Below are 136,370 nucleotides of genomic sequence, written 5' to 3' on the forward strand. Positions count from 1 at the left end.
GATCTCACCATACGTTGACCTGTATCACATCTTCATTTTGGGGAGTGGATCATCAGAATGGTAACAGGTCCACGCTGGAAACTTCTGAAACCCTCAGATTTCCTAGATCCCAGTCAGCTAGGTGGAGTTGAAACTGCCTGTATCGTCCTGATGTCTGATCTTCCACTCATAGTGGATGAGGATGAAGTGTCAACGTTGATTTTTTGATCTGTCTCTTGTTTTTATTCATAGATTTCAAGGCCAGAAGGGACCACTCTGATCATCTAGTCTGACCTCCTGTAAAACAGACCATAGAATGTCCCCAGAATAATTCCTAGACAAGACCTTTTAGAAAAACATACAATCTTGATTTAAAAATAGTCAGTGATGGAGAATTCATCACAGCCCTTGGTAAATTGTTCCAATGGTTAATTACTCTCACTATTAGGAATTCATGCCTTATTTCCTATCTGAGTTTGTCTAGCATCAACTTCCAGCCATTGTATCATGAGGGTTTGTTGGGACACCTCTCCTTTCTAGTGGGAGTGGATGGAGATGCTTTCAGGTGGTCCCATTCATTCCTATTTGGGAGGTTCCTAGGATGGTTTGGGGCAGTTGTTTGTCTAACCCAATGGCTCTGTCATGATGTACCGCAAGTGCCAATTTTGTCACCTGTCACAGGGTGGCACTTTAAAAGGAGATGGGTGTCAGCCACCCCACTGGTGACAAGTCAACAGTCATCCCCAAGTGGGGAAAATGAAGAAGGTCATGTTGGTGTGACGTGTGGGTCATGTGACCAAGTCAAGTCTCTACTTTAGGTAGCCCAGAGGCCTAGGGAGAAAGGGGAAGTGATGGCAGCAAATGGCTGCAGAAAAGCTATGAGGAGCCAGAGGAGCACATAAGGCATACAGAGGCCTGTGGAAGTCTCCAGGTAGGAAGGCCTGGGAGTGCCTGCCTAGGAAAGAGCAGGGAGCACCCCTAAGGAGCCGAGAAGATGGGCAGAAGAATTAGAGGAGAGGAGACAGACTCCTTGAGAAAGAGGGGCTGGGCCCAGATTGAGCCTGACTGATTTGTCTGGGTTTGGACTTGCATACACCAGAAGGGATGAAGGTTTTAAAAAATGATGTAGCTGGAGGGCCAAATCACTGCAGCAGCCAAGCCAGGCTGTGGAGTTTTGAGGAGCCCTGAGAAGGGGGGAAACTGAGTCAGAGCAACTGCAGAGCCACCCCAGGCCACAAGGGAGTGCTCTGAGGCAGCAGTGCTGCAACATCACCTTTCCTATCAATATGTGACTGAGGCCATTGGCAAAGTTAATAAGGAAGTGTGAGCTGTGGTATATTTAGTCTGCAGAAGATACTAACTCCATAGTTTCAGTACATCAGACCCAATGGGATGTGATGGGTCACATTCAACATGACCTTCTTCATTTTCCCCATTGCCTTCCTCTGCAGCATGAGCCATGGCCACTTGCAGGTTTAAACTAGTATAAATGGGGGATTCTCTGTAACTTGAATCTTTAAATCATGATTTGGGGATTTCAGTAACTCAGCCAGAGGTTCTAGATCTATTACAGGAGTGGGTGGGTGGGTTCTGTGGCCTGCAATGTGCACTAGATGATCATAGTGGTTCCTTCTGGCCTTAAAGTCTATGAGTCAATGCAGAGGAAGGAATAAAGCTGGTGTCATTCCAAAAATAGAGGGAGAATGATGGCAAAATGGGCCAGGCTTAATCTAGATGAGGTGGAAGAGATGCTGATGGATTGGAAGAAGCAAGTGGAAGAATTGGTGAGGGTGATCACTGCACCTCTGGTGGAGGGAGTGTACTTGCTATCCCTAAGTCAGGTTTGCAACCTTGGAGTTTTATTAGAACCAAGGCTGCTTTTAGGAGATCAAACCTCACTAGTAGCCAAATATCATCTCTTATTTGCATCTGGCCAGAAGAGCATGCAGCCCATTTTCATGTCTTTGTCATCTGCTGCAATACGCTGTACCCTGGGAAACTCAGCTAATGCAAAAATACGTCCAACTGCCCATTGAGCAGTGCGTCATGCCAGGCACGTATAAACCCCCGTACTCTGAGAGCTGCACTGGCTCCAGCTATATCTCATGGCAATAAAAAACCCAAAGCACCAAGTCTCTGAGCCCAGTCAATTGAGTCGGGCTCATGGGGCTCAGGATGTGGGGCTCTGAGACCTTCTCCCACCGGGGAGTCGCAGAGCGTGGGCTCCAGCCTGAGTCCGAACATCTATACTGAAATTTTTAGCCCTGCAGCCTGAACTCAACTGACCTGGGCTCTGAGACTCGGTGCCACTGGTCTTTTATTGCAGTTTAGACGTATGCTCAATGTTTAACCTATAAATGGTTTGGGACCTGGTAATTTGAGATCCCATCTGTTTCCCCATGGCATGGGTTCGGCAACCATGCTGAAGTGCCTTCTGTACAGCTGCTGAGAGGGTGTTCTTTGTGAATATCTCTTGACTGCTTCACTCCTTGACATTCCAGAGCCTAGATTTGTTCGCTTTCTGGGTATGCTGTAAAAACTATGTTCTTTCACATACTTAAGAAGTTTGAATCTCATAGGTATTGTGGGGATGGGACTGGAGACAGAGATCAAGAGATGACTTAAATGGATTGATTGGGCAGCTTTTGGTTTTTATGAGAGAGTTAGTTATTTAACTGGAAATCAAAGTTGGAAAATGGATGAATTGATACATTGTTACCAATTGATATATAGATTACCGAGGAGGTTGTGGAATCCCTATCATTGGAGGTTTTTAAGAACGGGTTAGACAAACACCTGTTGGGGGTGGCCTAGATATATTTGGTCTTGCCTCAGCATGGAGAATGAAATAGATGACCTCTCAAGGTCCCTTCCAGCCCTACATTTCTATGATTGTGCGGACACATTACAGGTTATTTTTTCTAAAATTTTGGTAAGGGCATAGAGCTCTGGATAGGTGCCTGAGAAACTGAAAAAACAAACAAACAAACAAACGACCACCTGCTCCCTGGTGTATGTCAGTGAATGAAATAGAGACATATTTCCATCACACTACAGTGAAAACAAACTGATTTACTTATACACAGTAAGTCTGCACTGATAGTAAAATTACATTTCCTGTTGGAACATTCCGTTTCTGTTCAGCAGATCAGACAAAATCATTCCTGGAGTTCCACATGTGATTTTGTGTTGTCATGTCTCATGTGTGATTCCTATCAGGCACACTATGAAATTGACATCAGGGATCAAATTCTTCTCTGTTACACTGATGTAAGTCTCAAGTGATGCCACTGCAGTGGCTTTGGTTTTCCACAAGATGTACCTAAGAGCAGAATTTGGCCCTACAACAGGGTACAGTTGTTTTTTTTAAAAAGGAAAGAATATTGTACATGTTTATTGAAGGATTATTGTTTGGAGCTGGCAAATTTTGAGTCAGTCTAAACACGCATGTTTGCCTTTCATGTTCAATACTAAGTAAGCGATGGCAAAATTTATAATATACAGAATTCTTTTTCCAAGACTACTCCATTTCACATGTTCTTCTTCATCCCAAGATCATACTATTGTTCTCTGTAAAGCTTCCTAGGCCATTAATCTATCCCTGTCGTTTCCAGCTGGCCACTGGATAGGTCAGCTGGAAATTATATTGCAGGAGACGGTTCTGGTCTTGGGAACACAAAAAAGGAGTGTGGAGACGCTCCAAATACTGTCAGTTTCGCCTTCAAAATGTGCAACTAAATAAATCAACAAAGGCCGTTTGTTACTAAACGCTCTAAATATATCTACTTGAGGCCAGCAAAAAATGCTGGGCATCGGGTGCTACGTTCCACAACAGCCCCTAGTCTCCAGCTGAAATGCAAGTCTTTTCCGCTCCTCTTTCAATGCTGCTCTGTTCTCCTCCTTTGTCTTTAACTATCCACCGGAGTCTAGTATATTGGATATGACAGTTCAGAATGTTTATTTAAGGATTGATGGCACTGGCAGCAGCACCACATGAGCCACTGAAGTGTTAAGGATCTATCAGCCTTTCCATTACAGCCCCTCCCCATCGCAGAGGATTTAGAGACACTTTGTTGAGGGGGGCCCAATAGCTAAAATAAAGATTTATTGTTCTCAAGAGGAGTTTTTGCAGCCCATTCCTCCTCAGTATGTGGCTATTTGGAGAAAACAAAAATCTTAAATCCCACCAAACTCAAGTGCTGGCAGTTTTGTCCTTGTAGTTTCAAAATCTTGTGCATGACTTTAGATGTGTAACTATAATTGTTTAAGCGTGTTTACTATTTCTTATTTATGTAGCACTAAATGACAAATAGCAGTGTGTTTAAAACAAACGACAGCAAACCTAAATCAACACCTAGAGCTGGACTGTATGCTCTTCAGGGTGGCTTGCTTGTGCAATGTTAACTCGGTTCTTTAGGCATTATGATTCTAGTCTTTAATTACATGATCATGTACTATTTTCCACCCAGCCCCTGCCTCATGCAGGACACAGGATGGATCTGCTCTGGGGATGAATCAGAGCTGTGTAGTGAAGGAGACTGGTGTCTGTTAGGACCTCTGCCTCATTTGTTACAGAAGTTGGAAGCCGTGTAGTGAATGAGATGGGGATTACAGGAAGAGCAAGGGGATGGGGGGGTGGTTCATGGCTAAGGCAGTGGAATGCTTCCCCGGAGATCTGGATGGTATTCCTGATTGTGCCACAGAGTTCCTTGCTGGGCAAGTTGCTTACACTGTTACCAAACTTTCCACAGCTTGTCACTAATTGTGCGTTCTTCCTTTTCTGGGTGCCTGACTTGCTACACTGGGGTCTGATTTGCAGCACTTCTGAGTGCTCACATCTGCAACTGTACTCAAGGGGAGTTGGTTGAACAGATAAAGTACTGTATAATGCTATGCTGAAAATCAAGTTCTAGGCATCTCAGATTGGATACCCAAAATTAGTGGATGGTTTTGCCTTAATCTCTCTGTACCTCAGTTACCCGTATGTAAAAGGGGGATAATACCACCCCCTCACCTCATAAGGGTGTTGTGAGAATAAACTATTTAATCTTTGTGAAGCACTCGGCTTCGACAGTTATGAATGCCATAGTGTAGCGAAGCGACGACTCACTGGCATGGTGCCTCCTGCTGGTCATCTCGGGAATTAGCTCTTGTCCAGCCCGGAGCGCTCTCTGCAGGCCTTAGTGTCTCACGTGCCTTAGGGCCCCCATGTCTCTCCTGGACCCCGGTACCCCTTACCTTGGGGTTTTGCCCCAACAGGACCCCCCTCTCTGGGTCTCCCCACCCAGGGGAACCCCCACTCTCTAAACCCACCTTGCCTCAATGTCTACTGCCAGTCATCATCTAGCCCCCTCTCACTGGGCCAGACTGCAGTCTATAATGGTCACTCATCACAGGCAAGGACGAGCTGCCTTTGCCTATCCTCGGGCTGCCCCTCTGCAGCCCCAGTACCTTTTGGCCTTAAACAAGGCCTGCAGCCTGGGGGTTTTACCAGGCTGGAGCTCCCCAGTTCTATTGCCCTATTCCCCAGCCCTGCTCTACTTCAAATACCTTGCTCTCAGGCAGTTAGTCCTGCTCTCTCCAAGGCTAGAGTGAGACTCCTTCATCCTGGCCCTGCAGTTCTCTTATAAGAGCCAGCTAGGCCCTGATTGAGCTGGCCACACCTGTGGTCAGCTAGTCACTCAGCTGCTCTCACTCTCCAGGGCTGCTATTAACCCTTGTTTTCCAGGAGTGGAGCAGCTGCCCCACTACACATAGACAAGGCCATGAGGAAATGTAATAGTTTGGAATTCAGACCTGGGTTTGAATAGTGGGGCCACATATTGGACAATGAGGAGAAAGCAAAATATTGACTAGCTGCTCAGCACTGTTCCTCACTGAATGAGGTGGAGGTCTAGGGCAAAAACAATCTGTGACCATGTAATGAAAGACTGCCTCATAACACATATGCACAAGGAGGCTGATTTCAGGTTGCATCCTTAATTCTGGCATTTCCTAGCTTTGGAGTGCTTGACTTTGCAACCTTAGTAATGTTCTTTTAATGCAGTTCTTATGTGTGGAATATACACACGTTTATTTAAAAAAATCTAACAGAAGGGCGCACATTGTGCAAGTCCAGTGTAACAGGTACGTTTACCTTATCACCTTTTCATGTGCTGGCTCAGTATCTGCACACTACTGTCCACTGCTGAAGGGATTGCTAGGTCTGTTTAAGTATACATGACTATGATGCCCTCTAGTGTTTGGAAGCCCAAGGAGGCTACAAAGCGTGAAACTACTACATCTAATGGAGATTTTTCCCCCTCCATCAAGTGATAGAGGCCTGTGATTTGGGATCTCAAGCTCCTGGATTCTACCCCCCAGTGCTGTATGTGTGTAGTTTGAACTATATGTTGTTTGTGGCCATGGTCTTGGTTTGGGTGCCACCAGTCTGTAACAAGCATCATAATTATATACTAAAGTGCATACATTATTTGCTACTGGGTCCCTAGGACCTTTGGCTCCAAAACCATATGTCACTTGAGCTAAAGGGGAAGCACTGTTATTAGCATTAGGCTTTATATCCTTTATGGACCTCCCAGACACTAGAAGCAGACATAGTCACACAGTGTACATTTCAGCAGGCCTGACCATGCACATTGGAGTGACGCACACACATTTAGCCAGTATGTTAAGTGCAGCTGTGTAGTTAGATGAGCAAGTGCAGAAGGCATTCACAAGTATGTATGTTATGGGTGCACTGCATCCATGTGTATTTTTGGTGGGCCCACTTATTGCATGCATGTTTGGAAAAATTAGTCCAAACAGTCTGCCCCTTGAATTGTGTAAAGAATTACACCTAGGAGAGGTTCAGTGTGTAAAGGCATGAGGGATTTTATGTTTTCCCCCTTTACAGTTTAGGTCCGATTCTGATCTAAGTTACAGAGATCAGTGGCAATGCTCAGTTACAGTTCCTATAAACCAGCCATAGGTCCATTAATGTCAGTGAAGTTACATCAGTGTAAAACAGAGATTGGTGAGATCCGAATCAGACATGGTATCGAATTGTACAAGTCAGGGTTGGTTTATCTAATCCTGCCCCCAGGCGGGTTTTTCCTCTACTTTAAAGCCATATTGACCAAATTGTTTTCAGCTACACTTAAGTAAATCTGGAGTAACTCCCCTGAAATCAGTGTGGACTCAAGACTGACACTGGTGTAACTGAGAGCAGAGTTTAGCTCAAATGAGTTTTACTTTTGACCCCCTTTAATGAGGTTGCCTTCATAGCCCTCTTGGCAAGTAATCTCACTGTGTAATTGATCTTACTTACTATATAACAGAGCAAAATGGTTCCACTGGGCCTTGAAGGTTATGAAGATTTTGATCATGCCAATTCCTTTTTCTGGGTAAATTTTTCAAAAGCAGTTTCTTTCTCCTCATTGTTATGGATCAGTGTCATAGATTGAATAGATAATTCAAAAACATTTCTTAAAATGTGGACCATTAATCTGGTGAAACTGTAACAATTATCTTGATAGTTGCTGTCTGCCATGTAAATTGCTCTTAATTCACAGTTCACTGCAGTCCAATAATCTACAATCTAAAACAAATTTGCGTGCTATACCCTGATGGTTTATGAGTGCCAGACCAGATTTGGCCGCATTCATGAAACTCATTAGCTCGTACATTAGTAATCATCTCTCCAGATCATGCAGCTCCCCACATAATTTGACACCATTCCCCTTATGTCAGTCTTTGTTCAGGAGAGACCAAGAAAGTCACGATCAAAGTGCCTTGGCAAAAACTATATGGGGAGTGGGTTTAATAATGGAATATTAGATATGCAAATCAGGAGAGAGGTGCATTGACCGAGCTGCATGGATTTCCCAGAAGTGAAATAACAATGGGAGGTGCAGATCTTGTTTAAAACACACTGGCAGAATTGCAGATAGTGCAAGGGCTAACTATTCAAGCTTATCTTCCTGCTTCTGTGACTGGCTAGAGCTAGTGTAATGAAAATGGGAGACTGAACTCCGAATTTCACTCCAAAATTTAAAAACAAAACAAAAAACTCTCACAATATGAAGTGTCCAAATGAATACTTAGGCAGTCGTCCTACATCCGCTGTGCTTGTCACAAGCCATTTCCACTGTAAAATTTGATTTATGATCTATGCAGAAAACCTTGAGTGAATCCCAGTTTAGCATTTGACCGTGCAGTACATGTTTGTTCATAGCTCTTTCTAGGAAGGATCTGTCTCATTTAGCATTCAACGCACTCTTTGTTAGCAAAATGCTCAAGTCATCTGGAACTCAGCTGTTGCTCTCCCGCCCCCCTTCAAATTACTGAAGACATAACAATCTCCAGAAAAACAGAACGTAATGGCTGTACAGAGAGCCCACTGTGCTATTCAATCGCAAAAAAAGAGCTATCATGTAAAATGAAAAGTGGCCTGGATCTGAGACACATTGGTTGTTTTTTTTCAAACCTTTTCTTGCCTTCCTTAAGCAGATGCAGTGATAAATCCGCTAATGATGAGTCGGTGATCAGCTAACTGATGTTTTAAAAGATGTTGTAATGCCCTTGTCTTGGCTGGTGTTGAGATTGGAGGAGAGGTCTTTGGATGGAAAAAGTACACGCTGGACCAAGGGTGGCACAAACATACCTGGTTCAGCATGAATTCTTTGCATCGGTCTTCACTGCAGAGGATGAGAGGGAGATTCCAAAACCTGAGCTATTTTTTTTAGGTGACTGATCTGAGGAACTGTCCCACAATGAAGTGTTAGTAGAGGAGTTTTGGGAACAAATTGTTAAATTAAAGAGTCATAAGTCACCAAGATCAGATGGATTCACCCAGGGAGTTCTGAAGGAACTCAACTATGAAACCTCAGAACTACTAACAGTGGCATGTAACCTATCACTTAAATCAACTTCTGTGCCAGATAACTGGAGGATAGCTAATGTGATGCCTATTTTTTAAAAAGGCTCCAGAGGCAGTCCTGCCAATTACAGGCCAGTAAGCCTAACTTCAGTACCAGGCAATTTGTTCTACACCAGTTTCAATCAGATTTACCAGTCACATAGATGAGCACGATTTGTGGGGAAAGAGTCAATTTCCCTTTTGTAAAGGGAAATCATGCCTCACCAATCTACTAGAATTCTTTGAGGGGGTCAACAAGCATGTGGACAAAGGGGATCCAGTGGATATAGTGTACTTGAACTTTCAGAAAGCCTTTGACAAGGTCCTTCACCAAAGGCTCTTAAGCAAACTAAGCAGTCATGGGATAAGAGGGAAGGTTCTCTCATGGATCAATAATTAGTTAAAAGACAGGAAATAAAGGATAGAAATAGTCAGTTTTCAGAACGGAGAGTGGTAAATAGCAGTGTCCCCCAGGAATCTATACTGGAACCAGTGATGTTCAACATATTCATAAATGATCTGGAAAAAGGGGTTAAAAGAGACATGTCAAAGTTTGCAGATGATATAAAATTATTCAAGATAGTTAAGTCCAAAGCTGATTGTGAAGAGTTGCAAAGGGATTTCACAAAACTGAGTGATCTGGCAACAAAATGGCAGATGAAATTCAGTGTTGATAAATGCAAAGTAATGCACACTGGAAAACATAATCCCCATTCTACATACAAAATGATGGGATCTAAATTAGCTGTTACCATTCAAGAAAGAGATCTTGGAGTCATTGTGGATAGTTCTCTGGAAACATCTGCTCAATGTGCAGTGGCAATCAAAAAAGCTAATGCAGTGTTTGGAACCATTTGAAAAGGGTAACAAGACAATAAATATCATAATACCACTATATAGATCCATGATAAACCCACACCTTGAATACTGTGTGCAGTTCTGGTCACTCCATCTTAAAAAAAGATATATTAGAAATGGAAAAGAAACAGAGAAAGGCAATAAAAATGATTAAGGATGAAACAGTTTCCATATGAGGAGAGATTTAAAAGACTGTGATTGTTCAGCTTGGAAAAGAGAGGACTAAGGGAGGATAGGATAGAGAGATATAAAATCATGAATGGTGTGGAGAAAGTGAATAAGGAAGTGTTATTTACCCCTTCACATAACACAAGAACCAGGGATCACCCAATAAAATTAATAGGCAGCAGGTTTAAAACAAAGAGAAGGAAGTATTTCTTCACAGTACACAGTCAACCTGTGAAATTCATTGCCAGGGGATGTTGTGAAGGCCAAAACTATAACTGGGTTAAAAAAGAATTAGATAAGTTAATGGAGGACAGGTCCATCAATGACTATTAGCCAAGATGGTCAGGGATGAAACCCCATGCTCTGGGTTTTCTTAAACTGACTGCCAAATGCTGGAACTGAACAACAGGGGATGGATCATTTGATAATTGCCCTATTCTGTTAATTCCCTTTGAAGCATATGGTACTGGCCACTGTCAGAAGACCGGTTACTGGACTAGATGGACCATTGATTTGACCCAATATGGCCTTTTTATATGCCTATGTTTATGGGAAGTGGGAGGAAAAATTAAAGTAAAAATGAGAAGATCTCAGTAAGGGAACAACCATCTTTTACTAGAATGCAATTATTCTGAGCAGATGAAGAGTTGGTGTGAACTCCTGGAATATTTGGAGTTGCGTATTCTCACCTTATTCCGCCTTTGGGTTCATGTCATCTGTTATGCTGCTCCATGTCTGGATCATTCTCCTTGTTGAGTACCTTCAGTATTCTCCTTCAAGTCCCTTCTTGAAACTAATTGGTCAAATTCAGAAAGGAGTTTTGCACAAAAAGCTAAAAATTCAATAGAATTAATCTGTTCAGATTTTTCCGCTGGAAAGATCCTGAAACAGTTTCCCAAGAGAGAAATATTTCAGTGCCCTTCTCTGTGGAAATCATCAAATTTCAAACCATTCTGAAACCTCTTACTCATAATACAATCTCTCTTTTTAATATAGATGTGAGTTGTTTTCCACCTAGCTCAATGGCAGCTATATTCTTCCATAGCAGTAACCCTAAGTAATTCGGAGATAAATTAACATCATGTCATAAATATGTTTTTACTTTATATCCTGGGGGAGAGGGGAAACCCCAGCCAAATTAGAATCTGAAACAAGCTTTTTAAAAACAACTCTGGTAACTCTCTAAGGAAAATGGCTGCTTTACACTGTTTGATTATTGCCATTGTTGGCTGAGCTATGAAAGGAGGCCATGGATGCAGTTTCAGCCTTATTTCCAGTCAAGAGCTATTGGATTCCAAATTTCTTTCTGCTTCTTGTAATTTGAGGATAATTTGGATTTTTTTAGTAAGATGTTGGAAATCAAGTTCTGCATAAGTTGCACACCGAGAGTTATGAATATTTCCTTATATGAAACTGCAGTATGCATGAGTGTGTGTGCGTGTGCAAATGCCTGTTTCTAACTTGCACACAGGGCCGGCTCTAGGTTTTTTGCTGCCCCAAGCAAAAAAATGTTTGGCTGCCCCCCGTCCCAGCCCTGGGCTCCTCGCCGCACCCTCCTGCCGTCCCAGCCCTGGGCTCTCCCCCACCACCTGCACCCCCCTGCCGCCCCAGCCCTGGGCTCTCCCCCCCACACACACACACACCCTGCTGTCCCAGCTCTGGGCTCCCCCCTACCTCCCCACCATTGCCCCCCACACACACCTCCTGCCACCCCAGCCCTGGGCTCTTCCCCCCCCCACCACCTGCACCCTCCTTCCACCGCTACCCTGGGTCACTGGTAACTCGCTCCCAGGGCAGGTCATTCAGCAGGAATTTTAGATGTGCACAGAACACAGACAGGATTGGTTCCCATATGGTTACAGAACTGCAGTAAAGTGGAACAATTTTCAGCTTGTGTGATTGGAGGATATCTGGATGCATATTATAAGACTGTCCTACATAAATGAGGAAAAGTTGAGGTGCCTTTATTATTCTTTTGTTCCCTCTTTCTTTCTATGGGGAATTTGCCAATGCAATATCACTGTCTTCCTTTTAAACAAACAAACAAACAAAAGGCAATGGCTGTTGAAAATAGCGATTCCAGTCCTAATAACCACTGGGAAGCATTTCTTGCTCAATTTTATCCTATTTTTTCTACAGCAAGTTACAGTGGATCAGTATATTTGATTTGGGAGAAATTAAGTAACATAGGGTTACCATACATCCGGATTTTCCTGGACATGTCCGTCTTTTTGGGCCTCAAATCCCCGTCCGGGAGGAAATCCCCAAAAGCCGGACATGTCCGGGAAAATAGGGAGGGAGGGCCCGGCGGTGCGGGGCTGGCGGTGCGGGGCCGGCGATGCTCGGCCGGGGCCGGGCTGGGGCCGGCGGTGCTCGGCCGGGGCCGAGCCGGGGGCCGGGGGCCGGCGGTGCTCGGCCGGGGCCGGGCTGGGGCCGGCGGTGCTTGGCCGGGGCCGAGCCGGGGGCCGGGGGCCGGCGGTGCTCGGCCGGGGGCCGGGGCCGGGGGTGCTCGGCTGGGGCCGGGACGGGGCCCGAGCCGAGCGGGAGACGCTGGGGCCAGAGCCTCTTGGCCTGGGCCAGCCGGCAGCCGGAGGGAGCTGCTCGGCTGGGGGGGCCGGACTGGGCCGCGCTGCACCCCACCCCGCCCCAGCCCCAGCTGCCTCCCTGTTTCAGGCTTCCCGTGAACATTTGATTCGCGGGAAGCAGGGGAGGGGGAGGAGCAGGGGGCGGAGCGTTCAGGGGAAGGGGCGGAGTTGGGGCGGGGCCCTGTGGAGTGTCCTCCTTTTTTAAAACTAAAATATGGTAACCCTAAGTAACAGCCGCCAAACTGAGTTTGAGCACTGCTGAATTTTGAAGTGTTCAAATCTGGAAGGCAGGTGCTGGGGAGGGGAGGGGGGCCTGTGGCTTCGCGGGGGAGCACGGCAGCATGTATGCAGCAGTGTGTCTGGTGCTGTGCGAAGCCAGACACGCTGGTCTGACTGGCACGGTAAGGGGGCTGGGGGGTCAGATGGGGTGGAGGTTCGGGGGGGGGGCAGTCAGGGGCAGGGAGAAGGGGGGGTTAGATGGGTCAGGGGTTTGGGGGGGCAGTCAGGGGGACAGGCAGCGGTTGGATAGGCATGGGAGTCCCGGGGGTTTGTCAGGGGACAGGTAGGGGGTGGGGTCCTAAAGAGGAAGTTGGGGGGGTCTCAGGAGGGGGCAGTTGGGGACAAGGAAAAGGGAGGCTTAGATAGAGGGTAGGGTCCCGGGAGGGGGCAATCAGGGGACAAGGACCAGTGGGGCTTAGATAGGGGGAGGGGGTCCTGGGGGGCAGTTGGGGCAGGGGTCCCAGGAGGGGGTGATCAGAGGACAAGGAGCAAGGGGGTTGGATGGGTTGGGGTTTCTGTGGGGGGCAGTCGGAGGGAGTGGTGGAGTGGGGGCAGGGTGGAGTGTGGGTGGGGCTACCCTCCCTCCCTGTGGAGTGTCCTATTTTTTGAATGTTAAAATATGGAATCCCTACTCACAGTGCAGCTCTCCATTCATAGCAGGCTGCAGCGTGAGATCTCAGCTACCTCACTCCTTCCCCGTTTCCTGTTGGTAGTGGCCAAGGGAATGCTGGGAAATGTAGTTCTTTCCCTGCTCCAGGGCTGGCTCTATAGGCAGGGAGCTAACCAGGGCTCCCTGTTGGTTCTCAGCTCCCATGCTGGATCCCTGCCGCCCCTGCAAATGGGCTGCCCCAAGCATGTGCTTGCTTTGCTGGTGCCTAGAGCCGCCCCTGCTTGCACAGTCCATGATGGAGGCTCAGGATTAATTATGATCATCACTCCTTGTTGTTTTATTTGTTGAGGGCCAAAATTAGGCCCAGCGTTTTACAAGACAAAGTCCCTGCCCTGATGGGCTAACAGTCTGAAAGAGAGAAATGCAGGAGATGGAATGCATTGGGTATATATATATGTCCAAATTATTTCTTCCTTGGGGCTTCCCAGTGCATATATATATAAATTCTCTCTCTGTCTCCCTCCCTCTCTTGTTTGAGTTGCTTCTTGTGAGCACTGTGAAGACAGAGAGTCTTGAATGACAGCTGTGATCTGACATTAAAGGTGAATGATAGAGCAAACCACTTGTGAAATCTGCCTAATGAACATGGGACAGTTAAGTCCTGCAGGCAAGGGGGCGGCCTTCCTCTTTGTACTCCTGTACAATGGTGTAATGGGCCCCCCTGTAACTTGCAGAAAGAGATCTCTTGCCATTGGCTCACCATGCTTTTTTTTTTTCTTAATGCCCTTCTCACTAAAAAGGAAGAGGAGAAGGAAGACCCCTTGCAAAAAGAGAAATGAGAAGCAGGAGCTGGGTAAAAGGATGACTAAGGTACAGCATCTTTCATGTGACCCTACTCCCAATATTCAGGCTGGTCCAGCACAGCACTCTAGCATGTGCTTAAGCACTTTGCTGAATTGGGGCCTTAATAAGGACCCTATGCCTACCGTGCAGACCCCCTCAGCCTCAAAGGATCTCGCACCTTCTGCATCTACACTGTACTTGTATTGAAGGACTATAGGAAACAGTTAGTTGGAACTTTTGCCCAGATGGTGATGGGCGCAGACACCGAGGCCCAGATGAAGTGGTGGAAGGGTATAAGAGGGGAGAGAATTTAAAGCAGTGAGATTCTGTTTTCCCCTCTTCCCCCCCAAGGTTATTAGACTGCTTGTATATTTGACTTTTCTCCTCCCCTTAGTCCTGCGAATCTTGTCCCGCTCAGGCACCGTCAGAATGGGAACAACCCCCTTACGTTCAAGTCAATTCGGCTCATAGCGAAGGTCCCAAATAAAATGGCTTCTTGTTCTGTTTTCCCCTAACCTGAATCATTCGTAGAGACTTGGAGTGGCCAGTTAATCAGAGGCTCCTCTGTGGTTTTGAAGGCTTGTCTTCCAGATTTAGTATGTGTCCAACTCATTTCCTAGTTTTCTGTTCCTGGTACAAAATCCTCTGCCAGTTTTGTCAGCCAGTACAAAATGTGGACAGTAGATTCCAGGCATTTGGATCTAAAATTTGTAGATCATTATAAAGCAATAAGTAGGAACTTTTACTATCCTTGGAGAGGTTTTTTTATATATGTTTATATAATTGCTGGCTGGGCTTGCTGACACAACGGAGTCTTGAAAACAAAAACAAGTTTCCTCATACGGGGAAGAATGGAGAATATCTTTCTGTAGTCCTCATTGACTAACTTCAGGCTGACATAAAATTATATCTGACCATGCTCAGAGCCTAGTTCTAAGCACAAACCACACAAAAGGCTGTTTGGGACCCATGCAACTGAGGACTCTGACCAGATAGTGAATCACAAGCCCAATCCAGCAGGAAAACTAGAGGATGAGGAGGCTATATCATGGCAAAATCCCATTCCCTCACAACGTAAGGCCTCCATCTGGTATTGGGCCCTAGAAATAATTGCACTGGCCCTGGTCATGCTAAAGGGAGAGACAAAAATATGTGTTAATAAAAATTGGACCAAACTCAAATCCTAAATCCAAGCTTCCTGAATTTTGGGAAAGTTTGAATCCAGATCCAAACTTTGTGCCTTGAGTCCATTGCTAATGGGGAAAAAATTACCTTTGTAGCCTGGCAAGTTACTTATAGTGGAGAACAATTCATGGTTTGCTTAATTTATGTGGCCCTAGCATACAGGGAAAAGGCTTTTAGTTGGATAAGAAATCATCACTGTTCTACCTGAATTCACCTGAGTTATATTGAATTGTACTGGCCTTTGACGTGACATGCTCTGTCTAATCCATCTAGGTTTTTATGTCATGACCATCGCCATGGTACCTGAGTGCCTGACAAACTGACATTTCTTCCAGCCTGTGAGGATGCCTTTTTTTTCCCCCCCTTCTTCTGTTATTTTAGGGAAATGGTGAGTTGGTCAAAAAAGTGAAGGGGCTTTTTCCCATAGGCCACCAAAGAGTCATCACTTGGCTTGTGAACAAGGTTGGAAGTGCTAAACAAAAAAATATTTGCCTTAGTTACTTACAACTGTCACTTTTCAGTGTAGACTAGCCCCAGCTTGCAATGCTGAGGCATCTGCCTCAAAGCCCAAATCTGTCACCTTTACTCAAAGTAAGTTGCTCCATGGGTTTTGATAGAACAACTTGTGGAGTAAGGGCCTACCCCAAAGCTCAGTGCAGATGACAAAAAAGATTTCTAATGACTTCAGTGAGCTTTGGCTCAGGACCTTAGTTACTATGGATCATGAGACAGGGTGGCAAAATCAGGCTTTTCATGATGTTATGGTTGAACAAGATGGTAGTATTAGTCTAGTTCCTAATGGACAAGCATCCTCATTATTAAATCAGATACACAGCTGGGGCACACTCCTGAACACTCTCACGGGGATCCCCATGAGGATCCTCTCATCTCCATGAAGTGCACCTTCTATGGCGGGTTTGAAACATTGTAGGAAGAGCACAGAGGCAGCTGCACTGCTGCTGTCCACACAATTAGAGTTTGGGGATAATTCAAAGACTGCAGTCTTTAGAGTCGGTGTGATACCCTTCACCCATGCCAAATGTATTCCCATAAAGGCGAGGGGGGAGAGAGGAAAAAACATAATACAGATGGCTTGAAATCAAAGCCAATCCTATGGATAAAAGCAGGGGGAGCATGGATAATGTGAGTCTTTGATTTAAAGTGTGTGAGATTTCCTACAGCAACTCAATCTTCTTGGCTAACAAAACAGGTGTGTACTGAAATCTCTGTGACTGCCTTCAACTGCAAGCTGCACTTCTCAGCTCTTACTGTTTAGCCAGGAAACCAGTAGATTATTGATTGGGGAGGGGTGATGTTTTATCCGTTATTTAAAATTTTTAAAAATCAAGATCTCTCTCTTTCCTTCAGCCCACCTCCTCCCCTTCTGTGGTAGAACCTATGAGGGAGCGGGGGAAGGGATTCTGTGAGAATTCCCTTGCCCAAGTCATTCCATTGGAGGGGAGCGAGCTGCTACAGAGTGAGCCCCACAGCCTGTCAAAAACCCTGCAAACCTTCAGGGATCTGCATGGAAACCCTGTATCTTTTGTGACAGACTGGTCTATACGTGTACAAGCTTATATCACAGTGTCCTTCACTAGGCATTGTAATCACCATGCTGAAGAATGCGACCTACATGTTGAGTTTGTCTGTGACTGCCTAGAGATGTCAAAGGGAGATGCCAAGAGACCAACTGTTATAATTCCTGAGTAAAGCTGGTTGAAAATTTGTTGATGTATCTGAAATGTATGATGGAAACATGTCAGTTTTGACAAAAATTTCTTCAGTCGAGGATGTGAGAGAGTGTAGGAGCTCCATCCCAGAATATCCCACGGGTTGGGATGCTCACTTGGGATGAAGGAGACCCACATTCAAGTTCCCAGCTCAAGCCAAGCAGGAACCTGAACCTAGATCGCCCACATCCTAGGCGACCTCCCTAATCCTGAGGCTATTGGCTATTCTGGTGTGTGTGTTTTTTCTCTTGTTTTTTCATGGGGAAAAGGTCTTGTTTTCCTTTCACATGGAATGTAAACAAATTCCAAAACCTCTACATTTTTCACAAAATGGAATTCCCATCTTCCACTCGGCCCTATACCTGACACCACCCTGAAGGGACTAATATGAGAGTCGTCAAATATGATGGACTTCCATTCCAAGGGATCTACCCTCAGAACAATTGGTTTGCTACATAGTGTGCTTAGGCTGCAAGAACTGGTTTTCCCAGTTTGGGCTAACCATGTGACTGAGATTCTGAAGCTCACCAGTGGGTCACATGACAGAGAGGACTGAAACTGTATTTCAGGGGAAGATTTGCTCTTGCCTCCATCGCTCTCACTGGCCAACCATTGGCAGGGGTGACGAGTTGTATGGGCCCATGGTGCCCATGCTCCAGGAATATTCAGCGCACAGGGGCCCGGCTCCACCAATGTTCAGGGCCGAGTCTCTCCCCCAGCCCCGCCTGCCATCCCCGGGTGATTTTAAAGGGCCTGGGGGACCCCGCTACCACCACTGGCAGCGCAGTGTGGCTAAAGCTGCTTCCTGCCTGCCCTCGCTCCATGCAGTGTGCCACTCCCGGAAGTGGCTGGCATGTCCCTGTGGCCCCTGGGGGCTGTGTGTCTCCGCGTGCTGCCCCCCCCCCGAGTGCTGACTCTGCCATTGGAACTGCAGCCAATGGGAGTTGTGGGGGCGGTGCCTGCGGGCAGCGGCACATGGATACCCCCAGTCTCCTCCGCCTAGGAGCTGCTGCCAGAGGGGTGTGTGGGTTGCTTTCAGGAGCCACCCGAGGTAAGCGCCTCACCTCTCACTCACTCCCGCACCCCCACCCCCTGCCCCAGCCCAGAGCCTGCACCCCGCACCCAAACTCCCTCCCAGATCCTGACCCCTCACCCCTCCTGCACCCAAACTCCCTCCCAGAGCCTGAACTTCCTTCTGCACCCCAACCTTCTGCCCCAGCCCAGAGCCCACACCCCGCACCCAAACTCCCTCCCAGAACCTTAGGCAACTATGTGGGGGGAGGGAGGGACTTGGACCCATTCTGGGCACCACAAAAAATTCTACAAACCTGCCGCCCCTGACCATTGGCCAGCAATAGGACTGCAGGAAGGGCCTACCCACCTGACAAAAGGGCTGCACCTAAGTGCTCAGAAAAGAAGTGAGCATAGACTCAGGGGGGAGGGCATCCAAGCTTTTGTTGTTTTACCTAAAAGTCTGTAACTTGTCTGCTTTGAGAGTAAAAGTTACAGTGGTTTTAGAAACTCCTGACCAAAGCCTGTGTTCTTTAGTTTATCTGCTGGGGTTCCCCAAGGAGATAAGCTATAAACCAGAGCGCCCACCACAGTGGATCTCAGAGGGGCGTGTGCCTAAGTGACTCTCGAGGCTTGCGGGGTCAGAGCACTTTTTTTGAGGGCCTAGGGCAGTTGGACTGCCCAGTCCTACATCCCAAGGAAGATGGCCAGAGAGGAGGTCTGCACCGGGGAGTGTGCCCTGGTGACCCAGACTTAAAAACATTGTCTGGACTTTGCTCAGACCCAGATGACTTGGTTCAGGGACTTGGGGGACGTAATCAGGTGTATGACACCTCCACAGAAGCTCTATGCCAGAGATGCCCCTTTCCCCTGCGGCCAGTGTGACTGCAATGGAACTGTGCTACAAGGAATGACTCCTGGCCATTTCTGCCCTCAGGTTCCCCCCTTCATGTGGGATACCCCCACTGTGGCAAGGGCTTCGGGAAAGTTAATACAGCCCCGGCTGTACTAACTGAACTGGATCAGAGGGGGAATGAGATGCATCCAAAGTGGGGCGACTATCCCTGCCTCAGCCTGCTGATGCCACTCTTCTCTTCACATGGATCCTGACGCTGCAGAGAGCTCCCCAGTATGTCTTATGAAGTGTGAGTCAGAACTGCAAGGGGACAGTGTTGCGGAGCGGGCGTATTCTCTCTCCTCCCCTCCATTTCTTCTAGCCCCATAATAGGCATCTCCCACCACATCAATCCACCCATTGGGTCTTCTATATTCAGGCTGTCATGGTTTGTGGCAGTTAAAGCGGTATTAGAGCAGTGGGATATGCAGCCTGCCATATTATAAATGAGTCTATTAGAGGTAGTGAGTGATTCAAAGAGTGCAATGAAGAGTAATGGATTTTGGAGACGCCATCCCCAGTCAGTTTAATAAAGGCTCACATCAAGTTTTTGAATTGCTTTCCTTAAGTTTTCCAATTCCTTTCCCAGTTTTCTATTCGCAAGACCAATAAAAAGAAGAAATCCTCAACTTGCCAGTTGTCATAGCCAATACAAAATGTGCATAACAGATGCTGGAGACTGGACCCAAACCCGTTTGCAGATAGTCAGACACTAATAAGAAGGTGACTTCTACCAACCTTGGAGAATTCATTTTTATATTCTCTGGCTGGAGTTGCTGACACAGCGGAGTCTGGAAAACAATAAAGCCATGGTTCCTCTTAGCAAGAAAGAGAGATCTTATTTCTTTAATGTGTCTGAAATGACCAATTTCAATTTCCTCCATAGCTTAGGAGGGAGACCAAAATATTAATAATTGAAAATGGAACAATGAAAACCAGCGGGAGGACATAGCTGAGGTGGTTACAGGTGGTGAATACAGAGAGTTAAATCCTGAAGTTAAACCCAAGGTCATTTAAATGAGAAATTCTGAAAGCAGTTTTAACTCTGGTCAATTAGACAATGGAATAATTTGTCAAGAGAGATCACTGAGGGCTTGTCAGCAGAGCTGTTTAGGAGTAGGCTAGATGAAACTGTTAGGAGATTGGAGGACTAGGGGATATGCCTGAGGGATGCAGCATAATGAAGGGCAGCATAGAAAACGAACCATTTTCGCCAACCCCTCGCCCTATCTCGTGATGCAAGACCAAAGGAACGCTGACTGCAATTAAAGGCAGTAAGTGTGAAATATGTGAGAGAAGATACTCTATATACAGTCTACAGGCAACCTGAGGAACGTACTGCTGCAGCAGACAGCTTGTGGCTGGACTGTAAAAAGGACTGGGTTAATTTTATTATTCCTGGCAATAATTGTGGCAGAGGATGCTCACGTACCACTGTGATGAGTGTGATTAAAAATGCCTGGACAGAAGTTAAGATAGAGTCACAAGGCTGTTCAGATAGGATGTTTCAAGGGATTAGTTCGTCAGCTGCAAGGAATGAGTCATATGCATCTCTCCTCTATGTATGGCATTGCACAAATAGACTGTTGCAAGTGCATTCTGGGTTTTTTATTCAACTTTGAGCTAGATCCTCTCCTGTGTAAATCAGTGTCATTCCATTGACTTGACTTCGGTGAAGCTCTGAAGATTTACACCAGCTGAGGGTCTGACCCTTACTTTGAAACTTCACATATTGGTCATTACCAGAAGCAGGGCACTGAACTTGGTGGATCGATGATCAGCAAATCCTGTAAAGCTAGGTTCTTCTATGAGGAAGTTAATTCAAAATGCTGAGGCTGTAGCTTCGTAGCATTTGCAGGGGAAAAAATAAACAGGAGCAATAATAGAAAATAGAGATATCTGGCAACTACAGTCGGGTTATAATAATAATTTTAAAAAGTGTTCTAAAAATTTTCTGAACTCTGGCCTTCAGTTGCCACTGCCTTGGAGTGTGTGTGGTTATTGATACCTGTACAAAGTGGGTGTAAATCAGAATGGCTGCATTTTACAATGACTTTACACAACTTAATAACAACACAAGGAGTAAGGAAGGGGAGAATCAGGCACTTTTGTATTTAGAATATCTCCCCTCTCCCATATTATGGGCCAAATTCTCTGATGGAGTAACTCCACCAAAGTTAGTGGTGATATGCCAGCAAAGTGTTTGGCCCTGAAGACGTGACAAGGTAGTTCAGCTGTCCCCTCGATACTGGACAAAAGCCCTTATTTTCATGTCACTTGCACCATTGTAAATCAGGAGTGGCAGTATTGCAAACAATGGCATTATACTCACAGCACGCCAATTGAAATGAGAGGATCCTCAGGATCAGACTCTCTTCCACTTCTGATGAGTACCATTTTTTGCAAAAAAAAATTGTAAAAATATTCATAAAAAGGGGAAATACCCTGTTGCATTCAAAAATGATTCCGTTACTTACTGTATCTCTCCATTGTTATTTAGCAGTTTGCATATCTTCCAGCCTGGAGACATTTATTTTAGCTCATTGACCTTGGTTAATCTTCAAATACATTAATGTTATTCCAATGTATTTCAAAACTTCCCTGGATGTGTTTGTGTTCGTGTGTGTGTGTGTGTATGTGTTTGTTTAGTTTGAGTCAGCAGTTTAGAGTTTGTACATAAGTAATATTTGCAATACCAAGTCCTAGAGGGGTTTTTCAAGAAAACAAAGTTATTTCATATGTGCAGTTAAAAAAAAAACAGAAGAATTACAAACATCTGTATTTTCTCTAGAGAGACATAGATTATTGGTTGCAGTGCTGTGGGCTGGAATTTGCTTCTTTCAGCTGGCTGAATCCATGTGCCCTTGCCAAGAACGTTTTACATTTCCCTTTTGCTCGGCTGCTGTTTCCAGCGTTGGCACTGGATCTCCTTATTATATTTATTTCTTGGAGTCGCTGGTTCCAGCCTTGGCATTTACCACATTTGTTGTACTTGTCTTCCCACCCCTCCTTTCTGACATCATTCGAGTGAGATCAGGAAAAAAAAAGAAATTTGGAAACTCTAGCCAGGTATAATAGTAAAAAAAAAAAAGTGTTGATGTAGCAAGTGAACTGATGGACTCTTGGGCCAGTTCTGAGCACGATGTTTCTCCAAGAGGAGCTTTGGTGTTGACTTCAGTGGGATCAGAATCGGGCATTTAGCGAGCGGGAGACATGGACCTGGGCCAGGGAATCTACACACTAACTTTCTCAAAGTTTGGATCTGGAAGATTGGTTCTGGCCTTTCCCAAGTTAGTATGTGGAATACATACTAATTTTTGCATGCATAAATGTACAGAGCTTGATCACCCATATAGGCAAAGCCTTGAGTCACGCTCTCCCAGAGGAAGCTTGCAAAGGGATTGCTATTGTCCTGGGCCCTTGCACAAGATGTGTAAGTGGTTCAGACTCCTCACACTCTCCCTCTTCCCAGCCATGAATATCCCACAAAAGAGCCAATAACAATCTGGTTCACAAGGGCTTCTTTCCAAAGCCATAAATATCCAGCTGTTATGTAACAGAGTTGGTGGATCATATGTTTTCAACAGGACAATGCTCCTCTATTTGTGATAATTTCTTGGAATCCTATGGGCTAGAACTCACTTCCCCGCCAGGTGAGAGGCAATTAATCAATAAGACCCTAGACCAGATTATGCTCTCTTCTGCTGGTGTAACTCCGGAGTGACTTTGTTTAAACCAGTGGAGTCACTCCCAGTTGTCACCAGTTTGACACCTTTTATGTTTTGCATCTGATTTTTAAATCAAAAAGAAAATTCAAACTGAAGAGTGAGCAAATTAAGAGCCTTAATTTTTCTATTCATTTCCCCTAACTTTGTATAGGAAAAAATGACACAAAACGAGCCTGAGAGTCGATATATATGATGGATACTATAGCCTCTCTGGAAGGCTCACATGAATTTGTCACACAACGCCCCCAACATAAATCAATCTGCACCATAGGGACATTACACTCTTAGTACAAGTGTACGTGTTAAGAAATTGTTCTGCAAGTGTTACATGTACATGTGCAGTTACTAATTTTCAAGTCTGAAAAACTTGGCTCATTCACGTTACTTTCTGAAGTAACCAAGAGAGCCTAGTCCATGTTAGGAAATTGATAACTTTGCCAAATTTGATCTTGAAAAAATAGTGAAGTCAGTTGGGCGTTACAGAAGCACAGAATGTCCCAAGCTGGTAAACTTTTTATTTTATTTTTACTTTACTTTTATTGTTAGCTCTCATATAACTTAAAAAGACATCTTGTCTCAGAAAGGGTGAAACTCACCCCATGCAGTGGGCCAACCCAAGGCATATGTGCCACTTAAGCCTTCAAAATGGAATTTGAGTTGTGGATGTATAACCCATTGATGAGTATGGCCTGGTCTACAATAGGGGTGGGGATCGATCTAAGATGCGCAACTTCAGCTACGAGAATAGCGTAGCTGAAGTCGATGTATCTTAGATTGACTTAAAATCACTTACTTCGCGTCCTCACGGCACGGGATCGACGGCCGCCGCTCCCGTCGACTTTGCTTCCGCCTTTCGCCGAGCTGGAGTTCAGCAGTTGACAGGAGAGCGATCGGGGATTGATTTATTGCGTCTACACTACACGCGATAAATCGATCCCCGATAGATAGATCGCTACCCGCAGATCCGGCTGGTAGTGTAGACGTACCCTCTGTATTACAGGTCCCCACATGAGTCCAATCCACAGAGAATGAGAGTCTGTTACAGGCCCAGTATGCTCTTTAGCTCAAACTGTAGTGGCTCATGCTTTTAACTTTAGAGGTTCCCAGCATGTCAATCAAAACAGATTTTATATTGGCCCTCTAAGCCAGTGGTTCTCAACCAGGGGTACATGTACCCAAAGGGTATTCAGAGGTCTTCCAGGGGGGACATCAACGCCCCTAGATATTTTTTTACAACAGGCTACATAAAAAGCACTAGTGAAGTCAGTACAAACTAAAATTTCATACAGACAATGACTTGTTTATACTGCTCTATGTACTATGCACTGAAATGTAAGTACAATATTTATATTCCAGTTGATTTATTTTATAATTCTATGGTAAAAATGAGAAAGTCAGCAATTTTTCAGTAACAGTGTGCTGTGACACTTTTGTATTTTTATGTTTGATTTTGTAAGCAAGTAGTTTTTAAGTGAGGTGTAATTTGGGAGGATGCAAGATAAATCAGACTCCTGAAAGGGTTAGAGTAGTCTGAAAAGGTTGAGAGCCACTGCTCATTGCAGGGTGATCTTCGCTGCAAGTTTGTGGGAAATAGATGTAGACATTTTAAAATTGCTCCTGGCTTTTGACCTTCAATGGAATATTTGATCCTGGAGCAAATGTTTATACGATATTAGAAATAACTGTAATGGGCCAGATTGTCTCCTCTGCAAAAAAAAAAAAGAAGTAAAGGAAGAACAATTCCATGAAGGTTCCCCTCGCAGAGCTTCCCATGGTTTGTAGCTTGGGAGTTCAGAGTCTGCCCAGGATGGAATGACCATAGAATCCACTCCCCAAATCCAGGTAGCCCAGAGAACAGCCAGAAGCAAAAGCAGCCTGTCAGTCTTTTACACTGTAAACTCTCTGGGGCAAGGACTATTTTGACATCTGTCATGTCTAGAAAACGAATAAGCTTGGTCTAAAATTTGAGGACTCTAAATTGATGAATCTACCATTAATCCAACACGTTTTAAAGTATCTGGATGATCTGAGGGGAAAGTCGTTTTAAAAGCCAGCATTCTAGTGATCACTTTACATGAGAAAACAGAAGGGCTCAGGATAAGGATAATAGTAACATTTATATGGTGCGTTACCTCTTCAAAGCACTGTACAAACATTAACTGACTAATCCTCACACCAGCCCTGTGGGCTGGGTAACCCAGTGCAAAACACAAGCCCACGGAGTTAGAGGTTTTACATTAATGCCCTGAGTTTAATCTCCTGCATAATTTAAAGCAGAGGCAGCTAGGATCAGGCCTTTAGTGTTGTTTTAAAAATGGGGTATATTATATACAAATTAGGTGTTGCTCTCAAGCTCCTGGGAAGCTGCCAATGGAGCCCTCAGTGTGGCTTTCCCTAGTTTAAATGAGCTAGATAGATGAATTGTGTCACTGAGTTCTGGTCATCTATGTACAGGAATGATCCCACAGTGTTTATATAGTTTAAAATGGTTAATTAAAAATGGTTCTGAACCAAAGCCCCAAATCTGAATACCACCAAACTTTGGAGTGAAGCAGAGGAATTAGAACCTGAACTCAGATCCAGATTTGTTTTTTTACAGCTCGCATCTACTTCAATAATGGGTCAAACCAGACATCCTTGAACTTTCCGGATGTGGGATAGATGTGGTGCACAAGAGAAGAAATCTCACAAGAACAGCAGACCTTACAAGATTTCTGGCAATTTGGCCGAAATCTCATATGAGAGACTTGTGAGATTTCAACATTGCTAAATCAGAATCCTGACCCAGCTCTGGCTTTGAATGTGAACTGTGAACCCTAATCCAAATCTGAACACTGCCTCTTTGGATATCTCTCCCTCAATCCAAATGCCTTCCAGTTTGGGGGCTAGAGGGATTCAGGTTTGATTCCCCTGGATAGGAACATGTCCCCTTAGTTTTTGTTCCTGATAGGATCCAAAATCAGAAGGCTCCCATTTTCAGGATCTGATTTCGGTGCCACTCAAGATGCAGAAATCTCTTGAAATGCTTTTCTAGCTCACAGAGTCAACTGATCTCAAGAGATTTCTGCTATTTGGGTCTGACGGTCTTGAAAAAAGAATGAGGAGTACTTGTGGCAACTTAGAGACTAACAAATTTATTTGGGCATAAGCTTTCGTGGCCTAAAACCCACTTCATCGGATGCATGCAGTGGAAAATACAGTAGGAAGATATATATACACAGAGAACATGAAAAAATGGGTGTTGCCATGTTGATGGTGCGCTGAAGAGGTTTTAGTTGGGGGCTGAAGGTGATGGCTAGTGGTTTAACACCTTCAGCCCCCAACTAAAACCTCTCCAGTGCATCATCAAGGATCTACAACCTATCCTGAAGGACGATCCCTCACTCTCAGAGATCTTGGGAGACAGGCCTGTCCTCGCTTACAGACAACCGCCCAACCTCAAGCAAATACTCACCAACAACCACACACCACACAACAAAAACACTAACCCAGGAACCTATCATTGCAACAAAGCCCGTTGCCAATTCTGTCCACATATCTATTCAAGGGACACCATCATAGGACCTAATCACATCAGCCACACCATCAGAGGCTCGTTTACCTGCGCATCTACCAATGTGGCATATGCCATCATGTGCCAGCAATGCCCCTCTGCCATGTACATTGGCCAAACTGGACAGTCTCTACGCAAAAGAATAAATGGACACAAATCAGACGTCAAGAATTATAACATTCAAAAACCAGTCAGAGAACACTTCAAACTCCCTGGTCACTCAATTACAGACCTAAAAGTCGCAATACTCCAACAAAAAAAACTTCAAAAACAGACTCCAATGAAAAACTATTGAATTGGAATTAATTTGCAAATTGGACACCATTAAATTAGGCTTGAATAAAAACTGGGAGTGGGTGGGTCATTACACAAAGTGAAACTATTTCCCCATGCTAATTTTTCCCCCTACTGTTACTCACACCTTCTTGTCAACTGTTGGAAATGGGCCATCCTGATTATTACTACAAAAGTTTTTTTTCTCCTGCTGATAATAGCTCACCTTAATTGATTAGTCTCGTTATAGTTAGTATGGCAACACACATTTTTTTCATGTTCTCTGTGTATATATATCTTCCTACTGTATTTTCCACTGCATGCATCCAATGAAGTGGGTTTTAGGCCATGAAAGTTTATGCCCAAATACATTTGTTAGTCTCTATGGTGCCACATGTACTCCTCGTTCTTTTTGCTGATACAGACTAACACAGCTACCACTCTGAAAACAATCTTGAAAGAATCGCTTGCAAGTTGCAACCTCTAGCATTGAACCCAAATTCTAGCTCTGGGTTTAGCTTTGAAAACATACCTTGAACCCTAGCTTAATTCTAATCCAGCTCTTCTCCTCAGTCCATCTGTATTGTGCCTCTCAGGGTCCATATCGATAGACACAATACATATACTTATGTACGTATTCTGCAATCATAGGGATGAGTGCTTTATAAGTTCCTAAGGTAGGTAGGTAGATCTCTTCATAGACCTACTATATGAACATGGCTACACCATATGGAACAATAAATCGAAGGGTAACATTTTCAAAAGTGAAAATTAGGTGCCTAGAAGTCTAAATCTCATTGAAAGATTCTTAAATCCCATTGCCTTTCAATGACACTTAGCGTCCTGAGTACCTAAGTCACTTTTGAAAATGTTACCCTAAATCTTTGGAACTGTTAATAGCAGGTATGTGAACGTACTTTGCAAGATGAATATAGGGCACACAACTTGGTCAAGTAAATATTGCTTAGAATTTAAATGCCTTTTCATTTGGAGGTGCACCCAGCAAAGCCTTGCTCAATCTGTTTGATAATGAAAGTTTAATAATCTCCATGCGTAAATCACATGCAAATATACTTTTACTGGATTAGCGCATCAAGGGACTACAGCAAAATTAGAATTTGAGACCCATCACAAAGAGTAATGAGAATGAGCTGTTGTAACAATAATAATAAAAAGACAGTAAAGACTGAAAATTCAGCACAACAGAGTCACATTGTGTTAGGCAACACAGTTAACCGAAGATTGACGTGTCACAGGAGATGGTATTCTTAGTCCAAGCAAATGCTGAACATCTTTTTCCTGATACTCCACCAGCTGCATTTTAAAGAGGAAATCAAATTTGATTTCTGCTGATGGATTTTAAGGAGGTCACATGCAGGTGGAATTATAATTTATTATTATTATTCAGATTGCAGTAGCACTCAGTGTAGTAGAGTCTGTACAGACACAGAAGAGAGACAGATCCTTCCTGAAAAGTTTTCTTTCTTTAAAAAAAAAGAGTTGTAGGATGAGGGAAAGGGATACAACACACAAGCGAAGTGGTAAAAGAGATGACTAGTACCTCGCTTGTTAGTTTTGTCCTGGCCTACATAGACTATCTCCAGCTGCCCCTCTGCTTAGGCACTGCAAGTTACTGATCCAGCTCTCCTTGATACATAGCAAAAATTACTTCAGTCTGTTTAATTATCTTTTTCATGCCCAATAAATACCTAGCAAATCCAACCCCTTACCCAAGGCCCCTCTTGTCATTCCCCCAGCAGAATGGAGCCAACCTCTCATCTTCAGGTGCTTCCCACACCACCTCAGCCTAGTTACACAAATAGGCCAGGGACCCAGGGGTACATCTGACATTGCAGGGTGTAGGTTCTGAAGGTGGGGAGCCAGTTTTCTGCTGTATCATCGCTTCACAGAAGGGGTATGACAGACATGAGGAAGGGTCAGGCACTGGAGTTTGCAAGGGCTGATCAGGCCATGAGAACCCCCTGATCCATCCCTTTAGGTCCCGCTGATGCAGGAGGAGTCTCTGTCTGTGTTCCTCACAGGGCCCCCTTGGCAGTGTGGGGCCTGCAGGGGTACTTTGTTGGTAGTAGGTCCTAGCTAGGGCCTTGCAATTTGGGCCCCCTTTGATAGGGATCACAGAGTGTGGGTGGGGAGCACAGACAGTTGTTTGAACACCTGTGTCATGCCCATTCACCAGTGCATGACTTGCCTCCTGGATCACTCTCTGTTGTGAGCTGGGTCTTGACCCCATGCTACCCAGCAGGCTTTTAGCCTCAGTTACAACCGTGTTTGTTTATATAGTGCTCATGCTCTAGGCCTAACAAAACACAGCACACAGCGTGACCCAGTTAATTCCTGAACCAGGAAAAAATCAAAATCCCCAATAAACCTCCCAGTGCCCTTCCCCCTCCCAGACTCCAGTAAATAAAATGGCCACTCACAAAACACACGGAGCTCAAAAGAAAACGCAATGGGCTTGCGCTTGGATTGGAAGGGTGCCAGGAGACAACCTCTAGCTTGTGCTGAGGAGAGCATTCCAGAGCACTGTCACTGGGAGCTCTTTGTGCTGTGTAGCTTGACAGTCAGATTGTTCCACCCTTCCACGTCACTATCCCGTGCACTGTTTTCTTGATTTCTAAGCCGGCACATGTCCCGTCTTTACTGCAAGAACAGAGTGAAAGGGGCAGCCTAGCGTCCAGGGCATGAAGAGTATGATCCTGAGAGGCCCTGTGCACCTACCACTCCTACTGCGGCAAAACCGGAAATCATCGCTCGCTTTTTATTGAGTCAAAACTCTTGCTAAAGTCAATGATCCTGAGGTCCTTATTCTGCAAGCTCCGACTCCACTGAAGTCAGTGGCTGTTTGTCTGAGTGAGAGCTGCAGTTTCTTGGTATCTTTCAGGATCTCTCCATAATATTGGGTTTGTGCCTCGGTCATGCTGAGCACTTTCAGTGCCCACTGAAATCAGTAAGCATTGAGGGTGCTCAGAAACTCGTCAAACTGAGCCCGTTGTGCTTCTGCAGTTCCCTTCTTTGAGTCAAATCCTGAAATCTTTACTCGTTTTTTATTCAGTCCTTATGCAGGATTCGCCACCTCTCGAGGTCTTCATAAGATAAGACTGGATGCCTTTTTGGAAGGAATGCTTTAGTCAAAACAAGTTATAAGGCTCATTGCTGGGGTAATGGATGAAATTCTGTGGCACGTTTTATACTGGAGGTCAGGCTAGGTGATCGAATGTTCCCTCCTGTTCTTAAAATCTATGAATCTATTAAATCCTCCTTTGTTTTCAGTGGGAGTATCACCTGAGTAAGGACTTTGGAATCCAGCCCTATAAAACTCTCATGCAGCTTGTCATCCTGTTGGCAAAGAGCACAAATAAGAGCCATAAATGCCACTGATTTCCTCCCCCTGACCCTCCCATACAGAAGTTTTATTTGAATAGATGCTGTTTCAGGGGGCATATGATACATAGGCAAACTTAAAAACCCACCCTGAGGGGGGATAAAACTGTTGAGTGTTTTTCCCCGCGTTCGTGGGAGCTGAAAATGCAAACTCAGTGTCAACACCTTTGGAAAACAGCGCACGTTTCTGTTTATTCTGAATCCAAACCTTTCCATTAAGCAATGATGCGGTATTGAGATCAGCACAGCCGTTTTTCTTTACTATGTACATGTTGATAAACATACACAGTGTTTTTTTAAAAAAATATAACTATTAGTTTTAAGAGACAAACTTCTCCCTCTTCCTAGTGGATTTTGGTGGAGGGGAGGGGGAAGTGTGTACTTCCTTAAATAAATATTTTCTCAATCTTTCTGGGTATTTTTTTTCAAGCAGTGGGTTTTTACATTTTTTTAACATAACTCTTTACTGTGGAAAATGTACAGTGTTGTTTTGGCTGGACAGAGCAAAGCAGTGGGTTAAAATTTAGCACTTTTAGTAGCACAGAGCTCTTTCTTCTGTGAAAGACAGGATTGTATTATGTAACCGTCAGGCTGCCAAATACTTACGCTGGCAGCGGTCAGCTTTCTATGCACCATTGACATCAAAACCTAATGAGGTTTGATCCAGAGAAGGGATTTGAAAGGACGCCCTGTTTTTCTTCAGTCTTCACAAACTGAACTTGTTTAGAAAGGGAGAGAAAAAAAAAGATACAGAGTCTTGTTTGATAAATGAGGCAACATAGTGGTTTTTTGCCGAAGTTTCGACTGTTTATTGATTGAACAGCAATTGCTCAGAACAAATAGTTTCTATTTACGGTGTTTATCATATCATCTAACCTTGTATGAGGGATCATGACGGCTGTGGAGTCAATGCCTGTGTGTGTTCCATCTACAGAGGCGTCATGACAGCTTACCTTAGTAATGATGTTGCCTAATATTTATATAGTAGTAGTATTTCATTAGTTGTATTGCAGTAGCTCCCAGGAGCCCAGCTCACAGACCAGGACTCCATTGTGCTAGGTGCTGTACAAACACAGAACAAAAAGATGGACCCAAAAAGCTTACAGCCTAAGTACCACCCAAGAGACAACAGGTGGAAACAGATGGACTGACAGGGGATCCCAAGGAACCAGTGACACTGGATTTGTTAACATGATAGGCAGAGGGCTCAGCTCACCAGCTGCCTAACTGTTCACTTCAAGTGAAGTGTTTTGTAGGCATCGGGGGTTTTTTTAAGGAGGCATCTGAAGGAGGACAATGAGGTAGCTTTGCAGGTGTTTACGGGGAGTTGCTTGCAAGTGTGAGGAAGCACAAAAATTCTTGTTTGAAAATGTAACAAGTGGGTGACGGAGGCTGGTGTCACTGGCAGCATGGAGGCGAAATGGACATCTCCGCAGTGTATGCAATACTTTATACTTATATACTTATATACTATACTTATATAAGTATACTTATATACTATCTTACATCTTATGGGCCCTGCCTAATTCCTGTGAGCTCAGTGTCCTTGTCCCCATTTTACAGATGGGGAAACTGAAGCCTGGAGGGGTTAAGTATTTTAACCAAAGTTACCCAATAAATCAGTGGTAGAGCTAGGATTACAATCCAGGCAGAGACGATGTGTAACTCTTGATGGTGGGGGACACAATTTAAAGAATTGGGGGATGGGGGGCACGTGACTGCCTTACGTGTCGCCTCTGGGCTGAGGAGCAGCAGCTTTGGGGAACATCTCATGGCAGCCGGGCTCTGCGGGCAGGGGACAGCTCCAGGGGGCATCGTTGGCCACACTGGGCTTCTTTGGGGAAGAGGCAAGAACACGTTGGGGCTCAGCTCAGAGCTGTGCCGCCTGCCCTGCCTGGGGAGCACCCAACCCTGCAGAGGCAGCCTATCTCAAGGTGCAGGGCAGGGATGGCTGCCGGTCAGCCAGTACCCCAACTTCCACCGCGAGGAGAGCCAGGAGCCCGAGCGGTTTGGGCAGCTCCCACCAGCTTCCAATCCGCCGGCTCCTGGCAGGAGGCAAAAGTTTGAAAACCGCTGTGCTAAATGGAAGGCAGAAATTGGGGGCGGGGCCCGTGACTCTGTGTGCCCCTCCTCCGCGCATCCTGTTTGAGACCTGCATTCCTCTGGAACAGTATTTCTGGTCAGACTATGAGAAGTCTGTTATCCCAAATGGACTTTGACAGTTGTATTATGTTCCTGTTTTCATCCTGAAGCGCTCAGTACTTTCTGGCCTGTCCTACAAAGTCCCATTAAAGCTGTTCAAGAGAAAAGGGGAGAGCCTGGTTTATTTTTTTCCTGTGCCGGGTTTCTGCCATTGCCCAGAATCTCTCATAAATTCGGCACACGTAGGAGCAGAAATCCATCAGTACAGCAGTACAGTAAGTTTTGTGTTTAGATAGTTACAGTAACTCCTCACTTAAAGTCCTCCTGGTGAACGTTGTTTCGTCGTTACGTTGCTGATCAATTAGGGAACATGCTCGTTTAAAGTTGTGCAATACTCCCTTAAAACGTCGCTTGGCAGATGCCTGCTTTGTCCACTGCTTGCAGGAAGAGCAGCCCGTTGGGAGCTAGCTAGTGGGGGGTGGAGCCAAGGTGAACTGGCAGCCCCCCATCAGCTCCCCGCTCCCCTGAGTTCCCTGTGCGGCAACTGCCCAGCAGGCTATCAGTTGCTGGCAATTCAGCTGTCCCTCCCCCCATTGCCATGTGCTGCTCCTGTCCTCTGCCTTGGAGCTGCTCCCAGAGACTCCTGCTTGCTGTGCAGGGGAGGAAGGAAGAAGGGGCTAATGTCAGGATGTCCCCCTCCCCCCTGCTTACCCCATTTCCAAAGAGCAGGGGACACACATGACAGGACTCAGGATGGAAGGAGCTTGCTGGCAGGAGCTGCTGTCTCAACTTGCTGATCTATTTAAAAAGGCAATGTACTTAGAGTGGGGTCAGCGTACTTCAAGGGGCAATGCGCATCTCTCTCTCAACGGGTGTGTGTCTCTGACATGCTGTCTCCCCTCCCTCCATTCGTGCTGCCTTGTAGAGTGTGAGGCTACATTAACAACAATGTGTTAACCCTTGAGGGCTCAGCCAAGTGCTAGTTCATCATTTAGCAGTAAGGCATTCTCTGGGAAATATCCCACCCTCTGACTTCACCACCTCAACCAAGCTTCACAATCATCATCCCTGTGTACCAGTATTAAATTGTTTGTTTAAAACTTATACTGTGTGTGTGTGTGTGTGTGTGTGTGTGTGTGTATGTATATAATATAGTCTTTTTTGTCTGGTGAAAAAAATTCCCCTGGAACCTAACCCCTCCTATTTACATTAATTCTTATAGGGAAACTGGATTCGCCCAGAAGAAATGAGAGCTCTCCAGTAGCATCCACAGCTGCCTCTGTTCTAGTCCTGCAATGTACTGAAATAATGGACTTTAAATCTGTGACAAAAGGTTTTAGGCCAATTTTAGAGTCCTTTTTGGCTCCCTCTGAGTCCTGAACAGTTGGACTCTTCTGACTTGACCTTTAGAAGTGCAGAATACCCAGTGAATTCAAAGGGAGCTGCAGGTCTCAGCATCTGTGAAAATCAGGCCAACCTTTACAGGCAGCGGGATATGGCAAATAGTTCTAAAAAACATTTTTTTTTTAAAAATCTATAAAATGTTAATGGCTGTAAGATAACAAGAGCTAACTCCCAACGCACATTAGAGGGTAGCTAAGAATGCTGAATTCTCCATGGCAAAAACAAGGCACACAAATGTTGGCCTCCTTATAGATAGTGGGGCCTGTTCTTGTCTTGGATGAGAGACTCCAGTGATAGGGCCCATGAAGCAACTATAGAGTGGAGACGTCCCAGGACTCAGAGTCTCTGTATAAAGGAGAGGTTGTGGGGTTGGTGGTTACCAGATCCATACAGGTTCTGCAGATGGGACTCAGATGTTTCTGAGGAGGGCAAGATCAGCCAGTCCTCTGTCCTGGTAAGGGTCTCTTCTCTCTTGTGGTCTGCTTCTTCCTTCCTCTGCTCCTTGTGTAGCCGTTTACACCTGTGCATTGAGAGTGTCAAATGCTACCAAATCAGGATGACATTTTATACCCACTTTGCCTAGATGTCTGTGAAAGGGAAAGGCAATGGGGAATCAAACTTTTGGTTTCTATCCTGGCTTCCTCCTCCTGCACCCCCCTAAACCCCACCCTGTAACCCTCACAGGCCATAAGCACAGAGCCTTTGGTCCTTGTGTTAGCAGCAGGGACTGGAGCTTGCAGAAGATAAGCTGAGTGCTCTGGTCAAGCCCTGTTCCCCTTGAAGCCCTCATATTGACATTTCCAAGCTCCTTAGCTGACTCGCCTCAGCCTTTTTCTCTTCTGGGCTTTTGATTAATTTTTGGTGACCTTCCCTAGCCTCCACTGGCTACTTTCTGAAGAAGAAGGCTTTTTTATTGGTATGGCAAGTGGAGTTCAAACCCTGTCTCTAATCAGAAGTCCTTGGAGCAGTTTTTGTTCTTGAAAGTGGAACAGTATTTACATGTGCCTCTTGGCTCTACAGAGAAATACTGGCTTGGTTCACAAACAAACTAAAAATCCCCAAGGGGTTACATATTGGATAGGCCATAATTGCTTTACAGTAGGACAGAGTTAACTTCTTGCTTAGCCTCCTCTTGTCCAGGGTGAAATAAAAAGGCAGGCTGGGAATAGAAGGTCCAGTCAGGTTATCAAAGGGAGTACAAGAAACTCTGCAAGTCGTTTACTCAGTGTAACAGTAGCCAATGGAGTCAGTGGACACTTACCCCTGCCATGTGTCTTTTGTGACCTTGAGCCATGTCATGTGGCTTGGTCCAGGAAATAAACGTCGGACTCCTACCAGCATACCAAACCTTTACGAAGCAGTCAAATGGGTTAACAGAAAAGTCCATATAAATAGCAAATAACTTGATGGTGAAAAGCTCTGGCGTGTTGAAGGGATCCGTAGTTGGATTGTTAGAGTATCGGAACATACCTCCCAAGGCTTCATTACGCTTAGTGTTTCAGAGACTCGCGGGCAGAAGGACAAAAACCTTAGTGCCAATATCCAACAAGCTTCTTGAGCCAAAGATAATTAAACCTGAAGGAGTCACAAATGACCTAGACACTAGGAAAGAAGAAAAGCTCCATCAAGAATGCCAACCATACCAAGTGGGAGAGAATGTTAGATTTCAAACAGAAAGTGGCTGGCTTCTATACCATCTGTATCAAAGCCATGTATCGTAACCAAGCACAAGGGACAGTTCTACAGAGCAGAAATCAAAACCCATGAGGTTTTCTGTTTTTGTTTGTTTGTTTGTTTTGTTTTTTGTTTTGTTTTTAGAGCATCAAAAATGTTATTGACAATGCGTCTGTCCTGGCAAAATCAACACAAACCCACCCGGTCGCTGACAATGAAAAACATAAGGAGCAACAAATATATGCTCCAAGTGGCACATCCACTTCAGCGGCAGAACAGGCCACTCCAGAAGACAATGTTTTGAGAACAAGCAGTGGCCATGTGATCAGAGCGCAACTGAGGTTGAGATTATTGACAAGTGTTCAATAAGAAGGTGGAATAATCTCCTTTACTATAGAAGGCTTCTGGTTGTCCATCTTGACCTCCATTGTACACTGTTTGCAGTATTGTCAACCTCAATGTTCAACAATCTTGAGGCAGGCCTCCCAAAATCATGAGATTTGCTTAAAAATTAAGAGATTAAAAAATAAATGTTGAGGGGTGTCTTTTTTACTAATCTTTTGTGTACACTTGTGTACAGTTGAGATTCTTTTGCAGTCAATTGACTTTAGGGGCTGGGGCTTTAAGTAACTCATCAAATACTGTAAGACTAGTGATAAAAGCTCAGAAGCTGGCAACACTGTGTTTTGCCTCTGTTTATTACTAACGGTCTGTATTAATTTTTGACCTTCTCTCAGTTTCTTTTTGAAAACGTAAGAGTAGCCAGTGCAATTAGTGGACATTGGCCTCTGCCGTATGACTGACATGTTAACATTTGATAACTTTGACCCCTATCATGTGACTGGGGTCAGGAAATAAATATCAGCTTCTTATCAGCCCACTGAGAAGATAGTACTCATTTCCTAGTAGTTGCACATCTTGTTTCTGACCCAGGCTGAGGTTCTTCTGTTTCCTGGTTATGTAAAACTGTTTTGTTTCTGTTTCCCTTGATGAAGAAACTTTGTCTGAAAAGGTGGTTGTGGACTTTTTGTTTTCTGTCGTTTTGTTTGTTTGCTGACCCAGCTCCATCAGAATTGTTTCTAAATGAAATGTTTGTCAAGTTTCCCATAAGGCATCAGTGACTCAAGCCAGAATTCAATTTTGTGTGGGCAAAATTGCTACATAGTGTTCAAACTGTAGGTAACAGTGGGCCCATTTGACCACAGTGGCATAAAATGAGAAGCCATAATTGAAAATGTGGGTAATAGTTAATAGCAATATTCTTGCTAGATGAAGAATAAAAAAGAGATAGTAAAACGATACTGGCTTTGTTAGCTACTGAGCTAGAAGAGCTATGGGTAGAACTGGTCAAAAAGTGGAATTTTCCTCCTGATATTAAAAAAATAAATAAATTTACATCCTGATTTTGGATGAAAAGTTGATATATCAAAATTTTTCACAGAACAGAAATCCCCCCATCCCCAAAAATCAATTTCAAAATGTTTGAAATATTTTGTTTTGACATTTTTCAATCAAAATGAAACATTTTGACATTCCTGAATCCAAATGTTTCATTTCAGTTTGTCGAACCAAGTCAAAACATTTAATATTGGGTCAATTAGACATTGTCCTCCAAGCTCCCATGGTGCCTCAAGACTCCATTGTCTTCTATGGACCCAGCTCCCTGGCTGGACTACATCTCCTAAAATGCACCATGATCATAGAACACCCAGGATGCACTTTGGTGGTTCAATCAGAGGGGACACCACAATGGATCATGAGAGGTGAAGTCCAAACAGGGATCCAAGCCCATAGTGGAAAACTGGAACATGAGGTACCTGAACTTCAGCTCCCAGGAGGCACTGTGGGAGCTCCGGGGAACATAAATTAATGTTGAACTGACCTGAAATTTAATGTTTCAGTTGACTCAGTAAACCAGAATACTTTGATTCAGGCCAGCCTGAGCTGAAATGAAATATTTTGCTTAGATTTCAATGGAAAATTTCTGAGCAGCTCTAGTTACGGATATAGGCTTATCACCTACCCTCCCCATCAGTATGATGTGGCACAGTTGTACTAGTTATAATCCATTACCTGCTCAGCCAGCCAGTTAGTTACCCAGAGTTTCCCCAGTGTTCTGAAGCACTCTTATTGTAATGAATGAAATTATTTTGCAGCTCACAGGATTTTGATTACCATTCAGGCTGGAAGTTGGTTTTCCTGCTTAAAAGAGGGAAAGTAACTATCATCTGCTAGTCACAATAACATAATCTATAGGCCTAATTTACCATTCCAGCTAGATACTGGTCTAACTCCATTGATTGCAATGGAGTTATGTTGGTGTAAAACTGGAGTAATGGGGCGATGAATCATTCCCTATATTTTTAATGCAGAAAATAATTATATACAAATTAAATTGGAATGAGTTACAAAATGAACCTATTCCATTAGGGCACATCTGAAGACATAGGGTGTCCTCTTGTTTACAGTACAACTGCCAAAACCACAGTACTTGGCCTCCAAAGTCATTTTCCCATGCAAGGCGTGAGATATCATTTATATACTAGCAACTCCTGATAGGTTATAATAACATATACATGTGGCAAAGTGCTGGGATTTTGAGGACGCTACAGTGCCAGCTATAAAACAGCCCAAAGATGGTGAAGTCTGTGAAACCTTTACAATGCAGTTTATAATAGTTGTTTCAATGCAACTGGTGTGAAGGAAGGTGAGGAAGGATATAGCCTGAAACTTTGGAAGATCTTAAATATCTTTCTCGAAAATGTATATATTGATGTGGCTTCCATGGGCTTGGGAAAGTGAAGGAAAAGCACCAGACTTGGCAAAGCCCAGCATACAGGTTTGATTCCCAGTACACACAAACTGGCTTCAGACAGTGCCCAATTTTCAGGCCAGGTTGTTTGTCTGGGCCTCTCTGTTTTGTTCTGCCCACACTCTGGAATCATCATGAGTCTGAGAAGCCAAGGCAAACATAATGTTCATTTTTCACTGGGTTATGCTTGGCTGACATTTCCTGAAGGGAAGAGCTTGGGAATAAAAAAAAAAAAAAAAACCTTGATATTTATGGGGCATAATAATAATAATAATAAAAATAAAATCTCATTAGAGGGTAATTCAAATTTCCCCCTTGGTTCGGAGTAGCTATTGGGAGAAGTCGGCATTTTGTACTGAAAGAAGGGATTCGTTTTCTAAATGTCAGGCAGAGCATAGGTTTTTCCACAATATTATTTTGGTAACAATTCTAATATTTACTTCCATATCTAAAAGTCTCACTATGGAGCACAGAACTCCCCCTTGCATGGCTCCTCCAGGGCATAAATAATCTACTGTTGCTTCACTCTGCCCTTCAGGGAAACCCATTTTAAATGGCTACTTCAAAACATGTAGCATTCGGACTTCCATATCGAGCCACGTGCCATTGGGCCCTATTCCAGCACCCACTAAAGTCAACAGAAAGATTCCCACTGACTTCAATGGGCATTGGATCTGGGCCTTGGAGAAAATGACTGCGCTGGTATGTTATTCATTCAAATACTAATACACTTTAATACAGACAATATGGCATCTACAGTCCATGGTGATCCAGTCATTAAAATTACTTTAGACTAAAAAGAATGTAACTTTAAGAAAGCTTCATGAGATACCCGTACATTCGTATTTTTAAACACAGTAGATGCAGAGGCACATCTGGAAAAAAGTATATGGTCTGTTATCAAGACCTACCTAGATCAAACCTGGGGTGCTGTATACCCATCAACCTACATCTCTTCAGTTGTTGTTCCTCTGTGAGGGAGAGGAGCCCTAGATGCAGCCAGATGATATATCCATGGATATTTCCAGCTATGGGGTCTCTCTGAGAGTCTGGCACAAAAAAATGACCTAGACAGTACTATGGGAGGTTTAAGCCTAGCTAAAATGGCCTGCCTAGATCTCCCTGAGACTTAATTGATTTGATAAATCCAGAAAGGCCAGAGGGGTGAGGGATGCACAATGGCAGGCAACTGACCAAACATAGTCTAAAAACCCAACAGCATCATCTTAAAGTCCATATGCCTTTTTATAGGCTGCTGATGTAAAGGTGGGTGTGAGCTGGTGTTAAGATAGATTGAAACAGGAGGCGGAGTTCTCATTGCATCCGCCAAGGAAGAGGGAGCACTGTGGGGATGTGCTGCATCCCTAAGCCAGGGAAAGGAAGGGGAATTGCACTCCTTCTTCTGACCCCAGAGTGCCATATACTTATTGATGCTCAAGCCAGTGAGTAAATGTGCTGCTTCCTTCTGAACAATCTGTGAGCAATAGGAGGATCTCAACTGACAGCTCCGCTCAGAGGGGATTCTGTAACCAAGCCTTATGGTCATGAGGGCATGTGTTTCAAGAGTGCTGTGGAATGGATAAGCAGATGGCCAGCACAAACTGTGACTGGAAGAGCCTTTGGACCACATCCAACATGTGACTCTTTATGGAAAGAGCGTGTCAAGAGTGTGTCTCGGATTCTTATCTTATGAGTCTCCTCTATAAGCAAAGACATGAAGTGGGAGAGAGCTTCTTTCTAAGGAGACTTTTACCCGACACCAAACACTCCTGCTTTGCCTCAGGATCCATTTAGTGATCAACATCAATCAGGCGATGCCTCCACAACAGGGATGTAAGCTACACAGTTGTGTCTCACCAACATCCTGGTGCTGCTCTAGGCCATAATTACCAGTGGTCCTACTTCACATGGCTATTGAACAACACTTGGCAGAACTCTGCATGGTAATTCTTAAGTACGCTGTGTGGAGGAGCAGTGAGTATGTAGTTCCATGGTATTACCCCAATAGGTCCTTCGCTGCTATCATGTAGGTTAAGAGCTCTAGGCTTAGTTGATGTTTGTTCCCTACCTTACACAAAAGCATTTGAACAGCCTGAGGTTTAGAAACAGGGTAGACATTGGATATGTCTACACAGTGAACGGCAGCTTCAAGCAGTGAATCTCAGAGCCTGGGTCAACAGACCTGGGCTTGCAGGCCTCATGCTATGGCACTAATAATGGCTGTGTAGACATTGGGGTTTGGGCTCTGAAGCCCACTTCCTTCCCTAGGCTTCGGAGCCTGAGCTCCAGCCCGAGCCACAACATCTACACTGCTGTTTTTAGTGCCGTAGCGTGAGTCTGAGTCTGCTGACCGGGCTCTGAGACTCGCTGCTGGGGGCTGTGTAGACAAACCCTCAGAAGATGGTTTATAATCCATGACCATTGTATTCCAATGGAAACCATGGCCATAATTTTCAGCAGCGATTTCTGATTCTGGGAGCCTTTTTTTCTTTTTGGTGCTCTCCATAGGGAAACCTGTTTTTTGAGAAAGTACTGAGCACCCACACTTGGAAGATCAAGCCCCTTTGAGGTGTCTCAAGCTGGGCACCTAAAAATTGAGAGATCAAATATTACTAGCTACCTGAGCCATCTCTCTGACATTTCAAATGAAAAATCCAGCTATTAACATTTAAACAAATTCTGTTCCTCTCATAGTATAATGGGGGCTATGTTTTTAATGATCGGTGGGATTGCCTTCCCTATGTCAGTTGGCTGCATTGCAAACTTGTCATCGATACTCTTTTAGCACTGGAATGAAACAGATTTGCTCCATATGTCTCATCCCATACGTTGCCACAATATCTGATTTAGCTGTGCCCATGGTCCTGTGATTCCTGTGTCAGTGCAGTAAGAGCCAGTAAATTGAAAGCACTTGGCAACAGCAGGAATTATTCCCCCCTGAAGATATTGCATTATATTCCCTGGCAAAAGAGAACATCTAATGGAGTACAGATGATGTGAATTAATCTTTGAATAAGCACTTAATTTGCTGGCCAAGTTCTGATTGCCTTTTTTGTAGTATTCTCAGAATGAACATAAAAAGATTACAAGATTTGTGAATGCAATCAGACCCCTGGAAACACTGGCAGTTGGTTCAGTTTTGGCATTATTTTTTCTGAGCAATTAAAAACACTTACAGAGACTCAGAACACTAGCATCAAATAGTGGAGTTCTACCAGAGTAAGATTTAGAATTGTTTCAACTCACAGCAGCCACTAGACATAGATGCAGAGGGAAATGATCCTATGGAGAGATTGCCTATGAAAAAATCCTTTTATTTTTGCACGGGATCCTAGAATTGAGCAGTTTGGCCCATCTTCAAATAAATGGATTAAAGTAACTGAGATATAGGGCATTTAAATTAATCCATCCTCATGGGAATAGACTAAAAAAGAGAGCACAGTACAACTGTATACAATGATTTTCATACAAACCTCTTTCCAGAATCAGTTAGAGGGCAGCAGAGAATATACGATGGTAATTACAGAAAACTATGGTTAAAAGAACATTGAAGATATTTGACTATTCACAAACCAATTAATGAAATGAAAGGGAAATTAAGACGCACAGGCTAAGGAGATTTTTTTTTCCTTGAGAGGCAGGGTAGCCTTGCAGTCAAGACACTGGACGGGGACTCAGGAAATATAGGTTCAATTCTGGCATCTGCCACAGACTTCCCTGTGTGCCCTTAAGCAAATCATTTAATTTCTCTATGCTGCAATTCCCCATTTGTAAAATGAGGATAATAACGCTTCCATCTGCCACCATGTATATTTAGACAAAAGTCTTTGTGGATGGGGCCATCTCTTACTATGGGTACCTCTGAACTGTAGCTGGAGATGTAACGTACAGCATGAATCTATGTGTACACACTAACTTTGATCAAGCTAACATGAGAAAAATAGTAGCAGCAGCAGCAGCAACATGGGTGGTGGTGGAGGCTAACCGCCCAAAGACATCCCTAGGAACTCAGTTGGGATTGTAGTCAGGTGGCTAGCCTGAGCCACTGCCCATGCTGGTGTGGCTACACTGCTTTTTTTTAGCATGCTAGCTTAATCAAAGTGAGGGCATGTACATCTACCTGACTAGAAATTACATTCCTAGTTGCTGTGTAGACTCTCTGTATGGTGCTCAACCAACTGGGGCTCCAATCTTGGTTGGGGCCTCTAAGTGTTACCCAAATACAAATAATAAAGTCCAGATGATTTTTGAAAGAACAGTCAATAAGGTAAAAAGGTGCCATATACAGGAATGCAGTCCCAAACAACGGAAACGGCACCAAGGAGATTCTTCTACCAGCAGTGTGGAGATTTTGTGTAGTGAGAGCAAGAAGGTGGGTGCTGGGTGGCCATAGAGAATGGGAAGAGCGAGAGATGAGGCCTAGGAGCTAAGACTAATCAAAAATGTAAAGGCCCAGGTAACAATTTGGAACTGGTTCCCAAAATGAACAGGGAGCCGGCTAAGATGGTTAAGGATGGGCTTGAAGCAGTCAGACCCCTTTGTATGGGTGAGAATACGTAGAGCAGCGTTCTGCACTGAGAGTCTAGAGAGTGAAGGGCCTGCAGCACTCCAAGGTGAGAGGAGATTGTGGCCTAGATGAACAGAGGGAGGGTCAAGGCATTGGCATTCACAGCACAGGTGGTGACAGGAAGATTTACAGACTGAGCAGTTGTGGGAGGAGAATGAGAGTACAAGGTGAAAGATGATGCTGGAGTTGAGAACAATTGGGGCAAAGGGATGATTTGGATGGAGGATGGGGAGGAGTGGAACTATGTTTGAGGATGCTCCTTTCACCCCTCTGGTCTTTTTTGGGGCACCCTTATAAGATATGCTACATTGATTTTCTTCAAAGCTCTGCTTGCCAGGCTTTCAGTCACACGTGTACGTGATTATGGGAGGAGGATTTTTTTCTCCTCATCACCTCTTCTATGTTTGTCCCTTTAAATCTCCCTGTGCAATTAGCCCTTTAACAGAAGAATGCTTTAGTAGCTTGCTCATATTGTTAGCCACCAAAACTGAACCTCTGATGGAGGTGCTTGCTGGGTCTGGCTTCGAATATCCCCAGACCTGATTTTGTCCTGACACTTTATATGGAGCAGCTGACGGAAAGGACAGGAATCGAAAATGTCAATCATATTCTTCAGCCTTCCTCAGCACTGATATTTCCTTTACATACAACCAAGTTGGTATAACCGTGATTCTATAGATCCGTGGCTTCGTAGCAAGGTGTAGGTCACAACGTCCCAGAGAGGGTCCCTGAAGGGTCCAAATCATGGCAGCAGCTGCTGCTATACAAGCATCCACGTCTTTCAAGCATCCTCCAGCACTGTCTGACACTGCCCAAATATTTGACAGCTGCCACCTGTGTGGATAGAAGAATATTGAGCTGGTTGTAATCTGGAGCTGGAGGTTGTTCGGTGGTAATGGCTAGAGACTTAGTTTTGTCTGGATTAATAATCAGACCAATGCATGCTGCTTCTTGCCTGACCCTGTATAGCCATCAGCTACAGTGATTCACCAAACTGAGCCAATAAGACAATGGGATTAACATATTCAAGATCTGAAAGCAGAACGGTTTTCAGCTAAGTGCCATCAATGGCTGCCTCCTCAAGCTTACCCATCAATCAGTCAATACTGATAATGAATAAAGATGGTGACAGAACACAGCCTTACTGAACTCACATGGAGACAGGAAACTGGTTTTCTTGGTACAGACATATTAGATTCAGCGGCTTTCTTGATATGGAGATATTATAAGAATGGAAGACCTACGAATTCTGAAGCACATGTACCAAGGAATGCCACAACACAGCCAGCAATCACCTGGGCACCAATAGCTTCACTGGTGTGACAAGATTGCCAGGTATTGACATAAACTGAATATCCAATCAGACCACCTTAAGTACCTTGCCAGAATCAGTACTTGGTCCTGCTAGTGAAGGCAGGGGGCTGGACTCAATGACCTTTCAAGGTGCCTTCCAGTTCTAGGAGATAAGATATCTCCATATATTATTATAATCAATCTGGGTGTGATTCAATTTGCAAGGAGGCCACATCCCTTTGTGAATTTGCCATGGTGGTGGAGATCAGTATTGCCAGAAAATCTGCCCATTTACCACACCCACACCACTGGTTTAGTCACCTTCATCTTTTCCTAGTGCTTTCCTACTCACCGTGGCTCTGTAACTCTCACGTATCTCCATCACTAGGAGGTGAAGGACATGATTGCTAAAGCATGGGATGGGGAGTCAGGAGACCTGGATCTTATTTCTGGCTCTGCCAATGACTCTCTAAGATTGGGGGGAAGTTACTTAATTTCCCCGAGCCTCAGTTTCCCCATGTGTAAAATAGGAGAACAACCTTTACCTATGTCATAAGGGTGCTGTAAGGCTTAATTCCTTAATGGTTGTAATGTGTTTTGAGATCCCTCAGCGGAAGATATTAGAGAGAGGAAATGTATTACTTATTTAATATCAGTGTTCAGACACTCAGTAGTTTCTAAGAGGGTCTTCGAAATATAATATTGATCTCCATGTGATATGGGGCGGGGTGTGCTATGCATGGGCCTATGCATCCTCTTTTACAATAAGCTTTTTTTCCCCCAGTTAAACCACCTGTGACAGAATCAGAGGGCCTTTTGTCTTTCAGAGCTGTCACTATGACTCAGAGCAAACTGAAACAAGTTCTCACCACTAAAGTTAGGTGTCCTGTTACAGATTTCCTCCTTTCATAGGTTGCCACTCAAGTGTAATAACAGGTAGGTCTAGACACAGGGCAATTCAATTCGTAGCAGAATACAAAGAATAGAGAAAAGAGCAATGGATCCTGCAGCCAGGGCCAATAAAAGGTAATACATTTATGCTGGCATAAAACCCAGAGTATGACTGGCCTGATTTTCAGGGATGCTGAGTGTGACAGCGCCCCCCATAAGGTTTTATGGAAACATGCTTATGAATATATATGACATAACTGGAATATATTCTGTGCTACATATGCCATGTAACATATCTACTGAATCTATTAATCCTATTTGTATGCACATATCATTTTTGTACTCAAAGTTATGAATATTGGCCATGTACTGGCTTGATTTCTAAATAACCTTAGTAGAGCGTTTGGTCAGTTCTTGGAGAAAGACATTCGCAAAGTTAAGTGCCCAATCAGGAAGCACTTAAGGAACAATGCATCTTGGAATGCTCCAATCCACATAAGAAGTCTTCCTGGAGACATTCAAGATACCATGTGGGCAATGGCTTCTGCCTGTAAAAACTGTGAGTCATTCATGGACATGTGACTTGCCCAGGTGACTCCAAAACTCCATTTTGTAGCTGGCGAGAGGAGGGGTTCTCCACCCACAAGAGAAAGTCCATTTAAGCCCAGGGGAGACTCCTCCATTTTGTCTTCAGCTGGCTAAAGAGAGAGCCTCTCCACCCCCAAAGATGCCTGAAAGAAACTGGAACAAAGGACAGTGACTGCAAGGGGTGTGAGTGATTGCTGGACCCAGACTAAAAGGAGATTAGTCTGTAAAAGGAAGCATTCTGGAACTGGTGAGGATTTTATCTGTATTCAGTTGGATTAGACATAGACTGGCGTATTTTATTTTATTTTACTTGGTAATTCATTTTGTTCTGTCTCTCACTACTTGGAACCACTTAAATCCTGCTTTCTGTATTTAATAAAATCACTTTTTACATATTAATTAACTCAGAGTATGTATTAATACCTAGGGGGGCAAACAGCTGTGCATATCTCTCTATCAGTGTTATAGAGAGCGAACAATTTATGAGTTTACCCTGTATAAGCTTTATACAGGGTAAAACGGATTTATTTGGGTTTTAGACCCCACTGGGTGTTGGGTATCTGAGTGTTAAAGACAGGAACACTTCTGTGAGCTGCTTTCAGGTAAACCTGCAGCTTTGGGGTAAGTAATTCAGACCCTGGGTCTGCGTTGGAGCAGACGGGAGTGTCTGGCTCAGCAAGACAGGGTGCTGGGGTCCCGAGCTGGCAGGGAAAGCAGGGGCAGAAGTAGTCTTGGCACATCACTTGGCAGTTCCCAAGGGGGTTTCTGTGATTCAACCTGTCATACTGAGTGTCACAGTTTCAGGGTTAACTGTGCCTTTGAATCCCCTTTTGGTCTTCCTGGAGAGGGCGCCCACTTATGGCTTCAGGCTCCCAGTCTTCACCTCTCTTGGGCAGAATCCTGCGTCTCTCTGCCTTCAGACGGGGAGGGGGGGGGGGAAGAGAGGAGGGTAGTTAGGCTTGCAGTCCCTCTGCACCTCACTGTGATTTCCCCAGCAGGTCTGACCAGGGCCCAGCACCTGGGGCTATGATTGTGCATACCAGTTACCAAGCAGTCTTCACAAAGCAAAATATATTTATTCTTAGGACAAAAGCATTACAGAGAAAACATACAAACCACAATAAAAGTCCCTATTGCTAAAAGCTTACCAGCAGTCACCCCCAACTCCAGCATAAGGCTCTCGTAGGTGTCAGTCTTTCAAACCCCTCAGCTGGGCTTGCTCTCCTGGTTACCAGTTTATCAGGTTTCTTATCAAGAACCAGAACCCCATTGGGACAATTCAGCCATTTATACAGTTTGGGCCTTTGATCTCTGACCTCCTGTAACAGGTAATCACTATTCAATGAGTCAATTCCCTCCTCAGGGGTAAACGTTGAAAGGCTGTTTTTTTCCATGAAAGCTTATGCCCAAATAAATTTGTTAGTCTCTAAGGTGCCACAAGGACTCCTTGTTGTTTTTTCCATAAAGGCGCTGGAGAATTTGCATGAAGAACCCCCTAGTGGTTCCAGATTCCGCAGGAAACCCACCCCCGGTGAACCAAGATCACACAAATACACAAACGGGTGTCTGTATTTTACAGCTCACACTGTCTGACCTATCTCAATATAATGGCTTTTGGGGGGTTCCTCTTTTAAACACAAAACATAGTATAGTCCCCAAAGATGTGCATGTGGTTACAATATCTGTCACATCTCCCCCTTATTAGCAAGGAGGGCTTTCCAGCACCCAAGAGGGGCCCACTGACTTATTTCCTGGACAGGCCACCAGTGACCAAATTTGCATTCCTTTTGACATATAGCATTTCCCTATCATAAGCCTGGGGCCATTTTAGCAACCTGGTATTTGCCTCTTTCCTTTGATGCAACCAGGTGAATGTGACTATATACAGTGAAATGACACCCAAAAAGATAGGGCTGTAATTTCCTAGGGCCAACACCATTGCCAAATATTCATTTGCAATTGTTGCATAGTTTGTCTCTGGGGGAAGCATTTTCTTGCTCAGATACACTCTGGGATGTGTCTCCCTCTTTTTCATCGCTTTGCCTCAGCACAATCCAACCCCCTTGTCAGAGGCACAGGTGAAAACCATAAAAGGTTTGTCACAGGCCGTGCTTACTAGAACTGGGTCTGTACTCAGGGCTTGTTGACACTCTTGGGACCCGATGACCTTGGCTGGCTTACCCTTTTTTACATAGATCAGTGATGAGAGCAGTCAGGGTATTAAAGCGAGGGATGAATCTCCAGTAATACCTTGTCATCCCAGTAAAAGATTGTACCTGTTTTCTGGGGAGGGAGCCAGTTCTTAATCGCCTCCACTTCCGCAGGCTTTGGTTTTATGCAGCCCCTCCCCACTCCGTGGCCAAGATAACCCTCACACACACACACACACACACACACACACACACACACACACAGTATTTCTCCACCTGTACAGTCAGGCCTGCTGCCTGAATGCTGTGAAGCACTCTCCTTATGTGGGTCACATTCTCTTCTATACTTAAACCTGTAAATTACAGGAGAGTACAGATCATACAGAACAATAAACATTACATGCATGTCCCTCTCTATCTCACCCTTCCTTTGATAGTTGTCAAGGGCCATTGGTGTCCAGGCAGACAGAGTGTCCCCTGCCTCATGCAGGCTATCACATGGCAAGTGGCCTCTCTCTCATGGACTGGAGAAAATGGCCCCAATTCATCACACTGAGCTCTCACATTTCATTTTGGCTTCAATGAGAACAGGAGCTCTCAGCATCTCCAAGAATCTGCCCATTAGTTTATTCACCCAATATTCTTCTTTAGCAATGAGCTGGGGGAGGGGGCTGGAATACAGTTCATCTTTTGCTGGGCAGCAGTGACTTTCACAGCTTGGCAACAGGCTGCGGAAAGATCTTCCTCTTTTGCAGGCTTATTTTTCTGTTAAATCTAGTGCCTTTCATTTTCATCAAGGGTCTCTTTGTTTTTATATTGTGGGGCAGAGTGAAAAGAAAGGTCTGATCAGTTTACATTATACACTTCACTGGTTTGTTATACCTCAGTCAAATCCTTTCTTATTGTGCTCTTTTCCATTGTGTACAATAAACATTTAGATAATTATTTGTATCGCAACAAAGCTTAGAGGCACCAGTTGAGATGGAGACCTTTTGGCTGGGAACTGTACAGGCACACAGGAAGAGATGGTCCCTGCACTGCAGAGCTTTCCATCTAGTAGACAAGACAAGCAAAGGGAGACAGTTTTTAACTCCATTATACAGATGGAGAACTGAGGCACACAGATAAGTGACTTGTTCAAAATCATACAGGAAGTCTGTGGCAGAGCTGGGAATAGAATTCAGGTCTTCTGGTTCCCCATCCTTTGCCTTAACCACTAAACCATACTTCCTTTCCTATAGCAATCCCTAGATGTGATACATATTTTACATTATTACTCAAGCTAGTCTATTCAGTTCCAGATATACTGATATATTTTGCTGTAACTAGACCTGGTGAACGTTTTGCAAGGATTTTTTCCCCGTGTATCGATTTACGTGGTTATACAACCCTTGAGTTTCACTTGCAGATTCAGGTTCATCCAGTAGGATGAATGCACAATTCAAAGTGAAACTGACACGTTTCATTAAGCTCCGTGTATTGTGCATAGGTTTGGCAAAGTGTCACCTGCTTTATTCAACCCAGACATACCGTATGCTCAGCTGTCACAGATTTTGCAGTAAAACTAGAAGGAAACCATAAAACATGGTTGAATAACAATTGCCTCGCTCCGGGGACAGCAAGAATTTTCACTTTGAGCTTTGACAAGAGGTTCACAGGGCCCAAAACCACAGTTTTGTGCAAAACTCAGCTGTTTTCATTTTCCACATTTGAACATTATACATAGTTTGGCATTTCACTGTAAAAGGATTCACCTTGCATTAGCTACAATCTGAGGTTTTGCTTTAAATATTGCCAGCCGTAATGCACACACATTTTTGTGGAAGAGTGTATCCTTTCATTAAAAACAACATGTGAAAACATCACATCCTGCTGTATAATTGCTACTTTACATAACACATTATATCACTTTGTTGTAAGGCTGTGCATTTCTGTAGCCCCTTGCAACAGAAGATCTGAAATCTCTTTACAGACACCAGCTTCTTTGTGAGGTAGAAATGTATTTTTAGTATCCCCATTTTACATGTGAGTAATCAGTATGCAGAGATAAATGCCAAAATATTCAAAGGTCCACTAAATTTGAGTGCACTGTTTGAGACATCAAGTGAGTGATTTTTCAGAGATGCTGAGTACCCGCAGTTCCTAGAGAGAACTGCAGCTGCTTAGTACCTCAGAAAATCAGATTCTAGTTGTTCCTGAGGGCCAAAATTAGCAGATACTTGGAAATTCAGGCTCTAGCGAATTGCCCAGAGTCAGACAGCAAATCTGTGGCAGAACTGGAAGTAGAACCCAGATCTCCTGGTTCCTAATCCCATGCTGTGATGTTATTGACATGAACTGGGACCGTATAGCTCATTGTTGCAACCAAAGTCCTGTAGTGGCACCAAATCTTGTATAAAGGGGGTCAAATAGGGTGTCTAAGACAAGGTTATGGTTTGCTGGTTATGGTTATGCTATCTGTATATGTGTATCATTTTTGTAGTTGAAGTTATGAATATTGGCTCTATACTGTCTGGTTTCAGAATAACAGCCGTGTTAGTCTGTATCCGCAAAAAGAACAGGAGTACTTGTGGCACCTTAGAGACTAACAAATTTATTTGAGCATAAGCCCACAAGTACTCCTGTTCTTTTTGCGGATACAGACTAACACGGCTGTTATTCTGAAACCAGACAGTATAGAGCCAATATTCATAACTTCAACTTCAACTTCTATTTCAAACTTCTGCAATGCTTCTGGTGACACCCCAGACAAGTTGGTGTCAGCTCTGCCTAGCCTGCTTGCTGGCCCATTAAGGACCATCAGCTATACAATTGACCCATTGAGAGAAGGCTGATACACCTTGTAACTCAGCAAAGTATGCAGGGACTTGCCCATGTGACTCCAGACTCCATTTTGCTGTAATTTTCCACAGTAAGGACAAAGAGATGTTCTTACACCTGGAAAAGACTATAAAAGGCTGATGCCTCATCTCCATCTTGTCTTCAATCCTGCTTCTTACCTCTGGAGCGACTTTGCTACAAACAGAAGCTCTACACAAAGGACCGATGACCCATCCCAGCTGTGGATGTATTCCAGAGACTTGATTTGAATCTGCAGTTTATTCCATCACTGCTACAAGCCTGAACCAAGAACTTTGCCATTACTGTATGTACTTGATTACATTTAACCAATTCTAGCTCTCATCTATATCTTTTTCCTTTTATGAATAAACCTTTAAATTTTTTATTCTAAAGGATTGGCAACAGCGTGATTTGTGGGTAAGATCTGATTTGTATATTGGCCTGGATCTGGGGCTTGGTCTTTTGGGATCGAGAGAACCTTTTTTCTTTTATTGGGGTACTGGTTTTCATAACCATTTGTCCCCATAACGAGTGGCACTGGTGGTGATACTGGGAAACTGGAGTGTCTAAGGGAATTGCTTGTGTGACTTGTGGTTAGCCAGTGGGGTGAGACCAAAGTCCTCTTTGTCTGGCTGGTTTGGTTTGCCTTAGAGGTGGAAAAACCCCAGCCTTGGGCTGTAACTGCCCTGTTTTAAGCAATTTGTGCTGAATTGGCACTCTCAGTTGGGTCCCACCAGAACCAGCATCATTACACATGTGTTAGCCACTAGAGATGCTGTTTTATAAATAGAGATGCAAATTGTATAAATAGGCCACGGCTTCTGTAGATAAATAATCAGAATCCTCTTAAGCGCTGATACACAGCTCCTATAGGTGCTAACAGAATTGCCAGTGAAGAAATCATTGTATTATCAATTTGCAAATAAGTGAAACATGGAACCACGCTGCTGGAATCCATTCAACGCTTGCTGTTTACTTTGACTGATGCCAGTTTATAAAATGGTTTAAGCTATTTCCATTCTAGTGTCATATTCTCCACATGGGAGAAAGACAGGATAATGAACTGTTTCCAAGTGAAACATTCTATTCTGAGGCTCGATAATCTAATTTTCTTCACAATAACTGGGGGCTTGCCCAATTAAAATCCATACCCAACTCTGAAACAGGAAGAAGAGGGAGTAGCAATAATGTATGCAATTTATAAATCAGGCAGAGCTCACTTTCCTATTTACACATGTGTAGAGGAATAGCTACTATCGTAATGACCCACACATAACCTGGCAGGTATGGACGACATTTTCTTGAAAGAGTGAATGTGCATCTGAAACTAGTGTTCCATGAACTTCTACTGTTTAACAACAGCCCGTCCAAACAAGTCAATATGTTGGTGTAACCAAGCTAACTGGACTGCACTGGTGATGAAGGAGCAAACCACATGGGTAGCTCTGTAGCCTCTTCTGCTGCTCTGGAACCCTAAAAAGTGGGAATGGTCCCTGGGGAATTCTCCCTGTATAGGGAGGCTCCAGAAGAGATGCCAGCATGGCCCGACACTGGCCCCACTCATAGCCCCTAGCATTTCAGGAGTGGGGAGGGCGTGTGGCTAGACCACACAGAACTATAGCTATTCTCTGCTTTCCAGAGCCCCTAGGGAGTCATGGGAAACCAAGTGGAATTTAGAGTAACCCTTAAGCTGCTCTAACTGCTGGCAAGAACTAAACAGGGCACCAAAGGGCTCCAAAATCAAAGAGGAAAAGAGGTGGCTTTCTTTTCCCCACCTCTCACCCATTCCTGAGCTAAATTCAGGAGTGAAGGATCTCAAAATCAGAGCCTTGTTTTTCATTTGCTGCTCTTCTTATATTATTGATTCAGAAATAACCAGGTGGCAGTTGGTATTATCATCAGCGCTACCATTAGCCTGCACCAGGTGTGTGGGTGTGGAAACAGGCTTCCTCATGGACTGAGGTAATTGACAAATATAGGCTCAGACTCCGTTTAATGCTTCTAAAGTGCTTTCCCCAAATAGAATCACTTTCTTCTTTTAGACAATTATACTATTTTTCCCCCTTGTAAAGAAGCTCTGCTGTTTCCCCAGGTTTTCATGTCCCTGCGGGCACACCACCATGTAAACTGTTCCTCTACAAGGTAGGAGGGTTTGATATTCAGGAATGCAGCAAGTTAGTCCTTTTTAATGTGAATTCATATTTTTACAAGTTAATTTTTCAGGGAAACCCTGTGCAAATGGAGCATCTTTAACTGAATAAATTTAACACCTTTTGATCATTAAAAGGCAGTTTTGTTTTGACTAGTGACTCAAAATGACATAGTATATTTCCTGTGTCAAATAAATGTCTATCATATTTTCTAAGATTATGGATAAAAGTAGCTACCAGAGCTGCAAACTCACCCTGGGATCTGAGAGTCATGCTGGATCCTTTCTGGCATGCACATTATCAACCCGAATAATGATTCTGCCGGTCCAAATTCTGCCCTTAGTAGCTAAAGACAGACTTTAGGGCTTGCCCATGAGTAACCAGGGACAGAATTTGACCTTGCAAGTGCAGTTTAGCTAGTAATCCTCTTGGACAATTCACCCAGGCCCAAATGTTCAAACAGTGCACACAAACTTTTACAGGCACTTGCCTTCAGCACACAATCCCTTGGGCCACTCATCCAATGTGTATGTGCAAGTCACGACTGATGAACACACACATTGGAAGGAGAGAGCTTGCATATATAATTTGGGTAGGTACATGTTTAATGTTTCTGTGCCTCAATTCTCCCATCCATAAAATGGGAATAATAATGCCTTACCCAACTCTCAGGCATGTTGTGGAGCTAAATGGATTAATAGTTGTAGAGTGTTTTGAGATCCTCAGATGAAAGTGCAGAATATTAGTACTGAAGAGACAAAACTGGGACAGGTATTGAGTTCATAAGAACCCCTTTGGGACAATGGTTTGACAAACGCAGTGTAGACAGATCTAAATATACCCCATAGCCTGTGAGCCTGAAGAGGATGGCTGTTCTTCTCTTCATTTGCTGTTTTTCGGTGCTCTTCAGCCTTTGCTGTTTTGTGTCTTTGTGGAACAGATTTCGCCATTCAAAAGCGGCCGCATTTTATTTTTGTTTTAACTTTGCTTGGGAATGCAGAGCAACTCAATCAAGAGGAAAATACACCATGAAAAGCATTGAAAGCCCTGAGGTCAAGGATCCGAAGTTACCCACAATATTAATGACAAACCAGCGGCTGCACCATGGCAACGGACAGAAGAATACGTGGCGTGGAAGCCATAAGCAGTGTGGGGCTGTGAGAGAACACAACCGCGAGAAGAATGGAAATAACATGATGTTCTCTCTGTTCTGTGCTGGGACAGTTATGTATGGTCTAATCCCTAAAGGTGGCGAATCCAGGGTTTTCAAAAGGGTCCTGCAACAGAAGGAAATAGGGGAAGGAGCTGGAGTTGCACTGCCAAGAAGCTTAATTTCAAGAGGGATAATTGGAGAGGGGAGGAGGAAAGGAGGAGGGAGGAAGGATGCAGGGGCTTATGGCTGAATTGCTGTGGATTCTCCTCTGGGATCATTACGGGGAAAGAATGAATCACTCTGAAAAATCACAACCTGGCTGACTTGATTAGAAATATGAGCCTCCAGTCCCATCCCTTGCTAAAGCTGGGAATTAACACCAGTAAGTTTTGTAGTCTTTGGAGGGTGTCAAATTTCCTATGGAGATGAAGAGAAGGAATCACTTCCAAAACAGCCTCCAGATCATATCATTTATGCTTTTTTTTTTTTTTTGGTTACTGGGACATCTCTGTTGCTTTGCAGTATAAGCAATAAACAATTGCCGACATTGCAGGCCAGATTGTCTGGCTTCTATATGGCCTACATGGAGCAAGAGAGACAGCCTCCTCCTCCCCACCCGCCCATGCACATACACAGAGCTCTGGTACAATTGCAGGGCTTGATGACATGGGACTAATGCCCTCTAGCCTTCTTAAAGGAGGTCCTACCTTAGCCATGGCCCTGCTGTCACCTCCATGCCAGCCAGCAGATCTGGCATTGGCTGGAGATGTGGAGTGCTTTGTATATGCTCTCAAAGGGTGATGCAGAATCCACTCCGACCCATGCTAGACTGGAACTCTCAGAGGCACTTTGGATTCCAGAAGTAAAATACCTCCAGTGGAGTGATGTGGCTCTGTATTTCCCTCCAATTGGGGCTGAGCTTTGCAGGGACAGTCGAATGCTGATGGAGCCGAGGCGTTCACCCAGTGCCCTGACAGAATTTCAATGTGGGTAACTACCATTCGCCTTCCACAGAGGTTCCGAGACCAAGTCCTGCCCTGCTATACATTGTGTGCATCTTCTCTGATGTCAGCACTGCAAGTCAGGGCCAGGGTAGTGAGGGTCACGGAGTGATGTGGCTTCCGCTCAGCCCATCGCTAGTCAGCCGAGAGCTTTCTGGTGCCAGGAAGTCAATGTCTGCCTAACTATTTTAGCTCACAACCGGCATGTGTCTGGCCACCAAAGGGTATGAAGTATAACCTGCCAAGTTACTTCTTAGTTTATTTATTCTAAATATATTTGGGACCTAATTTTCCAATACAGGCAGAATTTTGGGCGAGATCCTGAGCGGGAGTTAATTGGCATAGCTCCACTGAAGTCAATGCCAACGGTCCACTGGCGCGATGCCTGTTCACAGTGGCTGAAGCTCCAGTCCAACATGCCCAATTTGTGCACAGAATTATGCACCGACCTATCTGTTGTCCTGCACGGATGCCCACCTTTCTCTTCACTTTAACTCTGTGCGCACATTAGAGATGCAGTAGTGCATGTGATTTTGTACACGTGCATTTCTGAAATTCGGACTCTTGTTTTCCTACAGAACCCAAAAGCACAGGTGAGATAGCTAGTGACTCAAAAGCGGGCCACTGTAAACTGGATCACTGAACAGCCCCGGGTTCTAGTCCGCAGTAACATCTGTTGCCTTAACATTCACTCTGTACACTGGCATCCAGGTGACCTAGTTATCTTTGTTAAGTGAAGTGAAGTGTGGCGGAGAGGTAGGGGTTGGGGAAAGGCCTATGCAGGGAGCTGTCCACAGGAGCCGATCTTTTAGAGAAACTTGATTAAACAATTGAGAGGGAAGAGTGAAAAGAAGCAGGGAGGGGGAATGGCAGAGGAGGGGGAGTTGGACAGCTTGACTTCGAAGAGGAAACAAGAGCCACTCAGAAAACAGCATGACCTTGGGAAGGACATTAGACTCCAGGAGGGGGGGCGGGATCTACAGCTGAAATTGGAGAAGAGAGCCAACTAAATGAAGTGTGTGGTCTGGATAAAGGCAAGAGCTAGGGAAGCAGTGAGCTTTAGTAGCTTCTGACAGCAGCAAAGGATTTCTTAGCACTTGATAACACACATAAGACCCCATTGATGGCATGAAAGCAGTAGCTCAGGAGGGTGTTGAATTTGGAAAGCAAGGGCTTTGTAAAAGTATTTGGGCCCACTCAGGAGCAGTCTTTTTTGCAGCACGCTTTGATCACTGGCAAAAAGGCTGGATTAAATGGCAGAAAGGGAACAGGACGTTCAGCTGGGACATGCAGTTAAGAAATGTGAATATAGTTCACTCCATTTTTTTCTCCATCCCATCCCTGAACAGCTACTGAACTCACCTCGAGTGTTTTCACTCCTAGCATCATCTGCAAAAACAGAGGGTCTAACTGTTTGTAAAACAATACAAGTCAGGGGTAATTCCCTGGAGCCCCAGTGTAATGTCAGAAAGAACAACTAGAGATGAGAAAAACACCAAAGCACAAACCGCACTCATCGACTGATGAATGGTGGTATCACGCTCTGCTTCTGACATCAGACCCCTAGGAAAAGATCCTCAGGAAAGTGGGGCCCATGGCACATGATGGACTACTTCTGGTTTGGCCCATCTTCTCTATGCAGCCTGTTTCATACTCTCCCTGCTCCTTCTGACAGGTGGAGGGCTGTGAAATGCAGCTCATCTCCTGCAGCACTTCTTCTTCTTGCTCTGCTAACAGACTGTGGCATATATGAATGTGACACACATGGAGGTTCATCATCTATCTTAAGGTGACAAAGTCCCAGGGAATGATCTGCTCCATTCTTTCCAGCAAGGATGCAAAAATGATGCATGTGGTTGCTGGAGTGCTAAGTCTCCCAATAATGCATTCCCGTCTGGGTTTGCATATAGACCAGCCTCTTCACAATCATGCAACCTAGCTCACAGTGGGTTATATATAAGATGCATATGAAGTCCATTGCCAACCCCTGATCTATAAAATAAAATCTGCAAAGAATGATTGTCGGCTGAGAGCTCCTCAACCAGGGTCAGGTTCCTGGTTCCAAGTTCCGTTGAAGTCGAGCCTTCCGGGAGGCATTTTGCACCATGCAGGAATGGGATCGGAACACATGACAGAAGCTGTTAAGTGTGTTCATGCACTTAGGACCCAAACCTAGAGCTGAATATCTTCAACTCCTCTTGGCTTCCATCCGAGTTAACCATGCTCAGCACCTTACAGGCAGGGTTCAGTGCCTTTCAAGACTGAGCTCTTCTTTCATGCATTTCCAAAGGGTTCAGAACGCATAGTGTCAAAGTGCACCAAGTTCTTTATACTTAGCTTCCCCAGAGAGGATACCTAATGATGGAACGTATCCCAAAATGAGGTGAGTGATGAAAAGCCAATATTGTCTCCATGGTCTACTAGTGATGAGCCTCAATCCAAAACCTGGATCCAAATAAGCCTGAATTGTGGCAAGCCTGATATCTGTAATAGACTGAACCAAAACCCTGGACCAAACACCCTTGAACTTGGAGGAAACTCAGATGCAGATCCAAATTTTGCAGCTGAGTCCCATCTCTACATAACCTGTGTAGAGTGTCCCGTAGCTAGACCTGAACAAGCTGTTTAATGATGATAATAATACTGAGCAATTGTACATATTCAAGGTGCTGCATAAACATTAACTAATTAATCGTTAGGAGGTTCCTGGACGTGGTAGGTGAGTATCTTTATCCCCGCTTCTGCAGATAGTGAAACTAACACAAGGGTGAAGTGACTTACCAAGGCCGCATGGTGATTCGCTAGCAGAGCCAAGATTTGAGCTTGGGAGTTTGAGTCCCAGCTTGCTTGTTCCTCTAGATCATGCTATGCTTCTATAGCAGGGGTCTCATAGTCCCGGCCCACGGGCCATCTGTGGCCCGAGAACCTCACCACTACGGCCCGTGGAGGAGAGACCCATGCAGCCACGCTGCCGGCTCTGTCTGCTGCAGGCACTGCCCCCCACAGCTCCCATTGGCTGGCAGAAAGGGACAGAGATACTATCATTAGTTGCTGGGCAGAGTCAACCATGGAGGCAGCGGCACTTTTTTCCACAATGAATATAAACAAATCAAAATACCGAACACAACTATCTGATGCACACCTTGCTGCCACCCTGAAGGTTTCAACTGCTCAGTCTCTAAGGGCAAACATCAACAAACTGACAGTGACAGAACAGGCGTCTGGCAAACACTAAAAACGCTCTGGCAGGTGAAGAATTGTATAAAGTTGTATGACCGTTTTATTATTTCTAAGAGATTCAAAATAAAAAGTACACTATAAACATTTTCTTTTCTGAACACCATCTTCAGTGACATTATTGTCCCGCTGGGAGGGTTTGAGGACTGGCACTGGCCCTAAGGTAAATTGAGTTTGAGACCCCTGTTCTATAGGGATCCTGTTCCCAGAGAGGTAAGGGAGAAATAAGTGCACACCTGTGAGGAGGGCAAATCTGCACATGGGACAGTTGAAATAAATTCCATTCACCATGGTGGTGACATTGTGGCTACGACAGCTTGTTGGTTTGTGAATGGAGCGGAGACAGCTGCAGAGACAATTATTTTTGACACAGTGCTATGCTGCTGTTTTCCTAAAGCTTGAATCCTTCTAAGTACATAAAGGGGCAAGATGCATGACGAGCTCTGCAGAAGTTCCAAAAAGAGAGAGAATGTGCTGTGCTGTTCTTCTGCTGGGCTGCTGTCCTGGCTACCGCACAGGGGAAGTCTGATGCCATTCCCCTGCCATGTTGTTTCCCATAAGTATCTGCCAAAGAATGCCTGATGCAAAAATAAACCATGGCAAGCACTGTCTGTTTCCATTACTGTAGGGGGAATGACTGTCTTATGTAATTTATGGGGTTAAACCATCTCAGAGATCAAATATAAATATTGTTCTGTTGTGGAATGTACTGGGTGGCATAGTTAACATTTTTGTGGCAGATGAAAAGTCAAAGCATATCATGCAGCATGAGGTTTTCTGTGTGTGTGTGTTAAAGTCTATGTGTCAAAGCCTGATATTCTTACTCTATTTTTACTCCAGTCATTACTCAGGTGAAACTCCCATTGACTTTAATTGGAAAAGGGCCTGTGTAAGGACTGCATAGGGAATTTAGGATCTGGCGGTATTTCTGCTGGAAATTTAGCTTTAGAAATTCCGTCTCTTGGAGTTTCTCTGTATAGCTTTAAACTCCAGTCGTTGCTAGCAGTAGAGGGCCAGAACCTTCACTGGTATAAATTGGTGTAGCTCCAATGAAGTCAGTGGGGTTGTGCCCATTTACGCCAGCTGAGGATCTTGCCCCAGAGTGTTTATCTTCTTCTGCTCTTATTATTACAGCCTCTGTGAGCTATTTGGCAAGAATTCAAAAATCTACCAAGCAGGCCCCGCTCCAATCTCAGCGCACCCCCTGCTGTTTGTCCCCTGCCTGTTGCCACTGACACTGTTCTCCTTGAGCTGGGGCCACAGTTTTACACAAAGGTAGCAGATTGGAGATCAGCACTGAATGGCCCCTGGGGAGAGTATGGCCTCTGAAATTAAATATATATGCAGTAGATGAAACATTTCTATGAAACTGAGCTGAAAACTGGTATCGGGGGCTATCTTTGCAGCTGGGAAAAGGGAGGTCAGGTTTAGGGTTACCATATTTCAACAATCAAAAAAGAGGATGGGAGGAGCCCCGCCCTGCCCTAGCCCCGCCCCTGCCCCTTCCACTCCCTCCCACTTCCTGCCCCCTCAGAACTCCCAACCCTCCCCCACTCCTTGTCCCCTGACTGCCCCCTCCTGGGACCCCTGCCCCTAACTGCCCCCCAGGACTCCACCCCCTACCTAAGCCTCCCTGCTCCTTGTCCCCTGACTGCCCCCTCCTGAGATCTTCCCCACATCCTAACTGGCCCCCTAGGACTCTACCCCCTACTTGTCCCCTGACTGCCCCAACCCTTATCCACACCCCCACCCCCAGACAGACCCCCGGGACTCCTGACCCATCTAAACCCCTCTGCTCCCTGTCCCCTGACTGCCCCCTCCTGGGACCCCTGCTCCTAACTGCCCTCCAGAACCCCACCCCCTACCTAAGCCTCCCTGTGCCTTGTCCCCTAACTGCCCCCTCCTGAGACCCCCCCACCTGTACCCTGACTGCCCAAAACCTTACACCCCCAACCCCCAGACAGCCCCCCCCGAACTCCTGACCCATCCAACCCTGCTCCCTGTCTCTTGACTACCCCCCTCCCCCCAGAACCTCCCTGCCGCTTCTCTGACCCCCGGCCCCCTTACTGTGCTGCAGAGCAGCACGCTCGGCAGCGGGGGAGGGGAGCAGGCTCGGAGCTCCAGACTGCTGGAGGCCGAGGAGAACGGCCCCGATCTGCGAATGCAGGGCGGGGGAGGGAGGGAGAGAGAGGAGGGGAGTGGTCTAAAGTTTCAGGGGAGAGGAGGGGGAAGTGAAGGAAGGGCTCAGGCTGCCGGAGCCCCGTGCGAGTGTCTCGATCCACACCGGCCGCCTGCCCTGTACGCCGCGCACGCTCTGCATGGGGGGAAGTCCGGACATTGACAAATTCCCCCCGGACGCTATTTTTAACTGAAAAAAGCCGGACATGTCCGGGGGAATCCAGACGAATGGTAACCCTAGTCAGGTTCTTTGTTTTGTTTCAGATAGTGGTTCAAGCCTTGCTCAGAAGGGGTTCGATGAGGCAAACGGGCATCGCAAAGTAGCTGCAGACAGCAGACGTTGCACGGGAGAAGGCTCTCACACCAACAATGGAGGACAGGGAGGAGGCCTGTGCTACCTGACCAGAAGGCATAGGGAGAGGAGTTGGGAGAGGGAGAAATACCCGTGGTGCATCATTATCCCAGTTTGGCTCCCTTAAACTGCATACTCTGAACCTGATCCTGAAGTGTATGGGGAGTTGGTGGAACGATCTGGGACTGGAGGTGATGTGGTTGCACTCCTCTGAGCAGTGAGTTTGTGTCAATTTGAAGGGATTTGGGGTTTCCCCAAGCTGCACTATTGACAGCTGTCAACTCCCTGCTAATTACTAAACAAAGCCAGGGAGATGGTCTGCTTTGTTCTTGGCTATCCCTCATCCCTCCACTTCCCAGTGACCTGTGCTCATCCAAAGTGATCTGTCCTACTGGGTTGCACCACGAAAGGTCCCGGCCAAGATTTTCAAAAGTGACCAATGGTTTTGGGGGTCCATCATGAGATACCTTAAAAGCACCTGATTTCCAGAGGGTGGGTGCTCAGCACCTTCTGAAATCAACCCTGGGAGTCCCACTGCAGGCTTATTGCTAGGGGCCACAGACATTTTTAAACACCCTGTCATCTAAACTGGCTCTGAGCCAATCTAACCAACACAGAGCTGGAGACAGCTGCCAGGGATGGAGACCCATCCTATACTAGGACTGCTAGCATTGCTAATATGGGAGGAACTGAAAATTTCCCTACGGTATCCAGATTGCAGGTCGCTTACCCTTTCTGATGTGCCAAGCTAATGCGATTATTGGTTCAGCCCACTATAGAGGTAGGAATGAGCTGCAAAATTTGCATCTGGATACAGGTGCACATCTGAACTCCCCCAAAGTTCTGAAGAACTTGGATCAAGGTTTTTTTGGTTCAGGTTCATTGAAATACCTTTCTTGGGGTGTCTGCAGAAGCAGTAAGCCCCAGAAATCCACGGTGTGAGCCTATTCTTATGAGACTGCTGGGCCAGTTCTAGAACCCCAAGAGGCCTGGATAATATGGATAGTAAGGTTTACTAAAACCGAGCCTCTGATTCTTTTTGGCTTCATCCTGTATTACATTTAGTATGTAATTAATGTGAGATAAAATACCATTAGCCTTTAATTTAATGATACCAATGGAAACGTTATTAACTCAGCACTTTTAAGTACCTTATTTCATGCTCATTAGTGATTCAGCATATACAGTCAGCCTGCAGCATGCTAGGATGGGAATGTGGATCCAGATCTCAAATTTCCCCAGAATCAGGGATTTTTGGATCTGAATTTTTGGTTTGTAAATTCTGGGAATGCTTCAGAGGGCTCTGTGAAGATACTCGGTAGAATACTCTGAAAGCAGGGGTTTGGGGACGCCAGTATCCGTTACTCATCTGATTCTTAGGCCAGGTCTACACTAACCCCCTAATTCGAACTAAGGTATGGAACTTCAGCTACGTGAATAACGTAGCTGAAGTTCGAAGTACCTTAGTTCGAACTTACCTTGGTCCACACTCGGCAGGCAGGCTCCCCCGTCGACTCCGCGGTACTCCTCTCGCCGAGCTGGAGTACCGCAGTCGACGGCGAGCACTTCCGGGTTCGACTTATCGCGTCCAGACTAGACGCGATAAGTCGAACCCAGAAGTTCGATCGCTCGCCGCCGAACTACCGGGTAAGTGTAGCCAAGGCCTTAGATAGGCAATCTGGAGATCCCAGAATGTACGGCAGCTCTTTATCTACTCCCAAAAAACTCTGGAGGCTTTTGTACTTAGTGTCCAAATTTAATTCTATTCTACGGATACAGTAGCAAAAGGCAAATGTTTTCCCAACTAGTTGCTGAAAGCTAAAGGATTAACATGGGGAAATATGCTTATCCCATGGTTTCGTTTCCATCTGCAGATTGTCTTCTTTAGATCTCCAGCTGCTCTGATGGTTATATACGTTACATTATGGTAAAGCATACTATACAGTTGTAAGTAATTCTTTGATAAAGGTTTGAAGCATAGCAGCATAAATGGAATTACCGTAGCACAGTGATACTCACCCTGAGACTCACAAGCTGCAAGTGGCTCTTTAATGTGTCTCCTGCAGCTCTTTGCAGGAGCAGCACATGATATTAAAACACGGTGTGATTTAATTATTCACCAATTTAAGTCATTAACCAATCAGGATGCGTTTACTATGTTATTAACCAATTGTAGTTGATAAAATAATAATACTCGGTCAGTGATTTTGCTGTGAGAAAAATATAAACTAAATATCTCCCCTGTCATACTGTTTAAATATGAATATATAGTACTATAGTAAACGAAACGAGTTCACACTACTGTCAACCTGAGGAACTCTTTGCCAGAGGATGTTGTGAAGGCCAAGACTATAGCAGGGTTCAAAAAAGAACTTGGTAAATTCATGGAGGATAGGTCCTCAACGGCTATTAGCCAGGATGGGCAGGGATGGTGTCTCTAGCCTCTGTTTGCCAGAAGCTGGGAACGGGTGACAGGGGATGGATCACTTGATGATAACCTATTCTGTTTGTTCCCTCTGAAGCACTGTTGGTTGGAAGATAGGATACTGGGCTAGATGGACCTTTGGTCTGACCCAATATGTCCGTTCTTATGTATGTATTGTGGCTTTTATGAGTAATGTTGATTGCTAATTTGGCTCCTGAACCACTGAGGACTGAGTAAAAAGCAACAGAGAGTCCTGTGGCACCTTTAAGACTAACAGATGTATCGGCGCATAAGCTTTCGTGGGTGAATACCCACTTCATCAGATGCATGAGGACTGAGTGTCACTCTTTGGCATTTTGTGTTTCTACACTAAAATACTGAATTATTGGACCTGTGAAAGCATCAGTGAAGGGGAAGAAGGATGGTTTTGCAGTTAAGATACAGGTCTAGGAACCAGGTGATTTGGGTTTTATTCCTGGCCGTGCCACAGACAGCCTATGCGACCTTGGGCAAGTCACTTAACTTCATAGCATCATAAGACAGAAAGGGACCTCGAGAGGTCTTCTAATCCAATGCCCTGCACTCATGGCAGGGCTAAGTGTTATCTCCATCCTTGACAGATGTTTGTCTAACCTGCTCCTAAAAACCTCCAATGATGGAGATTTCACAAACTCCCTAGGCAATTTATTCCAGTGCTTAACTACCCTGACAGGAAGTTTTTCCTAATATCCAACCTAAATATCCCTTGCTGCAGTTTAAGACCATTGTTTCTTATCCTATCCTCAAAGGTTAATGAAAACCTCCCTCCTCCTTGTAACAACCTTTTATGTACTTGAAAACTGTTATCATGCCCCCCCTTCCCGTCTTCTCTTTTCCAGACTAAACATTCCAATTTTTTTCAATCTTTCCTCATAGATCGTTTTCTAGACATTTAATAATTTTTGTTGCTCTCCTCTGGATTTTCTCCAATTCATCCACATCTCTCCTGAAATGTGGTGCCCAAAACCGGACGCAATACTCCAGCTGAGGCCTTATCAGCACAGAGTAGAGCGGAAGAACTACTTCTTGAGTCTTGCTTACAACACTCTTGCTAATACATCCCATTTTTTGCAACCATGTTACACTCTTGGCTCATATTTAGCTTGTGAGGCACTATGACCCCCAGATCCTTTTCTGCAGTACTCCTTCCTAGGCAGTCATTTCCCATTTTGTTTGTGTGCAATTGATTGTTCCTTTCTAAGTGGAGTACTTTGCATTTGTCCTTATTGAATTCCATCCTATTTACTTCAGACCATTTCTCCAGATCAGTCTGAATTTTAATCCTATCCTCCAAAGCACTTGCAACCCCTCCCAGCTTGGTATCATCCGCAAACTTTATAAGTGTACTCTCTATGCCATTATCTAAATCATTGATGAAGATATTGAACAGAACCAGACCCAGAACTGATCCCTGCAGAACCCCACTCATTATGCCCTTCCAGCTTGACTGTGAACCACTGATAATTACTCTCTGGGAATTGTTTTCCAACCAGTTATGCACCTACCTTATAGTAGCTCCATCTAGGTTGTATTTCCCTAGTTTGTTTATGAGAAGGTCATGCGAGACAGTATCAGAAGCCTTAATAAAGTCAAGATATACCACGTCTACCCCTCCTCCCCCCATCCACAAGGCTTGTTACCCTGTCAAAGAAAGCTATTAGGTTGGTTTGACACAATTTGTTCTTGTCATGTTCTCTGTGCCTTAGTTTCCCTCTAAATGAGGAGAACAATTACCTCCCTTTATAGGGGTGTTGTGGAACTTAATTTGTTAATGTTTGCTATGTGCTTTGAGATCCTGGATGGAGGGTACTCTATACAAGCAAAGTATTATGTGCTGCCATGTGAGGAAACCAAATTCAGACCCTAATCTCAGTCCCAAACTTCCAGGTTGGCAGGGGCTGGAAGAACTGCACAGGCAGTATGTGGGAGGGAGTGCCTTGCCCTGTGGGGCAATGAGCACTTTTGGCCAGCCCCAGGAGCCGCATGGTTAGAATCATCCCACCTTCCTCAGCCAGAGCATGGGTAGCCAATACGAGGGTCTTTCTGATGGAGTGCAAGGGGAAATAAAGGAGCCTGACCCACCGTTGTCAGGAATGTGTGCAGCACATTCAGACCTAAGCAATTCCGTATAGGCTTCCCTCTGTTTCAAGATGGTCTGTGAATGCCCCTGAACTCGAATGCCTTGTAATCTGCCAGTAAAACTCATGACTGTGTCCACAGAGAGTTCATTTTGATATATAGGACGTGCCTTATTATAAACAGCAGCTGCAGGCCTAATGTACATGGCAAGCTTCCTCTATCACTTAGCCAGATCAACCCAACATGCCCACTAGGTCGCAGCTATACAGGAAGCCAGATTAGCTCCTAGCTGATACTAATGCTGAATAGATTCATTTCAACCAGAATTGAAAAAAAACAACAACAATTCTCTTTTGATAATGAAGTGCATTTTGGTATCTGCCTTCTACCCCTTTCATGGGCTTGCCTAGATTTTATGTTTCTTCCATTATGGAAGAAAGAATGGGCCCCTTGTGTTGGAAAAGAGGCAGTGACATATAATGGAGATTGGATCTTTCAATAATAGAACTTAGTAAAGACTTTGATAGGCTATTCGCTTTTGAGGCTAGAAGGGACCATTACGACCATCTAGTCTGACTGCCTACCTAATACAGGCCATAGAACCTCCCCCAGTAATTCCTGCATCAGAGCATAACTTCTTTAGCAGGGGTCGGCAACCTTTCAGAAGTGGGGTGCGGAGTCTTCATTTATTCACTCTCATTTAAGGTTTGGCGTGCCAGTCATACATTTTAACGTTTTTAGAAGGTCTCTTTCTATAAGTCTATAATATATAACTAAACTATTGTTGTATGTAAAGTAAATAAGGTTTTTAAAATGTTTAAGAAGCTTCATTTAAAATTAAATTAAAATGCAGAGCCCCCCGGACCGGTGGCCAGGACCCGGGCAGTGTGAGTGCCACTGAAAATCAGCTCGTGTGCTGCCTTCGGCACACGTGCCATAGGTTGCCTACCCCTGTTCTATAGCATCTAGCATAGCTTTTAGACAGTCTTTATTTAAAGATGTCTAGTGATGGAGAATTCTCCATGATGAGGATAGTTGTGATGAAAAAGTGACACCCCCAGGCACTCAGGCAAAGCGCTTCCAGCACAAGACAAAACAGATGCAACAAAATAAAATATTTACCATCATTCTGGCTTTTATTTTAGTAGAAATGCACCAGGACTGAAACTCCAGCTCTGATCACCTCCAAACATAGGTGGTGTTTGGAATCTGAACCCAGATTGGGATCCAAAGTTTGCGAATAGTCCCTACATTTATAAAGAAATTCAAACCCCAGGTCTGACTACTCATGGGGTGAAATCCGGACCCCTCAAAAGGCAATGGGAGTTTTGCCATTGATATCAATAGAGCCAGGATTTTGCACTTAAACTTTGGGATATTCAAAATTCAGAACTGAATTTTGCAGCTTGATCCTATTTTAATTTTACAGGCGGTAACATTTCCTAAGGGTTTTCCAAGCAGACAAAGCAAAGTGAAAATGCTATCCTCAAGCCACCTTCGGCTGGGGCATATTCTCAGATCCTTAGCAACACTTGGTGGTCTTCTGCATCACATTCCTCCCCACAAAGTGACCTGCCAAGGGGACATCCATTTGATAAAGGATTTGAGGGCTTAGAAACTGTAGGTCTACTAAGGGAGTGCAGCAGCAGTTGATAATGATTTGGTTAGTTGCTGGAAGAGGTTAGCATACAAGTCTTTCATCTCTGGAAACCTGAGATGAACTCCACTCTTTGGAAGGCATTTATGCTTCTAACCAACCAGCAACACACAATTATTCTCTGCTTGAGAAAACCCAGAAGTAGATTAGCTTTGGGTGTTGCAGCTGAGAAGTTCCAAGTCAGGGAGCTTGCACAGAACCAGCCACCGCTATGCTTGGCTCTAGACAGTTTATTTAGCAAACCTGGAAATTTCCTAGCCTAATGGGTGAGCCAGGATTGTCTCCTTGAGCAGGGATTGTGATGATGTGTGGCCCCTTCATGGGTTACAAAGATAGCGACACTTCTTGACACCCCACAATTCCTTTCTGTACCTGCACTGTGGCCAACCATAATACGGCCCTTATTCGCCTACCAAAACTGTGTCACTATTGCTGCCCAGTCATTAACATAAGGATCTGAGATTTAACACCGCACCAGCTGAGGAGCAGCGGCTGCCCTGAGGCAGTTTCACGCTCTAACTGCAGAGTTACACATCTCATTTCAGTGCAATGACGTTCACTGTAACCCCAGCTACTGATTCTGAAATCCAGCTCTTCCCCTACAGCCAAAGGGCACTGGCACACAGCAGCCATACTGGCTCACATTGGAGCCCCTGCCCCCATCCAGTTTTTGACATCATTCTCACTTTTCTCTTTTGATGCACATGAAATGGAAGACAGAGGTAAGTAGCTGGAAATGAGCAACATGTGACCTTGTGGTGAGCACTAATGAAAACGATGCACAGACCATTGCAATGGCATCAGACCTAGGACTTGAGCCTATCCCGCGTAGGTGCAGCATGTTGCTTGGAAAAGTGCAAGGTAAATAGTACGGGGCAGGGTAAGGGTTCAGGGGACTCCGTTCCTGCGTTGGTGAGAATGCTGCTGCGTGGTCACTAAGCTGCTCCTGCCTAGGTAGAAGAGTAATGGCCATGCCCCACCTTGTTGATTTTTTACCTTGCAGTCTTGAGAGGAAGGAAGGAAACGTTCAGGAGACTTGGGATTTAATACTGCTAAGTATGGAGGATTGATGCTTAGCTCTTAACTTTCTGGGCACCCACTGGCCTACAGACTTGGGGACCCTGTTGTGGATCATGCATGATCTTGCAGGAATAAGGCTGTAGTCTGGGCAGAGGCTGGGCAAACTTTCCTTAAACAGCTCTGAGTGCTGCACTCCCTTGTGTTCTGATCCTGGATATCTCTGGAGCTCACATTACCAGTCGTGCAAAAGAGTAGTTCTGTAGTGTGGACTGAATGGATGAGATCAGCCAACTCATTTCCACTTTCAATCTTAACTGGAGTTCCAGCCATCTCTCCAGAAGCCCATAGCTTCTCTTGGTCCTTGTAGCCCATAGCTTCTCTTGGTCCCTGCTTCTTTGTCTGCACTTTGAGAGACAGAGTGAAAGAGAGACAGACAAACTCATAATATCCATCTGTCCCTTGCTGAATGTATCATCACAATCAGCTTATATGCCTTGTTGTGTCAATGTTTCTAACTTCTGCAAAGTCCATGTTTGAAAGGTAACCTCTGGTAGCTATTTCAGCTGCCAGCACACTCTAGAGAAGGGTCAGTGGCTAAAGAAGAACAATGATGGGAAGTAAAAGTGGGCCTGGTGATATACAATGCTTTAATTTGGAGAATTCCTCCATTAGACATTTGGGTTCAGTTTTGATTTAAGCTACCTAAATATTCAGTTTAACTGAACTCCATCACTTTAGCAAAAGGCTAACGACCTGCCTTGTAATGTTTGTTCCTTTAAAGAGATGGCTGGATGATAATGAGTCAGTATTTACCTAGATAGTTATTATTAATTAGCCAATTCCATGTATCTTCCCTGCTTTTTTGCAGTTGAACGTAGATAATTAATCTGATGCATTAATGATCAATGAAACACACCGAAGGCTCTCAAATGATGGTAAGATAGAAGTGGGGGAGGCTTACTGCCGACACATCTGTGAGTTGGTAACTGCTACATATTGAGCCGCTAAACTATCCGAGACACAAATTAGCCCTTCTAATACTTCGGAGGTTTTTAATTTGGGGAGGTAAGGAGGCGCCATTCTGTTTTGTATTTAAAAAGTTTGCTTGCAGCACAAGTGTTAACAATTTTGAAGATCATTTAAATCTTCCATAGTAGAGCGGGTTGGATTTTTTTAAAATTTAGATGCAAATTAAAAAAAAAATAGGAAAACATTTTTGACACATCTTTTTCTGGGGGCGGGGGTCCCTCCTATTTTCAGACAACTATAGTGCTGGTTGAAATTTTTCATTTTTGTGTGTGTGTGGAGTTGGAAAGGGGAGGTAATTTTGGGGAAACAGGTTCACAATCTCCATGCGCCTTATTTTTTACTTTCAAGATGGTGACTTTCTTGATGATTGGACTATTATGGTGCCGCTGTGCCTTTTTAGAAAAGCAGCCAATAGCCACTTCTGTCCTCCAATCTCTTTGGTCCAGGCTGATCCTGAGAATCCTGAAAGAATTCTCAATTGATACTGGATGAAACCACATGTTATGTCTTGTGACCTGCTCTCTGATAATAAGCATAAAAGGACAGACAGATCCTTTTCAACCTGCATGGGTCTCACATTGGGGTTTTAGCTTCAGGATCTGGCATTCAGCTAAAGGAATATTCACTCAGGATTATGTTTCAATGAGGATTCATGGCCAGAGTTTCCTGGGAAGGCACAAATTCTTCAAAAGTTCAATAAACTATTGCCCTCTCCCCCTCCACACTCCAAAAACGGCTTCTGCCAGTTCTTAACGTCACTGTCCTTTTATGCTTATTATCAGAGAGCAGATCACAAGACATAACATGCGGCCGCTAATGCAGCTGCTTCCAAACAGGCCAGACCATTACAAATATAGAAAGCACAAGGGTCTCAGACCTATTATGGCTCTTGTTACTCCTAAACACTCGCTGCCAGATCAGAGTTTCCAGGAGGCAGAAAAGGGAACTGGTTCTATTCACAAGAATTTACTTCTTTTGTATTATTGTACTGCATTTTTTGGGGGGGGGTGTAAAGCATATTCTCCCCCATTAGCCCATCTGTGCAGATACCCAGTTCAGAAGTATGCTTTAACTGTCAATCCAAGGACTTTAGATTTTTTGCTTAGCACACAGATACATAAATAGATCTCTCCTTAAAGATACCAGAGCTATTTTGTATCCTATTTGAGGCAGAAAGATGCTACTAATGGAATAAAAATCTGCAAATACAATATGTACCTCTATAGCACCTTCCATGTAAGCGTCTCAAGACGCTTTACAAACATCCCCAAATTAAGATTTATAGTAGCCCATGTTGGGTGGTTAATTTTAGTTAGCCAAGTTTTACAGATTGGGAAACTAAGGCACAAAGAGCCGGATTTTCAAAAGTATTCAGGTGCCTAAAGATGCAGATAGGCGGGATTTTCCAAAGTGCCTAGGCAGATAAGGCTCCTAAAGGGACCTAGACCCCTAAACTGCCTAGGCTCCTGGGAAACCCTTACTAGGTGCCTATCTGCATCTTTATGGACCTACATATCCTTGAAACTCTGGCCCAAAAGCCTAAACGTTGGTCAAGGATACACAGCAATTCTGTGGCTGAGCTGAGAGTAAAACCTTGCTCTCCTGCCTCCAAGATTCATGTTTCAACCATTAGACCATGCTGCCTGGCAAGGACATATACATGTCAAGCTCTCTCTCTCTGCAGGTTCAAGGCTTTCAGTAAGGAGTTTGAATTAGCCACCTCAGCATAGCTACAAATCCTCATTGTTCCTGAACTGGCTGCTTTGCAGATAATATAAACCAGTCACTGCTGGTAGTAGAAAATAAGTCTCTGGTTATGGCCAGAGGACTGTCAGTGATTTGTTTAATATGCAGTGTGCAGGTTTCTGAAAAGCCAGTGCAGGTGATGGATCTGTAAGCTTTGGCTTTAGGTTTCTGGCTTTAAAAAAAAAAATCTGGGAATTTATTTATTTAAAAAAATAATTTTAAAATGAGTGAAAACAGGTTAAAAAAAACTAAAGTGAAGGGCCAGAAGGGGCGAGAGGTTCCAGTACTCACGGGGGAAGGGAGGGGCAGGAGGATGAGTGGCATCTGGTACTCCAAAGGGATAGTAGTCAGGGTGTGGGGTCTCTGGTACTCATGGGGGTTAAGCTGGTGGGGTGGCTGGCAGGTGCGTGGTACTCATGGGGGGCAGAAGGTGGAAAGTGAGGGGTTCCCAGTACTCTCAGGGACGCAGTGGGAGCCTTCCACTCCCTGGGCCTGTCACAGCAGTGGCCGAGCTGCCAGGACCTGGCTGCCTCTCTCACTCCCTCACAGCCCAGGGGAAGCAGACAGGGCTGTGCTGAAGGGCAGGGGTCAGGAGGGGGCCCTGTCTGACAAGGAAAGCAGGTGGGGGCTATCACCCAGGTCCCTGCCCATCTCGTTCCCACCCAATGCAGCAGCAGTCACCAGCCAGCAGTTACTCTGCTCTGTGGAGTTGTCCTGTGGGGACTCTGTGTGGGGGTAACTGGCTCTGGCGAGTGCTGGCACTTGTAAAATTTGTGTTAAAATCAGTAAAACCTGAATATTTGCTTTTTCAAAATCTGAGAAATGATTGGGGCAATTCAGTACAAATTGAATTTGTATGCATATTTGTCTGAGGCCCTGCTAGTCAATATGATGACTAGGCTAGGTTTCTCAAATGTTGGCATCTAACTTGCAAAACCTACATGTGTACCTGTTGCATACATAATCTGAGCATTTGCACACATTAAACGAGTAGTATGATCCTCACAGCTGTCCACTTTGCAAACACAAATGCAGGATTTCCTTGCACAATAGTTGTCTATGGTAATGTTGTCATGTCATGTAGCTTTACTGTTATTTCATATTGATATGGCAATAGCGTCCTGGTCACGAAATCGGGATCAGGTCCCATTATGCTGGATGCTGTACTAATACATAGAAAGACACAGTCCCAGCCCTAAAGATCTTACTTATATTTTTACTGCTGTTATTAGAAGGGAGAAGGGACTGGACCTGAGAAGTTCTGGGAATTATTAGTTTTGTGGGCACAGCAGGAGAACTGGGACGCTGAGAGTTTGTTCCTGGATCTGCCACTGATTCATATACCCTTAGGACAGTCATTAAACCTACTTGTGCCCCAGTTTCCTTAAATAGTACATAAGGATAATACCATCTAACTTACAAGGGTGTAGTGAGGCCTAATTAATTATGTCTAAACATCTATAGCACCTTTCATCCAAGGATCCAAATGCCTTTTTTCAAACAGTAAGTAATGTTCATAACAAGCTTAAATGGGTAGGTTGGAAAGAATATACAAGAATTATGTACCTGCCTCTGGAATAAAAAGGCACAACAGTTGTGCCCTGCAACATTACACAAGAGTTTAGCTAGCAGAAGAAGAGAGGACAGAGCCTGCATGCATTTGCACAGGCGGTGGAAATGTAGGTACATAGAATGTAACCACCCCGGTTGGAGTTTGCGGGATGCTACCTTTACTCTTACAAAAAGGTGCTGTGGGTTTACATTTTGTCCAAATGATGGTACCTCCGACACCATAGCACTCTCGTACGCCATACCGAAGCACTGGCACGGTACTGATTCCAGTAATAGTGAATCACCTCTTGCTGCAGAATTGTGGGGTTCCTTGGAGGTCTCCCGTTCAAGCAGTGATGTGGCCATGCCTGCTTAGCCTATGACAATGGCCAAGGTTGACGAACAAAGGAGTACGCACATACTCATTCAAAGGATTGTTTCTCAACATGAAAAAATCTCCCAGCAAATCCTACACAACCGTCTTCCAATGGCTCTGAAAATTCCTATCTTCCTGTGCCCCAGGAGGCTATTTAATTCTTAGTCCGAGGCTTTTAAAGGGAAAAAGACCAACAAATGGTTAATATGTATATTACCAGATCACAACTCTGGGGAGGACTATGCCTAAAAAGGCCACAGAGGGTAGTGACACGTTTTCCCATAAGAAGGCAGCAGTCCCCAAAGAAGATACTGCTGGTGTTAATCTGCAGAGGGTGCTTCCCGTTAAATATAGAAACCAGTTTTCCATCTCATAAGCCAGTTCTAAATAAATACATCTTTCTTCAGAAAGCCTGGCGAGGCCCCAGCTGAACTGAGCAACCTCAGGCACTGAGCAATAACACCTGCCTGTAAACCTTGGGAGCGTAGTGTGTGCAACCTGCCAGGCTGGTGGGTGAGCTGGGGACCAGGACACCTAGCTCTTCTCAATTAGAGGATCCCTCTAATTGTTTTCAGAGCTCTGGGGAGGGCAATGAGGCCAAGTGAACAGATCTGCTCTGTGCATTGAGCATTTGTCTCTGTCTTTGCTCCCTACCCTCTCTGGACTGACAAAAAAACTGTATTTATGGGAGAGTCAACAGGGGAAATTAGTGCTTTGTGGGTGGGAAAAGGGAGTGTGAAAATCATGAAATACAATTAGAAGTGCTGCCTAAAGTTATTGCTTTAGGTGTTGTGACAGACCCAGACCAGTGGGGTACAGGAGTCTGGTAGAGGGCAAATATACTGGTCACTGGATGAGTAGTTTTCTGTTCCCTGAGTGACCAGAGCAGGGGCTGCACTAAAGTAATCAGGAACCTGCTAGAACCAGTAAGGCAGACAGGCAGGCTAATTAGGACACCTGGAGCCAATTAAGAAGATGCTTCTAGAATCAATTAAGGCAGGCTAATCAGGGCACCTGGGTTTTAAAAGGAGCTCACTTCAGTTTGTGATGCGAGTGTGAGGAGCTGGGAGCAAGAGGCGTAAGGAGCTGAGAGGGTGTGCTGCTGGAGGACTGAGGAGCACAAGCGTTATCAGACACCAGTAGGGTTACCATACTTAACAAATAAAAAAAGAGGACCCTCCACGGGGTCCTGGCCCTGCCCATTAGCCGGAGGCTCTGCTCTTCCCCTGACTCTTCGGCTCTGTTTAAGAGCCGGGCTGCCCGAGCGCTACCGGCTTCGGGCAGCCCCCATGCCTCCGGACCCTGCGCCCCCAGCCGGCCACTTCCCCTCCCGAGCTCCAGTGGCACAGGGTCTGGAGGCATGGGGGCTGCCCAAAGCCCGTAGCGCTCGGCTCTTAAACAGAGTCTGGGAGGAGCAGAGCTGCGGCGGCCAGAGGCTCTGCTCCTCCCCTGACCCTTCGGCTCTGTTTAAGAGCCGAGCTGCCCCAGCGCTACCGGCTTCGGGCAGCCCCCGTGCCTCTGGACCCTGCGCCGCCGGAGCCCGGGAGGGGAAGTGCCCGGCCGGCGGCTGGGGTCCGGAGGCAAGGGGGCTGCCTGAAGCCCATAGCGCTCGGGCAGCTCGGCTCTTAAACAGAGCCGAAGAGTCAGGGGAGGAGCAGAGCAGCCGCGGGAGGGGAAGTGCCCGGCCAGCATTTTCCTGGACATGTTCGGCTTTTTTGGCAATTCCCCCCAGACGGGGGTTTGATTGCTGAAAAGCCGAACATGTCCAGGGAAAAAACGGACATATGGTAACCCTAGACACCAGGAGGAAGGTCCTGTGGTGAGACTAAGGAAGGTGTTTGGAGGAGGCCATGGGGAAGTAGCCCAGGGAGTTGTAGCTGTCATGCAGCTGTTACAGGAGGTGCTCTAGACAGCTGCAGTTCACAGGGCCCTGGGCTGGAACCCGGAGTAGAGGGCGGGCCCGGGTTCCCCCCAAACCTCTCAATTGACCTGGACTGTGGGTTCTTCCAGAGGGGAAGGTCGCTGGGCTGTTCCCCAACCCACATGGTGAATCTCTGAGGCAAGAAAATCCGCCAATAAGCGCAGGACCCACCAAGATAGAGGAGGAACTTTGCCACAGTGTTCAAAGTAAGGGCCCAATTCTTCAAACCCTTAGTCACATGAGTAGATCTTGAACTGCTCAGAACCATAAGCAAGAGTGGGCCCTAAAGAGAGCAGATAACTTGGAAAAGGGACTGCATGGGAACAGTGGGAGAGAGTGCTGTATGTAGTGGTTAGAACAGAAGAATTGCTGCGGGAGGACTCTTGGATTCTATTTCCGGTCATGCCAATGACAAGCTGCATAACCACAGGCAAGTCGCTTAGCTTCTCTGTACCTCAGTTCCCTATCTGTATTGTACGAGTGATAACTTTGATCTTTGTCAGATAGGTTTATGAGGCTCAGGATGTGATGAAGTGGGGGGTTTTCTTGTTTTCGTGACACAGCTAGTTAATGGATAGTTAATAGCTAGTTAATGTTAATAATAATAATTGATGTGAAGAAATTAAAGCTCTGGACGTGAACAACCTTGAACTTTGAGAACGTTTGGATCGGGATCCATATTCTGCCCTTCTCTAAAAATAACAGTAACACACATTTATATTGCATTTTATTTTTTTTCCAAAATGCCATCCCACCATTAATTGATCTGCTTGGGGATCCTTGGATGGAAAGTGCTATAGAAGCATAGAATATTATTATTCATGTGCTACACAGCTCATATGTCCACAATACTTCTAGTGGGTGAAGTACAAGGGAACTGAAATCCATACACTCGCGCACGCACCCAGGGGCCAGGGAGTGGAGTAGTTGCAGCTCAGGCTCCATAGCTGCTAGTTCAGCCCCGAGGCTGGAGTAGTGGCCAGACCCCTGCATATCACTTGTTCAGATGTCAGAGCGAGCAGACCCAGGTAAATGTATGTAGCCCCTCTCTGCCAAATCATGTGAGCTTAGGGCACAGAGCCCTTCTGACATTAGGCATTTGCTGGTGGTACCGATTGTGGGGCTTTGATAATTGGAGGGCTTCGCAATTCTCTTCTGAACCAAGGTGAAATCAACCAATACGAATTTATGGCCTGAGATTTGATTGTCCCTATTTTAGAGCCACATCCTGAGAGGTGCGGACTTGGAAGTTCAATGGATTGAGATGAGCTCAGCACCTTCCGGGATTTCAAAAGTGGCCACTGAAACTGCAAATGCAATGATTCATATCTGAGTTTTTGCTGGTGCAAACTGCATCTGCATAATACCCACATGCAATTTGCATGCACAGAATGGAAGGTTCAGATGTGTGAAAATGGAGGTGAGTAAAACTGAACCTGCAATTTTAGAGGCTGATTTATGTGACACCCAAATGCTGAATTTCTTTAACTGCCACGTATCATATTATGTATCATTTCCTTTTTATTTTTGAATGCCTCTTTGTAATAATGGCTCTATCCATGCTTAGACTCCATGATCCAGACAAGCCTTGACCTCTCTGCTGCCACCATCAGCTAGTGCCAGGTCAGCTGTGCTGGTGGGTTCTGGGCTGTGGACTCCTGTACTGAGACCAACAATTCATTTCACAGGCCTCTAAATAATCATCAGACAGTAATAACGTGCAGCCATTACTGATCTGAGTAAGATTAGCACTGGCAACATGGAGCTGAAAGGCTCTTTCACTCATAACCAAAATCCTGAATCATGCAGTCCAGATAATTCGAAAACAAATTTGATAACACGTCTATTTTTGCCACAAAACTACAGATTGTGAAATACAGGACAGACCTAGCATTCATTAGAACAATTTATTTATTTCAAACAACAACAAAATCTAAGAAATTAAATGCAAAGGTTCAGGAAATAGATCAGCAAAACCCAAGGATAAAATAGGTGCCCGAGGAAATAGCCTAACAAACTGGAAAGACACTTCAAAACAATCATTTTGTGAGTCACTTAATAAAATCACTTTAATACGTATGTGCTCTGGGGAATAAACCATCTAGATCTGATTCCTCTTAAGTATGAGGCATTAATCTGTGGGAGGAGAGGGTTGGAAGACAGCATTGTTCGTTTTCCTTCAGGGCAATGATGTGTTTCTAAATGTATTTAATGGTGCCCAGCATACCATGGGGCTGAGTGCCTTAGAACGATGGATTATTTTAACAAGTGCAAAAAAGAAGCAGTAGAAAGATACGGAACCATTGCCCCATGTATTTATAACAGGAAATCATTCTCAGACTGGACTGAACAGCAGAAACGATACCATCCTTGCCCATCTTTGGAGCTGCTTTGTTGCAGCAAAAAGAGTCCCTCTCCCCTTTCCTAAAGCCCTCTCAACAGCTTGTAAATCTGCTCTGAAAACACATGGTTACCACTGTGTGGTCTACTGTGTGCATAGACAGTCAGCACCGCACACCATTACATAGTAAGGCAACTTAGATTGCTCTTGTTCCGCTTTCTGAGGAGCAATTACTACAAAATGTGAGACCACTGGAAGCCCAGGAAAGACTGAGTTCGGGGTGCTAGCATCCTTTACTCTCCACGGTGTGTAACGCCCAGTTAATGGATGTCTAGAAATAATGCCTGATATATACACCGCAGATGATGCAATATCCAACTCAGGAAGGAATTTTAACTAATTAATCACATGAGGTGAATCAGAGCTGGTGCTAGGCATAAGAAGACTAAGCAATTGCTTAGGGCCCCAAGCCCTAAATATGAGTCAACAGTGTGATGCTGTTGCAAAAAAAGCAAACATGATTCTGGGATGTATTAACAGGTGTGTTGTGAGCAAGACACGAGAAGTCATTCTTCCGCTCTATTCTGCTCTGGTTAGGCCTCAGCTGGAGTATTGTGTCCAGTTCTGGGCACCGCATTTTAAAAAAGATGTGGAGAAATTGGAAAGGGTCCAGAGAAGAGCAACAAGAATGATTAAAGGTCTTGAGAACATGACCTATGAAGGAAGGCTGAAAGAATTGGGTTTGTTTAGTTTGGAAAAGAGAAGACTGAGAGGGGACATGATAGCAGTTTTCAGGTATTTAAAAGGGTGTCATAAGGAGGAGGGAGAAAACTTGTTCACCTTAGCCTCTAAGGATAGAACAAGAAGCAATGGGTTTAAACTGCAGCAAGGGAGGTCTAGGTTGGACATTAGGAAAAAGTTCCTAACTGTTAGGGTGGTTAAACACTAGAATAAATTGCCTAGGGAGGTTGTGGAATCTCCATCTCTGGAGATATTTAAGAGTAGGTTAGATAAATGTCTATCAGGGATGGTCTAGACAGTATTTGGTCCTGCCATGCGGGCAGGGGACTGGACTCGATGACCTCTCAAGGTCTCTTCCAGTCCTAGAATCTATGAATCTATAAGCAACTGAAGGGAACTCCCATTCACTTGTTTAATATGTGTTGGGGGTGCAAAAATATTCCTGCTGAGGGACCCCAATGGGCTAGCACTGACTATGAGCTGAATGTAATGTATTTGTTAATATCACTAAAATACTTTGAAAGTGAAACATGCTAGATAAAATCTGAATACTATTTCTCCCCTCCATGGCTAGGCATATTGTTCATTTCTCTCTCTCTTTACTTTGAAACATCAGCTATTGGGGACACTAGATTAGATGGATCAATGGTGAAAATCCTAATAGACACAGGTCATCACCAGGGCTGGATTAACGCAGGGGCTTTAGTGGCTGGAGCCTAGGGCCCTGGGCTAAAGGGGGCCCCGGCGCAGCCGGGTTCAGGCAGGCTGCCTGCATGCCATGGCTCCACGCCGCTCCTGGAAGCAGCCAGCTGCTGGCACGTCTCTGCAGCCCCTAGAAGGGGGAGAGGCAGCTCTGCACGCTGCCCCCGCCCCCAGCACCGTCCCTGCAGCTCCCATTGGCCGCTGGCTGGGAGCTGCCTGTGGTAAGCACCTCCTGGCCTGAACCTACACCTCACACCCCCACCTCCTGCCTCAAATCAGAATCCCCTCCTGCACCAAACTCCCTCTGAGAGCTCACACCCCAACACTCTGCCCCAGGCTGAAGCCCCCTCCTATACCCAAACTCCCTCCCAGAGAGAAACTAATATAACAGCTGTTCTAAGGTAAGAAGTAGGCTATTTTGAGTTAACTTAACTATATTCTACATGTTTTAGGACTGAAATGTAACCACAGAATGGCTATAAAAAGCAAGTTTAGTATAGCGTGAATAGCCTCAATGCCATAATTGTGATAATTTTGTTTTAAATTAGGAAAAAGACTTGTATACAGGGGCCCCACAAAATCTAATAGCCCCAGGCCCACAGGAGAGTTAATCCAGCCCTGGTCATCGCACTCCCATGTTCCTTGCATGTATTGATTAAGAATAGTGTTATGCTAGAGATGGTTCAAGCCAAAGTTTCAGAACGGGATCCAAACCTCACATTTAGAGTTGGTGAGGTGAGGGGTTTTAGTTCAGCCCCATCTCCCTTTCAAATGTGGTGGTAGGTTTTCTTTTTTTTTAATTTCACTGAGTGTTTTTGTCTCCAGTTCTCTCTTAGGGATGCCTATGGGGGAACCACAAATGGGAGCTCTTTTTGTCTTCTCTATGGGCTGTTCTGAGAGAGCACCCTGCACCCCGTAGATGGGATGGCATCTGGAAAGTTTCGCCTTTACAAGCGTTCCCCATCAAGATGCCATATCTCCTTTGCAGTCCTGCCCTGTGAAGGTTCGGGGGCGGCGTGTTCGTTGTGCCCTTGCGTGGCTGTGACAGTGTCATGAATGATCAGCCCTCGTGTGGGAATATGAGGCTGTTTGTGTTCCTCACTAAAATAGGGAAATGGCTAAATAACAAAATTACACTGAGAGTCTGAATCCACATAGGGTCCTTGGTACAAGGCAGATGAATTCCAGCGCAGGCTCTCACTGACATTTTCTGTTTTGCAGAAGCGCTGGCACCCTGAGATGTCAGGTCTCAAAGTGGACATGGCCTGATGTTGTTTGGGACTGTTTCCTGGAAGTGCCTCTTGGATACAGGCACTCTCACTTGTGCCTCCCCTCCAGAAATATGACCGAGAGAGGAAGACTATCTAAAATAGGTCGTCATTATGCATGGAGAGAGCCCTGTTCCTTAAACCTTTGGTTTCCAAGTAAACAAGCTTGGGAGGTAAGTTAGCAAAAGAGGCTGATTCATTAGCAGCAAGGCAAATCTGTGCACTGGAGAGGTGCCCAGCTCCCCAGAGAGATTTGCATAGCAACATGCTTCTCAAATCTGAACGGAACAAGCTATGTGACACACAAACTTGAACTGTTTCACAGTCACATGCTGGCTAGGCTCATTGCTTATCTCACGGGGTGTCTTGAGAGTATCAGCTGCTCCAACCCCACATGGGATTATAAAGAGGTGAGTAGGGAGCATGGCCAGCTAAATGTCTTCCAGGGTGGGGGATCCAAAAAAGGCGGGGGATCCCTTCTCCCCCCACCCTTTGAAGCCTGAAGACTCTCGATATGAGAAAAGGGTTTCAGATCCATTTTCTTTTTTAAAGCTAGGTCACCACTATGGCTGGACTACTTTGGGTAAAGCCTGTCTGTGCAGCTATGCTGATCTGTCAACAACACCCGTTACTGACATGTTTAATGGTATTGAATGGCCCCATTGCTAGAATATCTGAGTGTCATGTTCTAAATTAATAGCACCTTAATGTTTAGCTGCTAACGGACTCTACATATCACCCATCCTATCTTCTGTGCCCCTATCCTGAATGAGATCATTTCAGGCAGTGGATTTCTCCCACAAGGAACAAAGCCAGGGCATTCTTCTTCTGGCGTCGTTCCAGAGGGAAGGCTTGTGCACAGAGATGAACCCTTTGCGTTGTGGAACAAGCCAGAGAGGTGAGAGGGGAATTTAGTCTCTGTGGCCCATTCAGTCTTTTAGCTTCTCTGCAAATGCTGCTAGCAAATTGCAATGGGGCCAGTTAGTACCAATTATCATATGGGCACCTGTCCATGAGACAGGAATGGAAATCCACAAACTCATTTCACATGGGCCACTGAACAGCTGTCAGATTGTAAAGATTTCTAACCACTGCTGACCTGGGCCAGATTTGAACCCCTGACCTACAAATGACAGGCTTGGAATCCCAAGACTATGAGCCTTCCAGTAAATCAGCATGCTGGACAATATATTCCACTGAGTGTGGGATTGAACATGTCACGCTATGCTGCTGCCCTCTAGTGGCACGTTGATATGAGTTTCCCATCTCACCTGAGTATCATAGAAGAGCAAATAAATTCATGTGGGCAACAAAATGGGTGGAAATCACACTAAAATCTAATGCCCTGAATGTATTATATGCATGTGTGATATACAATAGGCTTTATGATGTACAGTCTTTTGTACATTATTACATTAGTAAAAACAATATTGACAGGATTTTTTAAATAATATTCATGGAGCTTATCATCCTGTATTGGGCCTTATCTGTGTTAAAATTAATTTACAAATCTAAAATAAAATGAGAAGTATAAAGCAATAGCCAGATATATGTTGCTGCACATTCCTGTGGCCTATGTTGCTAATAATGATCAATATTTAAGTGTCCTGCTCACTGCAGTGTATTTTGTTTTTGGTGGGAGGGAGAATTTTCTAAGGGGACGTCTAGAAAACTGAGCCAGCCAGCATGCCAGCTCCATTCAACCACAAATACAATTTAAGCAGGTGGAGCTGCCACATTGCTCTGAAGACAGCATACCTACATAATCCACCTTTACCCGCTTCCTGTTTTGTCCTTGTTGGTGACACAGACACAAACCTCAGCCTACACTTTCTCTCCAAACTTGGCTGTTCCTAGGGCCCAGTCTGTTCTAGCCCACATGCTGGTCATGATTTAGCAATAATTCCACTACTCCTTCTTGTAGGACTCAAGCACCGGATAACAAGATACCTCAACAGATGACTCTACACAGAATCCTAGGGTCTGATATACCATTAAATACTGGGAACCTACTCAGTGCTGGGTCTGGCTCTTTCTCTAATGACCCCTGATCAACCAAGCAGCTCACTAAGATGCAGACATGGTTACCCAGAGAAAAGCTTCCTTTTCAGCTCTTCCAGTTTCTATGGTATACGCAGAGTCCATTTCACAATCTCTCTTTCTTGTGAAAGTGACAGTGAGGTGACAAACCTTGTTGATGACATACAGCCATTTGAGTCAGTCAAAAACAGAGACGGCTGTGAGGAACTTCAGAGCAGAGCCAGTGGGAAACTTTCCGCTGAAAAGCGTTCCACCGGAAAATGCTGAAATGACAGAATTGAAACGTTCCATGGAAATACAGGATCATAGAGTTTAAGGCTAGAAGGGCCCCCCAGATCATCTAGTTCAACTTCTTGTATATCACAGGCCACCAACACCACCCAGCACCCATACACTAAACCCAACAACTGAAATTAGACCAAAGTATCACAGCCCACAGGAGACTGAACTATATGTGCCACAGGCAGAGGACAGGAAGGCCCAAGATGCACCAGTGCCCAAGGCCCCCATAAAGGCAGGGAAATAAGTGAGATATACCCAGATAATCCTGGCAAGTGACCCACACCCAAATGCTGCAGAGGAAAGGGGAAAAAAAAAAACCCAAGGTCACTGCCAATCTGACCTGGGAGGAAATTCCTTCCTAACCCCACGTATAGATATCAGTTAGACCCTGAGCATGTGAGCAAGAACCAGCCAGCTAAGCTGAGGCAGAAAAAGCTCAGTAACACCTCAAAGCCATAGCCCCCCGCCCCCCATCCAATGTCCTATCGCCATCCGTGGCCATCCCTGATGCTTCAGAGGAAGGAGATTTAAAAAAATGTTGATTCTATTGAAATTCTCACAGAAACCAGGTAGGTTTCCTGCCAGCTCACCTAGCCACCTCCCTAGGCTCTTTTTCTTTACACCTTTCAGAAGAATGAAAGGGGCCTCACACCTCCCAAGGTCTGTCTTCGCTGCAGAGTTAACACAGGCTCTTACTCAGGTGTTTTCCCAACCTCTCTCCCATCCACTCACAAACCTCACGCTCAAGTTCCTGGTGCTTTAAACCCAGACTAGCTGGCCTGAGTGGGGTTAGAGCTTAGATTCTGCTTTCACCTGGGCTGGTAACCCATCCACTTTGCAGTGAGGATGCAGGCTAATTACTTAAGTGCTGATAGACCTCCAGTATGTTCCCACAAATTCCCGTGCTACCAGAAGGACAGACCGATTCTCCCAAAATTCACTGGGAAAGAATCATAGCACAGCTCATCTAAGTGCAGCACAAAGAACCACAGGCTAGGCCACCAGAAGTCCTAGTAACATACATGAGGAAGTGAGGACCCAGTAACTCAGGTATGGTTTTTGCAGTGTGGCTGCTCAGATGCAAGCTAGGCTAACCTGGGTGCTCACACCCAGGTGCTGATCACCTGAGTTAATTCTGCAGTGAAGACATATCTTATCTGTAAAGTGCCTTTTGAGGTATCTCTTAAGTAGCCTCCGCTAGCTAGCTAACGCTGGCTTCACTTTTACTGCCTAAGGCAAAATAGATTAACGAGAGAAACATTTTTGATAATATGGGAGCCTGAAGTGATCCTGGGAAGAAAATTATTTCACAGCAGAGCCGATGGGGCCTCCTTTGTCAGGGTGGGAACAGAATACAGGAAAGGGCTGATCGCTTCCTCCCCTCCTGGCTAAAGTAATAGCTGCCAGGAAAATTACTTTCCAGGAGAGGAGCAAAAGTGGAATAGTATGAATGGGGGAATAAAGAGCTTATTACGCACTAAGTGAAGGCTCTGTGGAGGGAGCAGGGAGCATAGAAGAGGTCAGAGGAGAGAGATGTTACGGGGTGGAATCCTAGCTGGAAACAATCCTCAAACTCCTTCTTAGCTCTCAAGGCTGCTACCCGCACTCTGGAAAAGCAGCATGCAGTAATTCTAGGTTGGTGGGGACAGAGAACAACTTAGCACAAATTAGCCTCCTGTCTTTGCACCATTAGATGAACACTGTCCAGGCTCTGCTATGAGCAAATGATGTAGAACTCTGATTGCTCTCGCTCCCACAGGAGCCAGTCCAATAAATATACTGCGCTGGATTGTGATAAATGCACACTAAGTCTCAATCCGACCACTACCAGCCAGCTTATATGAACCATGCTCTTCTTGGCCATGTGGGAGCTAGGAGGGTGAACTTGGCTCTATCCCAAATGACTTTCTTTATTACCCTCCAAATGAGAGGCATCGGAGAGGATGCATAGACTGGAGGGAAGTTCCAATGCCTCCTGAAGGCATCCGAAACCACCCCTCTCACCTGTCTCTGTATCTGCTCCAGAATTTTTTGTATTTTTCAGTTTTCCATAGAAGCCGATACGCAGTGTACCCTGCTTGTACTCTATCCTCTGAGAGTTTACTTACTGAGATCCTTGCATATATCAGTTTTCTGCTTAACCCTCAGGTTTTATTTCAGCTTGATGGACAGATGGTGGAACTCCCCCTACTTGATGAGAAAGGTCTCCTTCTTCAGCAGGGGTCTGCTCTTTGCTCCTTGGTGATCTCTGTACACCAGCACAGTAGTGTTGTCTGCGTTTAGAAGAATGCACTGACTGTGGCAATGACTTTTTGAGACTGATCAGTGCAAGATGGACTGTTGTGAGCTCTAGCGGGCTGATGTGAAGAGCCTCTCTGAAACAGTCCATCTTTCTTGCTTTGGCTGCTTCCATATGCTCCTCCAACACAGCAAACTGGAGTCAATCACCTGGAGTCTTTCTAGGTCCTGCAGGGCATCTCTTTCAATGGGAAAACCTCTTGGATACATAAACTGCCTTTGATAGTGTTAGCTGAAGGGTGTTGCTGATCAGCACACAAAAGACCTTGAAGAAGATGGTGCAGCACTATGACAGCTCTGCTCATACTTCTCAGATTCCAGAGATTCATAATTGGCAAATGCCAAGACCCACATTATAGACTCTCGTAGGAATCTATGTTGCCCGTTCCCCTTTTCAACATATACATGAAACTCATTGGAGACGTGGTGATACCATTGGCTCCTGATATCCAGCTCTGCATCTCTTTGTCGTCAGCTGCAGTCAACACCATCACACAGATGTCTGACTTTGGCACCTATAAAGTCCTCTGCCCGCCATCAAACAATATATTTCTTGTCCTTATGCCCAGAATCTAAACTACCACACACAACTCCCTTACACAGAAGAACACTAGTCTCCTATAGTATTGATTCATAATACAGTTGTAGCATTTCTGGAAGCTGTCATGATTTGCACCAGTACCGTAAAACACTGTAGTATTTATTTAATCTGTGCTGAAACCAGTTCTGACTTTCCTCATAGTGAAACTTCTCAAGAGACTTCCCACTTGCTCTGTAGATTCTTTAGGTTCAGCTGTAAATTGATAGCATAATAAGAGCTACACGTCTTAAAATGTCTTGTCAAGGCCACTATTTTTAACTGGCACCTCATCCCCCAGCCTTCCCCTGGGGAAAAGAAACTCCTCAGACCACTGTAAGGGAGGCATCATTTGCGAAGAAGATAAGACACACAATAATGCTCAGTGAGCTGAAATTTAAGCCTGATCATTTTAGAAATGACGTTCAGAAGTAATGCATGGTCCCAGCACAGAAGCAGCTGCAGGGTTTTGTTACTGTCACTTGCAAAGGCTCACAGCACTCAAATCTACCCTGTTCAAACCATGGGCTCCCAGGCCAGGAGACACCATTCTGTCCTTATGAAACCTTTAGCATAACAACCTAACCTCCAGGACGGACTTCATTCAGATACAACACAGTTCTGGCATTGAGGTAATGATTCTAAATCTTGAATTATTTTGAAAATGTAAGCTGCATGCTTCAATCAGTTTGCATGAGTGCCATGATTAAAAATGCTTAATGGGATTTGCGTGCTTATATGCCAGGAGTAGTAAAAACATATCTCTAGCACATTGACTCTAGAGAGGGTTGAAACAAATATCAAGGAGAGAAAACCTGCTCTCACTGAAGTCAATGAAGTCAGGATTTCACCCAGGAAACTTTAAACATGAGGTATGTAAATACTTTTAAAAATGAGGAAATTTCTTTCACCCCTTCACAACTGCAGCCTCTCATTCATTCAGGCCAATGCTGAAAGTTTTAGCTTTTAACAACATCCATCATGGAATTGTGGGAGAGAAAAGTTCTGTTAGATCCCATCTAGTTCTCCACCAAAGGGCTAAGCTACACGATTGCTGCCTTCAGTATATTTTCCAGTGCTTTGTCCAGTCTAGTTTTAAATGCAAATGTGGCTTTGATTACTTCCTTTCACAATGTGATAGGTCTCACTGTCAGGTAATTTTTCTTGATACCCAACTGTTTTACTGTCCTAAGGGGAAAAAAATTCCCCTTTGAAGTAACAGACTGAAGAAATGTTTTTGGATGAAAGAAACTTCAGCAACTGCCACGTTCCCTTTTTGATTGTACTTGGCCGAAGTTTATGTTTAATGGAGATTTTCTACTATCTATTTTTATTATCTATCTTAGGTACTTATATGATCCCCATTACCGTAGTATCTGAGCAGCTCACAAAAGGCTATATTATCCTCACAGCACCCCGGTGAGGTAGGGAAGTGCTATTATCCTCATGCGACGGATAGAGAACTGAGTCACAGAGAGACTTGTCGTTCTCATTATGCTGATCAATTTACAGCTGAGCTTCAGGAATCGACAGAGCACGTGGGTAGTCTCTTGAGAAGTGTTACTGGTGAGGAAAGACAGGCCTGGGTCCAGCTCGTAAATGACTGTGTGTGTGTGTGTGTGTGAACGTACAAGCCCTTATATTACAAAGTAACTCGGTAAACACTGTGTCTTGCTGTTTTGTAAATTGTTGTCATTATTTTGCTGAGTTTTCACCTGTTTTGTGGATGGCTTTCTGGGGAGCTGGGATTTTGTGGTGAGTCTTTTAACCCTTACATGTTTCTCCATTTTTCTCTTATGCCTCTGTTTCCTTTGAAACTCATTCTGCATCCCTTACTCACCTCAAGTAGGACTTTTGCATGCACATAGATCCTTTTACGTTTAACTTTTTATTTTTCTGTTTGTCTTTATCTCTCATTAAAAAGGCCAGGAGCAAGCATTTTGGTTCACAGCCAAAAAGACATAAGATTTTTAACCCTTTCCAGCCCCTGATATACAGGGGAAACCCCCTTTTCCTTCAAATCCTCCTTAAAACTCACTTCTTCTGGGAACACACTGTTAACAGTCAAAAAGCTGTTGCACACCTATCGTAACCAATACAAATACTAACTGTGCTTTAAGCTGCAGAGCTTCTACAGATCAGTCAGTGTACCCTGTGCCTGAATTGTTTTGTCTATGTAAACCCTAACCCTGCAAGTCAGTCTGTGAGTGGACCCTCTGCATCTGCATCTCCATTAACTTCGGTGAGGCACCAAAGGGTTCAAGGATCTATTGAACAACTTGCAGGATGCGAGTCTTCAACTGTAAATTTCTTGAGGCAAGAATCATATCTCCTCCTCTGCGTTTTGTACAGGGCCTAGCACACTGTTAGTGATTAACAAACAATTAATAATAGCTGCCATACCAGAGCAGAAAAATAGACCATTTAGTTTGCGGTTCTCTCACCAACAGTGGCCAAGACAGAATGCTTCAAAGAAAGATAAAGCCCGGTCTCTTGTGATGCACCCAATAATGCTAATATATCAGAAGCAAAATCTCCTGGTGTGAGCATAAGATTTTGGAAAAGAGAACTCCTGGAGTTTTAATCGTAGTTCTGATGATGGACTCAGTCTATGGTTTTGAGTCACAATTAAGGCAAACATTTAAGGCAAATTTTTCAAACGTAAATGCCTAAACTCCACATTTAGGCCAGGTCTACACTCAGGGCCGCCGAGAACAGGTTCGGGCCCTGGTGAAAATTTTTTTTCGGGCCCCCCAGCAATGGCGGACCAGCTAAACAGGGCCGAGGGGGAGGGGGGAAGCCGAACCCCGGGCCCCTTTCCGGACCGCTGGGCCCTGGTAAGGCGACGGGGGGGTGGGGGGAAAGCCGGGCCCCCTTCTGGACTGCCGGGCCCTGGTAATTTGTACCGGCTTCATCCCCCTCTCATCGGCCCTGTCTACACTACAGACTTATATCAATATAACTATGTTGCTCAGGGCTGTGAAAAATCTACACTCCTGAGCGACGTAGTTATACCGACGTAACCCCTGGTGTAGACAGCACTAGGTCAGTGGCAGTGTTGACATAGCTACACTGACAGAAGATCTCCTGAGCCCTCTGTCACCTAAAAGAAAGCACCCTGACTTTGAAGTGCTGGGCACCTGCGGGTGCTATTGATGTTAGTGGAAGTTGAGGATGCTGCATAACTGAAAAATCGGGGCTCTCTTCTCAGGTGTCCAGGCATGGTTTTTGGAGCACCGACATTTATGCACCCATCTTTGCGGGGGCAGGGCCAGAGGCTGTGCACTGCAGACAGCGCATGGACTAACGCCCGGCTGGGCGCTGCACTGTGGAAGGTGGAAGGGGGGTCTGGGGACGATGAGCACTGCAGGATAGCAGTAGTCAATGCAGAAGTTGCAATGCCGGCTGCAGAAGTTCGGGGGGGTGGGGGGCGGCTTGTACTACATTGCAGATGCTACCAGTGCCATGGCCTGCACTGATGGCTGCAGGCGGGCCAGCGGCACCATCGCAGCTTGCACCAGTCGTGGCAAAGCAGAGGCTATAATTGCAACGTGCAAGCTGCATGGAGGCCTGCGGCCGCGGCGCTGAGACCGGGCCTCCCTTGCCCCGTGCCTGTCACTCACCGCCCGCCGCTCGGCAGGGGAGGGGCAGGCCTTCCCTCGCTGCTGCCGCTTTCTTTTCCGCTCGCCCCGGCGCGGCGCTTCCGGCTCTAAAGCGCCCTCCGGGCGGCGGCACAGCCCGGGCTCCAGCTCCCGCCGCTGCTCGGAGCCCGGCTCCAGATGTGGCGCCCTCGCCTCCTTCATTTGCATATTGTGCAGCTGCGCGATGCCCCCCCCCCCCCTTCGCGGGGCGGGAGATAGCTAGAGGCCTGCCCTGCCAGGCGAGGACAAAGAGCCGGTGAGTGCCTGAGACGGGGGGTGGGGAGTGCTGGGTCAGGGTGCTCCCTCCCTCCCTCAGCTGCTTGCTCCAGGGCACTGGAACTAGGGGTGCTGGCTCCCGCACCCCTGGCTTGAAGTGGTTTCCATCATATCCAGGGTTTACAGTTTGGTTCAATGGACCTCAACATCTCCACGATACAAATTGTTCCAGCGCCCTGGCTCCAGCTGTTTTCCACAGCTGTATTTCCTATCCCTTAGCTGTGGGTACCCTCCTCCCCACTGTTTTCTCTGGGCTGTAATGCTTTGGGCCAGTGGTTCTCAACCTATTTGCTATTGTGGGCTGCATCCAATGCTGCCTGTATGGACCTGAGGATGTCAAATGGGCTGCAGCTGTGTGCTGATTGGGCCGCAGGTTAAGAACAGCTGCTTTGGTCTAATCTGATTTGATGGGTTCAGCGTGAGTGCTGGGTGGTGGGGATGGCCTGGAATACACGGGATCAGACTAGAGTGGTCCCCAAACTGGGGGAGGAACATCTGGGGTGTGTGGCGGGGTCTGGGCCAGCTCCCATGGGGAATGGGGAGGGAGTGCTACCCAGTCCCGCTCTGCCCCCAGCTCTGCTCTGGCCCCCAGCCCCCACTCCCAGCCTCAGCTCAAGCCCCCACTCCTGGTCCCTGCTCCCAGCCACAGCCCTGCTCCTGGCCACAGCCCCAAGCCCCACTCCCAGCCACGGCCCCTGGGCACAGCTTGGCCTCCGCTCCTGGCCATTGCTCCGCCCATGGCCCAGGGGTTTAGGGGGGAAGCACGGACACATTCCATTACTGGTAAGGGGGAGTACGAGAGGAAAAGTTTGGGCAGCACTGGACTAGATGGTCTGGTCTTCCAAGGCATCTGGCCTTAAACTCTGTGACTTTTGAGAGGAGAGCTGAGTGCTACCTGGACTAGAGGAATTGAGGGTTAGAAATCTGTCTGAGGCCTGCATCCCATGCATTCGATCCACAGTTCTCTGAACTGCAGATCACAAAACATCAGCCAGCCAGTGACCAGGTACTGGATCAGACCTGTGGGATTGGGAGTCAGTTCTCCGTAGCCTCTATAATGAGCCTGCCAACATGGGGGCCAGTTAGTGCCAGTTTTGACATGGCCACATGACCAAGGACCGGGCTGAGACCAGTCTATTTCACAGAGCCATTAAATAAATGTCACATTGCACTATTATCTGCCACTAATATGGCACCATGGTTAGGCATGGTAGATGCTTTGTAGCTAGATATGACCTTGAGCAGGGCGGTCCTTAGGCATACACAGCATACGCAGCTGCGTAAGGCACCATGAAATTTAGGGCACCAAATTGCCCCATTTTTCATGGTGCCCTAAGCAGCTGCGTGCTGCATATGTGGCAGTCCTGGCGACCAGCCCTATCCCTCGGCCGGCCCCCCGCTTCAAGGGGCAGAGCCGTCCCTAGGGGCGTGTAGGGCCCCAGACAACTCCCTCCGCCCTGCCTCTTACCCTTCCCCCCTCCTCCGCCTTCAGCCCGCCCCCATTCCACCTCTTCCCCCAGCAATCCCGCACTCACCGGCAGCGGCGGGAAGCGGAGCAACCCAGCCCCAGCCTGCTCTACTCCTCCAGCTCCCATCCACAGCGCTCCGCTTCCCGATCATCCCCCTGCACTCACCAGCAGCAGGAGGTAGAGAGACGCAGCCCCAGCCCGCTCCGCTTCCCTGGCCCCGGCCCCGGCCCCAGCCATGTCGCTCGGGTTGGGGAAAGGACCGCCCCCGGCTGTCACCGGCAGTGGGAAGCAGAGCGCCATGGCTGGGAGCTGGCAGAGTGGAGCGGGCTGGGGCTGAGCTACTCCGCTTCCTGCCACTGCCGGTGAGTGGGGGATCCCTTCCCCCGAGCCTCCTCCCTCGAGCGACACAGCTGGGCCGTCGCGAGGGAAGCGCAGCGGGCTGCTCCCAGCCCCCTGCTAATCCCCTGGGCCACTCTGGGCCTGTGGGGCCCCCAAAAGTGGTCCCCCACAGCTCCTGCCTCCCAGACTCGGGGAGGGGGGAGGCTGCGGGGGAGCTGCGTAGGGCACCCAAATGTCTAGGGACAGCCCTGACCTTGAGGTCCCCATATTTGTATGTTAGGATAGGTGTGAAAGAATGGTATAATGGAGATCTGACACATGGTCAAATAAATATCAGCTCATCAGCTAGTGAGTGACTACTTGCTGTAATATACATTTGTGCTGTATTGCCCCCCAGAGCTGGCGCTAGGTATAAGCAGACTAAACAATTGCTTAGGGCCCTGAGCAGGTCAAGGGCCCCCATATTAATTATTAGTATATGTTGTGAGGGGGGGACCTCAAAATACTCCTGCCTAGGGCCCCCAATGGGCTAGCATTGGCACTGCTGCCCCCTACTGGATATAATATGTCTGTTTCCTATACGAGGTAAGGTCTTGAGCCTACAAATTGCTGAGTCTACTTCTGAGTCCCCCTCTCATAATCATTGGGAAACTCACGGAGTGTGGGAAGCAGGCACGTCCATGGCCACAGCACTGGATTGCAGTCTCCTTGGCGAGTGCCTGGCCTTTTACTGAGTGAGTGCTGGAATGCATGGCAGCAGGTGTGGCATGACCCCATGCCAGTGTGGGGAGATGGGATTACGGAGAGGAAAACCAGTGGCCTGGAATGAGAGGCTAAATGAAAGTCTAAGGACCAATACTTGGATCAACTAATAATCTGTGTCACTGCTTGGAGGAGTAGGTGGCATTTTGCCCTAAAGCTGATGGGAAGGAGGTAACTAACTGTGGTTGAATACAAAGGGCACCTCTCGGGGTGGGGGGGGGGGGGGGGGGGGGGGGGGGGGGGGGGGGAAACAGCACCTAATGGGATTCTCCCTTTTATCACCTCTCACTTTGGCCTGTTTCTTGTCTTGCATCTTTAGAAAGCCTTTGATTTGCGATGAAGGAGGAGGAAGCTCGGCAGCGGAGGAAGGAGGGCAGGGCGAAAAATGGAGAGCGATCCAGGCACAAAGCAAAGAGCAAGGGTAAACACAAAGACAGCAGACTTGGCAGCCAGGAAGCAGAGGATGTGCTTTTGGTCTCACAGCAGAAGCAGCCAGCCGAGGGGAAAGGGCTCATGGCAAAGCGGCAGGACGAATCGGCCATTGCAATTGGCCTGCAGGTGCTCCTGCCGTACCTGTTAGCAGGGCTTGGCATGGTCTTGGCTGGGATGGTTTTGGACTATGTTCAGGTAAGGGTGAAAAGCTCTTCTGTATGAGTGTGTGTGGTGTGCTGTTACCAGGCGTCAGAGGTCCTGCCTTTTCTCCCTTCTAGGATATGCACAAGTGAAAGGGTTACAGCAGGTTGGGTGAATATGGGAGAGAAGGTCTCCCTTCATTTTGGATGTTCATTTCCTTCCCCACCCCCAAATTTAAACCAGCATTACACAGCTACTTCTGCAGAGTGCTCTGGCTATCTCTAGGCAAGGCCTGTCGAATGTCTTCTCCTGCACCTCCCATGGAGACTAAAAGCATCACTATGATGCTTCCAAGCCCCAGAGTTCCCTAGTGCTCTTCTTAGTGCCAAATGCAACCTGCTGAGCACCAAGTTGCTCTCCATGTTTGTTTCTAAGGCTTTCTAATGAATGATTTGGGTCGTTTTCCAGCCTGTGTAACATGTTTTCTGTGATAGGCACTACTTAAAGTCTAAGTTCTGATTAGACTAAGAACTGATTGTAGGCCATTTACATTTAGAGTTCATGTCCGTAGTACAATCAAGAGATCACAATGTGTTGTTACTAATGGGTAATGCTTTTTCAGCTTTGCATTCCTATTTTTCCTCCCTGTGTATTTGACTAGCAAGCTATCAGGTCAGCGTGCCCCTTCGTTATCTGATATGGTGACACTGAAAGCCCCGTGCTGGTATTGACAACTTTCAAAAAGTTGGAGTTATTTCCCTTCAGCCCCTCGATTACTCTTGTAGCGTAAGGAGATCAATTAGGACCCATTGAAGCGAAGGACATTGCCTCTTAAGACTGGCACAGTATCCTTAATTCACCAGTTGATACCAGATACTGCAGCACACATTATCCACTCTTAAAAGAACCCTCCTAGAACAGAAGATGTTATGTGTCAGTAGCTCAGCAGAGGGCCTCTTAATTTAGTGTCCTTCCTGATCCTGGTTTTGTCTCCCCCTTAATGGAGTTTTAACATATAGAGGGTTTGGTTTGGTTTTTAATTTTTAATCTCTCTCTATTTTGATTGTTTTCCTTTTTTATTAATAACTGATGTTTAATATAAATTACCTTTTATCTAATGTTCACACAACTGCTTTACAAATCATGTATACAGTGGCAGATGAAGTGTTTCCTGAAAAGCGGTCACTTCTGGGGAAGCACGTGCCAGTTGTTAAACAGTTGCACAGCAACGTCACTCTGTCGTTGAGAACAGGAAGTGAAATGACTCCCCCATCCAACAGAAATTACAAACAATTCCATGTGAATAAGAATACATAGTACCCTTCCTTCTCATGCTGAGTTCCTAACCAGTCAGGGAAGAAATCAGCACAATGCAAGCTCACTTGTGGAAAGACAAGTGTTCCAGCTGCTAGCACTTGGCCTGATCAATGTGCACAGCCCAAGTGAATGTATGGCTCTTTCCATTCCCCCCCACCCCCGCACGGATGGACTCACTGATGCTTGGACTCTTCCTCCCTTTTCTGCCTCCTCACCAACCTAACCTATCCCAAACCACCTGTTGCTGCTGCTTCTGCTGAATGAATAGGAACTCAGCATTTCCCTGGTGCTCCTTTCTGGCCTCCTCCCCTGTTCACTCATGGTCTGCCTGCTCCCAGCCCACCTTGACATAAACGCTCCCCTCTCCTTTTTGTCGCTGTTCAAATAGAGGGAGAGAGATAAATACATTAAAAAATGAAAATGAAATAATTTGCCCCAAACTGGCAGTGAACTAGCAGTATCTGTACTGTTCTTATTCTGTATCTTATATCTGTACTGTACTGGACCCCACTGGTGCTTAACCGCCCTGCCCTCCAGTGATTTGAACTTGGAGGACGGGAAGGTGGCCAGCCACAATGGTATACACAACACGGTTGGGGACAGCTTGTGCTACCACATTCTGCAGCAAGGATAAGTCACATCTAAACAAAATGTGTTTAAAATCTTGTTCTTTGGCATTTTGTGTCTTTCCCTGTGCTCCTCTTAGTGCTTCTGATTTTCTTTTTGAAAGTTATTCATTAGAGGCCCCGGTCAGGGGTAAGAGCCCCACTGTGCTAGGTGCTGTCTAGGCATATAACCAGAAGTGGTTCCTGCCCCAAAGAACTTAGTGTAAACAAAATATTCCCTTGTGGGACAGTTTGTGCTGGAAGGGGTGAGGCTCTGGATATATGACTCTCTGTCAGAGGTTCCTTAAGTGTACAATAAAAAAAGCCAGTGTGCAAACATGGGCCGCCTAAGTTAACTATGTTTTCTGCCTGTCGATTTGCCAGTTGAATGCTTTTTATTGTGCTTGCTTAGAAATGGAGCGTGACAGAGAGTGATAAACTCATTCACCCCAGCTTGCCGAAGCTTTAATATAGGACATACTAGCTATTATGTCACTTTATGGCACCTGGATCTTTCAAAAAATCTGATACTTTCCTTATACTAATGCTTTTGCCTCTGAACGAGCAATTCACACTGTACAGTGACTTTTTAGGACTGTGTATATTGATTATCTGCATACATGCATACAAACCCCTGAAATCCTGAGGTTGCTGCCTAGGACCAGCCCTGCATTCGTTACTCAGTTGACCTCAGACTTCTGCGTGGAACCAGAGCTTCATCCTATTACCTTGAAGTTGTTGGTGGGAAGAAGCAGACTGGGTCATAAAACCCAATTTGTAGGCATTGGAGAGAGCTTCTCTGTTCAGTCCCCCTGTTCCTCTCCCTTTGAGCTCTCCTCCAGCAGGGAGGTTTGAAATGACCTCCCTTCTTTGCTTCCTGACAGCCACCATGTGCTGCTATTGATGGAGTCTCAAATCCCACTGGCTTTGAGAATACTGCCTCCCTGCATTGTTCCTGGTGCATCATTTCTGGGAACAGCAAAGGACTGAGTCAGGAATCTGGAGCCAGGGCTCTTGCTTTGTGGCCTGTAACACTTACCTGGAGATCCTTGTGCAGCCAAACCCTATAGACTTGATAATTGTGTGTGTGTTTGTGAATTTAGGGCTGGGGAAGGTATTCACACTCCCAGCCAGTGTGTTTAGTGCTGGGGACAAATATTAGTTAAGATTACATGGCCCATGTGTCCTTAAATCTCCCTGCTGAGAATGCCTGTTCAGAGGCCAGCTAGTGCCAAATATAGTAATGAGGGTTTTTCAATGTTGATTTTGAATGCTAGGAACTGGACTGAGACAAGCAGACTCTTTGTACTGGCCACCAAACAGCCAGCAATTTCTATCACTACTGACTGGCTGGATTTAAATCAGTGAAAGGCTCACTATCCAATTTCCAATACCTCAGGCCGTCCAAATCCCCTTTCATTACAAATAACTTATATAGAACCTTTTGACTCCAAGACCCTAACATGCCATCCAAATTATTACAGAGAAGGATGAGTATAAAGTGAAGATTTAAAAAAAACAGACTTTTTTAATTGAAATCAGATTATTTAAATTAAATACAACTTTATTTTAAAAAATTAAAATTAATTTTGAAATTTAAATATTATAATCTATTAAAATCATTTAAATACAAAAAATTACATTCAATAGTACATATTTGGTGCCAACTTTGAAAGAAAGAAAGCCACTGAATTGGTGGCAGCCACTGGCTAAGCCCCTGAGAGCAGAGTTGTTATGTGTTAAGCCAGCTTTTGACTGCAGAGAGAATATTTTCTTCATTTCAGTTTATTCAGCTAGTTCAGTTCAGTGACTAGTTCATTCAAAATTAAGAAGCCAATTGGGAGTTGAAAAAGCAGGAAAGCTTGTTATTTTCTCTTCCAATTTACAAATAGAAACTAGGTGTGAGAGGATGAGATCTACTAGTTCCAAAATCTTGAAGGACACAGTGATCAGAAATAATCGGTTCAATTCACTAACTACAGATAATACTTCCTTCGTTTAATAAACAGGTTAGTTTTAAATGCAAAATATGTTTTGATACACTTTTTGGTATGCTTTTTTTTTTCTTGTGTTTCCAGCACATTTATTTAATTAAAGCAAGCAAAATGCAGTTTTTTAGCATTTTAATTGAATTTACATTTCCATCCAAATAGGACTTGACACAAATAACAAGTAAAAAAGTTAATCACGAGATAGTGAATAAGAAATTAATCATTTGCCATTTTCTAAAATTATAAAAATGAAGAATCTGAATAATTGTACGTTAAGCTATATAATGTATATAGCTATAGTATACCCTCCTGGTTAGTAGAAAGAAGCACCGAATTTAGAGTAAAGGCTATATTTAGTTGCAAATCAACATGGTTTAATAGTTATCAACCAGTGAGAATCAACTTTTCTTCAGGAAAATAACTAAAAAGTACAAATTCAAAACATGATTAAAATTGATGATTTAAACCAAGGCTTCCTGTCTGCTGATTTAAATTAATCCATCCTGTCACAGAGGAGCCCTGACAAAACACCTTCCAAGTTCCATTAACACCCCCACCCCCAAGTTTGGATAAGTTTGGATCTGGATTTGAGCTTTACAATTTAGGCACATCTCTACAAGAATGATACAAATTTACTAGCATAAATGGGCGTAACCACACCGAAGTCAATGGGCGTAGGCCAGTGACTTTGGCCATGTATCTTTAAGCAGGAAGCACTGAGATGAAGCCACCTCTGGGGTGGAATGCAAAAGCTATTCAGCAGCATGCAGGAATAAGCTTTAGGACAGGAAGTGGAGATATACCTATCTCATAGAACTGGAAGGGACCCCAAAAGGCCATCAAGTCCAGCCCCCTGCCTTCACTAGCAGGACCAAGTACTGATTTTTGCCCCAGATCCCTAAGTGGCCCCCTCAAGGATTGAGCTCACAACCCTGGGTTTAGCAGGCCAATGCTCAAACCACTGAGCTATCCCTCCCCTATATGAAAGAGCATATATTAGCTATTGGAAACTTTTCCCTTCTTTCCCCATGGTCTAGTAAGATTATAGAGCTACCTTAAATAAGCTCCTGCTGTGACTTTTATCTTGGTCTTTTAGAGGTAGCTGAAAGTTGACGTGATGACAGCAGATAAGGGTATTCGTCTTTGAAGCTCATTGGTTGGTTCTGTGGAACTTTTTTAAGTCAATCATTCAGAGATACAGCCGACATAAGCTGATTATTCCTTCCTGAGCTCGTACACCACAGATGAGACTGGAGAGGGGGGAGCAAAAAGGGGGTCAGGTGAGGCAAACGTTCTCTCACAGCCAGTATAGCTTTGCTGCCTTTCCCGATGGGAGATGGGTAATAGCTGGGGTTGTAACAGGCGTGGACTCCTGCTCTCGGCGACCTTGAGGGAAACCAAATGAAAACCTGGATATTAATTGCCCCACCCCTTGGCCTTGGAACGGTGAGAAAAGTTCAATGCCCCACATGGTGGGGCTACTTCAGCTCCAGCTTATATATTAAACCATTGTATCAAAGGCAAGCCATGTTCTGCGAAGAAATGTAACCTGAAGAGAAAGGACACCTGTGCCTCTGAGAACACTGAGGGATTCCTGCATGGCCTGTCACTCTTTGCTCAGGGACTCTTATGCCATAGCCTGAGGAGCAGGTCTTTCTGGTTTTCGCTGAGCTGGGGGAAGCTGGAGCAGGGGTGGGATCATCAGTATTTATCCACAAACATCTCAGCAATCGTCCTTTCTTCTCTTTTAAATTCTTCTGGATGTAACATGGAGAAAGAGCTTCCATAAGGCTCCTCGCAGTCTGAGCTCAACCAAGTCAAGCTGATTTGGGAAGATAAGCTTGCTGTGGTTCTCTGGAAGGGAGGAGGAGAAGAGGAAACTAAAGGACTGTGGCTTCGTTGCTAGGTTGGGGAGCAGTGTCTTCAAACTGTGGAGCAAGTAGCTGGGCATGCGATGTGTGTGAGCTCCTGGCTTTTTTTCGTGCTCTGCCTCTTGAATATGGGTTAACGGCCTTTGACCATGGTGGTCACCCAGCTACAACTGGAGCTGTGCTTCCATGGGAAGAAACTGAGAGGTTTCACCTGCAAGCTGACCAGGTCGGCTAATGGATTTCTCCCAGAGACATCCTTCTCCATTGCCTCCCAGATCTTCGTGCCATTCCTCTTGGCTGGTTTGGGCATGGTGGCTGCTGGCCTGTTGATGGATCTTGTTCAAGTACGTATGTGTGATCAGGCAGCTTAGTAACAAGGGGCTGATTTGCCTGGGTGACCTTGCATATGCATTTGTAATTTGTGTGTCTAGTAAGCATGATTAGCCTGGGCAGCACCCGATGGCAAAGAGCATCCTCTTTGTGTCAATATGTAGGAATGGTTCTTCTTAAGTCAGAGTGTTTGGCTTTGTATTTAGGCATGGGTGGCTGGACAGACAGTACCCTAGGTACAGTAGAGGAAGAGTTCCTCCCATTCTGTGTCTAGCCACACATTTTGGGGCAACTTGTATGAAACTGCGCCAGGCCACAGTACTGGGATCAAACGAATGCTACAGCATATTCATCTATTGTACGATATTCATTCTGTCCCCCAGAAAGTTCCAGGTCAGAGCTGTGGTTAACATGTTCACATTTTGAAGCAAGTTTATCATTTCAGTTCTTGGATACTAGATGTTATTTTCATTGATCATGCTTTAATCTTGAAGGCACTCAGCTATTCTGGGATAGGCACAGAATAAGAAATGACCAGACTAGAATCTAAACATTTCTGGGCCAGATTCTGATCCCATTTTCTTGGGTGTAAATTTGTCACTCCCTTTGACTTCAGTGGAGTTATGCTGGATTTACACTACTGTGCCTGAGATCAGAATCTGGCCCGTCTAGCTTTCCTTTGTCCTGGTGGCACAAATAGAAACTCAAAATTTGATCTTGTTTGGGTACCTTATGCGGGTGGATTTGCAAATCAAAATGTTGGCACAACTTCCACTGCTTTCAGACTGTGTCCCACTGTTCTCTACGGTGCTCAAAAGCAAGCTGGAATTCATAGGATTCTCTGGCACTTGTACCCCAACAGGAGCCAAGTATGGGCATTGCTTTATTTTGGCGGTGGGGTGCGGTCTTGCCCTGTTACTTGACCAAGGAAAATAATGGTGCAAAGAATGAATTGATTCAAGAGAATATGATGTGAGGAGCAGCAAAGAAAGAATGGCTAACTGCTGCTGTACTATGCCTAACAACCCGCCTGTGCTCTGCTCCAAGGCACAGACCTACCTTTTAGTCTTACAGGAGCTCCTCTCCTTAACCATCTCCCCCTGTGCTATATAATAATACTTAGCACTTACTTATCTGCTGCCTTATCTCTCAGAGCAGGATACAGACATTAAAATACTAATCCTCACCAAGCCCTTGTCAAGTAGGTAAATTGTAGGCTTCGTCTATACTAGAAAATGAAGTCGGTTTAACTACATTGGTCAGGGGTGCGAAAAATCCACACCCCTGAGCAATGCACTTAAGCCGACCTAAGTCCCTATGTAAGCACTAGGGAAAATTCTTCTGTCGACCTACCTACCACCTCTCAAGGAGGTAGATTATGTACACCGATAGGATGGCTTCTCCTGTCAGCGTAGGGAGTACAGAAGTGTTGTAGCAGCTCAGCTGTAGTATTTTAAGTGTAAACGTTCCCTTAATGTAGACTGTATCCTCTGGATTTGTTGGAAAGCAGGGCCATGTTCGAGAACATTGCTGTACCTTTGTATCTGTCTAGGTAGAAAATATATGACGCATACTTGACGCACACATTCCAACATATTGTATATGTGATATAAATACCAGACTCTGTATTTAATATATACTTAATTTATTTACACATTAGGGTCTTGGAAACTTGCACAGGATGGTGCCATGCATTAAGCAAAATAATGGGGGGAAAGTTTCTAAGTTAATAGGAAAAGGAACCATTGGACAGTGGAATTGACTCCCAGAGGAGGTGGTTAAGGCATCATTGCTGCTAAGAATCAAAAATAGCTTAGAGGAGACCGTTTCTGCAATAGATTGCAGAATTTCTGACCCGAAGCATTCAGAAATCATGAGTTGGACCCTAAAACATCATGAGATGACTTAAAAATCATGAGAATTCAAAAAATAATATGTTCAGGGTGCTTTTTATTTGCGTTCTGGTCTTTGAGCCAGCAAGATTCATGTTTTCCAGCTTTTCTCATTAACCACGAGGACTAGAAATTTACTTCCTTTTTAAACAGGCTGAGATTTTGATGTATTCATGTGACCCCAAGAGCTGTGGTCTTAAGGAAAATATCACAAGACTTGCCATGAAATTGTGAGAGTTGGTAACATTGAGATTCACGGACCCCAGCGGCCCTTTCTAGCTCTCATAACTCTGACACTGTGCCCCGCCCTTTAGCAGGAGATGGTCTGACACTCAGAAATCTGTTTTAAAGGATTTCCAGTTACTGCAACAAAGTGCTTTCCAGCATCCCCTTATTTACCCTTGTCTGTGTGTGTTCACATCTCTCGAACAAGCACCATCTCAATAGTGGAAGTGGATGGTGTGTAGTGAGTGTACCTGGGTTTGTGTTCACATCTCTCGAACAAGCACCATCTCAATAGTGGAAGTGGATGGTGTGTAGTGAGTGTACATGGCTTTACTTACACTGCTCTTGTTTTGGCAAAGAGCAGCGGAGTGGCTCTGTGCAGGAAGCTGGGACTGGCTATATATAATTTTCAGGGCCCTACCTTACTATAAAGGGATACGCAGAGGCACGTGCCTCCTTCTCAGTTCCTACTGCCAAAAGATTGAGAGGTGAGTTGCCACTCCACTCCGTGGATTATAAATCTGCATGGAACCCCCAAAAGCACAGGGCCGCGAGCAGTTGCTTAACAGGGTACATTCACACAGCAAGTGGTGGCTTGTGGCAGCGAGTCTCAGAGCTGCGTCTAGTGTTACAGGGCTAAAAACAGCTGTGTACACGTTGCAGTTCAGGTTCTGAAGCCTACCCCGTCCCTTGGCTTCGGAGCCCGTGCCTGACTGTGTACACAGTTACTTTCAGTGCCGTAGCATGAACCCAAGTCTGTAGACCCGGACTCTGAGACTCGCTGTTGCGGGCTGCCACTTGCTGTGTAGACGTAGCCAGAGAGTCTTGCCACTGATTTCAATGGAGTCACTTCCAATATTTTGCAAGCTGTGAATGAGCGAGGGGAAGAAGGAAGGCAGGTGGAAAGTAAATGCCTCTGTATTGTGCCTGCAAGTGCGTTCCGTTTTACTTGGCTTCCTATAGCAGCCATGGGGATGGGAACTGCACTAAGCGATGCTTTCTATTTTTGGCTGCTCTTCAAGATAACTCCTTTATTCCACTTTGCAAGCTTAGCCAGGGAGAGAGGCCACACTGTTTCTTCTGAGCATCAGCTGATCCATGGTGATAACAGGTTGGGAGAGGAAGTGGCCAGATGCACTCCATGGGTCTTTTGAGATTATAGAAAAGCAGATACAGTCAAATGAACAGCTCCCAAATCAGAGGCTAATACACCAGCAAAAAACAAGAGTAAAAGCAACTGCTTTTTTAACTGCATCCCATTTGCTTTACTAGGTTACCAGCTAAGTAATAGCAGGGGGACAGAGGAATTAAAACGTGTAGGCAAGGGAGAAATGAACTGTTCTCCGCTCGAATTTGAAATCGACTGTAGAGTCAATGAGACCTGTTCTGTACTCTGTCACCCCATTGTACATTTCCTGGAATTGTGCACCTGCCTATTTCAGGGCTGACGTTGGCACAGTGGTGGGTTCTGAATGTTAAATGATACCACATCTGAGATATATGCAAATTAATCTATTTGTACTTTAATTTAAACAGATAGAATTTGTATTGAGGCCCAAATCTTCAGCTGTGCTTGACACAACCAGAGGGGCTGGGAAGGTGGCTTTATGGATCCCCAATGAGTAGCTGCAAGGCTGCTCTAAGATGCCCTGACTGGTAGCAGCCCCCCAGAGTCTGTTCCTTCCTCTGGGGATAACTAGAATGGCTTAGTGCTCTAGTCATGCCCATGATGTGCTCCCTGCACTGCGGGTGGAGTATGGCTTAGAACTGCTCTGGCTAGACACCTCCACCTATCCCACAGGAATTCGCAGCCAACTTGTTGAACCGGCTTGCAGACGGCTTTGCACTGCTAGAGAAGCACAAACCTTGCAGACCATGGGTCGGTATCTGGCCCACTATGTTCCATTAATGTGAGGAATCAAGTTTGATCCAGGAGGATTACATTTCAAGCATGAAAATTCAGGAATAAAGCTTCTCTTTCATCTTCAGTGAGATGCTGTCCAGATTATGGCCATATGCATGAAGTATTCTTCATCTTTTGTTGCTAGTAGCACATGAGATTGTTAGCACTGACAGGGATTTTTATAAAATTATTTGCTTTACGCAATGTATTATGTTTAACTTTTTCTGCTTGGATTAGTTTGGACAGTGAAAGAGGGAGGTCAGTTTTATTTTGGGTTTCTCATGAGTTTCGCTTCCTAGTTTTGCGACATTAGTGTAGGCACTACTGCAGTACAAATAATAATAATTAATACTGCCCTTGGATTCCTGGCATGTTACCAATGAGACTCTCTAATGGGGGAAAAACGAAGTGACCTGAATATTGTTTTTCTTTTTTACTTTTTTTCATTTGTAATTAATTGTCCATGGACCCACAAAGTAATTCATATAAAAGATACAATATGTAAAGCGAAGCATTGCCAGTCATACAAGGCACTCCATTAACTTAGCCTACTGTGGTTTGAAGCCTGCAAGATCCATACAGGAATCTGAAGAATACAATAGAAACTCAAGAACATATTGGTATGACAAAACCATGCTCCTTAAAGTTGGCCTGCAAAAGAAATTAAACTCTTGTGTTCTGTCCTTTTTTGGCTTCCTTTTTATGTATAAAACCTGCAAGTTTGGGGGAGGTGGGGTGGCGGGAGGTAAAGTTATGCCTATTTTTTTACAGTAAGAAGATCAAGTCTGGTCTTTCCTGTTTTTTCTGGAAGACTCACTGGAAGGATCAAATGTGTACTAGAGAGAAGCTTGCTTAGCCCTTAATTAAAGAGGTGGAGGGGTGTTTGAATCTTTAACAAAGATCTCTTTTTTTTCCCCCCCCAAATGTTTTTCAACTGAGTTAGGTGTTGACAAAATCAAATAAAAGTTAAAGACTTTCAGGTAGTATGACTAGTATGCCTTCCCCTCTCACGTTAGCTCTTAACATCCTGTAGCTTATTTTTCCAGGTCGTCACTGCAGAAGAATCAGAAGCGATGTTTTGCCCACCACTTCCTCACTTGTGGGTGTTTATTAAATTAGGTCTATTTGTGGCCTGATTTTCAAAGGTGCTGAACGCCTGCAGCTCCCAGGGTCTTCAGCTGGATTAATGTCTGCTGAGATGCCAGGCCACTGACCTCTGTACGATGGTGTCAGTGGGAGATACATCCACTTACACCAGAACTGAATTTGATCCTTGTATTCCTAACTGGCTGTATTGGGCAACAATGCAATTGGAAGCGACGTTAGGAGGAACTTTGATAGTCCACCTCACAGTTTATCCCAGAATCAGATTTCCCACAATAATTGACAAGGGGTCTTGCTGCAGATCTTGGATCAGTTTCAGAATAGCTCTGCAGACTTCAGAAACTTCTGATAAGTCTTTCTGGTGTGTCATTTCTCTCTGATAGGATCTCCTCTAGGTACAGCATGACTCTGTTAACCTCCTGAACATACAGTAGTTCAGTGCATGGCCAGACATTATCTTTGAAGGTACCATGCAGTATATTCAAATAAGTCTCACAGTATTTCTGCAGTAGTCATTGAAGCCATAGTAGAATCTCAGAGTTATGAACACCTCGGGAATGGAGGTTGTTCGGAACTCTGAACAAAACAAAACGTTCTGGTTGTTCTTTTTAAAGTTTACAACTGCATATTGACTTAGTTCAGCTTTGAAACTTTACTATGCAGAAGAAAAATACTGCTTTCTCTTTTATTTTTTTTAGTACTTTACGTTTAACAGAGTACTGTATCTGCTTCTTTTTCTTTCTTTCTTTCTTTTGGTCTCTGCTACTGCCTGATTGCATACTTCTGGTTACAAATGCAGTGTGTGGTTGACTGGTCAGTTCGAAACTCTGGTGTTCGTAACTCAGAGATTCTACTGTACTTGAGATTTCAGATCGTATAAAACATCACAGTTTGAAACATCAGCTTCATGTAACTCAACTCTAAGGCAATCATCGGAATATGGGGATTGCCATACTGGATTAGACCTGCAGTCCATCCTGTTCAGTATCCAGAAACCCAAAGTGGGAAGATGCTTCCAGGAAGGTCTCATCCTAATTCCTAATAGATAGAGATTGTCTTAAGCCCTAAGGCACAAGTATTTTTTATATCCTGTTCAAAATCTTTGTTTTGACTGTTGTGACTCTGAATGATAATAGGTACTACATAAATATGAGGTATTATTAATGACTATCTGCCCAAGAGATCAGAGAACACTTTGTAAACTCAAAAATTGTTTCACCCACCATCACATTACAGCTGCCTCTGGGGTTGGAGCATGACAGTTGTTCACCGTGCATGCCCTATGTTTTAGGACAGGAAGTGAGGGGTGGGAAGGGAACCCATATCCAGTCAAAACAAGGAGTAGGCAGAATGGTATTAGATGAGGTTGACGTTCTTCATGTTGCCTTCCTTCTTAGCACTGGGATGTGTTTCGGACAATTACAGAAGTTTTTATCCTGGTTCCTGCCCTGGTTGGCTTGAAGGGTAACCTTGAAATGACCCTGGCATCCAGACTCTCTACTGCTGTAAGTGTGAAGCTTGGGGGGTAAGGGGAGGTGGGGTTGAGCAGGAAGGAATCCTTTGACCAATAGGTCCTACTTGCGCGCGCGTGACCAAGAAAGAGAGTGAAACAAAGACCCCATCCTCTTCTCTGTGTATGTGTGTGTGAAACAGAGACCCCTTCCCTGCTAAGCTGAAACAAGGTGTTTCAGGCAGGGGGGAGTGTTAAATAAGGTTCATGCCCTGATTCTGCAGCTGGTTGGCTCTTAAAGGATGATTCATCCATATGTGTCCAGTTGCCAGCGTTGGAGGGTGTTGCAAAAATTGAGAGAGACAAAAGAGAATATTGGCTGTACGCAAAGTGTCTACAGTGGTGAGCTGCACTACTGAGATGTCCCTCACTATGGCCGCTGACTGTTATGGATACCGAAACTTTTCTTCCCATCCCTGGCAGTGAGCTGTCCCAGCAGACCAGCGTGTGGATGTTCCTAAGTCCCCCCAAGACTTCTTGGGACCTTCAGTAGCTTCTGCAACTCATGGCATGATCTAGCCCCTCTGGCAGCAGCGTGACCTGTCCTTTAGGAGTCCTTTTGTTGCTTTGGGGTATGACCCTATTGCAGGTCTGCCCCTGAGACAGGCCAGGCCACAAAACGGTTTGTAAGGAATAAATAGTAACAAATGGCCCAGCTGTGCTCCGTGCGTGAGGTGACAGGTTTTCTCTGCTGAGTCTGACGTGGGTTGGACTGGAATCTGAGTAGCCTGACAATGGAAGAGACTATTTGGCATCTATAGCCTGTTCCTGCCACGAGTCTTATTCCGAAGGGTGTTTTTTTTCCCTTGTGGGAAGAAGGCTGTGGGTTGTTGTTTTTATTGTGTCATTTCTCTTCAGTTTGCACAGCACAATCACCCCAGTGGTTTCCATCAGCAGCACCAGTAGAGATGGTCCCAGATGGTTATGGGCTCTGTCAAAGGCCACAGTCAGCCTCCCGTATCTGGAAGAAGTGGCTAAACCATGTGGCTTTTCTGAGCGTATTCCTGTCCCTTGGCAGCCCTGAGCGCCTGACGCTGTACATCAGCGTTTTAAAGGCAGGCGCCTGAGCTGCGAGCCTGGAATTCGCACACTCGTCTGTAGCGCCTGCAGAGCTCGCACGGGGATGTTGGCACTAGGTGGGCGCACACGCGTGGGATCGGCTCATGCAGACACGGTGCACGCAGCTCAGGTACCTGCCTCTGAAAGTCTGGCCCAGCGTGTCTGCTGAAATCCTACCCCCCCTGCAAGAGACAAGAGCTGAACTCTGCTGCCCTTCAGAGGCTAGGGCAGGGGGATTCTCATTAATGAGAAAGGGGGAAGTGAGGAAGATTGGGGACACTGGCTAGCATCTGTCATCATGCTGACTTTAGCTTGCTCTCTCCTAGAGGGTCCAAGTGAAACCCTCTTGCTGCCAGTGCCACAGGAGCAGCAGGCCTTTCACTTTCTCTCTTGATTTCCAGGCTAACACTGGACAGATGGATGATACCCAGGAACAGTGGAAAATGGCCACCTGCAATTTAGCCCTGATTCAGGTAAGCAGCTCCATCTGGAGCTGGAAAAGGCTCCTTTCTTTTGCTAAACTGCCCTCTCAGGCTGTTCAGTCTCGGGAATTCGTACTGGGGTGGAGTGTGGAGCTCACGTCTCCTGCCAGCTGTGTCAGAAATTTATTGTTAGTGGCACAGAATCCGTCTCTATGAAAAACCTATTGATTCTAGGAGTGATGTGTTAAAATCCAGCAGTTAACCTAGAGGTTGTATGTGGTGGATCAGGGGATGTGCTTCTGTGCTGGTGGCATTTGTACTACACTATGCCTCTGCAACCCTTCCTCGTCTCCTCTCACAGCGATCAGTGGCACTTCTGCAGATGGGGATTCCACAGCTGATGGGTAAATGCCTTCTGTTGTATTGACATCTGGACTTTGCAGGCCTCTGTAAGGGTTTTAAATACTTGGTTGGGATTTCTGAACCTGCATCCCATGGAGCCTTTACAGGAGGCCCCCTAAATAGCATAACAAATCTGGGGTCACCTATCCCTTCATAATTATGCTGCCTACCCAAAACTTCATTGCAACAGCAAGGACAGAACTCAGAGCCTCCTGCTTCAGAAGCACAGGCCCTTTTTACTTAATCTAAAGGAGAATCTCCATTAACAATATAAGGCATATGACACACCGTGGATCCTGTAGCGGGCAATGGAACACATACACTCTAGCCAGCTCATTATGTTCTATAGAGAGTGTTCTGATGGAATTGGGATTTTCTCTTAGAGGAAATCAGCTGGAGTTTGGCTTTCAGGGGTGCAGTTTCCTGAATGTGGGGTAGAATTATCCCCATGTCTTATTAGTGCCATGCTGGTGGCGATGAAGGGGATCACAGTCTCCTGTGTATGTGTTCAGGGTCACTGACCCCACAGGGAACACTGCCTACCAGCTGATTTTTGCCCAACAGGTACAGGCCACTGTAGTGGGGCTGCTGGCTGCCATAGCTGCTGTCATCCTGGGAGCGATCTCAAAGGGGCACGTGGAGCTGAATCAGGCCGCAGTGCTCTGTGCGAGCAGCGTGACAACAGCATTCATAGCTGCACTGTCCCTAGGTGAGTCTCGTTAACCCCACCACACCCGGTAACTTGAGCCAGTGAGAAACCGCCCTTTCCATGCACACCTGCTCTCCATGAACTGTTTGCTCCTTTCCCATCTGGGACAATGTTCAGTAGCTGATGTGAAACGATTTTGGGGTCTTGGTGGAACTTCCAGTGAACAGGTAGCCACATCCCCAAAACATTACTGGATTATTGAAATCACCACCACAAACTGACACCTAGGGTGGCCAAGGACTGAATGCACTGTAGAGAGAGCGCTCTCCTAGCACCGCTAGTTAGGGGACGAGGCATGCTGGTGTGATGGGGGGAGCTTGCCCTGCTTCATCCACGCTGTACCTGTGCTGTGGAGAGAAGACTTCAGTCTCCAGGGAAAGTCCAAAAACCTCCTCATCAGCCTCCTCCTGGCACTGGCCAAGGCGGTGCCATCCGTCAGTCCAAGAGAAGGACGTTGGATGCGACTTTGGGGCCTTTTTTGGGTTCCTCATTCATGCACACATCTGCGCAGAATTCTCAAGGGTGGTGTCTACTGACTCCTTGAATGCCTTCTTGGAGCGGTGGATGTTGTCTGTGCTCCTCCTCTCCATGTCCCTTTAAATCCCTTGTTTTGTGCCTGTGTCCTGCACCCCCGTCCCTGTTTGTTCATTTTTGTCCCCCATGATCTGTTGATTTCTGGGTTCTGTGGCCTGTGCTGCACCCAAAAGGTGGGCCATTCATTTGCTCTGCCCCCAGTGCCAGTCCTCAAACATCTGGCACCATCCATCCACTATAAACTCACACACACATTTGTTTTAAAGAAAGAAAAGAAATTCATTGTGTTTCCAGTGCTTTGAAAGTTCAGACACTCTTCCCCCACTGGGATTCTCTTCAGACCAGTTAGGGCTGGGGCTCACTCCCGCTGCAGGGCAGCACCAAGGGGTGCTCTACGTTAAAAGCATCATCCTTCAGAGGAGCCCCTACCTGTCTCTCCCTGTTGGCCAATCCATATATCATTTTGAAGGCCCCAGGGAAGATCGTTGAGCAGGTCCAAAGCCCGGTGTTCCATCCAACCAGTAATTCAGATCACTGATTGACACATAAAACCTCGTTATCTCCACACTGATATATACCTGCCTCTGGAGATTTCCATTACTTGCATCTGAAGAAGTGAGGTTCTTACCCACGAAAGCTTATGCTCCCAGTACTTCTGTTAGTCTCAAAGGTGCCACAGGACTCTCTGTTGCTTTTTACATAAAAGTGGCCATCCAAAAGCTCTAGTGCTCCATCTTGCAGTAAGATAGCCTGTAACACTCGGAGCTGAGTGTGAGTGCAGAGTGGGTATTGTAATCACCTTGCTGCCAGGACGTGTGGTAAAGTTGGTACCACGCCGTGCAAAATGCCCTGGGTTATCTGAAGTATAAAGGGTACTATACATCTACGCACACTGCTCTTTTACAGCATCTCTCACGCACACACTTCTCTCTAGGAGCATGCCGATCTAGGGAAATACGGTATGCTTTTGACAAGGAATGGGGAGTGGCTGTCAGAGCTGTCCCTTTCCTCATGGAAGGTCATGGGAAGATTAGTATGATCGAGTGTTTAAAGCCTGGAGCTGGGAGTCAGCACTCTTGAGTTCTATTCCTGGCTGCGTCTCTGACACACTTTTTGAACTTGGACAAATCACTTCACTTCTCTATCTGTGAGATGAAGATAATCAGAGCTGAGTTCTTGGCAGGCCGTTCCACAATGATATCATTGTAAGGAGGGTCTGGTTAAAGGGAAGAGTAGGAATCTGCCACAAGAGGGCAGCATGACATCCTTATTAGTGACTGAGTGGGCAGCAATGTGTTGTGTATCTAGGGTTACCAACCCTCCAGGATTGTCCTGGAGACTCCAGGAATTAAAGATTAATCTTTAAGTAAAGATTATGTCATGTGACGAAACCGCCAGGAATACGACCAACTAAAATTGGCAACCCTATGCAGCAGCCCTGCACACATGGAGTCTTCTAAGAAAAAGAGGACAAGTCAGAGACTACAGATGTACCCAGGCCAGAGTCCAAGAACAACAGAGGTGCTTGTGCTGAGGGGCACTAGACAAGTTCTCAGAAGTTTATAAAAACTTCACAGCTTTTATTAACCTCTGTTTCCCCAAAGATCTGACTGGATGTAAAAAGGAAGGATTTTGCTGACACACCTTCAGCTAATGTTAGGGTCTTTCCTAGCCACGGTGACAAGTCGCTGTTGTGTGGACATGTGCGCTTAAGGAAACAGGTCATGTTTGTACGTCAAAGGGGAGCCAGGTGATTTGTGTCATGCGGAGAAGGCATAGTGGGTGGGTGTGTGCTTTTTGGGGGAGCATTGTGTGCGCATGTTAGAGGGGAGGGGCTAGCGCGTGTGTGTGAGCTGTTGTGTGTGTGTGAGCTGTTGTCTGGGGCGGGGGGGTGTTTGGAAGAGTGGAATATGTTCCAGGCACGCATGAAGACTCAGCACTCGCAGGCCTTTGTGAGGAGACACACGTTTCTGAGCCAGAGTGTTCTTCTTTCCTGGCCTGTGTCCCCAACACCATGCCATCAGCGGTTAGCATCGTGCCTGGGGTGGGGGCAGAGGACAGAATGCCATGGGAAGCTCTAAGGACATTTGATCTGGGCTTGTTTTGGAGGCTGGAGATCCGCTACTGCCCTAAACAGTCACAGAACACTGGAGTCAGGCTGGTAAATGTGTCTGTCAGGTGACTTGCCCACGGACAAGAGTTTTGTCTGATCTCTGCCAAGGTCTCGTTTTCTCAAGTAAAGTGAAATGAACTATTGTTGCTGCTGTGACTCTCCAAAGCGTTTTGCTGCACTCTGTTCCGGTTTGGGCTGCTGGAGCAGGGCGCTCTCTTGTTCTCACAGTCTGACGCTCACCTGGCCTTGGTGTTTAGTCTTGGTCTCACCAGCTTATATTAATAAGCCAAAATTCCACCCTCGCTAACCAGCCGGAGACTGTGCCCCAGATCCTGAACTGCAGCTGAATTTTGCTTAGCACACCTCAGGATGGGGGAGTGTACATGGCTAGGTGCTGCTTTTATACCCCCTTGATCCTGAAGCTGCCCAGCTTCCGGGCCCATTGTAAATTAGAGCAGCCCAGAGAGCTGTGATCCCCAAGCGGCTGTTCTGGCAGCCAGGGGTCGCTGGGGGAAACGGATGCCCAGCCAAGATACTTACGCTGGGGACAGGGAGCTGGCTTATGACCTGCAGTGGCAGCCCCATGCCACTTGGGGTTTCAAAAGCAAGTAAAAAAAAAATCTGAATAATACAGAATACTGTTCTGGAAAATGCCTTTGTGCTGTGGAATCTAGATGTGACCCCAGAGAACGGCACCACTCTAGTCCCCTGCTTCTGCTGCCTGGTCTTGAGTACCTACTGTGTGCATATCTATGAATGTGCTTTGTTCCCGGTCCCACTTCAAGCCAGTAGAGACTATCGGACAGGGATGAAAGCATCTACATTTGGGTCATTCAGTGGCATCTGCAGTGAGCTGCGGTGTTTGCTTTGCTGTGTATGGGCCCGTGGAAGAGCCGTGTTCTTCAGTACAGTGAGAACACTGGGCCCATTTCCTGAGTGCGACCAAACTCCACTTGGTGCAACATCCAAGTATGGGCAAAAGCAACTTTAAGCCACCATGGGCCATCCCGGAACCAGGGCAGCCCTTGGCACAGTGTGGAGCAGTGGTGCCAACACCACAAACAGCATCATCCTCTGAGTCTGAACCCCTGGTCTGTGTCTCCCCTAGGTCTGGTGATGATCGGCGTGATCATTGGTGCGAGGAAGGTGGGGATAAATCCAGACAACGTCGCCACTCCCATAGCAGCAAGCCTTGGAGATTTGATAACCCTTTCTCTGCTAGCAGGAATCAGCAGCACCCTCTTTAAATACATAGGTAAAGTACATAGCAGAGGCCTTGCGGCTCAGCTGTTGGGGAAGCCTTCTGATAGGGAGAGCTGTTCAGTTGTGGAAGGGAAGTATCTACATTCCTGGGAATGTTAAAGCTAGACTGGACACAGCATTACAAGAGGAAGTGGTCTCGTAGGCTGTGGAGGTAGAGATGGAAAAGGCTTTGTGGGTAAGTCCTATGACTGTCCAGTTTATTGTAAGGGTTTTGGGACCATTCAGTGGATAATGTGGTTAGAGCAGAAGACTGGGATTCTGTCACTAACTCATTGCAACACTGGCCAAGTGACTTATGCTCTCTTTGCCTTTGCACCCCCACGTGTAAATGGGAATAATAATGCTCCCCACCTCATAAAACTATTGTGAGACTTAGCTGATGTCTCAGATCCTGTGGGAGCACAAAGCATTATCATCATCTTGGAATGGGGGAGAGAATATATTCTCCTAAGAGAACCGCTCTAGGCCGGTGCTGTGTCTGCTGTGTTAACCGTGCCCTGGGGGTATGTCTACACAGCAGCTAGACACCCATGGCTGATCCATGCCTGCCAACTCGGGCTCGGGCTGCGTGGCCGTTTCACTGCTGTGTAGACGTCGGGGCTCAGACTTGCCCAGGCTCTAGGACCCTGCAAGGTGGGAGGGAGTCTACACAGCAATGAAACAGCCCCACAGCCCAATCTTTGCAAGCATGAGTCGGCTGGCCCAGGCCAGCCACAGGTTTTTCTTTGCTGTGTAGACATAATCCTAGAGGCGACAAATTGGCTAAAAACCTTGGCACCTGAACTGCTTCTCCTACATGAGCCTGGAAAATGCACAATACATTTTTGGAGAAGGGGATAAATGTGATTTATGCTTTAATTGATGTTGGAAAATTACTAAGCAAAGTACCATGGGCCTGACCTAGAAAGAGAAAATGTTCAGGGTTGGGTTGTTTTAAAAAAATAAAAAGTTTGTAACAACTAAACCCAAAGTTTCACTGAAAACTGAGAGCAGAAATGGTGAGTGAGACAGCTGTTTCCTATTACAATAATTTATTCCACATGCCTACAAATAGGGGAACAATTGAATCCATATCCCAGAGAGAGAGAGAGGCTGGGGGAGGTCCAATAGTCATTTCGTTCTAGTTCTCCTATACTTCAGAAATGTATTTATTCAGTGTGCAGTTTCCCAAGATGCCGTGGCATCTGCCTACACAAAACGGGTTTGGCCTTCAGCATCTCCATCTCCAGTAATATCTCTCAGGGACTGCATTATGGTATATGTTATCACCTTATTCCATAGTGTACAAATACAGTAATGAGCAGCTGTGAATTTAGGAGACTATCATTGCAGCCAAGTAGTCTGGCTGGAAATTCTGGTGGAGTTTTATTCAGCAGTCCTCTGGCAGGGGATTGGTTACATTGCGTCAGTCACTAGTGTGACATCACCCAATTGGTGGGTTTTCATAATTCCCAGTTTTCCAAAGTCTTCTGTATTTCAATGGAGGTGAGAGGGAAGTGGGACAGGGCATGTGACCCTGCCTTGATCACAGAGAAATATATTCCCTTAAGGATACTGATGAATCCTAGAAGGCCCAGAATGTTACATGCCTTTGAAAGTTACATTTTCCCCCTGAGGTATAATGCTCTCGTTCCAGTAGAGCATTTTATAATCTTTTAAAATGAACATGTCTCCTTCCAGTTCTAAATACTTCGGGGCTGATTAGACCACCCTTCCTCGCACTGAGTAGTATTTCACTCAACAAGTAATAATCAGTGGACTGCTTGCTGAGTAAGATACTACTCCTAGGAAGGGTGACAGAACTGGTTCCAAAGGCCTGACACAAAGATTCTAAAGGGAATCATTACAGTGGGCGTTGGATCGTATGTTATAGATGTGAACATTCTGTATGTGTGGGGTTTAAAAATAAGCTAATCGCCAAATGCCCAAAAGAGCAAGGGGATATTTAGCATCTGACTTGGTTGGATGTCCCATCGTGCGTCTTTGCTTCCTGTCCTGGCTAGCTTGAGGGGGTGCTGTGCGCTGTTAAACAGCTGCCATTTGCACCCCAGAAGAGGCTGCATTTCAATGATCGGTGACGTGCACTATGATAAGTACCTCCCTGTGTAAAAAAGCTTTCATAATGATAAGATATTACTCTTATCGAAAGTTAATGCTGCTGTCTTACATTTCTAACCTAAGGCCCTGACAATATCTTTGGAAAAATGCACATATCAAGCTTACTTTATATATCAGAATACCTGCAAAAACTGTGTTGTTGCAGCAGGCCCCGCTTTGGATTTAATACAGAGAGCAGATGGAGAGCCCTGTAGACAAATTATTAGCATATCAAAAGACCTGGCACAAGCCCCGTTGCTTGAAGGTGTTTCTGGTGCTGTCTCATGTTTGTTTTCTTGTAGGGCAGCATTTTTTAAGTACCATTCGCTTCTGAAGGTCGTTTCAAGGTTATGCTGCTGCCAAAGGGAAATGTGGCTAATAGAAATGAACGTAAACCAGCAAGTAAAAATCCTGCCCCTCAGCTGTCTGATGTATGGAGCATCAGAAAACAGCAGTTGTCCAACTAGTCTACTGCCCTGGCATCAACAATAGCCAGTGCTAGATGGTTCAGAGGAAGGGGTGAGATGCCCCCTCATATCTATCTATGGCATAAGTTGCCGATAGGAAAAGTTTCTTCTTAGCCCCAGCGAGTTAGTGGTTGACTTATCCCTGAAATAAAAGGGTTTATATTCCATATACATTTCTATCCAATCTAATGAAACTGCGTGGACATCCTGATTCATTTAGCTACCTAACTTGATTTGAATCCTCCTAATCTCTTGGCCTCAGTACTGTCCTGTGCTGTTGAGTTTCACAGGTGAATTATGGACTGTGGGGGAAAACATGGAGACTTCAGTCCCAAGCACTGCTTCCTTTCTTTCAGTCAGTCAGAATGTAATGGTGGTGTCCTGTCAGATTTTACAATCTTATGGAGTTGGAGACATGTAAATCGCATTTAACTTTGAATTTCTTTTCCATGCCAGATGTGAAATACCTTTCGCCTCTGATCTGCGCTGTGTTTGTTATCATGATTCCTCTTTGGGTTGCTATTGCCAAGCAAAGTCCGTCTATTGCTGAAGTCCTGAAGTCTGGATGGCAGCCGGTGATTGTTGCAATGAGCATCAGCAGGTAAACCTAGGAACCACCCTTCCCACTCTCCACCCTGTGAAGATCTTTCTTTCTCTTTCAGGGATAACAGTCAACCTAATCCGAGGTCCAGGACAGTGTCCCCCCCAAAAAAAATTCTGCCTGTCTGAGATTCCAGTGATAATTTATAGTCACATGGTTTTAAATTCTCTGGTCTCAAGACCTGTCATTGTTAGAGACACTTTGATGGACCAATGTCTTCCATAAAACATACACATCTGCTGCATAGTCAAATGCAACCTGTATAACTGTCATGATTATTGGTATTGTGGTAGCATTTAGGAACGCCAGTCGTGGCTCAGAACCCCATTGTGCTAGGTGCTGTGCTAACACAGAACAGAAAGGACAGTTAGTCCTTGTCTCAGTCTCTGTATTCTGCACCTGGACAGATGATAGGTAATAAGCTTTCATTTTGTGTCATTTTTAACAGCATTGGTGGGCTGATCTTGGATAAAACTGTAACTGACCCGAACTTCGAAGGCATGGCGGTTTTTACACCCGTGATTAATGGTAGGTTGAGGGGGGGTTATGTTTTTGTCCTTTCATCCCCAGAGGGCTGGGTTCACATGCCAGTTCATGTTACCAAAGAACATGGTGGTCTCGTCTGGGTTTTTCTTTATCCACATCACACATTGCAGCACAATTGGCAGTTTCAGGCTATGTCTGCAGTGCATTCAGAGGTGTGATTGCAGCTTGTGTAGGCATACCCAGACTAGCTGTAATCATGCCAGTTTGGCTAAAAATAGCAGTGAAGACGCAGTGGCGTGGGCTGTACAAGCCCAGAACCCTGGGCATGTACTCGCGCTCCTAGCCTGCGCTGGGGTCTGTGCCAATCACTGCTATTTTGAGCCATGCTAGGTAGGTTAAAACTAGTGCGAGTATGCCAAACTGAGCTGCAGTCATACCTCTGATTGCAATGTAGACATGCCCTCAGACTGGGAGAGGCTCTGGAGTGGAATAGCAGGAGGTACTGCAGGTGTGACTGAGGTGGCAGAGCTGTGGGGAGGAAGCCGGCATAACCCCAGCCTACTACATCTGGGGGTTGCTGTAAGTCTGTCTACACCACAATTAGACACCTGCGACGGGCCATGGCAGCTGACTTGGGCTCCTGGGGCTCGACTAAGGGGCTGTTTAATTGCAGTGTAGACATTTGGGCTCAGGTTGGAGTCCAGGCTCTGGGTCCCTGTGAGGTGGGAGGGTCCCAGAGCTTGGGCTGCAGCCTTGGCCCGAACATCTACACTGCAATTAAACAGCCCCTTAGTCGAGCCCCACGAGGCCAAGTCAGCTGACACGGGGGCAGCTGTGGGTTCTTATTTGCACTGTGGGCATACCCTGAGCTTCATGAGCATTAAATCACTGCAAAAATATCACAATAAAACCCATTTCCTTCCAATCCCAAATCGACATTCTGAGCTATGCAATCAGTCCAAGCTTCTGATACACTGTGATGCTCAAGATTAGCCCACTGTGGAAACAACCCGGGCTTTTGGATTGATTGATTTCTGATATAATGTTGAATGCAAGTCAGGCTCATGCTAGAGGAAACCAACGTTCATTAAGAAATTACAGCGTTGTTCCAGCTGCGAAGCATTTTGTCATCTAGCGGCTCTTTAAGCTGCAGTGATTCTAACACCCGCAAGCTGTCTTGCTAAACCTGTCTACCTGCAGTGTTAGCCCAGGGTTCCAACTTAGGCTCAGGCCTAACCCCTCTTCAGACTACACACAAATCGCACTGACCCAGGTCCCATGACCTTACGGGGGTGACGGGTCCAAGCCTGAGTCAAGCTGGGACCCAGGGTTCAAACCCTGTTGCTTTGCAGTGCAGATGCTGCCCCACTGGGCTTGTGCTCTGGGAGTGCACCAGAAGTATTCCACTGTCCCATGGGCCAACTTTCTTTGTCCGTCGGACAGTCAAGTTTGGTGGACAATCAGCTTTTCCCATGCTACACAAAGAGCTAGAGCGGCCATCTTTTGGGAGGGTGCTAGGAAGTCTGGGGGCTCGTCTACACTTACTGGGGAATCAACGCTGTGGCGATCGATGCAACGATGGTCGATTTTAGTAGGTCTAGTAAAGACCCGCTAAATCGACTGCAGATCACTCTCCCGTCGACTCCTGTACTCCACCGGAACGAGAAGAGTAACCGTCGACATAGCGTAGTGTGGACCCCCTGGTAAGTAGATCTAAGCTACGTGAACTTGAGTTATGCTACTAACATAATTCAAATTGTGTAGCTTAGATCAACTTTCCCACATAGTGTAGACAAGGCCTGGGATATGGGTGGTTGGACTCGGGGCTGCATAATGCAGTGTAGATGTTGGAGCTCCAGGCTGGGACCCAGAGTTCAGCAATTCCTAACCTGGGGTTACAAATGAGTGTAGACGTTCAAGCCCTAGATTAACAAACCCAAGGTCTGCTAACTCAGGTTCTATTAACCCTGATCTTACTTTGCAGTGTAGACGCACCTTTTATGACAAACCTTTTCCAGTGCTATCAGCCAAAAAACTATATTAGGAAATCAAATCAAAGCTATTCCATTGATCAGAGTTCATAAAAGCTAACACAGACTGCTAATTCAGAGCGAAAATTTATTGTTCCAAAATCATCTGCAGAATTAAGCGTGCCCCTGTTTTTGTGCACTCCCTGTTTGCATGGGCAAAGGTGCCCATGAACAGTTTGAGGGTTCCCTTTCGGGGAGTCAGTTTGCAAATATCACCCTTTCAGTCATATTATTGTTGGATCAAGTCCTGAAGACTTTACTTGGTTTTAATTCTGGCAAATTTCACCTTCACCTTTCACCTTGTGGAACTCCTTGCCTGAGAAGGTTGTGAAGGCTAGGACTATAATCGGGTTTAACAGAGAACTGGATAAATTCATGGAGGTTAAGTCCACTAATGGCTATTAGCCAGGATGGGTAAGGAATGGTGTCCCTAGCCTCTGTTTGTCAGAGGGTGGAGATGGATGGCAGGAGAGAGATCACTTGATCATTACTTGTTAGGTGCCCCAGAGGGAGTGAACCTGGCATTGGCCACTCTCGGTAGACAGGATACTGGGCTAGATGGACCTTTGGTCTGACTCAGAATGGCCGTTCTTATGCTCTTATGTTCAGAGAGAGAGAGAGAGAGAGAGGGTGCCTGAGAAAAGAAACAAGTAAAGGCTGCAGGATTTAGCTCATTATTATTTTATCCAGTGCATCCCATTCCCTCCACCACACACGTGTACATATAGACCCATAGGCAATGCAGGATTGCTCACTAGAATATAGTCAGTGGTCTAATGGAGAATGTAGCTGTTATTTCATGTTTGCCAGAATTAAACAATTGGGAAGGAACTAATTGCCTTTTAATTAACCAACATGGTTAGGGCTGATTCATTCTCATCTGATGCTTTCTCACTTAATAAGTGTGTCAGGTGCCTCCAAATGAACAGGATGATCACTGTCTGTTTCACTTGTGATTTAAACAATAAAGTCTCTCTAGCTAAGTCCCTCCGAGAAGCAGAACTGAGAGCAGCAGCTGCCTTTGCACCGGCTGTTTGCACCATGTGTTCCCCAGAGATCAGTTCATGCCGGCTGGACTTACATCATCGCTGGAGATCATGCAACGTTTGACTTGTCATAGCAAGCAGAAGGTCCGGGGGAGATGTTTTATATAAAACCACCAAAAAGAGACATTCATCTGAACTTTCTTCTTGCTGTGATTTTTGTGTGTTCCTAGCATGTGAATAAAACAGCACCACAATGACACATGGGTTTGGGTTGATCTTTCCTTAACCACCACTCCCACTGCGCATCTGAGCAGATGCAGGTTGGCCAACCTTCTGCTAAGTCCCTAGAGACCAATGCATCGTGTGTGCTTCTTGCTGCCACTAGGAGAGAGGCTTATGGGATTGTTGCATTTTGCGCTTGCAGGTGTTGGTGGGAATCTGGTAGCCATCCAAGCCAGCCGCATCTCCACTTTCCTGCACTTCTGGAGCACGCCTGGAGTCCTGCCCTACAAGATGAGGCAGAACTGGCCTAATCCATGCACTACGTTCTTCACGTCAGGTAGACAATGAACTCCAGGTGTGCACATTGCAAAACCCGTCACCCTGGTTGGCTAAGGACCGAATGGGTTGTGGCAAGTGAGCGCCTCTTCCTTCCGTAGAGTGGAACCTCCAGGGCAGGGTTGAGGTACCTTGGCAAGGGGCAGGTTGAGGGAAGCTTGTTCCTACTGCCCGTGCAGTACTTGCTCTGTGAGTGGACAGGGAACATTGGCCTCCGGAGTACCTGTCACTGGCAACAAATAATTTGAAAAGAAACTTCAAATTCACTCTCCTGGAGAGTCGCCCATTGTAACTGGGGCTGTCCTAGATACCCCAGTGCATGAATTAGTAGCAGACTGTAGCACATAGTGGGGCCGATTCTGATCTCGCTGATGCTGGGAAAATCAGGGCAATGGAGATGCACTGGCACAAGTAAACTCCGAATCTGGTCTGTTACTTTTAGAGGACTGGCTCATGTTGCTTTTCCGCTGGAAGTTTGTGCGCTGATGATAGGGCAAAGTCAGAGCTAGGAAAGTGGATCAAAGTGATTCATAGCAGGAGCTGAGTGGGGACCGGAGCTGTGTAGGACAGCTGAATGGAACAGCTGTGGGAAGCGAAGCAAGAGATCAGGAGAGAATCATGGAGCTGAATATGTACGTAGAACATGGTTTTATTATAAGGTTAATGCCAGAAAAAGCTGCTGGGGGCAGTACCAGAAATACTTCATATGGTGATATGAGTGGGATCCAGAGGGATGGATAAAACAAGTAGATAGTTACTCATAATCCCTAATGTTATATTAAGGAACTGAGTATCATTCAGAAAGGAGTTGTCAGCAGTCCATGTCTCTCTCCTACTCCCCTGGCAGTGGTATTTAACATCCACAAATATGTCTGTGGTCATTGAAAGATGTACAACTTTATGCTGCTTTCCCCCTCAAGCAATGACCCGCTCTGATTCATTTGAATCCATGTGTTCTCTGCAGGGGTGAATTCCAAGTCAGCCCGCGTCCTGTTCCTGCTTGTTATCCCCGGACACCTGGTGTTCCTGTATACCATTCGCCTCCTGCAGGGCGGGCACACAGCCATCACCTTCACTTTTGTGATGTTTTATCTGACTGCTGCTTTGCTGCAGGTAATAAAAAGAGCCCGGCTAAGCTGAGGGTGAATTTATCAGCCGGCAATGAAAAGCCCAATCGCTGTCCCTTAGTTCTGGTCACTTCCCACTGACACCCTCTCCCAGTCTCCATAATCCCAGGAATTATTAGTGGCAGGAGCATCCCTGTGCCAGATGTTGGCTACATCGTAGCTCATGTAGTTCTCTTTGTCCCACTGCAGCAGCAATAGAATATATTTAGTGGTCTCTAGTTTGTTTGCTCCCCCTCACCCCCATTATTGCTGGTCATCACAGCCAAAGGGGAGCGAGCAGATTTTGTGCTAGGCTGGTTAAATATCCATGATAATTCTGCAAGGCTGATTTCACATGCCGAAGTGGAAATCTGTGGGGTGGGGGAACTGGACTTTGTGGGTCAGAGCTACATTCAGTAAGGAGAAAACCCAGCACCAAGAGGCCTGAGATAGCGAGAGGTCCCACATTCAAAAATAACAGCCACACATAAACCTCAGACCACCAGTTCGATCGGTTCTGCCTTTTAAATGAACCATTCTACAAGTTCATTACCTTGCAGGGTAAAATATTTTGTTCCTCTTTTTGCTTCCCTTTACAATCAGGCTTGCAGCTGTGTGTGAATTCTGTGCCCGTGTGAACAGTTGGCTTGGCCTTGCCATCCTCAGCCTGTGTTTATATGACCCACAACCCTGGCACCACAGTTGAAGTTGTTTTAATTAAAAAAAAAAAAAAAAAGTTCTACATATGCACCATGGCAAAACCACTCCCACAGTCAGAGCCAAATATGAAAATACATGCAATAAATTACAGCACCCGTAACACAACCTCAGCAACATCACAGCTGATTTCTAGGGGACCCAGTAGAGAAGAAAACACTAGGCTTGTGCTCGTTTTGGTTGCATTATGATCTATGAAATGATGCGGGGAGGGAATTTGCGCTTGGTATTTTTTCTGCTTGGTTTATTCCCTTTAGAAATGCACAGTCTTGTGGTCCATGATGTACTGAGATGTCCCTTGGAGGACTGAGAGATACGGAGTGGGAGAACTCTCTCAATATTTAATTGAATTAAAAAGGCAGTCTTTAATCTTTAACAAAAGCTTTTCCTCCAGCTGGTTATCGGGATCTTGAGTTAAATGTGAATGAAAAACAGAAAAAAATCACACAGATTTTTAAGTAGTCTAGATTTAAAAAATCACTTCTCTTTTCAATGACTCAGGGTTCACTTGCTTGGTATCTTTGATGTGATAAAAACCTACTAGTTCTCCAGTTGACCAGGGAGACTGCCAAGAAAAACGAGGCAGACAAGACCTGAATCGCTAATGTAAAAGAGAAGCATAAAACCTCTGCCTACAGAAGTTACCTTCTATGGGTTGGCTGATTGTTTTTCCCTACATTTTTTTAGGCCCAATCCTGCTCACAGTTACATCTCCCATTGTCTTAATTGGCGGCAGGAACTCCATCCCTCCATCACAATGACTGTATTCTAGCAATAGGTACCGTATCCCTGCTGCATGCCTGTCACTCACTGACAGCTGGGTCTGTCTTCTCTCTGGGCAGGTGGGAATCCTGCTCTACATGGCTGATCTAATTGTGCGACTGGTGTGGAGGAAGGCCTTGGATCCAGACAACTTCTCCATCCCCTACCTCACTGCCCTGGGCGACCTCCTAGGCACGGGATTCCTGGCACTTTGCTTCCGCTTGGTTTGGCTCGTCAATGGGACTGAGATGAAACTGGGAAACTAACAGGACATCTGCTGCAGCATTGGCCCATTGCTGCTCCACCAAGCAAGTCTTTCAGTATGGTGCTTTAACATGGTCCAACAAGATCGTTAGAGACTACATCTCAGACTAAGTCTTTAAACTGAACGGGTCTGCTATCCTTGCCCACCCCTATTGACCACTTCAGTGCCTTACAGCTGTCGAATTCAGATCAAAAGAAGCAGAACCTGTCTGGACTTATCCAGCTTTGAAAGCGACCTAGCCATCTTAAAACCGTATACTCTGTCCGTGTGTGCATCTAGAAAACCAGGGGTTAAGGAACACAGGTCATATCTTGGGAAATCTGCATTTTGATTGGCTTAAAAATGTATGACTGTAACCACCTGGTAAGTAGGAGACTAATGCACACCCCATTGAAGTCAGTGGGAGTCTTTCCATTGTCTTCAGTTAGTCTTTGGATCAGATCCTAGATGAGGATGTTGCAATGTCTCTGATCAGCAGTTAGAGCCCAAGTAATATTTTCTTGCCCCCTCCCTCCCCACCACATCCCCGGCGGGGGAGAATCAATAAGGACCTTAAAATTCTCTCTCCATAATTTCTGTATTCAGGGTCTCAAAGAGCATGTTCCCCATTGGATTGCAACTCACTGAAAAATCATCCAGGGCAGGGCCTGCCTAAACAAACATCTCTAACTGACAAGGTGGATTATTCTTTGTTTGACAGTTTAAGGAACATCTGTTCAGTAGTTTTTATGGTGTATCAAAACACACAAATAAAATTTAAACCATTTCATAGTTTGGGGCGGATTATTGCCATTATTTTGTTGCTGCTAATCACTGTTTATTGGCACCGGACTAAGGAACTGTTAGAGCACTAGCACCTAGTACTGCACAGTATGGACCCTTCACAGCTTGGGCCACATTTCAGCTAGGATACATAATCCAGCCACCTCTTTAAAAAAATACCATATAGCATAGAAATGTAGGACAGGGTGGGACCTTTAGAGGCCCTCTAGTCCAGCCCCCCATGCTGAGGCAGGACTAAGTAAACCTAGACCATCCGTGGCAGGTGTTTGTCCAACCTATTCTAAAAGCGTCCACTAGGTCACACTGTTGATGGTTGTTGATTTCTATAGAAGTCTTTGGTTGGTCGTGTTCCCCAGCCCTAAGAGAGGAAGTGTGGAACAGGGGTTGAGGGCACTAGCTTGGGAGTCTAAAAACCACAGTTCAGTTTCTTACTCTGCTACAGCCCTCCTCTGTGACCTTAGGCAAATTATGTGGGGCCAGATTTTTAAAGAAACGTTGGCACCCAAATATGCAGGTAGGCACCCAAGGGGATTTTCAGAAGTGCCTAGGTGCTTTGTCTGCGAGACAGTTAACGGATGCAGCAGCTGGAGAGATTGCAAACTGAGTTTCAGTGGCTTAAAGATTGAATCAAACCCTAAACTTCTGATCTGGATTTTGGGCACCCTAAAGTTTTAGACTGACAATTAGGCAACCAGCTCCATTGAATATGAACAGATTTGGGTGCCTAACTCTGTTAGGCCCTGTTGCACATCCCAGCCTTAGTGCTGCCTGGATCTTCCTATGACAGACCATTATAAAGAAAGATATTTGCAAAATTCAGATCCCAGTTTAGTTTGTGAACACCCCTAAAATCCTGGGCTGTTCAGTTCTGCGGTACTGCCTGAGGCCATGTTCTGTCTGAAAACATAGCTCCGGTGACCCCTTGTTCGTTCACAACTGCAAGTGCTACAGCGCAGGTTGAATGGTACGTTAGCTTCCTGGATGGTTGCATTTCAGCATTCACGTCACATTGCCCTCTAATCACAGCCCTTTATGCGTTATCTAACCATCTGCGTGAAGTCAGCACAATTCAGTTTCAACCACGAGCGGACCTGTGGTAATTGCAGCAGCGTAGACAGGAAGACGGGTTATTTGCATTCAAATTATCCTGAGCAATTACAGATGTGTGGGGAAGGGGGCGCCATGAAGTCTAGGAGTTTGCAGAGCTGAAGCCTATAACCAATTATTTTTAAGAAGTGACTGTGATGCTGGCTTGAGAGCCCCTACAGAACAAAGTCCTCTCACCAGAGAACAAGTACAGCATGGGCAGCAGCCGGGCAAACTTCCCGTGCAGACTGTCTAAGGACTCCCAAGTTGTCTTTGCTAGCTTCTTCCTAGTGTGTTAGCACAGTCCAGCAGGGCAAAAAAGAACCTACAGGTGGGATCCTAATGAGAAATCTTTCCCTATTTTAAGAGGAGCACTAAATAGGTGGTTGCTCCCATCATCCGACCCTACAGCAGTTTTCCCTACAGATAGTCACCTGGGGAAATTCAGGCTGGTGCAAAGGGCCAGCACAAGCCTACTGCACCCATGTTGAGAACTTATTTGGTGCTGGCTCTCTGCATGGGGTTGAAGTTTACCCCTAGTGACTGTGGGCCAGTAACGCTCCTGATTTATGATCCCCAGTAAATGACACATGGTCGCTCTTAGAATTTAGAAGAGTGAATTATTGCTTTAATTTTTTTTATTTAACAATATTTCTTAATGACCAGCTTTTTCTGATTGTAAATATTGACAGTGTCCTTGGGCTGGAACATGTAATCAGTCCCAGCTGTGTCCTATTTATGTAAAATGGGCATGACTGTCAAGCAAACGTTATACCTTTTGGCTGGCGTGTTTTTGTGCAGGAGGGTTTGGCAATCCCAGATGTGTTTCGGTGGCTGAGGCCAGTATGCCTGGGACCTAAATGGCACTGGTAGAGGGGCTGCTTGCTAAGGTCCGGCTGTACTGAAACTCTTGCTGTTTGGCCAAGCAGCAAAATAATTCTGTTGCTGTATTGGAAGGAACAGAGTTAGGACTTAAAAGTGGTTCTTTTCTATCCTCCAGAGATATGATATAACATAGCGGTTCTCAAACTGTTGAGCAGGACCCCAAAGTGGGTTGTGACCCCATTTTAACGGAGTCGCCAGGGCAGCAGGGCTCCGGTTCTGGCCCTGCTCCTCCACGCCCCCGCATGGGGTCATTTAGTCATTTTTATTGTCAGAAGGGGGTTGCGGTGCAATGAAGTTTGAGAACCGCTGAAAACAGGAGAAAATGGTTTCTGTACAAGGGGCTTTTTAAAGTGCATATTAAAGGGACATTTATTTGTCCTCTAAACCTGTTCTCTCTCTCTCTCTCTCTCTTTATATATATATAATCAGACCTTATTTCAAAAGAGCCTCTATAACAAGACTTAAGCTTTAGTGCTAAGGCAGCAGGTAAGTTGACTGATGTGCATGTGACCAAATTTGAAAATGGGCCTCAATGTGGGGAAAATACAAGCAAGTCCCTTTGTGCTACAGACCTGATCTCGGTGCTAAATTCTTAACTCATTTCTGGGATTTATCACTGCCAGAGGTCCTGATTCTCTGTATCTTGCTCTTTGTGTTGTCTTTCAGATCTGTGCAAAGTGGATTTTCTACCATTCTGCGGTGGTAGCGTTTTTTGCAACGATATTATAATACAAAGCTTAGTGCAGTGGGGAAACAAGCCCCAAAAACGCAGACCTGCAACTGTTCCAGGCATAAAAATCCTCTTGGCTTAAGTGGAAATTCTTTGCCTAGAGCACTGGGACTTCAGGGTCCCAGAACTAGGAGTAACTCCATGAAAAGCCATGTGAGCCTGCATTTAGATGAATCTAGTATCCAATTTTAAAAGGCGGAAGGGGGACAGTCCACTTTTCTCTCAATTTTTAAGCCTTTCTTGTAAGAACAGTGAAAAACACGGATTGCCTCGGGCAGGGATAGAATGAGCTTTTTCCAATGAAGGAATGTGAAAGGCACTTGTCTCTTAGTATAGGGTTACCATACGTCCTCTTTTTCCCGGACATGTCCGGCTTTTCGGCAGTCAAACCCCCGTCCGGGGGGAATTGCCAAAAAGCCGAACATGTCTGGGAAAATGGCGGCTCTGCTCCTCCCCGACTCTTCGGCTCTGTTTAAGAGCCGGGCTGCCCGAGCGCTACCGGCTTCAGGCAGCCCCCCGTGCCTCCAGACCTTGCGCCGCCGGAGCCCGGGCGGGGAAGTGCCCGGCTGGGGGTGCGGGGTCCGGAGGCATAGGGGCTGCCCAAAGCCCGAGCGCTACCGGCTTCACGGTTTGCCTGGCAGCCTCCCGACCCTGCACCCCTGGCTGGGCGCTTCCCCTCCCGGGCTCCAGCTGCGCTGGGGAAGCGCCGGCTGGGGGCGCAGGGGCTGGGGGCTGCCCGGCAAACCCTGAAGCCGGTAGCGCTGGGGCAGCCCTTTCCCCCTGGCTGGGAGTGGGAGGGAGGAGGGAGCGGAGTTAGGGTGGGGAAGGGGCGGGGCTAGGGTGCGGAAATGGGCGGGGCCAAGGCCCGTGGAGGGTCCTCTTTTTTTATTTATGAGATATGGTAACCCTATCTTCGTAGCAAATGCCCAGTTCACTTTCGAGAGTCGTTTTTGCCATGATACCAGCATGTTGTAAACCAACCAAAACCCAGCAGTCAGAGCACCCATTCAAACCTTCCTTCAGCCATTACTAACAGTAATAATGGGAGTTAACCCGTCACTCAGCCTCAAAACCCCACCCCTGGAAGCTAAGCATATAGTTGGCTGACTGAAGAGAAGCTCTACGTTCAACCTGAATCACATTTCTCTGCCTGGATGTAAAGTGATAGCCTTTGAGCCCCGTTTCGAAGCAATTCCCGAGTTGCAGGGATTGGGCCAGGCACCCATGGGCTGAACCCCATGGCACTTGAAAAATTGCTCTTTCGTCTCCCTGCTGAGAGCTTCTTATCAGCTGTGGGGTGCAGTCTCAAGCCCTCTCTCCATTACAGTTTTGTTAGGAAGAGGGCATAGGGCTGTTTGCGGGAAAGTTAAAGCAACAATGTGTTAATGTAGATGTTGCCGTTTGTTATGTAGCCATAACTGGCCTACCCAGCATCCCACAATGCCCACCGTCACCACTCTGCTCGCTGTTTTGAACGCTGCTGCCCTGCATTCCAACTACATAGGCAAGTGCCGAGGGTTGCCAGGCGTCTGGTTTTTGACGGGAACGCCCGGTCGAAAAGGGACCCTGGCAGCTGCATTTGGCATCGCTGACCCGGCCATTAAAAGTCCGGTCGGTAGTGCAGCAGCTACCCGGGCGAAGGCAGGCTCCCTGCCTGCCCTAGCACTGCGCGGCCCCCGGAAACGGTCACCAGATCCTTGCAGCCCCTAGGCGCATGGGTGGCCAGGGAGGCGCTGCGCACTGCCCCCACGCTGTGTGCCGGCTCCACAGCTCCCACTGGCCAGGAACCACGACTAATGGGAGCTGCAGGACTGGCGCCTGTGGGTCTGAGGGCAGCACACAGAGCCTTCCTGGCCACCCGCCTAGGAGCTGCAGGGAACCTGGCGGCCCCCTCCTTCACCCCAAATGCCTCCCTCGCCCCACCCCAGAGCCTGAACCCGTAGCTGGAGTCCTCCCCCAGCACCCAGCCCCCTGCCTCAGCCCAGAGCCCTCTCCCGCACTCTGACCCTGTCATTGCTGTTCCCACCCCGAGCCCCTAACCCCTAACCCAGAGCCCATAGCTCCCTGCACCCCTCTCCCGTGCCCCCAATCCCCTGCCCCAGCTCGGAACCCCTTCCTGCACCCAAATTCTCTCCCAGAGCCTGCACCCCCAACCTCCTGCCTCAACCCCCTTCTGCACTCCAAACTCCTCGGCCCCAGCCTGGAGCTTCTTCCTGCACCCCAAACCACTCAGCCCCACGCCCGCCCCCCCAGAGCCTGTATCCCTGCTGGAGCCCTCACCCCCTCCTGCACCCCAATCCACTGCCCCAGCTCAGAGCCCCCTCCCACACTCCGAACCCCTCACGCCCGCCCATACACACACACCTGGACACTCACCCCCTGCCCTAGCCTGCTGAACATGAGGGTGGAGTGAGGGTGGGGGAAGTGAGGATGGAGTGAGCGGGGGGGTGGGGTGGGGGCGAGGCCTCGGAGAAGGGGCAGGGGCGGGTCAAAGGTGTTCGCCCCCCCCACCCCCACCCCCACCCCCCACTGTGGCCTCCCCAGCCCCAAGATTGGAGATGCCCTGTCCCTGCGCCCTGCCAGGGCCGAGCCAGGGAGTGAGAGCTCCTCCAGGCGCAGGGCCCCAGCAAGGGCTTCTGTGGGGACTGGGGTTGGGGTGCTGGGGCATCTCCTGCCCACCCAGTGCATCTGCTGGGGATGGAGTCGGGGTGCTGGGGGCTTCTCCTGTTGCCCCATGGCTTCTGTAAGGGTCGGGGGGGTGTCGGCATTTGGTCTTCTCCCCCAACCCACAGCTTCTGCCAGGCTTCTTCCAGGGGTGGGGTGGGAGCAGGGGTCTTCCCTTGTCCCACCACTTCTGCTGGGGAGCAGAGCGGGGCCGTGGGGGCGTTGCCCAGTGGCCGGGGCACCGAGCGGTGGATTTTTTTCCAGGGCCTCCGAGTTGGCCAGGACCCCATTGGCCCAGTGGCTAATCCGCTATTGCCACCAGCGGCGGGTGCAGCTCATTGGTCTGTGGGAGAACTGGGAGGGAAGCCCAGACTTGAAATCCTGCTCTCCCGCCCCAGGAACACAGGGGCAGGCACTGCTGCAGGGGGCACACAGGGGAGATACTGCTGGGCTGAGCTGGGGTCGATTGATGGGGGGTGTCCCCCTTCTCCTGCCTCCGGATTGGTTTGTTCCAGCTGCTGTGTGACCTTAGAGACAGCATGCCCCCCCCCCAGCACACACATTCCCCCAGCGCACAGTCTGTCTCTCTCACATACACACTCCCCCCCCACACACACACACACACTGTCCCAGTTCACACACTCTCTTCCTCTCCCAACCCCTTCAGTTGAAAAGCGGTTGGCAGTCTAATAGAATGTCCATGGAATGATGGGATTGAAAAACCTGCATCCTGGGACGTTGTACATGCCCCATGAAGCATTGCAAACCCCTCCTGAAGCGCCCTGCGGCAGTTGCACGGTGGGATAGCTACACACAGTGCCCTGCTCTCTGTGTGAATGCACGAGCTCCTAGTGTGGATGCGCTCTGCTGACACAAGACGCATAGTATGGACATGCAACAGCGGTTTAATTAAAACTGTTGCTATATGTCACTGTAACACCAACAGACCCCAGTTGTTGCCAGGCAGGATTGAACGTGGGCCCTCTGGAGCTAAATGCATGAGCCTCTAGAGGTGCCACTAGAGGGCAACAGAGCACCACACCCAGGAGGTGTGTGGGTTACATCAGCATACCTTTTGTCAACAAAATTCTATAGTGTAGCCAAGACCAAAACGAGCCCAGGTAGCCCAAGGGCGAAGAGAGGCAAGGCAGCTTTTTGTCTTCCTCTCTCCAGCACACTGCCTCCACAAAACCTGCTTCAGGGTGAGGGAAAGCAAGAGAGAAAGCACCAGCCAGCCAGGGGGCAGAAAGGGAAAAGAAAAAGGAGAGACCCTGTAATAGGCATCGGAGTAAGGTGACCATATTTCCCAAAGTTAAAAAATGGGACACAGCGCAGGGCTGGCCTGACCCGCCTGGCCTCACCGCATGGCTGAACCCCACACCGCCTGGGGCTAGGGCTGGGGCCGACTCTCCGACACCTTGCCCTCCCACCCTGGGGACACACCCCACTTTTTGGCAAAGTGTGCACTTTTTCCTTTTGCTCTTGGCAACTGATGAGCAGTTGGCAAGAGCAATATGCGACAAATGCCCCGTTTTGCCAAAAAAGACAGGACACCCAGGACAGGGCTTAAAAGGGGGACTGTCCTGGCCAAAATGGGATGTATGGACACGCTACGTAGGAGGCAATGGGCAGCACACAGAGCCCTTGCGGCGAATCGGATATTCTGGTATGGAGAGAGGAGTGGGGTAACTAGACCACACAGAGCCCTGGTGGAGGGAGAAATGGCGGGGAAAGACTCGATTCTGCTCTGGGAATGACACCATTGAAGTCAAAGGTGTTACAGCAGTGTGAACCCATTGTGAGAGGGGACTCGGGCCCCCGATTTCATGTTCAGGTGCCCTGAGCTGCCTGGTGAGCACCTTGCCCCATTTAGCCTTATTTACTGAAAGCATCTGGTTTAGAGGATTTAAACCCAGAACCTCGAAGGGCTTTGGGTGCCTAACCCACAGGGAGTTAGCATCCTGCATCCTATTGCAGATCTGGGACTTCAGTGGAGTTAGTCCTGCTTTACCCCCGTGTAAGAGAGCAGAAGTTGCCCCTTTCCCTTGGTAAGATCCCCCTCTTGTTCCATTAGGCCTTCAACATTGAGGAACGAAAGGACTGGGCCTGCAGGAACAGCCTCACGCGTGGCCAACTGAGGAGCATCACCAATGCAGCCAAAAATTGCTTTCCGGCAAAGGAGGTGATGACTTCAGCCTCCTACCAGAGGAGGGAATGGGGATGGTGCGGGGGGAGCCGTATTCCCCAGCATACAGCACTCCAGTAGCCTCACCAGCTACCTCCACAAGTGGCGGTCATAGCATAAGCCAGTGTTTTTCCAGAAGCAATACCTTGTTAGAAGTGCAGCATTCTCCCGGGGTGCAAGAGCCAACAGGTAAACACAAGCAAATCTGGGAGGAGGAAAAAAAACCTTCACGACTAACACTGCCTCCAAAGACATACTTGACAACACAGCTGTATTTTTTTCCCCTTCACTGGAAGCCTGTTTATTCCTGCAGCTGGTAAACAAGCCAATCAGTGTCACCCAAGAAGCGCTGAAAGGAAACCTTGGTATCACTGAATCTCAGTTTTGTTTCACTGGCAGAAGAACCTTCACATCGTTAAATAAACCGCTGTGCGGGGGGGGGGGGGGTGTTTAACATCAGGCAGTACAGGAAATATGGTTTATGGTCTGAAGCATGAAGAGCACAGAGTTGGTGAGATTGCTTAGAGTAAGGCTCTGTCTTTCCGTTCGCCACTGTGATGCCAGAAAAGCAGAGCATTAAAGCCAGCAGTTGGCTGCCCCCTCTTTTTTTAGTTTATAATATATACAGTAATTTGCATTTTTATGAATTTGTATTGCAATAGTACCAAGAGATCCCAAATAGGATCAGGCCTGGCTGTGTCAGATGTTGTAGAAACACACAGGAGGTCCTGGCCCCTGCCGTAACACGTTTACAGGAAGCTTTTCCTCTCTAGAGCTGGAGTAAGTACCCGCACACCCACTTTACAGTTGGAGCCACTGAGTTGGTGAAGGAGAGAAGGGCCAAAGTGGCCCCTAATTTTTGGATGCCCAACCGCAACTGCTCAGCGGTGTCAAGCAGCCACAATGCCAACTGACGTCGCTGGGTTGTGCGTGGCTGCGCCGCAGCACTGAAAAATTAGGCCGTAGGCATTTAAAGTTGGGCTTAAAAAAACCCACATGGCACTTGTTCCCAATTTGGGCCTAAGTGAGTTGGAGAGAGTCACACAGTGAATCAGTGGACTAAAGCCCAAGTTTCTTCATATTGCAGTGTAAACTTGTCAAGGGTGTGAGGCCTGAGAGTTGATCTTTTGCCCCTCATTTTGCACTTATACGGCACCTTTCATCCAGGAATCTCAAGCCCCTTTGGTAAAGATCATGACAGAAACATCACTATTTTACAGATCACAACACAGGGCTTCTGAGCCACCCTTATCACTAGCCCACACCACCTTCCTCTTGTTTAAGGATTTGCTGATGATGAGGGCACTGAGCATTCCCCAGAGCTCGCCCTCTGCCATTTCAACACCTTGACTCCAGAGCTGTGTCTCAGAATGCCTGATGGGTATCTCACAGGTGGAAGCATCTTATGATCAATGGGAAGGATTCAATTTTTAAATAAGTACCATCCTAGGGTTTGTGACTGAATGCACCCCTGTATTCACAGCCTACACACTATTGTAATAATCTTTGTACAAAATCAAAAACTAATAACCCACTGGTCAATGATATCATGAAATGTGAAATAGATGTAGCAACACCATCTCTAAAGTTACAAATTTCCCCTATATGATGGTGGCAACACATGTTCAAACCCACGTAGCCCCGCTTAGGCAGGAGTGGTTTAATCTCAATGTACACCTCTACCCCCCATAACGCGACCCGATATAACATGGGTTCGCGTATAGCGCGGTAGCAGTGAGGCTCTAGTGGCGCTTTAAAGGGTCCGGGGCTCCGGCTGCTGCGGGGAGTCCAGGGCCCTTTAAATCACCGCTGGAGCCCTGCCGCTGCTACCCTGATATAACGGGGTTTCAGCTATAACGCGGTAGGGATTTTTGGCTCCCCACGACCGCGTTATATCGGGGTAGAGGTGTATGTATAAGTAGTAAACAGGGTCCTTGAGACAACAAGAGGGAGACAAGGCAAATCTGCATTTCAGCATTCACAGGAGAAAAGAAAGAACATGGGGGCACCTGTATCCCCATCCCCATGTTGCCTTCTTTGAATAAATTTTGCTTTCAGGGGTAAGCCTCAGACAAATCCACTTCAAAGGGGGACTGGACTATAAAAGTGGGGGCAAAACCACGCCAGTCTCTCTCTCACGTGCTTGCGCCTTCTCACCTAAGACAACAGAGGAACCAGCCCTGGGGCCTTTTGGGGCCAGGGCTGTGGCTATACCCAGACACTTCCGGGTGTGACCTCCATGCTGTTTATGAGGTGCCCAGGTTAGGAGCAACAGCAGCAAAGCATTGTGAGACAGCCCCGGTTGCAGGGCAGGGGGTGACACAACCCCTCACTAGTCTGCACTGCACCCCAGAATGTGAGAGGGCTGCTGGTTTTGTTTTTTTTTTTACAGCAGGATTTGCACGTTCATTCCTCACATCTGGCTGAGCTGCATGCAATTATTTCATCTGACCTGGATTTTCCATTCATTTCTACTCTCCGACAGTGACTAACCCAGAGTTAGCTTTCCAGGGTTTGAAGTGATTTTCCTTCCAGTACACAGCTAAGGTACATCGCACTCGGCTAAGCTGACTGCGGGGGACCTGCTGGTGTCACTCAGCCAAAACCGAGGGTTCGCACAGAATCTGCCTTCAGGACCCATGGATTTGCCGTTCATTAGGGATGAGCTCAAGCCACAGTCCAGATCCAAACTCTACCAAAGTTCTGGCTGTGATTTCAGCCCAGACCGTGCCAAAAGTACAGCACATTCCCCCTTCAGCTAGGCACAAATCCCTTTATTCCAATGGGACAGGATTTGGCTCTCCAAATGCACGGCTAGTTACTTACGGTGCTAGGGGGTTACTCTGTCACTCCGTCAGCGCAGATGGGGCCATTAAAGGAAATTTAGGCGCCAACTTCACTTTATTTAAATAGCTGCTAGTGCTCAGTTTGCTGCTCTCACCCCGTGGGGAGGAGGCTGGGGCAAAGGTTTGTTTCTCCAGCAGAAGCAGCTCAAGATTAAGGACCCGCCCAGAACGAATGAATGCGAGAGAGCCATGCCCTGCAAGAGAGAGAATTAAAGTGGAGCAAAAATCTCTCTCCTCACACCACACTGTGGAAAACGGCAAGTCTCAAAGCAAAGGTCCAGCCCGTGGCGTGGTCCGTGCAGCCAAAAGCCATAGGCAGTGAACAGAAGAATTGGATCAATGGGTGACCAATGTGTAGCGCTCTTGTGCCTACCAGTCTGGGCACCTACCATCACACTCACGCGGAGCATTCCATTGAAAAAAGCATGACTGATTTCTAAAGAATTTGGTGGGCCCTCTGTGGAGGGAGATGGGGAACAGAAGCACAGAGAGATGACACTTGCCCAAAGTCACACAGGAAGGCTGTGGCAAATTAGGGAATTAGACCCAAGTCTCCCGAGTCCCAGGACAATCCTTGGGCTCTACACACTGAGTCGTACCTGTTTAACTAACAGTGTGAATCTAAATAGATTTAGCTAAACCAACACAAACGTCTGAGTGGATGCTCTTGGTTTACTTCAAACGAGAACAGGCTTAAATTAAACTAAAATAATCCGCTCTTAAAGCACAATAGGAGTGTCCACACAGGGGTTTGCACCGGTGCGACTGTGTGTGTAGACAAGGTCACAATTCCCGTACTACACACTGGCCTTTCAGCAGGGTGAGATTATCACAGCAGCTGCTTCTGCTCTTTCCAGTAATTAGATCCAGTTTTGAAGTTTCCCAGGGGAGCAGGATGGGGCCAGAGGAGAGGGAAGATTTATTACTCAGCTGCCTGAAATCTTTGGTTTTCTGCTGAACTGAATTGATGACAGTTCCATGGGAAGCGCCCTCTGCAGAGCACTGCATTCTCCAGCAGAGTAAGGGGATGAACGGCTGGCCATTTGGTGGCAGTTTACTGATTAGTGCAGCGAGAAAGGGGACAGATCATATCCTTTTGCGCAATGCACTGTACTCTGTGGGACAAAGATTGAAACCACATGAAGTGCCTTGGACTCCTCAGCACAAGGGAATGATACATGGTTTGCTGCAGCTGCTCCAAAGTGGGGGTTTTGGGGGGAGGGGGAGAAAGAGAGAGAGAGATAATTGATGCAATTCCAATGAATGCACCAATCGGGTCAGGAGAAATAGGATTCTCTCACATACGGTGACAAGCCAGGCGCACAGAAAAGTGACTGTGTAAAAATGGCCCCAATTAGCTCCAAAGATCGATTTTTGGTTGTATCTTCAAGTCACATCTACGGAGCTTTCTGCAAAGACAGGTTTTCCTCCCGCTAGCTAGGGGGGAAGCAGCTGGATGCTATACTGCTACACACCTCAACAAACTCATCAGCCAAAACCTTTGCTTTCCTAGGATTCGTAAACGCATTGGCACCATGGGTGTGAGGAGGTGGGAAAGCGGAGTACCATGATGTTCCTGGAAAACGTGGATCTCCTCAGAAGAGTAGGTCGGAGGCGCTTAAAGAAAGGAACTAAGGAGTAGAAAGCTGGGCCTTTGTGCCTATTGCAGAGGATTTGGAATGAAGAGACCTGGGTCTATTCCTGGCTCTGTCACTGATTTGCTGGGTGACTCTGGGCTGCTTCTCAGCTTCCCACAGGTGGAATGGGAATGATACATGTCAATCTTGCAGGAGCTTAAGTTACGAGGTTTAATTCATGCCTGCAAAGCACATGCAGGTCTCTGGCTGGATGTTGCTAGAGAAGAGTGAGGCTCAGATACTATGGTGACAGGAGCTAAATAAAAATGAAGGTAGATAATTAGTATACGGCGTCCCAGCTCACCTGATGCACAAGCTTTGAACGTGATGATGCTATTAGATCTACATTGAAAATCTGCAGTATATCAGGGCAATGGACCATCACTGCCCAGAGAGCAGAGTCTGGACATGGTCAGAATTAAGGAGAACGGGCTCACTCAAAAAGCCAGCCAGCTGCACCAGGAGTCTCCCCATGCGTGCCCAGTCAGTCACCCTGCCTAGAAGGAAGGGTAGGACCTTGACTCTTCCCCTCTCAGCTCAGCTGTGTTCCTGGAGCTCTCCTTGTCCTCCTGCATCTTCTCTTCTGCTGCCAGCGAACTTTGGCACAAGGCACCATGCTTACAGGGTGTTCTTGGGAGTGAGAGCCCCTGGAAACGGTGCTTCTGCTCTGGGTCCCAATATGCTTCTCTGGCCTGACCTCCCTTCAGCCTCATCCTTACCAGACTAGCTCCTCTCAGCATACAAAGAATCTGTGCCTCCATGTATAGTCAGAAGCAGGTTTGCTACAAGTAAATCACTTTGCTAGGATAGGGCTCCAGCATTTGTTCCATTTGGATGCATTCACATGCAGGCTACTAACTGCCCTGATTCAGAATCCTTTGGACAGCCCAGAACCACTGACTTCCCCAGAACCTGTTATCTCCATGTTCTCTCTGGAGTTGGCCGACACCCCATGTTTCTGATTCACTCTCTGGGTTTCTGTGGGCATGTCGTCCATCAACAGCCACCATCTCAGAGTCATGTTCCCGAGAGAAGACAAAGTTTTGAGTCGCTTAAAGTCTTCTATGCAGTCTGAATTCCCGAGAAAATGTCTTAAGCCGTGGGAGAAGGGGCTTAGAGCTGCTAGGAAGATGGAGGAGAGTGGATACGGCTCAATTTTTAAATACCATTCATAAATCAGTGCCCAGAATCCCATGAGAAATTAAAAGGATTGCAATTTTCCTAGCTGGCCTCATGGTGTCTCCATAACTCCATTTGGATCTAACAGACACAAATCGGCTTTCCCATACTTACCTCTGACAGCAGGGACATGAGAAGGGGTGGACACCTTGTAGCTGTGGTAGGGGAAAGCATAAGGATGGAAATATGTAACTTACTGTCCCTCTTCACCTCTCAGCATGATACCAGTGTGTTGTCTCCTCTTGATGGAACGGGTAGTCCTCACTGTTCTCTTTTGATACTGAGCCTGGACTCATGGGCCCTTGGTCATGGGCTGAATTTGCTGGTTTGGCTTGGCAAATGCAAAGCATTTATAGTCGATGGAACTCTCCAACCCAGTGAGAACTTACTTATCTTTGCAATAAAAAGAGGCCATTTTCCATGAGGGTATATAGATTTCACTTCACATCAGGGGGAATGCTAAAGGCATTATTTTGGCAAGAGTAAAACCAAGAATTCAACAGCAACATCATGCAGAACGATTGGTGAAAAAAACCCAATGAGGGGGATATTTTCAAAAGCACCTAGGTTATTTGGAAGCACAAGTCCCATTGACTTTCAATGGACAGTTCAGCATTGTATAGAAGAGTTATAAACTTCCTCCTTCCTTTGTCTCCTTCCTGAAGGGACCATGTCTAAGGGTGGTAGGATATTTCTGTCTCGTGGGTCCATTTGGCCCTGGACTCTTGGCTAAGTAATGTCATTCAGGGGCCCAGTTTTGCTGATGTGGATATCTGTCTGCCAGGACAGGGACTGAGCTCAAAGAGCCATCAAACTGTGACAACTTAAAGATGAAAGGCAATGCAGGCCATTCCCCATCTCCTGAGCCACCTAGTCCCCAAATACAATCACAGGGAGTCCATTAACACAGAGATGTTCCTTGTCAAAAAGTGATCTGGCACTTGCAAATCTAAATCCCATCGACTGTCAATGGGACTTAGACTCCTAACGGCCTAAATCACTTCTGAAAATGGTTTAAGCTCATAAACCACTTTGACATTGCAACACAGCAATGCCTAAAATATCTTTACAATCTCGTCCTAGGTCACTATTGATGATTTTAGAAGAAATGGCCACCTACTCTGGTGCCGTGGGTGGAGGTTGGAATTGCGTCGGGTATCAGCCTTTTGGTGTCCTAAGTCTGACCCATGACTACAATCCATTATCGAAAACGTGACAATGTGTCATAGAAATGGGAGCAAGGTAGGTTTTCAACAGGCATGGGCAAAAGATGGCCAGGTAACGTAAGACCAATGAGCAACCAAAACCTCCATGCAAAAATTCAATCCAAACCTCTGAGAAGTTCAAAATCCAAAATTTGTAATATTTTTATGTTTCTGTGCTTCTGGGTTTCAGGTAGATAGAGAAGTGCCAAAATAGCCTAAGAAAGGCCATTTTCATGAGCTCTCAGATCCAGTCTGGCAGAGC

At 46.1% G+C, this 136,370-nt stretch overlaps 1 protein-coding gene and 1 long non-coding RNA gene across 7 annotated transcripts; one reads left to right on the forward strand and one right to left on the reverse strand.

Annotated features, from left to right (window-relative positions):
• Positions 1-38,740: 38,740 nt before the first annotated feature.
• On the reverse strand, positions 38,741-88,288 carry LOC101944976 (uncharacterized). Of its 2 annotated transcripts, XR_255370.5 has the most exons (3): positions 88,147-88,288; positions 81,517-81,629; positions 38,741-43,431 (listed from the first exon to the last, which is right to left on the reverse strand). It is a non-coding gene; the product is annotated as an uncharacterized LOC101944976 (long non-coding RNA). The 2 variants fall into 2 exon arrangements; XR_010589046.1 differs by lacking the exon at positions 38,741-43,431 and having other exon boundaries at positions 79,265-81,629.
• SLC41A3 (solute carrier family 41 member 3) lies at positions 85,003-121,679 on the forward strand. 5 transcript variants are annotated; one of them, XM_024104987.3, is made up of 11 exons: positions 85,003-85,155; positions 91,330-91,637; positions 104,219-104,326; positions 105,792-105,863; positions 106,779-106,923; positions 110,679-110,825; positions 113,854-113,998; positions 114,447-114,526; positions 117,925-118,059; positions 119,023-119,171; positions 120,724-121,679. In XM_024104987.3, exons 2-11 carry the CDS (start codon positions 91,347-91,349, stop codon positions 120,907-120,909), a joined length of 1,458 nt encoding a protein of 485 aa, XP_023960755.1. In that variant the 5' UTR covers positions 85,003-85,155; positions 91,330-91,346; the 3' UTR covers positions 120,910-121,679. The 5 variants fall into 5 exon arrangements, with proteins under 5 accessions (XP_023960755.1, XP_008166243.1, XP_005288475.1 ...); XM_008168021.4 differs by lacking the exon at positions 85,003-85,155 and adding an exon at positions 88,159-88,420 and having other exon boundaries at positions 120,569-121,679; XM_005288418.4 differs by lacking the exon at positions 85,003-85,155 and adding an exon at positions 88,159-88,420.
• Positions 121,680-136,370: the final 14,691 nt, after the last annotated feature.

The sequence above is a fragment of the Chrysemys picta genome, chromosome 7 (genome assembly GCF_011386835.1).
Source record: "Chrysemys picta bellii isolate R12L10 chromosome 7, ASM1138683v2, whole genome shotgun sequence".
Taxonomy (NCBI): domain Eukaryota; kingdom Metazoa; phylum Chordata; order Testudines; family Emydidae; genus Chrysemys; species Chrysemys picta.

What these genes read in the sequence shown, in the direction of transcription:
- SLC41A3 (XM_024104987.3), top strand. Translation starts at nt 91,347, where the DNA reads ATGAAGGAGGAGGAAGCTCGGCAGCGGAGGAAGGAGGGCAGGGCGAAA. An exon ending in TGGTTTTGGACTATGTTCAG is followed by an intron (nt 91,638 to 104,218) that starts GTAAGGGTGAAA and finishes CTTCCTTCTTAG; the next exon opens with CACTGGGATGTGTTTCGGAC. An exon ending in CATAGCTGCACTGTCCCTAG is followed by an intron (nt 106,924 to 110,678) that starts GTGAGTCTCGTT and finishes TGTCTCCCCTAG; the next exon opens with GTCTGGTGATGATCGGCGTG.